General features: G+C 48.2%; 1 protein-coding gene across 2 annotated transcripts; it reads right to left on the bottom strand.

Annotated features, from left to right (window-relative positions):
* Nucleotides 1-65,310: 65,310 nt before the first annotated feature.
* AACS (acetoacetyl-CoA synthetase) lies at nt 65,311-118,572 on the bottom strand. Of its 2 annotated transcripts, XM_043442672.1 has the most exons (18): nt 118,261-118,570; nt 110,730-110,833; nt 108,945-109,065; nt 107,290-107,403; nt 102,129-102,226; nt 93,201-93,315; nt 92,919-93,000; nt 88,918-89,065; nt 84,552-84,632; nt 83,441-83,565; nt 78,791-78,855; nt 78,544-78,666; nt 76,561-76,674; nt 75,751-75,876; nt 72,631-72,700; nt 72,014-72,072; nt 71,018-71,220; nt 65,311-66,538 (listed from the first exon to the last, which is right to left on the bottom strand). In XM_043442672.1, the coding sequence occupies exons 1-18, from the start codon at nt 118,391-118,393 to the stop codon at nt 66,401-66,403; spliced, it is 2,019 nt and encodes a 672-aa protein (XP_043298607.1). In that variant the 5' UTR covers nt 118,394-118,570; the 3' UTR covers nt 65,311-66,400. The 2 variants fall into 2 exon arrangements, with proteins under 2 accessions (XP_043298607.1, XP_043298617.1); XM_043442682.1 differs by lacking the exon at nt 71,018-71,220 and having other exon boundaries at nt 118,261-118,572.
* Nucleotides 118,573-144,179: the final 25,607 nt, after the last annotated feature.

The raw sequence follows: 144,179 nt of genomic DNA, 5'->3' as shown, positions 1-144,179 counted from the left end.
TTGTGTCTGAGTTCTTAAAACTCAGAATTTTCAAGGTTCATCCATGGTATATAGCAAGGACCAGTACTTTATTAAAAAGCTGAATAATATTATTGCGTGGTATGGAAGTGCCATGTTCCCTGTGCCCACCCACCTATTGATGGGCACTTGGGTTTTGCCCACCTTTGGCCACTGTAAACAGTGCTGCTGTGAGCATTTATGAACAGTACTTTGTTTAAGCATCTGGTTTCAATTTGGGGGGTATAACCTACAAGCGGCATTGCTGGGTGATTTTCTTTTAAAAAAAAAAATGCTTCAACAAGAATTATATGCTTCCCTTTTCTGCTACCCAACCTAAGCATCTCATAGATTAGGAAACATATGGGGCCATCAAGCTTCATTAAGGGGTCCTCGGCAGCCCAGCGGGAGGGGCTGATGGGAACAGCTCATGGTGACAAGTCTATAGTCACAACCTTGGTCCACGCCCAAATCGAAGTCAAAGCAACAAGGAGGAATCTGGTCAAGGCAAAGGTTTCTTCTCTCCAACCCCAGAATGTCATGGCGTGGGTGTCTAAGATTTTTATATTTCATTTCTGTGCTAAAAAATCTAGAAGCCAGATACAAAATTCCACAGCAAAGAAAAATCACTCTGTAAACTGTCACAGGGACTAAATGAGGAAATCTACGCAAAGTACTAGACTAGGCTCTTTTTTCCCAGTTTTTAGGGGGAAAGTAGGTTGAGTGGTTGCCTCTTTTATTTTTCTTCCAAAATATTTTTAAATTTAATTAATTAAATAGTAAATAATAAATATATAATGGCACAAAATTGAAAAGATACCCCGACAAGAATTAAGTCACCTCCCACCCTGTCCCCCAAACAACCCTTTCCCCTAACCCTTTCCCCTCCCAGGAGCTGCTAATTTCAAGGGAATCAATATTTGCAAACATTTACATATGTATTCTTTTGTACACACACACACACACACACACACACACACACACACACACACACACACACACACACACACACACACACACACACACACACACACACACGGCAGGCTGTACTCTCACCCCCAGGAGCTGCTAATTTCAAGGGAATCAATATTTGCAAACATTTACATATGTATTCTTTTGTACACACACACACACACACACACACACGGCACACACACACACACACACACACACACACACACACACGGCAGGCTGTACTCTACACCCCCATTCTCCATCTTGCTTTATCCACTAACAGCACATCTTATCTTTTTTTCATTTTTAAAACATATTTATTTCTTTGGCTGTGCCAGGTGTTAGTTGTAACACACAGAATCTTCCATCTTCCTTGCAGTATGCAGAATCTTCAGCTGCAGCGTGCAGGATCTAGTTCTTAACCAGGAATTGAACCCAGGGCCCCCAGCATCAGGAGCACAGAGTCTTACCCATTGGACCACTAGGGAAGTCCCTTACAGCACATCTTAGAGTCAGTTCTATATCACTATAAATGGACCTGCTGTGTTCCTTTTTTAATTAATAACAGCTACAAAGTATCTCCTTGCCTGGATATATCATAATTTCTTTAATCAGCTTAGGCTCTTCCCAAATCTCTCCTATGACAAACAATCACTTCCATCACTATTAGCACAATTTCCACATTTTTGCACACACGGAAATATATCTGAATGATAAATACCTCAGCGTGGGATGGCTGCGTCAAACGGAGAAATGGTTTTTACTGCTGATAGATAATGCCTGTCAGCCCATTTTTGAATCAAGGGTGAAGAGAGGAAAAAAGAATCATTTGCAAAACATATCGCAGGACAATCCGAGGGGTAAGTGTTGGTACCTCCATTTTCCAGATGGGGAAGCTGAGGTTCAGCAATGTCAGAAGTAACTCAGCTGGGCACCAGACTCCAGGCTCTGTTTATTCACCATCTAGGAGCACAGCCAGGCTGCACCTAAGTTATGTTCTCCGGGGGCTGGGCAGTGGTTGGCTCTCTGCCTTCCAGCCCCTGAACTCCAAGTGCCCCGAGTCTGTTGATTTATGGTTCTGCTCTGATAGCCATATTAATCACCATAACTTTTAATTGAGCTAATACAAGCATCATATGTTGCTAATTACACAATGCGGATGAAAAACTCTTCCAGATGAACTTAACCGCTCAATCTAATCAGAGTGGCAAGTCGTGTTTTAATTACAAACCAGAGCGTACAGGGAAGGCATCTGTGCAGCTTAGCGGCTCAGGGGCCCAACGGCTCCAGCTTGCACAACACTAGAATCACAGCCAGCAGCCACGGGCATCCTCCACGCGGGGAGGGCCCCAGTGATGGATGAGGCGTGATGCGTCCCGCAAGCTCACGGCCTGTGGCTGACCCAGCCAGGCCCCTTCTGACCAGACATCTGCGCAGCCATGGGCTGCACCCCCCGCCCCACCCCACCCCCTTACCCCCACCCCTGTTCCAGCCCAGGAAAGGAATCACCGACTCTTTTTCTCAGGAACTAATCAAAGGCCTGTTATCAGTGACCTTTTCTGAAACATCCTTTAACATCCTGTCAATTTGCCCACACTCACAGAGCAGAGAGAATCCGGCCGCGATAATAGAGTAATTTCAAGGGTGAGGCAAGACTGAAAAGGGATCTTGGCTCTTTTCTCAACAGAGACACAAAGAGAGCCTTCAAGGCTGAGAGTTAGAGAAAGAAGCTTAGCAAGGGGAGGTATTAAAAACTGAGTTTGGGAATTCCGGGCAGTCCAGTGGTTGGAACTCTGCACTTCCAACACAGGGTGCTCCGATTCCATCCCCGGTCGGAGGCACTAAGATCGCAAGTCGCAAGGCTTTCCCCCCACAAAAAAATTTTTTTAATTAAAAAAAAATAAATTTATTTTTTTAATCAAAAAACAAAGGGCAAAGAAGCAGGAGAGCTCCCCTGAAGAATCTTCCTAGAGCACCTGGAAGGAACATAGCACTGCTCACACCTTGATCTTAGCCCAGCAAGACCCATCTTGGACTTCCAACCTCCAAAAGATTGATAATAAACTGTAGGATAATAAACTCAGGTCCCTCTAAACCACTATGTTTGTGCAAACTTGCACCAGCAATAGGAAAGGAACACACTGGCAAATGTCTCCATGTCTGTAAGGGTACTGGCAGGAAGGAGAATTCACCCTCCAGGATGGGTCAAATGGGGAGATTTCAAAGGACACAAGCAGATAGCAACTAGCATATAGCAATGGTGGTGAGGCACAGAGATGGTGGCAGGAGCGGGGAACTGTTACTTCCCCGGGGCTTTAAGGGACCAGGAAAGAGCGCAGTGTGGCTGACACCAGCGACAGCCACATCTGGGAGGCGAGGCTTCCTTGCTGGAACAGGAGGAGGTGAAGCTCTGGCAGAGACACCGCGCCAAAGCAAGAGGAGCCCGGGACAGAGGCCTGCACTCTCTCCTGCCTCACCCTCCAGCCTGGTCTCTCACCGGCCACATCCAACTGGAAGCTGAAGGACAAAGAGGGCCAGATGATGCCGCCCTGAGGGCCAGCTTCCCAGGCATAGGGAAAGGCGGAGAGGGTGCAGAACAGTTCCGAGTGGAGGGAACTAAGAAATGCCCAGAACATCCTTTTTAGGTGCAATAAGCTCTTCTTAACTCTCTTGCTCGCTCCTTTTTTTTTTTTTTTGGCCACATGGCACAGCTTGTAGGATCTTAGTTCCCCGACAAGTGACCGAACCCTCGAGCCTCGGCAGTGAAAGTCGGGGGTCCTAACCACTGGACTGCTAGGGAAGATCCTCTTCTTAGCTCTTTTAAGCCAGACTTTCAAAGCGGGCATCTGTGGTTCTGGCCCTTCCCACGGTAGCCATGCCCCAGTTTTCTTTGCAGGACTCCCTCTACTTCCACTCCCTGCCCAAATGGTACAGGTGAGGTAATCCTACCCCCTCCCTGGCTCCAGGAGAAGGCACATGACCCAAGTCGGGCTAATCAGAGTCACAGCAATTGGCTCAAGGATTGTCACACGACCTCGTTGCAGTCAATAAGAATCAGATCTGGGGGTTTTGCTGGAACCATTGGAAAGAGACGGTCATTTTCTCACTGTGGTTGCTAAGCTGGTAGGATGAGAGCCCTATTTTAGTGTCCATCTTTGAAAAGACCCTGCCTGAGAATAGAGCCACCAGAGAAAAAAATAGTGCTGAGAGACAGAGAGAGAATGAGTCCTGATGACATCAGTTGAGGCCCTGGATCAAGCCATACCTGAAGCCTGTGCAGGACATTCCATTTACGTTAAGTTTTTTTTAATTATCTTTTAATTATATCACCTTTAATTGGGTTTCCGTTACTTACAACAAAGATAATCCTAACTAACACACCTCTTCCTAAAGCTAACCTTAATGGTTCCTACTGCCACTTCACACCTCCACAGTGTTAACTCCCTGAACTATATTGAGATTGTTTACCTGTCTGTCTTCCAAATAGTCTGAGGGCTCATTGGTAGAAGGGGCATTGTCAGCACTGAAATACACTGCCAGGCACAGAGTGAGCATTAATAAATATTTGTCAAATGACTAAATGGATGGATGAATGAGTTGATGGATGCATGAGTTCTTTTTCTTTTTTTTTTTTGCATGAGTTATTCTAAAGGCAGGTTTGGCAGCAGCCCAGCCTCCGACATTTTCAGAAAATAGATAAAGTAGATTCTAACCTGACATTGTTCACCAAGAACCCCTCTAGGTGCTGGGAAGACAGGGGTGAACAAGGTGGTCCTAGTCTCTATTCCCATGGAGACCACACTCTAATCTAGAGCAAAAGAATTGAGATTGTATACAAGTAAACCATCCATCCAGGCAACAAAGGGAGATTCATTCAGATGGTGATAAGTGCTAAGCAGAAAAATCAAACAGGGTGGTTATTTACAAGAGACAGCCAGGGCTGGAGAAGGCACTGCTGGACAAGAAACCACAGAGTGACCACTGAGAAGCCATTTGTCTAACAATAAAAGCGTCTTTTGGCAGGCTCGCAATTCTAGCTCCCCACCCCCATGCTGGCCTACCCCCTTCCCTCAAGGCAGGGGTCAAAGGTCGTTCCAATGGTTCTCACACGAATTGCCCATTAAAAAATCATATACAGAGTTTTTAAAAAGTAACCCAGGTAGGGACGTCCCTGGCAGTCCACTGGTTAAGAATCCAGGCTTCCACTGCACGGTGTGTGGGTCTGATCCCTGGTTGGAGAACTGAGGTCCCGCATGCCACACAGTGTAGCCAAATAAGAAAAAAAAAGAGGGGGAAAAAAATGGTTGGAAACACTCTGAATGTCTACCAATAGACAAATGAACAAAGAAAATGTGATCCATCCCCACAATGGAACACAATTCAGCCCTTAAAAAGCAAGGAAGCACTGTCACAGGTTACAACATGGCTGGACCTCAAAAAAACAAGATGCTTTGTGAAAGAAGTCAGATATAAAAAGGCCACATAGTGTATGATTCTGTTTACATGAAATATCAAAAATAGGTAAATCCACAGAGACACCAAGTAGATGGGTGGTTGCCAGGTGATGGCAGGATGGGAAGTGGGTGCTCAGGGGTACAGGGCTTCCTTTTGGGGGTGATGAAATGGTTTGAAACTAGATTGATTCAGTGCTTGCACAACACTGTGGATGTACTAAAAACCACTGACTTGGTTACATACTTTAAAATAGTTTTATGTTAAGTCAATTTCACCTCAATATGAAGAAAAATATTGGAGCCAGCTACTTAGAACATGTTGCCAGTAAGTTCCCTAACCTTAATTTTATATTGATATTAATACTTCAGCTCACACACACACACAAATATTAAAGCATTAAACCAGGCCACATCCAAAGAGGTTCAGCAGGTGCCGGGGCCATGTAAGTGGAAGCTCCCCCCTCCCTCCCTCCCTGCTGAGATTTCTAAAGGCAGCAGAACAGTGCAGCTCTGAGTTAGGAACCAACCTGGCCATCCAGAACAAAGCAAAGCCTATCAAAAACATCAGGACCAAAGCCAGAACAGTCAGCTCCTAGAATGGAGTAGGGAGGATTGAATTATCTTCAGGGGAGATGGAAGCCGTTAGCTCAGGGCTCTTAAAGAGTTAGGGAGAATGATAACCAAAATCACAAATTCTGTTCTCAGTTGAAACAAACAAGTGCATTGCAGGTTCTTTTATGTCTTCATTACAGGCCATCCGTGAATGAAGCTGGCAGCATCTCACAATGATGTTTATACCCCACCTTGTCCCTCACCTTGTCCCCGGACTCGGCTTTGTTGGCAGGAGCTCAGCCTGCTCAGATTTCCCCAGAGGAAATGGTTAAATGGGGGGTGGGGGTGGCCAACACAGCAGCAAAGAGAGAGGACATTCCTCACTCACCCCTGCCAACAAGGAGTCAGGAAACCAAGACTTCTGTTCTTTTTGGTGACAGAGGAAGCCAGAATGAGTGCACAGAAGGGATGGGGTGGTTGGGAGGGAGGGGGAAAGCCACATGAGGGCTCCCAAAATGGGCTGAAGTTTTTTAATTTATTTGTTTGGATGCCCTGGTTTCCCACCTACCCTGCCTTAGACACACCTCTGGTCAGAGGGAGGCGGTCTGCAGGGAGGGGCCCCTGCTCCCTGCTCCTGTTGGGGAGGGGAGGCAGCGCTCAAGGTGGTCTGCAGAGTTGGAGGCGGACCCCAGGCAGGGGCAGGGGAGAGGAAGGCAGAGCTGGTTGGGGGACAAATATTTGAGGCAGGAGGCAGTTAAACATCTCAACACCAGACCCACAAATCCAGCAGTATACCTGACACCTCCACTTGGACCAAGCATCTCCACTCAATCACTGCCTGGAACCACTGCCACCAGCTGATTTGGTGCAAATCAGTTCTTCTAGGAGCTCAGGCCAGAACCTCGGGGACATCCCTGACCCTCCCCACTCCCTACTTCCACCGCCACTCCTGGTCCAAGCCCTTATCCCCGCTGCAGCCTCCCCCCACCCCCGGGTCTCCCGCCTGATGCCCGACCCTAGCCCAGCCCACATCAGTTTGGCTCCTGCACCACAGTGGAGGTAACTTTTTACAGTGGGAGTTGGTCCAGGTCACTTTGCTGCTTGAACTCTCCAGTGGGTCCCATTCTCTTCAGGGTAAAAGTCAAATGTCCTGCATGGGCCTGCTAAGTCCTTTGTGATCCTGCCTCATCACTAAACTGGTCTCTGCTCTATGGACCCTCTGGTCACACCCATCTCCTTAATGTTTCAAGCACACACCCAGCATCTCCTACCTCAGGGCCTTTGCACTTGCTGCTCTCACAGCAAGGGCAACCTGCCCCCAGTCATGGAGTTGAGGCCTCTGCTCAAGTATCATCTTCTCAGCCAGCTCTCCTCTGACCCTGACTGCCCTCTCAACGGCAACCCCTCCCCCTACCCAGGACTCCCCAACCACCCCCTCCTTTTTCTCCATAGCACTCACTTCCCCCAATAGAATCTCCACACCAGAGCTGAGATTTTTGTCTGCCTTGTTCATTGATACATCTGCAGAGTCTAGAACACTGCTTGACACAGAGAGTAAATACTCAATAAATTACTACATGCTGAACTAAAGAATCAGCGACCAAACAAATGAACAGATACAGGTGAGACTCACAGAAAGGCATCTGGAAAGACAAGCAATTGTAAGAGTAGTCCACCTCCAGGGAAGGAAGAGTGCCTTCAGGATTGGGGAACATTTTCATTTCCTACTAGGAGAAAATTTACACATACAACTTGCTGTCATTATATTTTTTAAATAAAATCAATAGTCGTTGCATTGCATAGAGTCAAAGAGAAAACTCCTGGAAAAAAGAAGAACCACCACAAAATACAGAAGGCACTGAGATGGTGAACTCTACCAAGTGGCTCAGCCCGGTGACAGGCAGTGTCTGACAAACAAGAAACAAGTGTCTCTGCATTCCAGGCATGACCAGCTCCGTGGTGGGCAAGAGGAGAGGGCGCCAAGGGAAGAAAGGGGTCCTTGCGCCTGGCCCTGCTGTCAGGGTCTGGAGCACAGGAAATTGGGTATACTCCCCCTCCCCAAAGAATGGCCCTGGGATGGGGCAATGCCTAAGAAATCTGGCAGCCCCATTCCCCCAGGAGAGCTCTGTCCCTGTGGCTAGGATACTCATTCCTCTGCCACACAATGCTTGCTCTCCAGGCCCAGGACAAGGAAACCCAGCTGGCCACTGGGCCACCTCTGCGAAGAGTGGGTCCACGAGCCTGGGCCCCACTTGGAGCTGGCTAGCTGTGCTGGGCTGGCCAGGTTCTATATGTTTGTTTCCCAGCCCAGTGCTCAATTATAGAGACAAGATGCCCCTCATGCTTGTTCAGGATGCACTGGACGGAGGGTCTCATTTTCCCTTCTTCCCTCTCTTTAATCTCAAAGTCTCACATATAGACTGCAAGTGAGGGGATGGGAAAAGATATTTCATGCAAATGAAAATGACAGGAAAAAGGGAATTGCAATACTTCTATCAGCCTTTAAAACAAAGGCTATATAGAAAGAAAAAGAGGGACACTATATAGTGATAAAAGGATCAATACAAGGAGAAGCTATTACCCTCATCAACACATATGCACTCAACATAGGAGTACCCAGATACAGAAAACAAATACTAACAGACATAAAGGGAGAAACAAATGAGAATACAATAATCCCCAAGCCTTTTACTGGTAGTCCCCGATTCCCAGGCAAGGACACTTGGAGCACAAGCCCTTCTCCTCAACATGGAAGCTCCCTTCCCAAATCAAATCGATCTTCCAAACATAATTTGTCTCAGGTAAATCACTGACCTGCGCCTTGGTGGGCATCCAAGTGGCAGGAAGCATGTGGAAAGGGACTGCCCCTCCAAAAGCTCAAATTAATTCAGAAGGGGGTCCTGGGAGGGTTCTCGTGGTGACACAGTGAGGGGCACGTGAGGATCAGGAGTGGCAGCTGGGACAGCCCTGCACCTTGGACCCCAGACGCAAAGCTGAAAACTGGCTTCAGCAAACCCAGGGAAGGAAAGCAAGTCTAGCACTAGGCTGCAGAATGGAACTTCCTTCCAGCAATGCTTAGAAAGAAGCCCGCTGCCAGAGACCCTGCGTGGCTGCCCACTACTCTCAGACAAATTTCATTTGCACTCAGTGGACTATGATTCAAGCCATGAAAAGGAGCAAACCACTGACACCGGCTACAGCATGGATGAACCGTGAAAACATGCGAAGTGAGAGAAGCCAGACACAGAAGACCACACATTGAGGACTGCGTCTCTGAAATGTCCAGAACAGGTCAATTCACACAGACAGAAAGTAGATTACCGGTGCTAGGGGACGGAGAAAGGAGGAGTGGCGGCTTAAAGGGTATGGGGTTTCAGGGAATTCCCTGGAGGTCCAGTGGTTAGGACTCAGTGTTTTCATGGCCAAGGGTTCATGCAGGTTCAACCCCTGGTTGGGGAACAAAGATCCCACATGCTGCTAAGTGAGGCCAAAAAATAAAAATAAAGGGTATGGGGTTTCTGTTGAGGTCATAAAAATGTTTTGGAACTAGATAGAGGTGATGGTCACCCAACACTGTAAACAGACAAAATGTTGCTAAATGGCACATGTTAAAATAGTTAATTTGCATGTGATCAAAATAAATTATTTTTTTAAAAATCCAAATTCTTCCCCTTAGTCTACAGGGTCCTGCACAACCTCAGCCCCATCTGCCTCTCCAACTATATCTAATGTCATCCCCATTCACTGCTTAACTGGTTATCAGTTACACTAGACATCATAGGTGGGCCATCAAGGAGATCTGAGTTCCAATCCTGGCTTTGCACAACCCATGTACCTCAGTTTCCCCAACTATTAAATGAAGGAGTTGGGTTAGTTGATGAGTGGGAGATGCAAATTCAATTCCCTAGAGCCACACTGTCCAATACTTCAGCCAGTAGCCAACTACTGTTTAAACTTACGTATATATGAATTCCAATGAAATAGAATCATAAGTTCAGTTCCTCGGCCACATTTCAAGTATTCCACAGCGACATGTGGCTCCTGGCTACCATATTGGACAGCACAGATAAAGAACATTCCCATCACTGTAGAAAATTCTATTAGACAGTGCTGGTCTGGAGGGCTCAGACAGGTGACATACAAGAGCCATGCCTTCTGGATGGAATGCAAGCTCCTCGACAGTAAGGGCTACATCGCCAGCACCTACAACAGTGCCTGGCACACCAAATGCCCAACTAAATATCTGATGACTGGATTGGCAAATGAATTGGTGAATGTCACTGCAGTCACATGTCACTCTCTGGGAATGTGGACACAGTGCAGCCAGTACTGCTGCTCTCCAGAAAGAAGCCAAAAATCCAGATTTTAATACTAAAGCTTTCAGCTCTTGAATGTCGGCTCAAAAATTATTAAAGCACGAGGCTGGCCAAATAGATAGGCCCCTTGGCTGTCTGTGGCCCTGAGATGCTGGCTTATAACCACTGGATCCGGAGGTAGCAAAGATTCCTTCCATGTGTGCCTCAGGACCGGAAGTTCCAGAAAGCTGCATGGAGAAATCTGCAGGCCACACAAACTCTGAAACCTCCCATTCACTCCCCCAGGGGTTCCTGGAAGAAGCCCACCCAGGAAGAAAGAGCCAATTACATTTTTCCCCTTTTAAAAGTGTGCTCAGCACAGAAACAATATGCGGGGGCCCCAGGTGAAATTAACATTCCAATTCAAGCCTCTCACACAGAGAAAGGTAGCCACCAGCACCATCCTGGAATGCTAAAGAACTCGCAATGAATCCCTTAGAAAGGAGTGAAGGAGCAAATTAATAAAGAGGGAGAGGGAGGCAAGTGGAGAAGAATATTTAGGTACCAAAGCCACTGCCAGGATAAGATAGAAGGCTGTGACGGCTGTGACTAGGGGCCCTGTTGGGGTGGACCCCTCACCAAGCCTGCTGACCACACACAAGTCCAGAGACTACAAGGGGCCACGTTTAAATCATAGGCTCCCAAGGCACGTCACCAGAAAAGGGCTCAGGACATCTGCTACCTCTAAGAAAGGCCAGCAGGACATTATTATAGCAAGAAAAGATAAGCGGAAAGGGGACCAGGTCCACTGCCCCCCAGCTGGGGATTCGGACAGTTCCACTCTCCATCCTACCCCTCACAGCACAAGCTTCCTGGATCCAGAAGCAAGACACTCCTCCCTCCATCACTCCGTCATTGGTCCGACTTGTCACTGACCAGAGGTCTCTGGCCATCCATCACAGGTCAGAGGTCCTTTCTAGTGGTCCCCAACGTGTTTGGCACCAGGAACTGGTTTCGAGGAAGATTATTTTTCCAAGGACTGGGGTAGGAGATGGTTTCAGGATGATTCAATCATGTTATATTTATTATGTACTTTATTTCTATTATTATTACATCAGCTCCACTTCAGGTCATTTGGCATTAGATCCTGGAGGTTCATGACCCTTTGACAATTCACTGATTAATCCTTGCTGAGGCCCCTCTACCTGCAGCCATTTTTCTCCAAGGCATTTGTGATGGCTTTAAAATATGCCTGCAAATTCTTTGACACTCTTCTGATCATGAGAGGGAGTCAAGTTCCCCTTCCCTTGATTATGGGCTGGCCTCCAGTGAGTAAAATGCATTTGGATGTGACCCTCAGTGACCTCCAAGGCTGGTTCATTGCAATGGACTGACTTCACTCATGAGAAGCATATTAACATGGATCTGTGGGAAAAGCATGTTTTTTTAATACACTGGCATCAGATAGGAGATCATACTTTCTCGACATGAAAGAAAATTCTAATCCTAGGAAAAATTTTTAAAATCCTATCACTTAAAAAAAAAGAAATGTTGGTAACAGCATTACTCACAATAGCCAAAACATGGAAGCAACCTAAATGTCCATCAACAGATGAATGGATAAAGAAGATCTGGTATACATATACAATGGACTATTACTCAGTCATAAAAAAAGAATGAAATGACATTTGCAGCAACATGGATGGAACTAAAGATTATCATACTAAGTGAAGTAAGCCAGAAAGAGAAGACAGATACCATATGATATCAGTCATATGTGGAATCTAAAATATGGCACAAATGAACCAATCTGCAAAACAGTAACAGACTCACAGACATAGACATCAGACTTGTGGTTGCCAAGGGGTAGGGGGTGAGGGAGAGGGATGGACTGGGACTTTGTGGTTAGCAGATGCAAACTATTACATCTAGAATGGATAAACAACAAGATCTTACTATATAGCACAGGGAACTATATCCATTCTCCTGGGATAAACCATAATGGAAAAAGAATATTAAGAATAAAGAATGTACATATTATATGTGTGAAACTGAGTCACTTTGCTGCACAGCAGAGATTGGGAAAACATTGCAAATCAACTATACGTCAATTTTTACGTGTTTTTAATTTACAAAAAATAATGCTGGTATCAGTAAATGTTTGCCCAGTCATTATAAAAGTCACCAGTTAAAACCTAAAATGTTAAGGGAATTGGCCAAGTGCTACTTCTGATCAGCACTACTGTTTGTGACTTGTTCTTTCTGTTAGGTTAACCCACCCACTGTGAAATTCACAGTCTCACTGAGATTTCTGTGGGCAGATGTGCACTGCCTCTGGAGGGTAGCATTAGAGATGTTTTTGCCTTTGACATCCAGCGTCCCAACCCAAAGGCAGGTGCAGGGAGATTGAGATCATTTCTGAGACACTTTTGACTGGCGGGGGGAGGAGGGGAGACAAGGAAGAGCCTCACATACTGTTAATTACTAACAGATGGCATCCGCTGTGTCTGACAGCATTCTAGGCACTGCAGTAAAGCAAGAAAGGGGGTTAAAAAAAAATTCACACAACTCTGCCCTCCATGAGCTCAGACTCAAGGAGACGTAAGGCACGTGACACTTTAGATTTTGTCAAGCACACAGAATGTAAAGGCTTTCCAAGGAGGAGCAGTCATTGCCAGGCAAGGGAATCTGAGAAGAATTTCACAAGACTTCATCAAGACTCTTGCAAGTGACAGAAGCCCATCTCAAAGTATCTTAAGGAAAAATGTATTGGTTCCTGAACCGGGGAAGTTCTAGATCAAGTTGGCAGAAGCAGCTACTTTTGGAGACTCCAAAAGGGTCACAAGAAAACTCTCCCCATCTCCTTCTCTTGGCTTTGTTTTCCCCCATGAGTTACTGAAATGCAAATCCGTGTGCTCAACCCACAGTGAGACCAAACAATACCAAAACATGGGAGCTTGGAGCAGAGAAAGGTTTACTGCAAGGTCCGGCAAGGAGCTGGGTGCCTCATGCCTTAAAAGTCTCAAACTTGCTTCCTTGTGTGCAGGTTTCAACCCCTTGTCCAGGAAGATCCCACATGCTGCAGAGCAACTAAGCCACACCTACCAAGCCTGTGCCCTAGAGCCCGGGAGCCACAACTACTGAGCCCACGTGCTGCAACTACTGAAGCCCGTGCACCCTAGAGCCCGTGCTCCACAGCAAGAGAAGCCACCGCAGTGAGAAGTCCGAGCATCGCAACTTCAGAATAGCCCCTACTCGCCGCCACTAGAGAAAGCCCACCCAGCAGTGAAGACCCAGCACAGCTGAAACAAAACAAATCAACAAGTTATCTTTTAGAAAAAGCCCCAAGCTCCCCAAAAGCTCTCAGTAAAGCCCTTTTCTAGGAGAGAGGAAGAAGGTGCATGGTTGTTCTTGCCAACATCTTGGCATCAGATCCTTTGTTCTTGAGGTCAGGCTGTGGTCAGGTAAGGATGTTTCTGTAAACCTCCACCAAACAAATGTTATTCTCCGTCCTGACAAGAAAGGGTAAGGTCCCAAGGCACAACTTTCACCCTCTGAGGTCCAGGCCCGGCTAAGAGGAGGCAGAACTCAGTTGGCAGCTCCCTCTCAGGGCCAAGTCCCCAGACTCTGTCCAGCTGTCATCGCTGAGGGAGCGGGCACCCATGACCCAGCCAGCCCTCAGGCCGCCCATACGGTGGGAGCCAGGTCCCGCAAACTTCATCCTAGGCAGACAGCCGCTGCTATGAGGTTGCACAGGCAGGGATGAGGGGGAAACTCACCTCTGCCTCAAGGTCTGGACCCAACCTGTGGGAGGACTTGCGAGGGCTCTGGAGCTCTGCAGGACACAGCCCCCAGCCTGTTCACTGGGTCCCCCTCCTTCCCCTGCTCACCTACTCGCCTGAGGCCGGGTAAGCCGGAAGAGCCCAAGGTTCTGACTCTTACCTCACTTTCCACCTGACGACGACCACTCCAACCATAGACTAAATTGCCTCACTCTGCGTCACTCCTTGACAGTTGGTTGCTTGTGGGCTGGGCCTACTGCGGTGCCAATCAATGGTTGAGCAAGACCGCTAACGGTCACTCCTTGACAGTTGGTTGCTTGGGGGAGGGGCCCACTATGGCACTGACCAATGACCAAGCAGGACCACTAACGGTCACTCCTTGACAGTTGGCCACTTGTGGGCGGGGCCAAATACAGCACTGACCAACGGCTGAGCAAGACTATTAACTGTCATTCCCTGACAGTTGATCACTTGTGGGTGGGGCACACTACAGCACTGACCAATCGCTGACCAAGACCACTAACTGTCACTCCTTGAGAGTTGGCTGCTTAGGGAAGGGGCCCACCGTGGCACTGACCAGTGATCGAGCAGGACCACGAACTCACTCCTTGACAGTTGGTCACTTGTGGGTGAGGCCCACTACAGTGCTGACCAATGGCTGAGCAGGACCAATAATGATCCAGCAGTAACCATTGCCTAGTGACAGGGTGGGGAGGTAATGGCCCACAGCAACAGCCTGCATGCTAAGAGCTGCACTCAGTTGTGTTCTATTACACGTTGCTTCCTTCTCATGCAGTTCCAGAATGGTAGGTAGCTTCTAAGATGATCTCTAATATTCATCACCTGATGGCATTCATGGTTTTTGTGTGGTCCCCTCTCCTTGAGTAAATTCCTTCTGATAACTGTCATACCTCAGAGTGGAAGGGAGATCACTTCTGTTATTAGGTCATGAGAAACTGTCAGTCACTTTGGTGAAGACACTCTCTTCTATATGGAGAGGACCACGTGTCAAAAACCTGAGGCTCTCAGTCTAAGAACCCACAAAAACTGAATCCTGCCAACAACCATGTAAGCACAGAAGCAGACTCTTCCATGGTCAAGCCTTCAGATGAGACCTCAGCCCTGGCCAACACCGTAATAGCAGCCTTGTGAGAGATCTGGAAACAGAAGCTAAGCTGGGCGGGATTCCTGACCCACAGAAACCATGAAGTAACCATAAAGTGATACATGCAGATTGTTTTAAGCCATCAATTTGTGGCTTGAACTTGTTACATAGCAATAATAACAGATACATTTAGGCTCACATCCCCCCACCTTAGCAACTCCAACAGAAAAGGAAGCCTCCCTCCCCCAGTGCTTGCAACAAACATCCCAGAGCTGGATCTCATTGGCCAAGCTTGGGTCATGTGCCCAAGCCTGAGCCAATCCTTGAAGCCTAGGAGATGAGATGTTCTGGTTGGTCAGGCACAAGTCATGAGGCCGCCCATGGAGGAGTAACAGGAGAAAGTTTTCAGTAACCAAACCTCAAAGCTGGGAAGCAGTGATTCCCCCAAAAAAAAAACAGTTTGAAAACAGTTTGTAAGACCAGCTGCAGGAGGAGCAAACTATATACTCAAGCCATGAGAGAAAGCTGACAGGGGGTGCTATAGAAGTTCATCCTCTCATTCAAACATTTATTAAAAACTTTCACAAAGAAAGACAGAGAATAAGAGTTAGGGAACCGTACAGGATGGGAAAGCTTGAAAAAGAAATTCCAGCAGCTTCCTCCCTTATATCATTCTCAATGCTGTAATGAAGAGAAGCAGAATTTAGTTGCCCTTACAAAATGATCTGAGATGACAGGCAAATTAATCAAGTAGGAAAAGGAGGCCACTCTGGAGCTTGTTTAAGTGAAGCTGGTACAAATGGTGAGGCCGACCCCCTCTTCCTCAGCACTTTTTTCTCCTGAAATATACAGACCTTCTTAACAACTCAGCCCATAAATTTAAGAAAAAAACACTTTAACTGGGCTGGGCGTGGGGGGGAAGTGGGTGGAAGGAGAAAAAAATATCATAGGGAAATTAAAAATTCATCATAAATTCATGGTGCTTTCTAGAGAACTTCTTGCATTAGAAAGGAATGTGTCTGTGTTAAGTGCTATGGAGGCATAGACGGGAACAGAAGATGGCTCTCTTCTAAGATTGAAGTTCCCAGAATCTAGAGAAATGCCGTGAGTAGAGGGACTAGCATTTCTAAGTCTTTTGGGGACCATCCACCACTGGAACCACTGGGAATGGAGCCTTGGGAAACATCGGCAGGTCCTGGTCATCAAAAAGCAAGCACCTCTTGGCAAGAGGCCTGGGTTCTAAGAACCAGCCCCTGACCATTCCTGTCTTTCTGTTAACTCCACTTCTTCAGGTGTCAGTTCTTTCAATAACTGTCACTCAGTCACACCCTGCCTGGCTTTCCTCAAATGTCTGGAGATCGGGTTGGGTGCTGATTTTTGCACAGTGTTTCTGCTGGCTAGCATCGATATTTGCATATCTTTCTAAACCTCCTTTCGATGTTTGGGGAATCCTCCATTTTCTATGTGCTTAGTCACTCAGTCGTGTCCAACTCTTTGTGACCCCATGGACTGTATAGTCCACCAGGCTTCTCTGTTCATGGAATTCTCCAGGCAAGAATACTAGCATGGGTTGCCATGCCCTCCTCCAGGAGACCTTCTGAACCCAGGTCTCCTGCATTGCAGGCAGATTCTTCACTATCTGAGCTACCAGAGAAGCCCTGAGACAGAGGGAAATCACTAAATACACGTTGATATTTCCCTGCCATGAAATAGCAGGCAGTGATCGAAAAAAAAATGTACATGGATACTGGGGAAGAAATTATATATATTCCTACAAGGAAAATACACAACAAACTGATAAACAGAGTAGTTACCTTTGGGAAGAAACTTACACAAAGCAGACTTGGGGCCTATCTGTCACACTTTTTAAACCACTTTCACAATTTTGACAGAGACAGTGTTGTGCAATCGCCAAACTGCTTTCACCCAGAAAAATTGTTTCCCAGATTCCCATCCCAGGAGACAGAATAAAATCTCAAACACAAACACACACACAGACACACAAACACACACAGTGCAATTATAAAAGATCCTGATTGTTTATACTTCCTCCAAATGCTGTGCTATTCCTGCTAAAGTATTCATCCCCAGCTACTAATTATCCCCCCAATATCCATTCTTTCTTTTGAGAGAGTAACAGAACTTTTATTTTCAGCAACTTCAAAGGAAGACTGCATTCCCCAGATTCCTTCACAACTACACGTGGCCATGTAATTTCATCATAACCAACAGGATATAAGCAGAAGCATCTTGGGGCTGCTTCTAGGACTCTTCTATAAAAGACAATCGATAAAAATCTTTTACCCTTTCTTTATCTGCACCCCCATCCTGGTGCCTGGAATGAAGATAAGATGGCTGCACCTGTAGCTGCCATTTTGGGCCATGAAGGCAAAGACCTCAACCTTGAAACGGTAGGAGAAAGGGTCCATGAGGCTTTCACAGAACAGAGCCAAGCTACAGTCCTGAGCTACCGAGCTCCAGAATCTGACTTGGGAAAGAAATAAACTCTTACTTTTTAAGCCAACACTTTTTTTTTTTTAACCAAGCCACACAGCTTGTGGGATCTCAGTTACCCTACCAGGGGGCAACCCTGGGACCTGGCAGAGAAAACACCAAGTCCTAACCACTGGACTGCCAGGTAATTCTCACATCATCACTATTTTAATTCTCTGTCGCTCACTGATGAGCCCATTTTCAATAAATACACCCATCACACCACAGCCCAGCTTAATTTCCCCAGTGAAACACCAAGCACATCCCTCCTGGGTCACCTGAATCCCATGCAACTTAGCCCCAAGTACCCAGCAAAGCAGAGCAGCAAATTCAGGAGGTCCCAAAAAAGGCAATCTCACCAGCTCCAGTGGGGACCCAGAAACCCTAAGAGAAAAAGTCAGGCCCTCTACTTAAAAATCAGCATTATTTTTTTTTAAAACATCGGCACTATTGTGGCTGAAATGTCTCAAACTTTCCTGATTTCCTTCCTTGAAACTCCCCCACTCCTTTCCCACCACCCCCACCTTCATTCTTTCACTAAGGTCAGTAGTCCAGCCACACCGTTCCCGTGCTAATAAAATAACATGAAAGCGCATGTGTGAAGGGATGGGAGAGGGGTGAGAGGCAGCTTGGTCTGCTGGTTAATGTCCAAAGTACCTGGATTAAAACCCCAGCCCTGGTAGGAATGTAAATTGATTCAGCCACTACGGAGAACAGAATGGAGATTTCTTTAAAAAACTGAGAATAAAATTACCATATGACCCAGCAATCCCAACCATAAGACACATGTACCCCAGGTTCATCGCAGTACTATTTACAATAGCCAGGACATGGAAGCAACCTAGATGTCTACTGACAGATGAATGGAAAAGTTGTGGTATAGATATACAATAGAATATTACACAGCCATAAAAAGTAATGAATTTGAGTCAGTTCTAGTGAGGTGGATGAACCCAGAGCCTGTTTTACAGAGTGAAGTAAATTAGAGAAAAACAAATATCATATACTAATACATATACATGGAATCTAGCAAAATGGTCCTGATGAACCTATTTGCAGGGCAGGAATAGAGAGTCAGGGGGCTTCCCTGGTGGTTTATCAATAAAGAATCCACCTGCAATGCAGGAGACCTGGGTTTGATCCTTGGGTCGGGAAGATCCACTAGAGAAGGAAATGGCAACCCACTACAGTGTCCTTGCCTGGGAAATCCTGTGGACAGAAGAGACTGAAGGGCTACAGTCCATGGGGTCACAAGAGTCAGACATGACTTAGCAACTAAACAACAACAAGAAATAGAGACCCAGATGAGAGAACGGACTTATGGATACAGCAGGGACAGGAGAGGGTGGGATGAACTGAGAGAGTAGCATTAAAATACATATACCATCATATGTAAAACAGATAGCCAGTGGGAATTTCCTGTATGATTCAAGCAACTCAAACAGGGGCGACGTGACAGCCTAGAGGGGAGGGATGGGGTAGAAAGTCGGAGGGAGGTTCAAGCGGGAGGGGACGTATGTATACCTATGGCATATTCATGTTGATGTATGGCAGAAACCAACACCATATTGTAAAGCAACTATCTTTCAATTAAAAGAAGTACAGAACAGACTTTTGAACTCTGTGGGAGAAGGTGAGGGTGGGATGTTTCGAAAGAACAGCATGTATATTATCTATGGTGAAACAGATCACCAGCCCAGGTGGGATGCATGAGACAAGTGCTCGGGCCTGGTGCACTGGGAAGACCCAGAGGAATCGGGTGGAGAGGGAGGTGGGAGCGGGGATCGGGATGGGGAATGCGTGTAACTCTATGGCTGATTCATATCAATGTATGACAAAACCCACTGAAATGTTGTGAAGTAATTAGCCTCCAACTAATAAAAAAAATAAAATAAAATAAAAAATAATAATTTTTTTAAATGGATATAATAATAATATCCAGGCTTGTTGAGAATATGAGTTGATACATGTAGACATATTAGAACTGTGACTGCCATATAGAAAGCACCATCTAAAGACAGTTATTTTATACACATAGGAGACTTTGGGTCAGTTGTTTTTATTAAAATGGCATGCACAGGCTGTTACCCTGCTGCTCACTTTTCTCCTTGACAATAAAGCCCTGGTCATCCCTCCAGGACAAGGGAGGTCCAAATCCATTCTTTTTAATAGCTGCATAGTGGTCCAAGCATATAAATACCACTATTTAGTCCAGAATTACTTTATTGATGAACAATCAAGGTTTTTTTCTCTTTTTTACCATTACAGACAATGCTGCTATAAATATCCATGAGCATACAATCTTACCAGTGGTGCTTTTATTTCTAGAAAGCATTAGGTTTCCCAGCAGTGAGATTGCCAGGTCAAAGATCAAATTCTCTTTTCATATATATTAGCAGGTTACATTCCAAATAGTCTGTGTTTTCAACCAAAGCAACTAAGATATGTGTGAGATCACTGGACTGGGATTTCAGAGGTCACATGCACAAAACAGAAGCCCCAAGAGATTCAGGAGCAGCCAGAAGAGAATCCACAAAGGGCAGGAGGGGTAAGTGTTGGCTCCTTGAGGGAAGAGCACCAGAGATATCAATCCAGACATGAGAGCTCTCCCAACCTGGGGGTGGGGGTGGGGGGGTGGTGGAGGGAATGTCCCCACCTCACTTGGTAGCCTGTCAGAGTGAATTTTCTTCCTTCTCGTGGAAGCACCCAGATTTTCTTTTGGGAAGCAATTCCCTGCCTACCTCTCCAGCAAGTTCCTTCCAACTCTGACTCCCGAGATGAGCCTCTGACTTAAGGGTGGCTGATCAGATGAAGGATTCCATCCCCACAGCCACAGTTCCTGGTTGAGAGGTCAGCACACAACCCATGTTAGTTCAGTAAAAGTCAGTCCTGAGATTCTTGTTGGGACAATTAAGAAAGAGACATTTGATTTTTGCTGGTTGGAGGAAAGCCGACAGCAAACTTTGCCATCAAAGAATTAGATGAACACAGGGAAAAAAAGAACTAAGAGACAGAGGGCGAGCATAAGCTTTCATTAGGAGAGTGTTAAGCCCCTGCATCTAGCCATGCCTGAAGCTGCTTCCTCCTTAAGCTTCCCACCTTCAGGGACTAGTATAAAAATTCCCAACTTTATACTTTGCAACTATGATAATCCAGATTTAATACACTGGCATACTCTTGCATTTGACACATCATCTCCATGAGTGCACTGAAAATCTTAAATTTGGAAACTTAAAATGTCACAGACCTCGGTGTCACAGATAAAAGAGAAAAGGCTATGTTAATCTTTAAAACAACCAAATATGAAAAAACACAAGATCATAAAAGAGATCCATTGATCGGAGTCATTCTGAGTATAAAATAACTAACCAGTAGGTTCCTTTAATACTAGCTCCCTCCAGCAGCATCCCTACAAGGGGTCTTCTGAGCCATGAGCCATCAAGCTTTGCCTGCAGAGTAAAAAATATCTCCCACACACATGTGCTACTATTTTTAAAATGTTACATAAATGCTACTGTAATTACCAAAACCTAGTCGTTCAAAAGCATTACTGAATTGATGGCAACTTTCGATCAATATGTTTTTCTTTTTTAACCAAGAGATACCAAACCCACAATTCTTCTTATTCAAACAAGCTAGATAATCTTTTAGACATTAAAAGGGGATACTTGTTTTGACCATAGCGTACTATAAACACACATTTACAGAGCATTCCCTGCTTGAACATGTAAGGCAAACTTTGTCTTTGAAAGGGCAAGATAGTAGGCAATTTATTTAGGCTCTGCAAGCCATATGATCTCTGTCACAACTACTCAATCCTGCCCTTGTTGTGAGCAAGCAACCACAGTAAGTAAACAAACAGGCTTGGTGCAATAAAACTTTATTTACACAATAAACAGGTCGAGGGCCGGATTTGGTCTATGGACCCTAAACTGGTGATGCCCAGTTTAATGGGTACAGAAAATAATAAGCAATGAACAGGAACCAAGGCCAGCACAGGGTCAGATGGAATTTACACATCTCTCAACTGTTGTGAAATTGGATGAAGAAAATAAAATTTGACTGACACACAGCTTTTCAGCTACACACCTACTAGATAAAGCAAGGACACCTGCAGTGGCACACTAACAATAATAAACTCTGCCAATCACATCATGAACACAGGAGAAACTTTTTTCTTAGAACATCAGTGCTTCCAGCAAGAAAAATGAACCCCACACTAAAGCTGATAGGTTCACAGCTCAAATCTGACCTCCACCTCCAATTTCCAGGGGCAAATAGTACATCTGAACACTGGTTTCCTCAACTGTCTTACCAACATTATTAATAACTGCCCCCAGCTTTTGAGCACTTAGCATGTGCTGGGCACTTGCTAAGAAGCATTTGCATCTATCGTCTCATAGGATCTTCTTAACTTTATCCTCGTTAATGATGTGTCTTTATGTCTGTCTGACAGATGCGGAAACACAGGCTCATCCATCCCAACCTTCTCCCCAGGGCCATTGGGAAGAACGCATAAAAGGCAAAAACCCAACAGAGAGATGTTAAGTTCAGTTTGTTAAGTCCACCATTAGCATACATTGATTTGAGGGACTTCTCTGGTGGCCTAGTGGTTAAAAATCCACCTGCCAATGCAGGGGGCACCGGTTCGATCCCTGGTCCAGGAAGATCACACATGCCGTGGAGCAACTAAGCCTGCATGCCACAGCTATGAAGTCATCATGCCCTGGAGCCTGTGCTCCACAAGAGAAGCCACCAAAAGGAGAAGCCTGCACACCGCAACTAGAGAAAGCCCAAGCAGAGCAACAAAGATCCAGAGCAGCCATAAATAAATAAAAATAAATATATATATATGTATATATTGATTTGGCCCCTATTCTAAGTACAGCGGTAAGTATATAATTGGCTCCCAATAAATATTTATTGAGTGAGTCTATCAATCAGCATATCCCACAGGGCAAGTTTCAAACTACACCCCAAATCTCACCACTTTTCACCTCCTCTCTGGTTACCACTTTGACCCAAGCCACCAACATCCCTGGACTATTATAATAGCCCCTCGGGGCTCTCCCTGCTTCTGGTTCCTGTGACTCAAAGCACCTTCTCCTCTGCTCAAACCTGCCAGTAATTCCAGACTCACTCATTTGAGGCAAAAGCCACAGTCCTTACCAGGCTCTGGTCCCTATAATCTCATCTACTCAGCCCAGCCTCAGTGGCCTCCTTTCTGTCTTTGAACCTGCCAGGCACCTTCCCACCTCAGGGCCTTTGCACTGGCTGTTCCCTCTGCCTGGAACACACTTGGCTGCCTCACCTCCTTAGGTCTTTACTCAAAGTCACCTTCCTGATCCTGCTATTTAAAATTGCAAAACATCTCTCCCCAGCGCTCCCTCTCCAGTCCCTCACTTCATGTTTCTCCAAAACCACTAACAACCATTTAATAAACAGCATATCTTAGTTATTTAGCTATTTCAGTGTCTATTTCCCTGTGCCTTGATGCTAACCCTACAAGGATAGGGACCTTCACCTGCCTAGAACCTGCCATATCTCCCGCTCCAAGTATAACACCTGTCACAGTGTCGGTGCACAGGAAAACATGTGTCAATGAACAAAGGCAGAATGAAGGAAGGAAGAGAACTAGGGAGAGGTTTTGACAATCAGCACCGGGGATGCAGGTCCATTTTACAGATGGGAAAACTGAGACTCAGAGAGGTCAAGGAGCCAGACCAGTGCTCCCAGATCTTCCAATTTCTTGAAAGAAGCTGGAAACCTGGATATTGACATCTTCCACTTTTTAAATGCCAGTAACAAACAAGAGAAGCCTGCAGACCCAGATATGGCCCAGAGGCAGCCAGCGGCTCTCCACTGGCCTGGAAAAGTTCCACTGCAATGTCACCCTAAAAACAACTCTTTTGAGGAAAACCATTTTCCATCTACACCGTGCCCCTCCCCTTCCACTCCCTCCTGCCCAGTCTTTGGAACAGACTCAGGGAGAACAGAGTCCCCTCCCACCTGGCCACCCCTTCCACCCCTTTGCCAAAGCATCCTCACCACTCTGCCCAGGTGCCCCCATCCCCACTCACCTGGCCCCCTCCGCTTACCCAGGAGAGCCTGCAGCGGCAGATGGCACAATTACAGAGAGAAACATAGCAAACCAAGGATATAAATCCATCCGCAGTGCACAGCACAGAGAGAATCAGGCAAACAAAGGGAGCCACGGCTTCCGAGAGCCTGGAGAACGGGCAGGGCCCATCCACCGCTCCAGAGTTCTGGAAGGAAAGCCAGGACCCTCCGCCAGGCGCACGGAGTCAGCCCCGCGAGCTTCAGGCTGCAGCCACAGCAGTATTTTTGTGTCCATTTGCTCCAGTGCATTAAGAGCCCTGGTGGGAGGCATTCCAAGCACAAGCAGACATTAGAGATGCGGTACTTTCTGAGTCACCCTTCCTAGGTTCTGAATCCTGGGCTCCGAAGCGCAGCCATGATGAGTGAGGTCCCCCAATGGATTAATTTAGGTTAACACTGCAAAACAGCTGGGGCTCAGAAGTGCCGGGCAATTCTAGAGTCTCCATCACCTTCAGTAATAAAAATACAGCAAATCCAATTGGACTCTATTGATTTTTTTTTTTAATGTAACTATTTTGGGGCTGAAACATAAGGAGAGGGTATTGATCAGTTCAGGAGTCAGGTGTCAGGGAGGGGAGTTCTGTGCATCCCAACTGTGGCCCCAAGGCAGGCTGAGCAAGAGAAGATGACAGAATTCAACTCCAAAGAACCTGGGCTTCTTTCCCACCTTCCCTTGGCAGAGAGTGAGCATCAGGGGTCCCTCCTGCCCTGAGTTGCCGGGAAAATGCCAAACAAACACCTGGATGGAGAATAAAAGTGACAAGCGACCCTGCTTTATTTCTCCCAGTGGGGCTATCACCACCTGACATTAAATTATGTATCTGTCCATTGTTTTATTATTGTCTTACTCTGCCTGAATGATGGCGGGGGGGGGGGGGGGGGGGTCTTTTCTGCTCCCTGCTGTGTCCCCAGTGCTGAGCACCGATTAATTTGTCTGTTGAATGAATGACTGAGCTCAAGTGGTCAATGACCTTCTTGATGACTTGATGCGGGCCAGGCACCGCGCAAAGAACCTTTCAGAGAGTCGAATTCCTCCTGCCTCTGACACGGTTCTCCAGGTTGGCTCATTCTGACCTGTTACATCTCAGATAAGGAAAATGCCACCTTCTCCAAGAAGTCTTCCTGGACCACCCATACTCTCCATATGGCATTGCTTTGTACTGAATACAAGGAGCATAGATTGCTGTCTGAGACGTTCCTGGTTATGGATTTGCTGGCTTCTTGTCCCTTGCTCAGTCACACCACACCTGCCCTAGAATGTAAGCCCCCAAAGTCACAGGCACCTAAGCTTGAGGGTGGGGATACTGAGGCAAAACTCCAAGCCATGGAGCTACCTTAGGGAGAGGAGAGACAGGAGTCAAGCACTTTGGGGAGGAGACCCCAGCCTGCCACTCACGGGCTGTGCGGTCCTCAGTGTCCCTGAGTTCCTCTGAGTCTCGGTGCCCCTTCCCCATCTGGGAATACATTTGAGCCCTGGGGGGGGTGCCCAAGAATCCAGCAAAATCCTGGAGTGAGAAACCACTTGGTAGGCAGCCTTATCCTTCTCTTCACAGGTTTGACTGTTGCAGTAAAGAGCCCATCAACCCCTCCCTTCCTGCCTCTCTTCCCCCCACCTCTGAAGGACTCCCCTCCATCAGTCTCCCTGTTAGTGTCTCCCAAGCTTGTGCCAAGATCAGCAGGAGAGTTCAAGCCCTGCTGTAGTTTGAACGGTTGTGTCCCTCCAGACTTCATATGTGGAAACGTAACCCCCAATGTGACGAGGGTAGGAGGTGAGCCTTTGGTGAACGAGGTCATGAGGATGGGGTCTCATGATGGGATTAGTGCCTTTATAAGAGACCCCAGGGACTTCTCTAGTGGTCCAGGGGTTAAGAATCTGCCTTCCAAAAAAAAAAAAATATATATTTATTAAGGCAAAAAATATATACATATATATTTATTAAGGCAAAAAAAAAAAAAAAAAGAATCTGCCTTCCAATGCAGGGGGTGGGGGTTCGATCCCTGGTAGGGGATCCCACATGCCATGGGGCAACCAAGTCCGAGCACCACAATTAGAAAGCCCGCATGCCACGACTACTGAGTTTGTGGGCTGTGGAGCCCATGCTCCGCAACAGAAAAACCCTGCACACTGCAACGAAGAGCCCGTGTGCTGCAACTAAGACCCAATGCAGCAAAAAAAAAAAAAAAAATTCATATATTTTTAAAAGAGAGAGACCTCAGAGAGCTCCCTCGCCCCTTCTACCAAGTGAAGATACAGTAAGAAGACGGGCATCTATGAACCAGGAAGAGGGTTCTCATCAGACTGTAACTATGTTGGCACCATGACCTTGGACTTCCAAACCTCCAGAACTGTCAAGAATAAATAAATGTCTGTTGTTTATAACCCACCCAAGGAGTGGTACTTTGTTATCACAGCCAGGATGGACTAAGACTGGGCTTATTCTACAGATGGGGAAACTGAGCCTTGGAGAGGTCAGGGGGCTAGAAGGGCCTAGATTTAGATCTCCCAATTTCTTGAAAGAAGCCAGAAACCTGGATGGAGATACTGACATCTCCCACTTTTTCTGTTGGCAACTAAGAAGAGATGCCCGCAGGCCAGACATGGCCCAAAGGCAGCCTGAAGCCTTCCACACGGGCTCAGTTTACCCAAACACCAAGTCCCGGATGGACCCAGAGACGGTCATACGAAGTGGAGTGAGCCAGATGGAGAAACACAGAAATCACACAACATAGCTTACTTGTGCAATCTAAAAAGATGACAGAAATGAACTAATTTACAAAACAGAAATAGACCTATAGACTTAGAAAAGAAACTTTATGGTTACCAAAGGGGAAGGGATGAAGGATAAATTAAGAGCATGAAATTAACATATGCATACTACTATATATAAAATAGACAACCAACAAGGACCTACAGGTTCTTGTATAGCACAGGGAAAAATACTCAATATTTTTTTAATAACATATAAGGGGAAGAATCTGAAAAAGAATATATATGCATAACTAAATCACTGTGCTGCACACCTAAAACCAACACAACATTGTAAATCAACTATACAGCAATAAAAATTTTTTAATTTCAATAAAATACATACTGATAAATTATAAGATGCAAAACTACTTTTAAAAGGAGTTTAAAAGGAGGAGGGAATGACAGAAGAATGAGATGTTTGGATGGCATCATCAACTCAATGGACATGAGTTTGGGCAAGCTCTGGGAGATGGTGAGGGACAGGGAAACCTGCAAGGCTGCAGTTCATGGGGTCACAAAAAGCTGGACACAACTGAGCAACTGAACAACAACAGTTTAAAAATAAACATTCTAGAAATGCTAGAAAATATCAAGTATTTTCAAAACAGTATTTGGGACTAAAAAAAAGTGCCACACCCTGCCTTGCCAATGTACCCCCTCAGCTCCTAAGGAAGGGAGCTGTCTTTAAAGGCACCAGAATTCCCCAAAATGGGCTTCTCAAAAAAGACTGAGCTATGTTTCCAACTCAAAACACATCCTTGAATCCCCTGGGCCCAAATGAGTCTCAAAATCCAATATATTGCCCACAGAACTCAGTGTTTACAAACACAGAGACGGTAGCGGCTAAGAGCACTGACTCTGAAACAGATAGACTGTGCTTTCATATCCATGGCCCATCCTTTTGTGGCTGTGTGACCTTGATAGGTCAAGGCTCCTCTCTGGGCCCCAGTTTCCTCATCTGTAAAGTGGGGCAAACACAAGTCCTGAGCCCACGGGGGCCATTGAGGACTCAATGAAGTAAAATCAGAAGAGGACTTAGGATGCACAGTAAGTGTAGATCGGGGTTAGTTGCGGGGTTTCTGATTCTCAGCTACACTGAACTAGAAGAACCAGGGCAGGAGACAAAATGGAAAGGTGGGGGGTGTCTGTCTGCCAAAGTCTCACCCTTTAATGTAACCGTCTAATCCCTCGAGGGCACAGAACTCAAAGGATTCCTAGTTGCCTGCAGAGTTGATGCCAATCTGTTTGATTTCTATGGCTGGAAACCTTAGCTTGAATTAATAGGTCTATTTGTTGCAGAGAGAGAGCAGAAAAAAAGTGAAATAACCACCCACCACCTTGGAATGTGGGTCTGGCTTGTCCACACAGTTCTGTGCAAGGTTGTGGAGGCAAATCTGGCTGTGTGAGGAGATGGATAAGGCACAAATCAGTGCCTGGGCTGGAATCCTGACCCTGTGTGACCTCAGGCAAGTTACTTAGCATCTCTGGACCTCAATATATCCTCATCTGTAAACTATGAATAATGAGGGTGTTCATTTACCCTTCATTACAGTATTTCACTCTGTTTAGATGAGGAAAAGTCTGAGATGGTCCCTGCAACACAGGGAGCAACTGCAGAAGCATGTGAATCCATCATCACCCCATCATTCCATCACCATCATCATTACCATCATCACCATTGCCATCACCATCATCACCATCATCACCAACATCATCACCACCATCATTACCATCATTATCATCCCTTCACCATCATCAGCAACGTCATCATCTCCATCACCATCATCACCATCCCATCACTATTATCACCATCATTTTCATCATCACCATCACCACCATCATAATCATCCCATCACCATCATCACCATCATCCCATCATCCCACCACCATACCATCATCATCATCACCACCACCACCATCATCATCATCGTCATTGTGATGATTTGCTACCTGCCTTTTGAGTTGACATTTGCTATTTTGGCCACCCCCAGCAGCTGTCGTTCTCACGACCTTGGGCTCCCTAAATGGAGTCACAATCCTCTGAAGGACCAGAAAGTAGAACTCCTTGACCAGAAAGGCTCCTCTGTGTAGGGTGGAAAAGTCCTGGGAGAGGAGTTTAAAAAAAAAAAAAAAAAACGAGAAATTACAGGAGCCATGAGCCCTGATCTGTCATCAATTCACCGTGTGACCCTGAGCAAGTCACTTTCCATGCCTGAGTCTCCCTTGCCATTTGCAGAGAAGGTTTTTGGAGGAGATGCTCCAGAACACTTCTTGCTCTCCAAGTCTAATCATTTACTCTGAAAAGACGTGGTAGGACCACTACCACCCCATGTTGCTGCCTCAGGTGGCCAGGGTGCCTCCATCTCCTTACAGAGATGGCAGGTGATTCATCTGCTGAATCCCATAGCTTCGAAGGGAAATGCACTCTCTCCGTCCCCATTCAATTTTAGAGCCAGGAGGAAAAAAAAAGGAGGTGCCCAGCCACATACAATGGGGGGCGGGGGGGAGGCAGTGTGCACACATCCAGGCACAAGGCCCCTGCAAGAGCTCTGCTGGCCCAGAGACCACCCTCTCAGATTTCATGTCAACAAACGAGGGGTTTCTTGTGCTCCTTTGGACCATGGCAACCACTTCCCTCATTGTTGGCTTCAAGCATCGCAGCTCATGCAGAAGCCTCATGCCTCCCAAGTTCCCTGCATCCGGTGGCAGGCGGGGGTAAGGAAGGCAGAATGAAATGATTTACTCTGGGAACCTCCACGGTACAGCCATTAAATCACTGTGGGGGGGGGGGGGGAGCAGGGAGGCGACAGCATTGGCATACCACTCGCCGTCATCCCCAAGGCCACCTCTCTAAAGAGCAACACCACACACAGGCAACACCCTCCAAAAATCACTATTGTAATGAGAAAGAAATATACTACATGCCACGCCAAGGTGCCAGGCACAGCTAAGAGCATCTCTGCCTTGAAGCCAAAGTCTCCCCCACCCACCCTCCCATCAGACTAGCAGGCTCTGCCACTCACAAGGACCCTCTGTCGGGGGTTCCCCACTCACCCGGATTTTATTAGACCCCGAACACAATGGGTCAATGGAGCAAGGCACGTCCATTTTCCCCAGCAGGCACTGGAACAGCGCCGCTAATTTGCAAAGCCATAGCGTGCACAAAAGTGGCTTGAATAATGGGGGCCCCCTAGTCGCTAAGCCGGGGGATTTGTGCTGACTCTTACCAAGTACAGTTCCATATGTTTAAGCACTTGCAAGGCTCAAAGAAGTACACCCACCACACTCTTTACCATGGCAGCGACCCACGCAGGAGGGGGGAGGGGGTGCAAAGCAGACAGCCCCTGTGTGTGATGGGGGAAGAGAGTGTCCTTCCTCGCCTCTGAACTCTTCCAGCCCCTCTCCTGGAGCCTCCGTCAAATGTGGTCGGGAAATCATGCCAGAAATTAACCAGAAAAGCCAAACAGCTCTGAAGGATGCTCTAGCTAATTCCTCCGAACCTTTCAACCAACGGTAGGCAGCTAAGTATCTTTCAGGAATTTCAGCCTTGTTTTTTTTCCTCCCAGCTCTCCTAACTGGTGCTAAATATAGAGTTATGAACTGTTGTCTCTTTATGTCCCTGGTGGGGATCAGAGAAAGGCTTATATGTGCTTGCAAGGACCTGGTGGCAGCAGTGAGGGTTCTGCCGTAGCAGCACCTGTCAGAATGAGCTGCCCAGCTGAGACCCGGGGGCAGACTCAGAACCGGGGCCAGCACCAGGCTTCAGGGATGGTATACCTTTCCAGCCAGGACTGGGGCCCCCCAGAGACAGGCACGAGCTCTTCTGTTGCTAGCGGAGAGGGGAGCCAGGGTTCACCATGTTCCTTCCAAAACATTAGGCAGACAGCCTCTCTGGGAGATTTCTCATCTTCACTTAGCAGCACATCCAGGCAAACTCTGACCACCCCTACCCCTCCACCCCGTTCAGAAACCCCGGACAAGACAAAAACTGCAATTTTCAAGTCCGAAGGGACTGTGCACTTTGGAGAACAGGCTCCAGGGCTTCAGCTGAGAGGAAACAGCCTCAGCCCCAGCAAACAGCCCCTCTTTGGTACCACAGAGAAACGCGGAGAGCTGAACAGTGATCAGAGCTGCTTATTAGCCAAGCAGATTGAAGATTCATCCACAGTTAAGCCCAACACCACTCTCTAAATCGAGCCAAAGCTGAAAGCCGATGGATATCTCTGACAGAAGGCTTTCTCCGAGTAGAAGGTTTTATTTAATATTTTGGGTCACTTAAGGGCATCTCAAAGCAAGACAATATTTACTTTTTCCATGCAAATACATCACACATTAAGTTGGCAAACAACATTGGCTCCTGACTGCAACCCTCCAAGACAGTTGAAGCTGAAAAGTTACAGTTGTATTTTCTGTTGCGTTCTGGGTGGCTGTGTGGTTTGTTTATCAACAAGATTGAGAAGAAATTGTCTCAAGCAAAAGCTACCTGCTCCCAAATCACGGATCCTAATGTTAAAAGGTTTGGAGAACCGAGCTTTCCAAATGTATATGAATGCTGCTGGTGACTGTTCCCCATTCTTCTAAACCTTTACGATATTCTTCACTGCCTGGGGTGGGAGCAGGGGAGGAACTGGAATTTTAGGATAAGCGTCCTCGGGAACCAACGTGTAGCCACACCAAGGTGGTAGAAAGCTTTTCAAACTCCAGCGGAGACCCAAAATACCTGACTATCTTGCCTTTCCCCACTCGCTAGATTTTGGCAACAGCTGCGCCGAAGCCAGCGGGGAGCCCGGCTCCATGGTACCCAAGCAATGGCTCTAGGCATCACCACGTTCCAGGCGCGCAGCGCCCGGAACTGCCTGTCCGCCTTGGGGTCAGGGCGCTGGGTTTCCAGGAGGCTAAGAGCGGGCTGCGCCGTAGCCAAGGGAAGGCCACTTGGGGAAGGGGCACCTTCGGCGGGGATGTAAAAGCAGGAGGGTGCCGCGGGGCTTGGGGAGAGGCTGCGCACCAGCCAGACAGCTCCGACAGAGACGACCTCCAGGTGGGGCCCCGCAGGTGTCCTGGGAAAGCCGGCGGTGCGTCCGCGGGCATCAGGAAACGGAGAGAAGGGGCCCACCGACTCTGCCACAGCAAAACCGCCGCGGGAACCGGGTCGTGGAGGGGATGTTGCCCCAAGGCAAGGCAAAGAGGAGATTCGATTCCTGGAGGCGCGCCCCCACCCGCCTTGTGAGGCTGAGCGCACCCGGTCTGTTGCCTCTTGCGCGCTGAAAGGATACGCAGGAAAGCTGGGGGTTTGGGGAGGAAGGCGGGCAAGGTCTCGCGCTGGGCAAAGGGGTACGTGCTGGGGACCCCTGGGTTCCCAGAGTCTCCTTAGATCTGTCCAAGTTCGGGAGACGCAAGCGGCTGGGGATTTGAGAAGGAGGTGGCTGCCCCGTGCGGGAGCCAACTTTGTGCGCTGCGGCCGGGGTCGGGGATGGGGACTGGAAACGCGTTACCTGGGCACCGGAGGGCCGTCAAGGCCAGCAGAAGCCCGAGCGGCGGCGCCCGGCCCGGGGGCGGCATGGTCCTCGGCGCGCGGTGGGCCCGGCCCGCGGCTCCCGGGAGCTGCCCCCGCGGCTACGCTGGGGCGCCGGGCATGGCTAGCTCCCAGGGCGCCTCTCTTCCCCAGACGCAGGCGGCGGACGCTGGCGGCGCTTCCCTGGCTGCGCCTCAGTGCGCTCTCCCGAGCTCGGCTGTGCGCGGCCGGGGAGCAGGGGGCCGCGGGGGCTCAGCGCCCAGCGCCCTGGCCCGCCGCCCCGCACTTGGCCCGAGTTGCGCAGCCCCCGCCGCCGCCGCGACTCCCGCGCCCCGGCGCCGGTCCCATTCCGGTCGCGCCGCCGCCGCTGCCACCACCGCCGCCTCAGCCCGCGCCAGCTGCCGGCCGCCCCTCGAGCCAGCGAGAGAGTGAGCGAGCGCGCGAGCGCCGGGGAGGAGGGAGGCGAGGAGGGAGGAGGGAGGGAGGGGCCGGGGAGGCCGGGGGAGGGGCCCGCCGCCGGGAGACGGGGCACCAGGCGGCCGCCCGGCGATAGGCGGCGGGACGTGCCACTCCCCGGCGTCCCCGGGGGAGGGCGCCTGACCGCAGAAGGCCTGGGAAGCCCCGCGGGGGTGGTCAGGGCGTTGGCGGGGACAGGGACGGCCGGAGGGATGACCTACTGGGCAAAGTGCGGACAGATCCGGGCGCTTTCGGGGCGTAGTGGCGAGAGTTCCCAAGGTCGCGGGACGAGGGAGATGGGAAGGGTCCTAGGAACGGGGCAGCGAGTCTGGAGGGAGGTGTCTGCGGGGGACGGGGACTGTGGGACTGTGCGCAGATCAGAGGTCCTGGGATAGGTCTGGCACAGCTTGGGGGGTGCCTGTGGGGGAGGGGAAGGCAGGGGAGGCCTCCGGGAGTCGGGGGCTATCTGAGGAGTTTCTTTAGCGCCCTAGGATCGGGGCGTGGACGCGCTAGCTGGGCGCGGTCAGGGGTCCTGAGAGAGATCGAAGGCGTCTTAGGGATGGCTACCCACGCGTAGTGAGAAGCGTGGAGCCTTGGGGGACCCTTCTTTACCGGAGCTATAGGACTCGCCTGCCCGTTTCTCGCAGGCCCTTAGAGCGCGCGGAGGGAGGGGGCGCGGGCCAGAGAGGTCCCCGGAAAGAGTTCCCTGCGCAGGGTCAGACAGCGACCGCGCGGGGGTGTAGCGGAGGCAAGGATGAAGACCGAGTGGTCGGATTCTTCCAGCCTCGGGGCAGCGCCTCCGCGGGGGTCACAATACCCATTTTTCCGGAAGTCCTAGATTTCCGCCCCCTCCCCGGACGCCGCAACCAGGCTAGGCCCGGACGTGAGAGTTGGGGGGTGGGGGGGGGGGGCGGCGAAACAAAATGGATGAATCATGCTGGGTGCACGTGGGGGCACCGCCCGCGGTCCTCAGATGCCCTGAAAGTTGCTCCAGAGCCGGAAGTGTAAAGGGTGGGGAGGGGACGGGGCGGGGGTGGGGTCCACCTGCTTTGAAGTCTTTGCCCCAGCCCCCATCATACCAGCCCCGGGCTCCAGTATCTCGGTCTTCCATGAAAAAGTGGGTCAAACTCCTCGGAAACAGTCAATAAGGCAGCGGTGGGGTGATGCAAAGACAAATTTGGGGAAGACTTAAGAGGCCTGGAGACCAGGCAGAGAATCCTGGCTTTGCCACTCTAGCTGTGCGGCCCTGGAGGGAGTCATTCAACCTCCGCAGCCTCCATCTGTCCCATCTGAGAAATGGGAGCCACTGCCCTGTCCGCCCGGTGTCCCACACAACGTATGTAAAGCCCCCGAGCAGTGAAGTGAGAGCTCATTTAAAGGGATCCGCTATCCACATTATCATTCTCATCATGATGGTCATTATCATTATGTATCTGATTTTCCTCTGTGGGCCCAGAGCTCACATCAGCAGAACAATCCTCCGCCCCTCCCAGCTGGCGAGGAGGGATGTCGGGGGACAGGGCACCTGCTTCATTAGTACAGACAAGCTCATTAGCAGCCGCAGCACTCAGCTCTTCCTGGATAAAAGAAGGAAAGAGCCAGGGGCAGGTGGCCAGTCCCAAGCCCAGGTTGACTTCGAGACATAAAGGGATCTTCCGATGCAGCTAATGGACTCCTTTTGCAGGAAACTCCTGCCCGCGCTGAGATCTCTTTAGGCTGGAAGCCTGGGATGCAAGGAGAGCCACATGACAGGCTGGACAATGGGCAGTCACTGAGTCTGGGATGGCCTTACACAGGCCCATCAGTCCTCTCTCTGTGACTGTCTCCCCAGAGCAGGAGGATGATCCCCGAGAAGCTGCCAGGGCTTTATTGGGATCCTCCGTGCCCGGCCATGCACAGCTATCTCTTCTCTTTCCCCGGCAAATTCAGAAGTATTTGCTGAGCTGAGCACCTACTGTGTGCCAGACCTATGTGGGCTGATGGTGGTGGGGAGTTCTCCAGCTCAGAAGAGGGGACAATCCAAACTCAAGGGACCCAGAGGGAAGTCCCCACAGGGAGCAAAGCAGGAGTGACCCGGGTTGTCTATGCTAAAATGCCCCAGGTATCTTGACCAGGCAGCAGAGCTGGAGGGCTGTGACCAAAGATAAGAGGTCAGGGGTGCAAGGGAAGGGGGTGAACCGATCCAGCGAGTCCCCAGACCAAGGGTCTATATGCTATCAGGTGATGGCAGACAGTGCTTGCCTGCCTCCCCCAGCTCTGGACCATCCCTGCGGACCCCACAGAGCCACCCCGCTTCTCGAGGGCAGAGCGTAGGCTGGGAGCACAGACACCATCCTTTGCAGCTCTACGACCCCAGCCCCACCCCTACCCCCACTCCCACCCCAGACCATCCTAGCCGCGCAGGCCTCTTGGTGTCCCTGGGCACGCCCTTGTTCCCACCTCCCAGCCTTTGCTTTAGCGAACTCCTCCTCTGGGCACTTCCTTCCCCAACCTTCCCACAGTGGGAAGATCTCTCCCTTAAGATTTCAGTTCAAACGCCACCTCCTCAGAGAGGCCTTCCAGGCCACACCATCTAAAACAGACCCCCACACAGCCCACTCCCTCTGTAGCCCCCCTCCCCTCACGTATTGTTCCCAGTGCTGCTCTTCAGGAGCTAAAGTAGACACGGTTCCCCCGCCGTGATAGATGCTGCTGCTGGTGGAACCAGAGGCTGTGAAGAAGGCTCTGGCTCTGAAGGTGGCTTTTGTGTGATTTTGGACCAGCACCTAACCCTCTCTGAGATCTTACGTAAGCAAAGATGAGGATTCCAGCCCTGCCTCAGTCTATCCATGGCTGGATAAGATCTTCTGCATATTAACCAGGCCCCTGAATCTCTACCTAATCGGGTGGTTTCAAGGGTTATTCTGAGCAGGAAAAAAAGGTCTACCTGAATTCAGAAGATCCTCAGGGAAGGCGGGATGGACTGGCAGCAATGATCTAGGAGACCGCAGGTCTCCCACCGCATCCCCCCGCCACCCAGCAAATCCCAGAATCTCACGCCCCGCCTGCTGGCCTCAGAGCTTGGGGCAGGATCAAAAGAATGACAGTCCAGGCTCTCCCTCTGTGTGCAGATGGGGAAACTGAGGCCAGGAACAGCCTTCCCCACGTTCTGCAAGTGTGGGGCCCCCAGTCGGAAGCCCTATCCTTCGGGTTAGGCTCCCCCAAGCCCCGCCAGCCCTCGCCCACCTGGCAGCCACCCCCTATGCGGGTCCCCTGGCGCCTTTCCCCGCCCCTAGTTCTGCTCCAGCTCAACCCACGCGCCCGCCCGGCTAAGCGTAGAGCGACACTGCCATCTCGTGGCTGTCCTTGGCGCTGCGGGCCTGGCCTGAGCAGCTGAAGAAAGACCGCGGAGAGGACAGGACGGAGGGAGGGGGGAAAGGGGGGCACCAGGCAGAGAGATTTCCCCACCTCCTCCAACTCGCAGAGGCTTGAAGAGACAGCTGTGTCCTCTGCACAGACAACGCTTCCGACACTCTGGCGGCGACCCCCACCGGAATCACTCTTTGAGATGTTCTTCGCAAGAGGGATTGTCTTCGTTTTCCAATGCAAATAAATCCTCAAGGTTACCTGAACCATCGCTGGCATTCTCTCCAGGGAACAGAATCGACTCAATCATGTCTCCGCCACTCAGTTAATGGTGGAGAAGGGGAGTCTCTCAAAAAAGCGGTGGAACTCACTTATATAGGAAAACAAGAATGATACCGTTCCTGGATATATGGACCAGTGATGGAAGGAAGGGGGCTCGTTTCTGACAACCTTTCTGGGGACCTAGGACCTCAAGTACCCCATGTCTCTCTCTCTCTCTCTCTCTCTCTCTCTCTCTCTCTCTCTCTCCTCTTTCTCCATTTCATTTTTCTGTACAACAGTTACTGCCCGCATCATATGTTTCTTCAAGGAAGAAACTTATTGACTTCTGGTCTCTTCCACTGCACCTGTCTTGTTCACCAAATAGCTGGTGTAAAGAATAGTGCTGAAGGCAAGGGAAATTTCTAATAAATAGTGGTCATGAATGAGTGAATGAAAAGACAATAGATTAAGGATTGAGCTGGGAGCCTGGCAGGCTACAGTCCATGGGGTCACAGAGAGTCGGATATGACTGAGGGGCTAAACAACAGCAATAACCAGGAAGGTGGCAGAAGCCCTGATGAGCTTGTGAAGATGGAGAATAGGAGGGAACTTGAGCCGCTTTCAGGTAGCACCCCAGAGGGTGGGGAGACCCCAGGGAAGCGTGGCGTCCTAGAGTGTTTAAGCAGAAAGCACACTAAACAGCCCTCCTGAAACTTCCAGCATGGCCTGGAAGCAATAGAAAGTTCCCTGGATTCCCAGGAGAGGTGGTGGGAGGGGGTGTGAGAAAGCAGCCTAGAAGAAAGGCACCAGAAGGGTGGGATTTTGGAGCAAGTTTCAAGGTGTAGAGCTGAACAACGACTCATCTTTGGAAGCAAGGACATGGTATTTAACACAGGCTGGGCAGGCACTGCTCCAAGTGCTTTGTGTGGTTTGATTTTTTAAATTATGGTAGAATGCACATGACATACCATTTTAACCACTTTTTTAATGGGAAAGTTGAGAAGATTCTTTAAATAATTATTTATTTGGCTATGCCTGGTCTTTGTTACAGCATGAGGGATCTTTTTTTTTTTAATTGCAGTATTTGGGATCTTTCAGTTGCAAGCATGTGAACTCTTAGCTGCAGCATGTGGGATCTAGTTCCCTGACCAGGGATTGAGCCTGGGCCCCCTTCATTAGGAGCACGGAGTCTTAACCCCTGGACCACCAGGGAAGTCCCTGTTTTAACCATTTTTAAAATGTCCAATTCAGTGGTATTTAGTACAATTCACGAAGCTGTGCAGTCATCATTTACATCCAGTTCCAGAACTTTTCATCACCCAAAACAAAAACCCTGTACCTAACTACTCTCCCCAGCACCCCCAGTCTCTTGTTATTCACTCAGTCATATCCAACTCTTTCCTACCCCATGGACTACAGCAAGCCAAGCTTCCCTGTCCTTCATCATCTCCCAGAGTTTGCTCAAACTCATGTCCATCAAGTCAGTGATGCCATCTAACCATCTCGTCCTCTGCTGTCCGCTTCACCTCCTGCCCTCAATCTTTCCCAGCTTCAGGGGCAGCCACCTACTCTGTGTCTCTATGTATTCCCTATTCTAGACATTTCATATAAGTGGTATCATACAATATGTGATCTTTTGTGTCTGGCTTCTGGCACTTAAAGTTTTCAAGGTCCATCCCCACTGTGGTGTAGATCAGTACTTCATTCATTTTCTGAATAATATTCTTTGTATGGATATAACACCTTTGTTTATCCATTCAGTTGTTATTAGATACTTGGGTTGTTTCCACCTTTTGGCAGTTATGAATAGTGCTGCTATGAACACTTGTGTCCAAGATTTTGTTGCAACCTATTGTCCATTCTTTAGGGCTAATATGTTTTAATTCACAATCATCTGTTTTCTGATTGAAGAAACCGAAGCACAGTGGGATTACATGATTTGCCTACGGTCGCACTGCCAGCAGAGAGTGGCAGAATCAGATTTGACCCTAGGCAGTCTCACTCCAGGATCCATTAGCTGCCAAGAAGAATGGGTTTTGCTTCCTCCACCTACTGTTGCCTCTGCACAACCCAGGCCCCCCAAAAAACTTGATGCAGCCCTATCTTTCTTCTCAACACATTCCCAACTGATTCGAGTGGCAGTGTGTCCTGCCCTGGGAGCAGGGGGATGAATCCTCACACATCCAAACCAACCACAAAACCTCATACCAGGGACTGTTCTTACTGAATTGTATGACCCAGTGTTGACCAATAAGATGTAAAGGAAAGTTGTGGGAAAATGGCTCTCCTTGATCAGATGAAAGAGGCAAAGGGCCCTTTTCGCTCTATCCTTCCCTCTTTCTTCTGGGCATTTTGTAGAGTGAAGGTGTGATAGGAGGACTGTGGCAGCCTCTTTTGACCTTGAGGCACCACAATGCCCACAGCTACAATGGCAGAGCAGAAAGACAGAGAGCTTCTGACAATCTTTGAGTTGTGGTGTCAGCCCCAGAAGTAGTGCCTCCAAACTTCCTGTTCATTGAGATAAAAACAATTGTTTAAGAACTGCCTTTTGGATATCCATTACTTGCAGCCAAAAGCAGTCTAATTGATACAGGCAAGAAAAGCTCAAACCACTCACAAAATAACTTAAGTCAAATGGTAGAAAAAATACAGAAAATTGTATTTCCTTTATGCTGAATTTGGGAGGGTTAAATTATTTTTCAAATTATGTATTCCTGGCAGAAACTCAAAGATACAAATATTGAAAGAACATAACTCCCATACCCCAGAGATAACCACTCCTAATATCTTTTTGTTTGTTTTTTGTGTTTTATTATTATTTTATTTATTTTTATTAGTTGGAGGCTAATTACTTCACAACATTTCAGTGGGTTTTGTCATACATTGATATGAATCAGCATAGAGTTACACGTATTCCCCATCCCGATCCCCCCTCCCACCTCCCTCTCCACCCGATTCCTCTGGGTCTTCCCAGTGCACCAGGCCCGAGCACTTGTCTCACGCATCCCACCTGGGCTGGTGATCTGTTTCACCATAGATAATATACATGCTGTTCTTTCGAAACATCCCACCCTCACCTTCTCCCACAGAGTTCAAAATACCAGTCAGGATGGCTGCTATCCAAAAGTCTACAAGCAATAAATGCTGGAGAGGGTGTGGAGAAAAGGGAACCCTCTTACACTGTTGGTGGGAATGCAAACTAGTACAGCCACTATGGAGAACAGTGTGGAGATTTCTTAAAAAACTGGAAATAGAACTGCCATATGACCCAGCAATCCCACTTCTGGGCATACACACTGAGGAAACCAGATCTGAAAGAGACACGTGCACCCCAATGTTCATCGCAGCACTGTTTATAATAGCCAGGACATGGAAGCAACCTAGATGCCCATCAGCAGATGAATGGATAAGGAAGCTGTGGTACATATACACCATGGAATATTACTCAGCCATTAAAAAGAATTCATTTGAATCAGTTCTAATGAGATGGATGAAACTGGAGCCCATTATACAGAGTGAAGTAAGCCAGAAAGATAAAGAACATTACAGCATACTAACACATATATATGGAATTTAGAAAGATGGTAACGATAATCCTAATATCTTAATGCTTTTCCCACTGACTTATTTAAAATGGACTCACATGGCATGTATTGTTTTAACTTGCTCTTTGCACTTAATTATACATTAGGAACATTTCTCCACACCATCTAAGCATTTTTCTATATGATAGTTTTAATGTGTGCCATCTTATCATTGGAAATGCCATCTTTTGTTTAACCAGTTTTCATGTGGCTGAACATTTGAGGTCATTTACAATTTTTCAGTGTTCAAAGGGAACAGTCTCATTCCTGCACCTTTATACATGCTCTTAATTACCTCTACAGGTTTAATCCTAAAAAACAAATTGTCAAATGAAAACCTGTGCTGTTGAGGATTTTCTCATCAAGTGCCTCTGGGGAAGTTAGACCTGTTTAAATTTCTATGAGTGCATGGCAGTGTCCTTTTGCTCAAATCTGGATTTGAGGTCTACAAATTCAACCTGTTTGTTTTATTTCTTTTCTTTTTTTTTTTTTTTTTTTTTTTTTGGCCACACTGAGTCTTCATTGTGGTGCACAGGGCTCTCTCATTGTGGTATGAGGGCTTAGGTGCCCCCATGATAAGTGAGATCTTAGTTCCCCAGCTAGGGATTGAACTCACGTCTCCTGCATTGGAAGGTAGATTCTTAACCACTGGGCCATCAGGGAAGTCCCTATTTAATTCTTTTTAATATACATTCTCTGATTTATGCAATTAATGACAGATTTTCCCCTCAGATTAGTTTTTTGTGTATTATGAATTTGTCAATATCCAGGAGATGGTTGCTATGAAATTTAGAAATTTAGTGAAATTATCACTCCAAATCAGGAAAGGAGTACGTCAAGGCTGCATATTGTCACCCTGCTTATTTAACTTATCTGCAGAGTACATCATGCAAAATGCTGGGCTGGATGAAGCACAAGCTGGAATCAAGATTGCCGGGAGAAATATCAATAACCTCAGGTATGCAGATAACACCACCCTTATGGCAGAAAGTGAAGAAGAACTAAAGAGCCTCTTGATGAAAGTGAAAGAGGAGAGTGGAAAAGTTGGCTTAAAACTCAACATTCAGAAAACTAAGATCATGGAATCTGGCCCCATCACTTCATGGCAAATAGATGGGGGAAAAAATGGAAACAGTGACAGACTTTAATTTGGGGGGTTTCCAAAATCACTGCAGATGATGACTGCAACCATGAAATTAAAAGACACTTGCTCCTTGGAAGAAAAGTTATGAGCAACCTAGACAGCATATTAAAAAGCAGAGATATTACTTTGCCGACAAAGGTCCATCTAGTCAAAGCTATGGTTTTTCCAGTGGTCGTGTATGGATGTGAGAGTTGGACTATAAAGAAAGCTGAGAGCTGAAGATGCTTTTGAACTGTGGTGTTGGAGAAGACTTGAGAGTCCCTTGGACTGCAAGGAGATCCAACCAGTCCATCCTAAAGGAGATCAGTCCTGGGTGTTCATTGGAAGGACTGATGTTGAAGCTGGAACTCCAAAACTTTCACCACCTGATGCGAAGATCTGACTCATTGGAAAAGACCCTTGAAGATTGAAGGGAAAGATTGAAGGCGGGAAGAGAAGGGGACAACAGAAGATGAGATGGTTGAATGGCATCACCAACTCTATGGACATGAGTTTGAGTAAGCTCCAGGAGTTGGTGATGCACAGGGAAACCTGGCATGCTGCAGCCCATGGAGTCGCAAAGAGTTGGACACAAATGAGTAACTGAACTGAACTGTAATGTTATCATCACTCATTATCATAATATGTAAAACACTCCCCGTGATAAAATCTGAGTGCGAAGGATGATATAGTGCCATGTCCGGAAAATATCTGGGTTTGTCCCATCTGTGAAGTTCTTTCTACTGACCACGTATGCCCGTGTGCATTTTAAAATACTTTTTGTTCCTCTCACAAATTAATTTTATTTATCTTTTAGTCTTTGTTTAGGGAAGCTTCCTGTGGAAAAATTAGAGAGCTTTTAACCATGCCAGGATTAATGCTAATTACCTTCTCTGGATTTTTCAAAGCATGGAAGCTCCGCGGAGGTACAGAAAATGATTCAACACAGGACAGGATTGTGTGCTTCAACACAGGACAGGATGGGTGCACCTGTGGAAGCGTTGATGGAAAAAAGGAGACACGTGCTTGATGGATGTAGTCCTACACATTCCTGTCTTGGGGAACTCAAGTTAAAATTTCTTGGCTTGTCACATTACTGCATTTAGGCTGCATAGGGCCAAGAGATTTCTTCTTGTCTGGTACCATAGGATTCAGAGCAATGTTACATTTTCTAAAGACAAAAACTTAAGTCAAAGTTACTTATTGGCTCACATAATCAAAGTGTCCGTGACTCCAAGCTTGTCTGGTTCCAGGAGCCCAACGTTCTCAGGATTCTGTATCAGCAGAATGACAAGAAGGAATATCATTTGCCACAGTGAGGTCACATGCTTATTGATGGACGAATCACTGTGCCCAGGGAAATTGGATATGCTAATTGACCAGATCTGAGTCCAATCCAGGAGCTGGGAGGGACATCAGCTCCGCCCAAACCACGCCCCCTGTGGGTGGGGAGAGGCGTGTTTCCTTGGGAGATCCATGATGCTATTTTCAGAAGACGGATACATAGCAGATCACACGACTGATGTGCACTGCAAGTAGCCACTGTGTGAAAAGGACACTTCTCTGTTGATGAGGGAGCTTCCGTCTCACTCTTACCAAACACCCGTTCATTCAGCAGGCAAAAGACAGAGGTGAAGGCAATGCTCATGCTTTAAGTGTGTTTAAAAAAAAAAAAAAAAAATTTAAATATAGCTGCATTTCCTTAAGCATATTTGTGTTGAGCAAGTCCTGCAGTTTGAACCCTATAACTGGAGAACCACGGTTTTTCACAGCAACACCTGCTGGTAGTAAGGCAGGAGGTCTCGGTTAAACATACAAGTAGAGAAAAGCTCGTCAGAGCATCATTAATGAGTCAGCATGTTCGGTTCCCTTCATTAGGCTCCCCTGCCCCAGAGGAGGAAACCTGCCCTATTAGCTTAGGTGCCCAGATATGGGTGCCCCTTAATATCTGAGAAGCTGAATATCATCATTTTTGTCTTGCTGTTTATTGAGACCTTCCAATGTAACAAATCGTTTAACTGTCCCAGTAAAGTCGGAGAGGGGTTTTTACCCCCATTTTACAGATAAGGAAATTGAGTCTCTGAAATTTAATCTATTTGCTCCAAGTGATTGAAAAAGCAGAGCGGTCCCCAAAGCCCCATCTTAGGCACCACAGTGCTCTTACTCCATCTCCTCAGAAAGCTATTCCTAATATCAAGATGCAGATCTGGGTGGACTTCCCTGGTGGTCCAGTGGTTAAAAATCCGCCTTGCAATGCAGGGGATACAGGTTCATGCTGTGGGGATACTGAGCTTGTGCGCCACAACTAGAGAACCCATGGGCCATAATGAAAGGTCCCACGTGACACAATAAAGATTCAAGACCAGAGGCAGCCCAGTAAATAAGTTGATCAATTTTTTTAAAAAAAGATGTAGAGCTGGGGACTTCCCTGGAGGAAACATTGAAGACTCTGCACTGTGTGCAGGTTCCATCCCTGGTAGGGGGACTAAGATCCCTGTATGCCTAATGGTGGGGCCAAGATGATTAAAAAAAAAAAAAAAAAAAGCTGCCTCAATAGGATGGTCATACAGTTAACTATTGAGAGCTGCTTAACTTTCCCACCACGTTGAACTTGAACAGGAAATAGCAACCTGAGCTATTAGGACTGATGACGGAACTTTACAAAAACTGATTGGCTGGGAAAACAGGGACCTGGCAAGAAAATTCACGTGCCTTAGAGATACCAAGGAGCTGAGCTCCACGGTAGCCCCCAGGTAGAACCAGCACCTGTTTGGGGGCAGGGGATGCCACTGAGCTTATTAAATGCAACAGTGAAAGGCCCCCTGGGTACAACATCTTTAGAACCACACCATCTAAATCTCATGGCAATCATCTCCTTGACATTTACAAATTCATAATGCATAATGAGCTAACCTGAATTGGAAATCTTTTATTAATCACATAAAACAGAGAGTGTATATTAAAAATGAATACGTAAAACAAACCAGGTTGAGTTTGTAGCCCTCAAGTAAACCGGCCATGGAAGGAAGATTCGTACACAGGACTTCTTGAGATTTTAAGTTTGTAATTTTGAGGAAATCCTATTTTCTTATCTTTTTAAATTAATATTATTTATTTGGCTGCACCAGGTCTTCGTTGTGGCTCACAGGATCGTTAGTTGCAGCATGTGGGATCTAGTTCCCTGACCAGGGATCAAAGCTAGGCCTCCTGCTTTGGGAGCAAGGAGTCTTAACCACTGGACCACCAGGGAAATCCTAGACTCCTTGGGATTTAAGGACGGGTCCAGTGGCTGAGAGAGCTCTCTGAGAGGCTGATGCTTTCCCATTGTTATTGGGCAGTTCCCCCGGCAGGGTGTGGGTGCTCCTGCCAGGACCATGAGCACTGTTTGGTGTCCTGGCTTTTGCTGATGTCTGCTGCAGGTTTCAGAAACACAAGTGAGTTTTGAGCTGAAGATGCTGTGTTTGTTGCCTGAATCCACAGAATCCTTGGGCTACTTGGGGGCACTCAAGAACACACAGCTAACAAGTGGCAGAGCTTAGATCTGACCTCCATCAATCTCTTTTCTCCTCCCACCCTCAGTTTCTCGTATCTCTGTGATTTACAGGACAGAGCTCACCTTCCATCCCTAGAGGTGGGTGCTCTGAGCGTGACATCAGCCGTGGGCTGATCTTGAGGTCAGGGCTGCTAGTCCACCACCACCCACAAGTGCTCCATCAGCCTCCAGGGCCACCTTGCCTGGTGCCAGCCGTCCTCTCTCCCTGTAGAAGCGAGGCCTAATTTCCAGAGCTCTTCGGGAGAGCTCATGCAGCTGAAATGAGAGGCTGGAAACGCTAAGTATAACCGCTTGAAGCAGTGCTGACAGCTTCTTGCTGAACGAAGGTCCTGATTATATAACGAGGCTGCCTGGGGAAGGAAGCCTGGTGCCTGTTCAGATTTTGCAACAAAAAGAAAAGAAAGAAAAAGGAAAAACAAATCAAGAAAGTTAAAACTGTCCTCCTTAATCCTCACTCACTCATTCTTTGGGGAAATGTTTATTGAGCCCCTGCTTTGCACTCGGTGCTGTTGTGGGCGCTGGGGATATGACAGAGATTCAGACCAAATTCCCTGCGTGGGGAAAGCTGACATTCTAGTGTGGGGAGAGAGACTATAAACCAAATAGATTGGCAAAATATATAGCAGGTCGGATGAAAATAAGTACAAAGAAGAGAAATAAAACAAGTAGAGAAAATATTTTTAGAGTGGGAGGGAAGGGAGTCAGAAAAAGCTTCCCTGCAAAGATGACATTTGAGCAAATATTTAAAAGAGTGAGAGACTGAGCCACATGAGGGCTGAGCCTGTCAGTCAGTGGGAACTGGAAGTGCAAAAGCCCTGGGGTTGAATGGTGTCACTATTAAAACGGCACAAATAGAGACCCATGGTCCAGACTGGGAGCACTGCAGACACAATGGACCGAAGATGATAACTCCCAGCAACCAGAAAACAAAAGCTAATGTAGTTGGGTTGGCAGGGGCTAGGAAATGACTTCTGAAGTGGAGGAAGAATGAGAGATGGAGAGTGGGGGAAGTTGATTCATTCACGCATTTTGGGGGTAAGAATTCTAAGATTCCAGCCCTGTATAATCCCCAGGACTGTGAATATGATGGATTTGACTCCTGGAGTATTCCTGTGATTAGGTTACATTATATAGTACAGTTGATTTTAAGAAAGGGAGCTTGGGACTTCCCTGGTGATCCAGTGGTTAAGACTCCTCATTCCCAGTGCAGGGGGCCTAGTTCAACCCCTGGTTGGGGAATTAAGATCCCCCATGCCAAACACTGAGACCAAAACAAAAAAAAAAAAAAAAGGAGATTATCTCAGGTGACCCCTTAAAAGCACCTGCGTTCTTCCTGAAGGCAGATATTTGAAGTGAGAAAGATTCTCCATGGGCTTTGAAGTCTCCAACCTCATCGCATGCCATTCTCTTCCTCTCTCTTTGTGTGGTAGCCACCTGGTTTTCCTTCTCATCCTCAAACACACCAAGCTTGTTCACCTCAGGGCCTTTGCACTTGCTGTTTCCTCTGGCCCAGATCATCACATGCCTGGTCTCTTCACATCTTTCCAGTTTCTCCTGAAATATCACCTTTCAGAGAACTTTGCCAACCACCCCATCTAAAAAAGCCCTCATCAGGGACTTCCCTGGTGGTCCAGTGGCTAGGACTCTGAGCTCCCAATGCAGAGGGCCTGGGTTCAATCCCTATGCAGGGAACTAGATTGCCCAAGCCACATTGAGAAGATCTCGCATGCCACAGCTAAAAAAAAAAGATCCTGCTTGCTGCAATGAAGATCGAAAAATCCTGCATGCTGGAACTAGGACCAGGTACAGCCAAATGAAAAAGTTTAAAAAGCCCTCTCCCCCCACAAATCTATTTATCTGGCTTTTTAAAAATCTCTTCATAGCATGTATTATCCTCATATTTTATTTGATTTATTCATTTACTTGCTGCTTATCTTTTCCACTGGAATATAAGCCCCAATACTGCAGAAAGCACTTCTTCCTCTGTCTCAAAGAGTTTAGAACAGCTCTTGGAGCATGGAAGACACTCAATAAATATCCGTTGACTGAATGATTGGAAAATTCCTCTGACTAGTCAGTGGTTGTTTTTATTTCTTCCAAGAGGTGTGGGGAAAGCACTGAAAAAGGAATAATTCATGGAAAAATGAAAATCCTAAGCTATAGCGAGACAGTCATTTGCATAATGACAAGCATCTGATTTTTAATATAATTCCACCTCCAAAGTAAAATGTTAGCTATTCAAATGAAGCCAGGCCCCATGAAAGGAGTCAAACAAACAGGAATCACAAGGATGGAAATCAAAATCCTTCTGTAGCTGACTCCCCCCATCACAGAACAATTTTAGTTTTTGCCATCTAGAACTTGCCAGCCATTCCAAACACTGTTAGCTATCTAATCTAGCACCCAGCCCCAACTTCTTTCTCCCTGACATCCTCACTCTCTAAGAGATGGGAAAGTCAAATAGTCGTTATCCCAGACTGTCTTGAAGACCTCCTTCTGTCCAGTGAGATGAAACGGAAGAAATCTAAAGATAATCGGGGAATGCCTTCACCTCCCAGAAATAGGAACAGAGGTTACTGATCAGGCCCTAGCCCTTCTTCCTGCCTTAAATGTCACTATGATGGCTGGAGTTGTGGCAGCCATCTTGTGACCAAGAGGAGAAGGCCCAGAGAATCAGAGATTAGCCCTTACATTAGTGCGCAGCTTTATCATCATCCAGAGATGACTACCTCTAGAATTCTTGATAAATGAGAAAAGTAAATCCTTATTAAGCCACAATAGTGAGGTTTTCTGTTACCTCCAAGCAAAAATCATTTCCTACCATTACACCAGCTGTGTGGTTACAGACAGATCCATGTGAGTGAACAAAATTGTGTCTTTTGTCTGAGCAGTTTCATATCCAGGCTCTGACTTTATCATCACACACTCCTTAGAGTTTGGATGAGCAGACTCTAGTTTCCCCATCTGGTAGATAAAAACTCTGAGATTCAAAGGGATGAAGTGATTTGCCAAGCATCACACAGCTATGTGGTGAAACTTGAGACTCAGAACGACAACTTGGACTTCCAAATTCCTAGCTCAACACATGGAAAGACAAGAACCTATAATATAAAATAGGATCCCTTAAAAGAAAACATTAATTGTAAACCTCTGTTTGATGGCTTTAGGCCAACAGAAAACTGTCATAAGCCAATTAGAAACCCAGGACTCAAGTGGTCCAATCTCAGAAGAGTACAGTCAGCCCTCCACATCCACAGGTGTTTCCTCTCCAGATTCAACCAATCATGAATCCATGGAGGCAAAACCCATGAATTTGAGGGCAGACTGTATTCACTCACTGTACTAGGTCATTTTATATATGAGACTTGAGCATCCAAGGATTTGGTATCTGCAGCAGCTCTAGGAACCAATTTCCCTCAGATGCTATATTGTGGTCGGAGTAACACTGTCCATCAATCATAAAGAAATTCCTAAATAACTCAAGGTCCTTATTTACTTTTGAATAACAACCTCCTGGTCTCTCTCTCTCTCTCTCTCTTTTGTGGGGGTGGGGGGGGCATGTTGGGGGCTGTGCCAAGCAACATGCAGGATCTTAGTTCCCCAACCAGAGACTGAACCTGTGCCCCCTGCAGTGGAAGTGGGGAGTCATAACCCCTGGACTAATCAGGGAAGTCCCAAGGTCCTTATTTACTTTTACCATAAAGGATGATTCACAAAAATATTTCTTAAAATTTTCTTTTCCTCCTGATCCACGTTCCTCCCCCTTCACACCTCCTCGCCTCCCTTCAGACTCTCCTGAACCCTCTCCCAGACTCCCAGGTCTTTCTGCCTGAGCCAGTTGCTACTTTATTATCTCTCAGCCCCAAAGCCATCCTTCTTTACCCTGCTTCAAGACACTGGAGCTGGCCGCAGGAAGATTTCTTTTCTTTCTTTTTTTGTTTTTTCACTTTTTGGCTGCACCCCAAAGCCTGAGGGATCTTAGTTCCCCCACCAGGGATTGAACCTGCACCCCCTGCATTGGAAGGTGGAGTCTTAACCATTAGACCGTTGGTGAAGTCCCTCCTCTCACACCTGGTAGGACGTTAGGCTCTGTCCATAGAGGGCAGAAGGTTGGCAGTCCCGCTGTTTCATTCGGAGCAGGAGCCCAGCTGCTCTCACACCAATGTCAGCAGCGCTCTGGGTCCTGTCCTCCTTGCCTGGCAGCCTTGAAGGGTGCGCACCCTCAGGCCACACTCTCCCCACCCAGAGGGTCATTTACAGAGAGCAGTTCACACCCTCCAGCAGTGGTGGATTGTACACACAGACCAGCCAGAGCCTTCACCTTCTGATGCCTCTTCAGTCCAGCAGATTGTTCTTGTGGTCGCCAGACCCTCTTTTAAGAATATCAGTCCCGGGGAGGAGGCAAGAACTGTAATCCCTTCATTATCCCCTTTCCCTCCGCTGTTCCTTTGTACTTGCTACTTCTGGACCCCCTAGAGTCTTCTATTATCACCTCCCCCCCCCTTTTTTTTTTCAATTTGGCCACACCATGCAGTTTGCAGGATCTTAGTTCCCTAACCAGGGATTGAACTCACGCCCCCAGCAGTGAAAGCAGAGTCCTAACTACTGGATGGCCAGGGAAGTCCCTTCTTTTATCATTATCTTTTAGTTCGTTAATCCCCTCTTCCTGGTTAATGATTCTTTGTAATCAACATTCCCAGTTCAAATTACTGATGACATTTCTGTTTCCTGGTTGGACTTCGATACAGAACTAGCTGTGGGAATGATTCCAGGACACAGACCCTGAAAGATGGGTTTCTGAGATTATGTTGGTCATGTCCTTGGGGTTGAGGGCAGTGCAGGACATGTTGGCAATGTGTAATATATACACCCATATTGTTATTTAGTCTCTAAGTCAAATCTGACTCTTTTGTGATCCCATGGACTGTAGCCTGCCAGGCTCCTCTGTCCTTGGGATTTCCCAGGCAAAAATACTAGAGTGAGTTGCCATTTCCTCCTCCACGGGATCTTCCTGGCCCAGAGATTGAACCCACATCTCCTGAATTGGCAGGTGGATTCCTTACCACGCAGCCACCAGGGAAGCCCATACACACATATAAGGCTGTGTACTTGTTTTATCCTTTCCCCCTCGCAAGCAGATCACAGACCCAGACATTATTTCAAGTAGGGATGACTCCTTGACTCCCATGAAAGTAAATACAAAGGCTTTTAGGTTTTATCTTTTTGTCTTCCCAGACTCCCAGTTCTTTGGTTCTAGGACCATAAACTCAAATGCCCACATGAACCAAGCTAAGTAAAATAAATGAGTTAAACGGGGCAGGTGCAGGGAGTGGTAGGGACTGCAGTAAACTGGAGGAGTCACGACTTCCTTAATGGCATTCAGGTTTCATTGTTTTTTTAATTTTATTATTTATTTATTTTTGGCTTGCTGGGTCTTCGTTGCTGCACATTTAGTCATTCAGTAACTAAGTCGTGTCTGATTCTTTGCGACTACCTGTTGCTGCACGCAGGCTTTCTCTAGTTATGGCAAGCAGGGGCTACTCTTCATAGAATAGCTTAGTTGTCCAGCAGCATGTGGGATCTTCCCAGGCCAGGGATTGAACCTGTGTCTCTGCATTGACAGGTGGATTCATAACCATTGGACTACCAGGGAACTCCCTAGATTTCATTGTTAAGCAGCAATCCTGGGGAACAGGTAGGTGTGTCCCCAGATTGACTGAAACTTCAGAAAAGCATAAGGGAATCAAGGCTCAAAATAGAAATAAATTTGAGCAGTAGAGAAAGGAAAGGGAATTACTGTGGGAGATGCCTGTCACCTGGATCTTCCTTTCTGCATTTGGGGAATTCCCACAATCTGAGTCTTCATAAGAGAGAGCAGCTACCTCACCTAGTCAATGCCAACTGATAATTTTTAAAGAATTAAAACTAAAACTCTGAATGCTTGTTCAGCTATTTTTTCGACACACTTCAAACATATTCTGTCATTTGATTCATACACCTCTAGGGGAGCAGGCACAATCATCATCCCCGTTTTGCAGATGAGCAAACTGAGGCACACGTGGTGCCCAGGGGTGCACAGAGCATAAGTGACAGAGCCTGGATTTAGACCCACCCAAACTGGGAGCCAAAGAATTGATGCCTTTGAACTGTGGTGCTGGAGAAGACTCTTGAGAGTCCCTTGGACAGCATGGAGATCAAACCAATCAATCCCAAAGGAAATCAACCCTGAATATTCATTGGAAAGACTGATGCTGAAGCTGAAGCTCCAATACATTGCCCACCTGATGCGAAGAGTGGACTCATTGGAAAAGACCCTGATGCGGGGAAAGATAGAAGTCAGGAGGAGAAGGGGATGATAGAGGATGAGATGGTTGGGTGGCATCACTGACTCAATGGACATGAATTTAAGCAAGCTCTGGGAAATGGCGAAGGACAGGGAAGCCTGGCATGCTGCAGTCCATGGGGTGGCAAAGAGTTGGACACAACTGAGCAACTGAACAAGTCTGGCTCCATAGCCTGTGTGCTTAATGCCTTGCCTACCTTCCAACAAGGGTGTGAGAGTGTGACAGAACTTGACCAACTAGACTTTGTGAAACTTTTTTGTTTTGTTTTTTAATGTGGACCATTTTTAAAGTCTTTATTGAATTTGTTACAATATTGCTTCTGTTTTATGTTTTGGCTTTGGCAAGGCATGTGGGATCTTAGCTCCCCAACCAGGGACTGAACCCACAATCCCTGCATTGGAAGGCAAGGTCTTAAACCCCTGGACCGCCAGGGAAGTCCCTTGACCAACTAGACTTTGAGTTGAGAACTCCTGACCTGAAGAAGCAGAGGCAGGAAGAAGCTTTCCTGGTGGTGGCAGCGGCAGCTGGTGTCCAGAGCATCAAAGTCCAGCAATGCTGGCCTCATCAGGCTGATGTTGCAGCACGCTTCTCTCTGTCTGGACATCCTCACTCATTTGGGGAGTGTATCTTTGCAGCTTCTCAACAACTCTGTGAGCATCGTTGGCATCATTTCAGTAAACGCCTTTTCAACTTGAAGCAGCTAGACTGTCTCTGCAGCTCACATCCGGGTACCCTGACTGGTACGGCTTTGTTCGATGCACGCATGCGCTCTGTAGTTGCTGCACTTACAGTAAGCTCCCTCCAGACTTGAGCTTCTTTGAAAGAGATTTCTTTCACCCATTGCGACTCACCCATTGCAGATTCAGATGGCCCTGGCTTTTCAAACTCTGAGGCCGTTCCAGGAAGAGACCGAGGCGGCAAGATAAGCTCTGGCTATGGAATAACCACACCTGTTCTGGGGACAGCGGCCAGGACTGCAAAGGATAGTACGGTTTGGACCCGGTATCTTGAGCTGATCCAGATGAGGGTTTTTTTCTTATCACATTTCATCATTATTAAAAATTAGCTCTGTCATTAGCACACCAAGCTATTGACTCAAATCCATCCCACCATCTGGAAGGGGCTTCTGCAAACAGCACGGGGCCCAGATGGATTTGTTCGGAGAGTTGTGAGCAGAGATCAGCTGAGAGGGAGGGAACGACAGAGTGAGAAAGAGAAGCAAAGTGACAGACAGAGACAGAGAGTGAGGAAGAGAAACAGAGTGGGAGCCACTTGCCATTTGCCCATTTCATAGATGTGGACACTGAGTCCCAGAAGAGGTGATGTGACAAGCTGGCTTAAGGCCAGGCCTTCTGATTTCATAGCCTTTTGAGGTAGACCTGCTGTTTATGCATGATCAGCATTGATTCCCTTTCTCTTCTGAGAGGAGAACCCAGATTTTTCCTTTGGGGAACTACAGCTCTCTTCTTTGGGTCAAGATATTTAGACATGGATGACCCCACCCACAAGTGGCCACATGACTCAAGTCTGGCCAATCAGATTCACAGGGAGGGTTCCAGGATAAGCATGTAACCCAGTTTCAACCAATGGGAGTCAGACTTGGGAATTTTGCTGGAACTTTTGGGAACATTGTATTCCTTGCCCCTGGGAAGTCCAACCTGTTAAAAAAATAGCCCTGGTGTATTAGTTGGATAGTTTGGGAAGCAGACGCTCAGAAGAGGTTAGGAGAGAAAGAGATTTATTGGCAGTGACCCCTGTGAAAGACAGATGTGATGGGAAGCAGGAGTGGAAAGAAGCTTTCAGACCATCATGGAGATCTGACCACACAGTGCAACAGCATAAGCACTGGGAAGAAATGACTAAGCCCTAACCTTACTACCACTGGCTGGGACCACCTGGGATCAGCAAGGCCTGGTCTCAAAAATTCGGGCAGACCTTGAGGGAGCCATATCTGGGGACTGTCAGCTAATTGCACTGCCGGTGCTGATGGCGGACTCCTCCTTGAAAGGAGAGCTATAGCACGCCTCCTGGTGGGGACACATGAAACTGCAGGTAGACGTCTTGCCCAACAGTGACTCCAATGCAGACGACAGCAGACCCAAGGTGAGATGCAGGGAGAGCATTGAAGACATTGTTTGAATTCCTGGATCCAGCCATACTTGAAATCCAACCTTGGGCTTTTCAGTTGCATTAAACAATAAAGTCTTCCCTTTTCAGATATGCCAGATTTCTGTCACTTGCACTCCAAGACTAACATTCTTAGTCAAGTCAGCTTCTTTTAGTTCAACAAGTGAATATCTTAGTTAACAGAATCCCATTGAAACATCTTCACAGATCAAACTCTCTGAGCTGGAGACCATAGCTGTTGGGTCAACGTGTTCTATCCCCTCAGCCCTAGTGATTGGGTCAAGGATCACCATATGAGGCTGTTGAGATCTAGCTCTACAAATTTTAGGAAATTGCATTCACAGTCCTCTCTCTAAAACATTTTCAGAAATTAACAATTAAGTGGTTAAAAGGCAATGCAATTTTTTTCCTCATTGATGGTCTCTTATTAGGAAGTAGATAATAACATTTTTCCAGCAACGAAAACCCAGCACAGCCAACAATAGATTTTAAAATATATATATGTATACATTTTTCTTTGAGATTCAATAAATCAATTGAAAGCATTGGCCAAGAGTAGGGGCCATAGGCACCGCCCACCTGGGTTTGAGCTCAGCTCCAGCACTTTCTGGCTGCATGACCTTGGGCAAGTCCCCTAGACTTTGTGCCTGTATTTCTTCATCTGTAAAATGGGGGACATGATAGCACCCACCCCAGGGACCTGACAGGAAGTTAAATGAGTTACTGCCTGTAAAGGTGCCTAGGATAGTGACTGCCATGTAGTGAGTGTTACATATAACCATCATCATCTAAAATGTTTTTAACATCACCCTTAAATGTTTCCGTTTTCCCAGATTAGACCTTGGTACAGAAACAAAGGCTGGTCCCCACTCCCCACAGCTTGGAGGGGGCCAGTGAGCAGACCAAGAGGCTGCCATCACCTGCTGTTTGTCTTCCTGTGAGGAAAAAACATGCAAGCAAAATTGAAGTTCTGTAACCCAATTTGAGCACCTCATTACAATTACATAATGCTATTTGCCGGCATTGTGTTCTATTTGGCAACTTGTTAAAGTAACTGAACAAAATATAACTAATGAACAATTATAATGAAGTTCATAATTAGGTCCTTGAAACACTTGATATGGAAAATATTTCAGATGCTTAAGAAAAAAAACAGTACTCAAGTGAGGTGAGGCAGATTCAGAAATCAGAGAAAGCTATGGATGCCTTCTCTGGTTTGTAATGAAGAAAGTGCCCCCAAATCAGTGTCTGACATTGAGAGGCTAATTTAAATGAGTGGATATGAGTGCCTAGCCCAAGGCATAATACATAGTAACTGTACGAGAAATATTAGTTCCTTCTATCCTTCTAGCAGGAAGGTCAATGAAGGGTAAACAATGTCATCTCTTGCTGTCTGTGGGGTTTTTTTTCCAATTTTTATTTTATATTGGACTATAGTTGATTTACAATGTTCTGTTTGTTTTAGGTGTACAGCAATGTGATTCTGTTACACGTAGACATGTATCTATTCTTTCTCCAGTTCTTTACCCGTATAGGTTATGACAGCATGTTGAGTAGAGTACCCTAGGCTTTACAGTAGGTCTTTGTTGATTATTTTATAGACAGTAGTAGGCATATGTCAATCCCAACCTTCTAATTTATCCCTCTTCCCCACACCTTTCCCTTTTGGTAATCAGATGTTTGTTTTCTAAGTCTGTTTCTGTTTTGTAAATTTGTTCATTTGTATCAAATTCTAGATTCCACATCTAAGTGATATCATATGATATTTTCGGGTCTCTGCCTGACTTACTCTGCTTAGTTTGATCATCTCTAGGTCCATCCATGTCACTGCCAATGGCGTGACTTCATTCTTCTTTCTCCTACTGTCTGTGTCTTATGGGGCCTCATAGGGAACTCAACAGTGAAGAACCCTGGCAGACCACCACTTCAGCCAAGGGATTACTCTGTATAACATTTTCATTGTTTATCCATGTTGTAGCAAGTATCAGAATTGTATTCCCTTTTATAGTTAAATAATATTCCACTGTGTGGATAGGCCACATTTTGTTTATCCATTCATCTGTGGGTTTATTTTTGGGGGTTTTTGTTTTTTTTTTTTTTATCTATACCATTCCACTTGCAGGATCTCAGTTCCCTAATCAGGGGTTGAACCTGGGCCACAGTAGCAAAAGCTGGGAATTCTAACCACTAGGCCACCAGGGGACTCCCTGCATTCATCTGTTGATGGACATTTGGATCACTTCCACCTTTTGGCTGTTGGGAGTAACATTGCTATGAACAGGACTTCCCTGGTGGTCCAGTGGCTAAGACTCTATGCTCCCAATGAGGGGGCCTGGGTTCAATCCCTGGTCAGGGAACTAGATCCTGCATGCCATAACTAAGACTCAGCGTAGCCAAATAAACAAAAATAAATAAATTTTTTAAAAAGGAAAAAGAAATCCTTCCTTAAAAAAATATTCCTATGAACATTGGTGTACAAATACCGATTTGAGTCTTTGCATTCAGTTCTTTGGGGAACATATCTAGGAGCAGAATTTCTGGTCATACAGTAACTCTATGGCTTTCAAGGTGGCTGAAATGGTAAAGAATCTACCTGTCATGCAGGAGACCCTGGTTCGATCCCTGGGTCAGGAAGATTCTTTGGAGAAGGGCATGGCAACCCACTCTAGTATTCTTGCCTGGAGAATTCAATGGACAGAGGAGCCTGGTGGGCTACAGTCCATGGGGTGGCAGAGTCAGACATGACTGAGTGACTAATATTTTTACTTTCACATGGTAACTCTATTTAACTTTTTAAGGAAATGCCAAACTGTTTTCCAAGGGCCATTTTATATTCCCACAGCAACGCATGGGGTTCTGATTTTTCCACATCCTCACCAAAGCTCAATTTTTGTACACACACAGATAAACTCAAGTAAAAACCACACAAATCAAGATACAGAACATTTCCTGCACCCCAGAGGCCACCCTTGTGGGCACGTGTATTGGTAGAAAGCTCCTCAGTAGCCAGGGCTGACAACCATACCCTCAAGTCCTCGAAACTCGCTCTCTGGGAAGGCTGGCTGATTCCCAACCTAAAAATAAACCTCAGGTCTGAAGATGGAATATTAAAAATGACATCGTCACCTTGACAGAGTGGCTAATAACGCCACGGCGGGCAGAAGCCCATCGATCATGGGCTGCTGCCTTCCGCTGGGGAGCTGAGGAAGACTCTGGGATGCAAAGGGGGATACAGATCGGATTCAGGATACGATGGAATGGATGTCCAGCTGTCCACACCCCAGCACGGAAATTGCCACCCGCACCGCCCCAGACCTCTCTGCCCAAACTGCAAACGTGAAATCTAGCAGCCAGGCATAAGGGCTGACCTCCTCGAATTCAATTTGCAAGGTCAACCATGCAAGAACCCAGGCCTAATAGAATTGTCACATCTGCGTCGCAGTCATTTACAACGTGCTCTTGCCGGGTCTGAACATGAAAGCAATTACGTGATACATACTTTGGCAAGAACCTGAAGTCCCCATCAGAGGGAGAGAGACACTGTGAAGTCAGGGATTTTTTGTTTTGTTTGTTTGTTTGTTTTAAAGAAAGAACTAACAGAAAAAAGCCACAGAAACACATTCATTAAGAAAATTTGAAAATTTCCACTTCTCCAGAAATCACATATGAAGACCTAAGAGTCGGAATCCTTTTGAAAGCTCCATTGTCTTAAGAGTATAAATATAGCATCCTCTGAAAAACCCACAATTTCAATCAAGCTGGAATAATGGGAAGGACCATTCACAGAACACTGTCTTTTAAAATTTCATGACACATGAATTGATTCTCCTCCAAATCTAATTAGGGGCTCAAGCATATGAGAGGGTTTGTGATGGCGTCAAAGTGACTTGGAACTGTACATGGCAATTGATCTTTTTCACTGGAGTGTGATTTTTTTTTAATCAATCTAGACAGTCAGGAACCACCCCTCCCCAAAAAAGAACTACCTGAAAAAGGACCACATAATGAGGTTTTGATTATCAAAAGAGGGATTCTCCCTATTCTTTGGGGAGTCCTCTCCAAAAGGATCAGGCAGAAGGTAGGGACCAGCATCAGAAGCCAGTCTGCCTGTGCAATCTTGGGCAAGTTCCTTGAACTTGGTGCCTTATTCCCCACCTGCAAAATGGGGGTAATGATGCTATCAACCTTCCAGGCTCGTAGTCAGGATCATGCCCTTGGAACAATGCCCGGCACATTGAAAGAACCGTAGTAAAGTTGGCTGTTATTAGCATCAGCCAGCCTAAGGCTCAGACAAATGGCTCCAGCCCCTGAAGCCGTGGTCCTGAGTCCTGTCCATTGTAGAAGGACAGCGGGACAGATCGCCCAGCAGGAGTCACAGCCCTTGGCCACCAGCACAGCTCAGACTGACGAGAAACAAGCTCATAGCCTTTGGCAACTGGCACCTGGTTCGGCCGTCAGTACACAGAGGGGACCTGGGCGGTCATTATCAAAGCTGCAGGCGCACCGTCTGCTTGATGCGGTGTGACATTCACCAGCTCCTTCCAGCCCAGCCTGAGTGGGAAATGAACGCCATTCACTTCCTCCTGTTTGCCTTTGCTCAGTTCCCCTTTACCACCAGTGTCCGTAAGCATCACTACATGCTGAGGACCTACATGGGGACCACTGACTGAGTCACAGGGGGCATCATCCCAGCTCTCCTAGGAAATATTGCCAGGAAAGGGGCTCTGGATGCACACCGTTTAGGGAGGCTATAGCCAAGTTGCCTGGAGTCAAACCCCAGTTCTATCCCCTATTAGCTTAATGACCTCAGGCAAGTTAACCTTGGTACTTTAGTCTCCATTCTGAGGAAACAGGGGTCGTAAAAGCATCTTCATGGGGTAGTTGTGAGGATTGAAGGAGCTGCTACTTTGATCACTCATGCATGCAAAGGTTTGTTGTATGAGTACTTATTTGGTTTGTGTTCTTTTTAGTGTTCAGCGTACATGCTGGATTTTGTAGAAATCTACTTTAGTTCTCAATAAACTAAATGAATTGCTTTCATGAACCCCCTACACCCCTAAAGACATCAAGTTAATCTCAGTCACATGTGGGAGTTCTCCTCTCTCTCCAGGGTCATGCATAACTCTGGGCAGGAGTGTGTCTGGCCCCAGGAAGGGAAGAAGGGAACATTTTCTCATCAGCATCTCCTGCCACCATGGTACCCGCTGAAGTGTCTTCCTTGCTCCCTGGATCACCTCTGGCAGAGCCCTGGGATGGTGATGATACAGACCTTGCAGGGCTGCTTGGGGTCAAGTGAATTGATGTCAAACCCTTAGAATGTTGTCCCACCCGTCCATGCTAGATGGTCTATCTGTGTGAGGAGTATGACCACTTGATTTCCTGAGAAGCTGGGAAATCTCCCAATTTCTAAATTAGATAAAGATAATAAAACATGGGGACTTCCCTGGTGATCCAGTGGTTAAGAATACCTGCCAATGCAGCAGACCCGGGTTTGATCCCTGGTCCAGGAAGATCCCACATGCTGTGGGGCGACTAAGCCCATGTGCCCCAGAACCCACACTCTGTAACAAGAGAAACCACTGCAGTGAGAAACCCATGTACTGCCACTAGAGAAGTCCCCTTGACGCAACTAGAGAAGCCCGCGCACAGCAATGAAGACCCAGCACAGCCAAATTCTTTTTTTAATAAAAAACAAAACAAAACATGGGAGTCAAACAAGACACATCTGTAGCCCAGGTCTGAGCCCTGGGCCATTGGCTGGAGATGTCTGTTCCTTATTGCCAAGTTTAGAACGATAGTCCCATGTTACAGATGGAAAAGCTGAGGCCCAGGATGGTTGAGAAGCTTTCCCAGTATGACCCAGCTGGCCCAGCCTGGGCTTGAACCCAGACAGTTGGCTCCAGAGCCAGTACTTTTATGCCTGTGTTTCCTACTAATGGCTGTCACTATGAGACACAGCAGGCTGCTGTCCCCAGCTTCCCTCGGGCTACACCCGACCCTCTTCTTGTATTCCCATCCCCAGCTTTGGCCCTACTTCAAAGGAGCTTCGGGGACTTCTCTGGCGGTCCAGTGGCTGAGACTCTGGGCTCCCAATGCAGGGGCCCATGTTCCATCCTTGTCAGGGAACTGGATCTCACATGCCACAACTAAGACCTGGAGTGGCCAAATACATAAAAATTAAAAAAATAATAAATAAACAAGTTCTGATTACTACTGCTATATAACTACCCAAAACTTAGTAGCATAGAACAAAACAAATTTTGCTATGTATCATGGATTCCACGGGTCAGGAATTCAGGCAGGGCTTCACTGGGTGACTCTTCTGTTCCGTGTGGTGTCAACTGAGGTCACCTGCCGACATTCATGTGGCAGAGGGCTGGTCCAGAGGTCAAGGCTGGCACCACTCATGTGCCCGGTGCCTCGGCAGGGATGGCTGTAACACTGGACTCTGCCGGAACTTTGGCCAGAGTGCCTCCATGTGGCTTCCCTGGTATGATGACCTTGAGGTCATCAGATTTCTCCACCAGCATGGGAGAAGTGTCAAAAAATATTCTGCCATTTCTCTTGAACTACCACAACTCCTGAAAGCCCTCTCTTCCTAAAGGAAATGCTAGCTCCGAGAATATTGCAATTTCGTTAAGATGGATTTATCCCAGACAGAGTTGCCTCTCCCAAAAGGTGACCTGCCTCACTTTAAATCTGGCTGATGCTCAAAACCCAATTCTGGTGTTTGCCGTCTGTGCAAATAAGTCTCATTTGTGTTCATTACACATGAACATTCAGAACCAGAGAAACAAATTTTTTTTCATTGAAAATCTATTTGGGAACTCTTCCAGCTAAGATCCAGGTAATAATCTTTAATTCTCTAGCCCTCCAACAACAACGCCTTCATGTCCTCCCACCTTCATCTGTGGAATGATCGCCATGGGCATGGCTAGTTCAGCTGAGAATGAGGCAGGACCCTAAGTTTGAAATCCAGCAACAGCACTTCTTACTGACCTTGAATCCTGCCATTTCACAGATGCCCCATAGCTGCTCTGAGAGGGGGTGTTAGCATCCTCAGGAACCCATACTCACTGCCGCCTCTACCATCAGCACCCTGATTCTCCCAGGAGGAACCTTGCCTTCCCCACTCTCATCCCAGGTGGTCCCCATTGGGCTGGCTCCACACTCCGGCTGCAGGGGTGGTCACATGACCCAGCTAAATTATAGGGTCACTGTAGGGTGTGTATACTACAGATGGGGTCCAGATTGGCACTGTAGGACAGGCTTCCAAGGAGAGGGGGTGTGGGCATTTGGGGAGTGAAGAACTGCAGGGAGCTGAGACAGGGTTTGACCTGAGCAGTTCCAGCGCCTCTGTTCATTGGCGCTTTCATGATTTCTGCCTCCGGCCTCACTCCTCTCTCCCCCAGCCATGGCAGGTGGTTGTTTCTCCTCATCCCATGTCTTGGGTGAGGAAACTGAGGCACAGAAAAGGGAAGCGCCTGGTGTGACGTCAAGTGGTCGGAGGGGGTGAGGCGAGAAGGAGGAAGAGGTGAATGGGAAAGAGAGAGAGGACAGGAGGGGAGGGGAGGGGAGCCGGGGCCCCAGGTGATGGCTGGAGGAAGAGTGGCAGTTTGCCAGCCCCCCAGGGGGGCCGAGCCCACCAGCCCACTTGGCTGCAGCCTCCCCTAGGCTGCAGAGGGCGCAGAGGGGGGCATCTAAATGTCAATCCAGCATCTCCCACAACTTTAAGGACAAACATTAGATTTCAGAGCTTTACTTTGCAGAATTTAAGTCATGGAAAAACGGAGAAAATGGTCTGCCCATCCCACACCCACTTTCTTAATCTGGAAATTTATTCTATGTCCCCAGGACCCAACTTGTTTTCTGAGCAACCTGAAATTCTGTGGTGCAGTGGAGGACCCCGGGAACAGGGAGAGAGACACAGGAGGTTAGAGAGACTCTCCTGGACAAAGGAGGAAGCAGGGAGGAAAGGAGAGAAGAGGAAGAGCTGGCACCTGAGGAGCGATGAAAAGATACAGAAGGGCTGGTTGCTGCTGCCTCTGCTTCTTAAAGGAAAGCCACATGCTCCTTCAGGACCCATCTCCCTCACCTCAGTCCCAGCTACTGGGAGCAGCTAGTTCCACACCTGCTGGCTAGTCATGTGACCCAGCCTTAGCCAATCAGCATATTTTCTCCTCCTGGCCACAGTGATTGACTCAGGTTTGGGCATGTGATCCAAATAGGCCAATGAGTTTCAACACGAGAATTCATGTTGGAACTACTACAGGGGGGAAAAATGTTTCTCCTCTCTCAGCCCTGTGAGGACATAAGCCTGGAGCTGTAAGTATTCATCTGTCCCCGTGAGAGGAGAAGCCATCTGAGAATGTGGTCAACACAGAGGAAGGCAGGGCTGATATGGGGGCAGAGGACACCGATGACATCACGGAGCCCCTGGATCCAGCCATACCTGAAGCTAGTCCCAGCACTTGAGGTTTCAAAACTGTGAGCCAATAATATCCTTTTTGCACTTCAGCCAGTTTCGATTGGAGTTTCTGTTACTTGTAGCCAGGAAAATCCTGAGTTGTGATTGAAAAAAGCAAGCGGATGAGACCACACTAAGCAGGTAAGTGATGAGTACGAATGAAGAGACCAGAAAGCTCGAAACCCAGAAAATGAAAAACTGGGTCCAAGCTGTACCTTTCCCTCTCTCCAAACCCAGCTTGACTTGTGCTTTACAGTTCGAGTCAAGGAAAGAGAGAGTAGGAGGAAGCACAGGGAGGGTGTTCTGAAATGAAGAAGTCTGGAAATTGTTCCAGGGCATAATGAATTGACTAACAACTGCTTCTCCCCTGGAAGTCATCTAATGAAATTATGAGACCATCCACTTACCGCTGTGACGGCCAAGAGCGTGCTCCAAGATGATCAGCCATGACAAGGAGCCAGTGCTTAGCTCATAATGTGTTTTAAACAACATCTAAACTGGCCTTTGCTTTTCCATTTGTGACAGCCTTCAAGGTCTGGGGACAAGACGGCAGCAGGCGTTTAGATCGAGTTTGTGCTGATGTTCATGGCAGTCGTGGCTCAGAAAGAACCTCGGCTCGTCAATGCAGTTCAGGCTTCCCGGCCGAATCCGACAGGCTCATCACCCTGGCTGTGTGTTCAACATCTATTTGCTTCATGAACCAAAGCATCCTTGTGATCTGTGCACGAGTGATGCTTGGGGTGACAGGGTGGTGCGGGGGGCCGGGGGAGGGCAGTTCGTTTTGCTCGCCTGGCAGGGGTGGTAGGGATAGGTTGCTGGGTAGACGGAAGACTTTTCCAGAAATTAGCTTGCCAATTTTCTCCCCTCCTCTCTTCTGTCACTCCTGGGAGGCGACCAGGGGCACAGAGCATGGCAGCCCTGCTAGGCTGCACTGCAGGTCTTTTTTGTTGTTGTTGTCACTTTACAACATTGTATTGGTTTTGCCATACATTGACTTGACTCCACCATGGGTGTACATGTGTTCCCCATCCTGAACCCCCCTCCCACCTCCCTCCCCATCCCATCCCTCTGGGTCATCCTAGTGCACCAGCCCCGAGCACCCTGTATCATGCATCGAACCTGGACTGGTGATCCATTTCACATATAACTTACATGTTTCAGTGCCATTCTCCCATATCATCCCGTCCTCGCCCTCTCCCACAGAGTCCAAAAGACTGTTCAATACTTCTGTGTCTCTCTTGCTGTCTCGCATACAGGGTTATCATTACCATCTTTCTAAATTCCGTATATATGCGTTAGTATACTGTATTGCAGGTCTTAATGCTCCCTTGGAGCTGCTACCGGGACACGTGTGCCGGGAGCTGGAAGGACAGGAGCCAGGAGGAAGGCTCAGTGCAGCTGGCCGGCAGGAGCTGGGGTTTTGAAGAGCGATGCTCGGGCCAAGGCACTCCACAGGAGAGCCGGCACAGCAGGCGATGGAGTGACTGTTGTTCCAGACCATCTGTGTCTCGTTAATGAAGTTGTCCGGCACGGCTTATTAATAAGGACGCGTGGGCTCAGCCAGCCTGGGACATCTTGCTAGAACTAAAGGCCATGGCGATGAAGCTTTAACGACTCCTCAGGCACAGTCAGTGTGAAGTGGGTTCCAAGCAGTGGGCCATAGGAGAGGGCTGAGGGGTCCCAGGCCCAACCTGAGCCCTGGGAAGGAGGCTGGCAGGCCAGCAGACCGGTCACATGGGGATGGTCAGCAACCAGGGGTCCCGACTGCTCACTCTCCCAACTCAGGGCTCACAGTTTGCCTTCCTGATGACCACTTGCCCTCCCTCCTCCCCCACGGCATCCTCACTGAGTTTGCAAAGCCAGGTAGGCAGAATAATTGCCTCCCCCGGCCACCACCTCCAGCAAAGGGTGCCTACATCCCAATCCCCAGAACCTGTAAAAACGTTAGGTTATGTGGCCAGCAGGGGTTGAAGACTTCAGATGGAATTAAGCTTGCTAATCAGTAGATGCTGGGGTTCCCAGCTGGCTCAGTAGTAAAGAACCCGCCTGCCAAGGCAGGAGAGGCATGTTCAATCCCTGGGTTGAAAAGATTCCCTGGAGAAGGAAATGACAACCAGCTCCGATTTTCTTGCCTGGGAAATCCCATGGACAGAGGAGCCTGGCTACAGTCCATAGGGTCGAAAAAGAGTCAGACATGACTTAGTGACTAAACAACAATCAGTAGATGTTAAAATAGGGGGAGTATCACGGATTATTCAAGTGAGCCCAGTGTCATCACAGAAGTGGAAGAGGGCGGCCGGGGTGTCCTACGCTGCAGGCTTTGAGGATGAGGAGTGAGCCCCCGGCCCAGGAGGCAGGCACCTCCAGAAGCTGGAAGGCAAGGGCCTCCAGAAGGAACAGCGCCTGCTGCCACTGATTTCAGCCCAGTGAGACCTGCCTTCAGATCCCCAGAACTGTAATAAATTTGTATTATTTTAAGTGTGTGGTAATTTGTTCCAACAGTGACAGGAAATTCTTGGGAGATATGGCCAGTTCTGTCCAGACCACTGCAATAAAGTGAGTCACATGAAGCTTTTGATTTTCCAACGTGAATAAAGACTCATGCTCAGTCGTGTCCCTTTGTGATCCCAGGACTGCAGCCCGCCAGGCTCCTCTGTCCATGGAATTTTCCAGGCAAGAATACCGGAATGGGTTGCCATTTCCTCCCCCAGGGGATCTTCCTGACCCAGGGATCAAACCCATGTCTCCTGTGTCTCCTGCATTGCAAGCAGATTCTTTACTGGCTGAACCATCAGGGAAGCCCTCAAACAAAGGTTGTTTTCACTATACCGTAGTCTATTAAACTGTGTGATAACATTATGTCTAAAAAATAATCCACGTACCTTAACTAAAAAATACTTATGGCTAAAAAATGCTAACTGTCTGAGCCTTCAGCAAGTTGTCATCTCTTTTGCTGGTGGAGGGTTTGAAGTACTGGGAGAATTACCAAAACGTGACACAGAGACACGAAGTGAGCAAATAGGACCAACAGATTTGCTCAATGCAGGGTTGTCACAAACCTTCAATCTGTAAAAAAATTAAAAAAACACAGTATCTTTGAAGCACAATAAAATAGCCTACAATAAAAGGAGGTCTGCAGGGATTTCCCTGGTGGTCCAATGGTTGGGACTTTGCCTCCCATGCAGGGGGGTGTGGGTTCAATCCCTGGTTGGGGAGCTAAGATCCCACATGTCTTGTGGCCAAAAAAACCAAAACACAAAACAGAAGCAAAATTGTAAAAAAAAAAAAAAAATAATAGTTTAAAAATGGTCCACCATAAAAAAGAAAGAAAGAAAAAGAAAACACCTTAAAAAAAAAAGAGGTCTGTACACAAATGTAATAGGCCTCGTTTAAGAACAGCTCTCCAGACTCTACCCCACCGCACCCCCGCCACAGCAAGTGGTGGCCTGTGGCCAGTTCTGGCCCCTGAGGCATAAACAGGTGTGCAATGGGTGGGGTTTCCAGAAAAACCATTCTTTTGATAAAAGCTGAAGAGGGACAGGCTTTTTGCCTCTCACCCAGTTCTCATCTTGCCTGGGACACAGATGGGAAGCTGGAGGTGGGCAGCCCCATGGTAGGACGGTAGAGCCCAGGAGATGGAGGGGCTGGGTCCCTTCAGCCCCTACACCCGCTCAAGAACAGCCTGCTTTCAACCTCCCATGACATGAGAAAAATAAGCCCTGCTGGGCCCGGCCTGGATGCCAGACACCATCCAAGGGACACACGTGTGGTCTTGCAATGGTGAAGGAGTCCCAACCAGAACCCCGGGGGCTCTGAGCTCCAGGGGAGTCCAGGGTGAGCATGTCCTCCCCCTCTGGGGTGTGACCTCATGCTGCGAAGGGCTCTGGGGCCATCTGATCACCAGGCAGGTCCGCTACGTACCAGGGGCCCAGGACATGCTCTCATCACCTGGACCAAACATCTCACTGGCCCATCAACACCAGCTTGACCCCCTCAGATCCAGCACCCACTGCAGAGAGCACACGAGCATGCCTCCGTGTGCGTATATACATATATGTTTATTGCATTAGATGCCTCATAGCAATCTGCCCTGTTTTTACAATCCACTAGAGAAAAAGGGTTCAAGAAAGTTTTCCACTGTGCTCAGTTTTAAAAAATACAAAAACGAACACTATGATGACAGGAGAGTGTTAAGAGGCCGAACTGACAAGTACGTTCAAAAGCACATCCGGCTGCGGGTGTGCGGGTCCTGGGCCCTCGGGCAGCACTGTGCAGTGAAGCCACGTCCCCCAAAGCCCAGCAGCTCTGCCTCGGCAGGACCTGGGTGACCCACCACCTGGGGCTTGCCCACATTCCTGAGTGACACCCCTCATGGGGTGGACATTACCCACTCCTTCAAACGCCCACATACCACACACTTAATTAACATTAAAAAAATTTTAAACCACTCAAAAATCCATGAAATAAAGAGATCCTATTAAAACATGAAACCCAGTCGTTCTCTAAAGGCAGCTGGAGCTCTCTGTCTGCTGAGGGGCGCCAGAGCTGGGGTGACACACGGCTGCCCCAGGAGCTGCCCGGATTCCACCTGGGACACACAGACGGGACAGTGGTCAGCCCCGGTGCTGACCATCTGCTGTGAGATGCTGTAAAGTCACCCTGGGATGGGTCCCATGACGGGCAACACACTACAGTAGCCAGATGGGCCCTGAAGGACGGCAGCCAGAGCCGGGAGAAGAAAAGGGGAGAAAGAGATCAAAATGGACCTCAGCACAAGGCTGCAAGCTGGCTGATCCCCAGAGCTGAGCTGTCAGGATGCCCACCGGCCTGGACAGGGGACGGGCATCAGCCGGAATGGCACACACACAGGTGACCCTGGCTCCTCCCTGCAAGCATGTGAACACACACACCCTCCAGGATCACTGAAGGTCAGGATCCCGCGATGGTGGGTGGAAGACTCGGGAACCCACCAAATGAACCTGCGGGACAGAGAATGGTTCTTCCCTGGGCCCACGGACTTGGCTTGAACCCCTTTCCAAAGAGCTGTAGGTTTCTAAGTAATTTTTTGAATGTACAAAAATGATAGTACAGGCGTGTGTGGCTGAGGGACATGCTGGCAAGCTCGGCTCAGAAGTCCTGCAGCTGAGGGATGTCCCGGTACAAATCCAGGGTCTCGGGATTCGAGAAGGCTCCTCGGTGCTCCACCGTCTTCCCAGCGATGATCTGCTTCACGGCCACTTCCACCTTCTTGCCGTTGAGGGTGTACTGCCGGTGGGGGGTAGGGGGGAAGCAGGGGGAGCAAACAGAAAGACTGTTTAGACCCAAAGGGGAGGGACTTCCCTGGCAGTCCAACGGCTAAGACTCTGCACTTCCAATGCAGGGAACCCGGGTTCAATCCCTGGTCAGGGAACTAAATCCCACATACTGTAACTAACACCCAACACAGCTGAATAAATCAATCATTAAAAATAAATATTAAAAAAAAAAATCCCAGGAATTTCCTTGGTCCAGTGGTTAAGACTTCACCTTCCAAGGCAAGGTGTGTAGGTTCAATCCCTAGTCAGGGAGCTAGGATCCCCCATGCCTCAGGCCCCGAAAAGAGCAAAACATGAAATAGAAGCAATATTGTAACAAATTCAATAAAGACTTTTAAAATGCTCCACATAAAAAAATCTTACAGGCAAAAGAAAAGAAAACCCGAAAGGGAAAAAAAATTCCTTAGCTCTGATATTTGGGTACATCCAAGCCAAAAAGATCACAACCTGGGACTCTGAGAGCAAGTCTTTGTCAGTGGGTGACTGTGGGCAAGTTCCTTAACCCAAGTTTATCTCCTCAAATGTAAAATGGGGCCATAGCACCCAGCCCAAGTCTGTGAGTTAACCCGCACATGGCTCTTGGGTATGACTATTACACTGCATTTTCATTATTTATATTTACTTTCTTACACTGTATTATAATAGAAAAGCTAGCTTATTCCACGAGTGGACTGGCTTCGTGTGATTCCACCTCCAATCACTAAAAAGTGAGCGTCATCCAAGAACCTCTCGAAACTTCCACCCCATCTTCCCCCAGAACTGTCATCTGAATGAATGGGACACTGCTTTTCCTATAATCAAGACTCTCTCCAAATGCTCAACGCTCCCTCTGAAATTCATAGCAAGTGTGTTTCACCTTTAACTCCAATGGGCATTTGGCAGCCATGCTGGCATGTTTAGGGGCCAGGAAAACTCTGGAACAGAGTTCTTTAATAAAGCTGCCAGTGCTCTCATCTCTCCCTGCTCTGGCGCTTTTTCTCCTTTTTAACCTGAGATGTAATTAAAATTTGCTCACTGAAAACCCCTGCTGACGTGTGAACTAATTTCGGATCTGAGTGCAGGCTTATGAGGGCCCGCCTGTCACTGGGGTGGCGTCAGTCCCTCTCACCCAGAAATGCAAGCGTCTCATGAGCTTTCTGTGCTTCTGAGCACTAAAACCCCAGTAACGGCTCGTGGGAGCTAACAACTTACATCTTCCATCGGCTGACAAAATAAACAAGGTGTTGTTTTAGAAGAAATTCTGCTCCTGCTTCCTGGTGAGAAGGGCAGAGGGAAGCAGCAGTTCTCCCAGCTCCGGCTGGAACCCCTCCTCTCCCCCACCCAGGAGGTAAGTCCGAGCCTCCAGTCAGGACGGGCCAGTACGTCAGCCGTGACCAGGGACGAAGGCCTGCTAGGACCAGGGCAGTTGTGGCCACCGGGCCCTCCAGCCACACAGGGCTTCAGAGGCCCACTTACATTCCCCTAGGCGTGACCAGATCCCCAGCTGTGATCTTGGCCATGGCCAGTCCCAAGCACCGTGGCCCAGCCAGACCCCCTACGCCAGGCTGGTAACACAGGGTGAATCTTCTCCTAAGTGCTTCATTAGTTTGGACCATGGGGATCTGAGAATACGAGGGTGCCTGTAAAATCTCCAGGGATCCTAGACGTGACCTCACAGGCCAGGACTCATGACCCCACAGGAAGACAGAGGAGGAGAGAGCAGAGCTGGGTGCCTGAGAGTAAGCAGACAAGAGCCTGGCTGAGGATGGAAAGACAGGCTGGGGTCATTCTCCATTTCCAATAAATCACTCCACTATTCTCGGAGCAGATCAGTTGAGTTCAGTTCAATTGCTCAGTTGTGTCGGACTCTTTGCGACCCCATGGACTGCAGCACGCCAGGCCTCCCTGTCCTTCACCAACTCCTGGAGCTTGCTCAAACTCATGTCCATCGAGTTGGTGATGCCATCCAACCACCTCATCCTCTCTCGTCCCCTTCTTCTCCCGCCTTCAATCTTTCCCAACATCAGGGTCTTCTCCATTGAGTCAGCTCTAAGCATCAGGTGGCCAAAGTTTTGGAGTTTCAGCTTCAGCATCAGTCCTTCCAATGAATATTCAGGATTGACTTCCTTTAGGATGGACTGGTTGGATCACCTTGCAGTCCAAGGGACTCTCAAGAGTCTTCTCCAACACCACAGTTCAAAAGCATCAATTCTTCGGTGCTCAGCTTTCATTATAGTCCAACTCTCACATCCATACATGACCACTGGAAAAACAGTAGCTTTGACTAGAGGGACCTTTGTTGGCCAAGTAATAATGTCTCTGCTTTTTAATATGCTGTGGATGTTGGTCATAGTTTTTCTTCCAAGAAGCAAGTGTCTTTTAATTTCATGGCTGCAGTCACTATCTGCAGTGATTTTGGAGCCCCCCAAAAATAAATTCTCTCACTGTTTTCATTGTTTCCCCATCTATTTGCCATGAAGTGATGGGGCCAGATGCCATGATCTTAGTTTTCTGAATGTTGAGTTTTAAGCCAACTTTTCTACTCTCCTCTTTCATCAAGAGGCTTTTTAGTTCTTCACTTTCTGCCATAAGGGTGGTGTCATCTGCATATCTGAGGTTATTAATATGTCTCCCTACCATCTTGATTCCAGCTAGTGCTTCATCCAGCCTGGCATTTCACATGATGTATCCTGCATATAAGTTAAAAGAGCAGGGTGACAATATACAGCCTTGATGTACTCCTTTCCCTATTTGGAACCAGTCTGTTGTTCCATGTCCAGTTCTAACTGTTGCTTCTTGACCTGCATACAGACTTCTCAGGAGGCAGGTCAGGTGTTCTGGTATTCCCATCTCTTCAAGAATTTTCCACAATTTATTGTGATCCATACAGTTAAAGGCTGCGTGAGCAGATACAGACTGGGAATTCACCATTCTGATAGCAAAGGAGATAGATTCGTTCTCAACAAAATAAAGGCCAAGAGGATGATCACACTCTAGTTCCCCGAAGTGTTTTGGGTGCAGACAGAACCTGATCCACTGAAGGGACACCTGAGACCCTCGCCAGGGAAAGTCAGTAAGTGTCACTGACTCAAGAAGTCCCTTCCCACTTCCTGGCCGGTCCAGTGGTTAGGACTCTGAGCTTCCAATGCAAGGTTGCAGTGGGTGGGGATTTGATCCCTAGTCAGAGAACTAAGATCCCACATGCTGTAAGGTGCGACCAAAAAAAGGAAAAAAGAAGTCCCTTCTCTCCCTGAGAACCACTGTCCCCACTGTGTCACCAAGAGTCACCCACTGAGGGACTTCCCTGGTGGCCCAGTGGCTAAGGCTCCATGCTCCCAATGCAGGGGGCCTGGGTTTGATCTCTGCTCAAGGAATAAGATCCTACATGCTGCAACTAAGACCTGGTGCATCCACATAAATACATAATAAAAATAAATATGAAGGAAAGAAAAGAATCACCCCCTGAGAGAAACAGAGAACTTCCAGGTCACAGGGCCCTTCCTACACATAACCAAAGTGGAGAATAAATGTGTGGATGGTATAAAAAGCCCTGGTTCTAATACCTCACATCTCTACTGGATAGCTCAGTGGGTAAACCATTCACCTACAATGAAGGAGACGCGGGTTAGATCCCAGGGTTCGGAAGATCCCCTAGAGGAGGAAATGGCAACCCACTCCAGTATTCTTGCCAGGACAATCCCATGGACAGAGGAGCCTGGTGGGCTACCATCCATGTGGTCTCACAAGGTTGGACACAACCGCGCACCCACAAGCAAGCAAGCACATCCCCACTCCTAACGTGAAGACGCTCCATCCCCTGGGGACCCAGTTAACCTGCTCCCATCCCCCACACCCATGAACAGCTATTGTACAAGCTTGGCTCATCTGTACACGTGATGTACTGTGTGTGTACCCATGCATACAGGTGTGCGCACACACAGGGCATCTCCTCTCTATGCTGACAGAGGCATTGGTTTTGTAAGCAAAGCAAGTTAAAGCTGTGATCTGATCTCCTCCCCCACTGAGAGCCTAAACAGAGTACAAGGCAAGGGAGGGGCGCCGCTTTCTGGAGATGTGCCTCGAAATAGATTCAAATCTTCTTTCTGCAGGCCAGAACTAAAAATTAAAAGGCAAGAGCAACAGCACCCGAGCGGCTCTTTAAAAAGTTAAAATTAATTTTCGTGTTAATAATTTGAGAACACACTAAAACCACACGGGAAAAACCAGTTGGTCGGGCTGGGCTGAGCCTGCTTACCCTCTGAAGACCAGTGTTTAGCAGAAGTCGCCTTACATCCAATTTATGAGGGGTTAAAAAAAAGAGAGAGGGATGGCAGAAAAGAAAAAAGGATGGGGACAGGGTTGCCAGGCAACATGGAACAACTATATATAAAACATGAGCAAGCGTCTAGCCGAGCGCTCCGGAAGCAGGGGGGCTCTTGGGGGGCCCTACCGGGATGCCCTGTGTCTCCAGAATGAGGCTGGGCACGTGCCGGGCGGACAGGCCAAGGCGGATGGCCTCACGGATCCGCTTCACCAGGTCGGGCCGGAAGGTGTGGCCGGAAGCCATCTTCAGGAAGAGGATCACCCTCTCCTCCCCGTCCTTATTGTACTGCGGGACACACAGGCTGTCCAGCACCTCCTCGAAGGCTTCCACTGCAGAGACAGGACGAGGGCCAGGGCCTTGCTCTCACACCAGCCCACCTTGATGGGGACCTCCATCGCTTCCTCCAGCCCCCCACCCTGGGGAAGAGCTTCTGGGGAACAGGTGGAAGGACACCCATCACCAGCAGAGAGCCACAGCTCACACCGGAAGGGCTGACGTCTTATAGGGAGCCAGGCACGCTTACTTCCTCAATTACAAATTTAAAAAGAAAAAGGAAGCAAGCACCTTGGTGGGGACTCCAGCACTGGAAGAAAGGCTGGAATCACAGGGTCAAGATTCCATCCTGGCTGCACAGCCCTGACGTGACCTTGGGGCTCTGACATCCCTATGAGGCCACCTCCCTGAGAGGCTGATTCCGTGGCTTTAGTGGGGGCATTTTGAAGGCCCATGGGTTTCTCTATTGTGCACTGTCTTTATCTGGTGCTGAATAGTGCTGTGTGACCTTCAGCAATCACACAACCTCTCTGTGCATCTTTCTTCAGTCATAAAGAGTAGACACAAATGACCAACCCCACAGAGCTTGAGGCTGACATAATGGAAGGGGGGTGGGCCACAGGACCCTAAGACGCCCGTCTTGAGGTTTTACAAGCTACAGGCAGTGTGGGACGAGGCATGTTCTAGGAAGAAGGACAAGCTCATACATGTCTACTCTCACAACCAGAGGCAAATGGGCCAGTTATGTCAAATGGTGGGATCTTTGGAGAGCAGTCTCCCTGCTAGGACCCTCCTTCCTTCCCTCCTGGATGACCTGAGAATTATTCCAGGAGAAAGGAAAATGCTCACCAATGTTATAGATTTCCGAGCTGCCAAATCGCACTCCATTGGGGTTGAGCGTGCCGTCACTGCAAAGAAAGAAGAGGTCGTGAACACACGGTGGCTCCAGTGTGAGGCCAGTTGTGGGGGCTGGAGGACAGTCACCCCCTTCCCACAACAACACCATGCCCACCCAGTCCTTGCCGGCTGCCTCCCCAGCTTCTGATTCTGACCAACCTTTCTCCTTCTAAACTCAAAGCTAGACATCAAGACATCCCCTTGTGTGGGAGCATCCGCCACCTCCTGCCCCTCCCACCTGTACAAGTACCCTCTCCCAGGTGCGGACGCCCCAGCACCCCCACACTCCCACTCTGGGAAGGGCCGTAGCTACTGTAGACAGATGCAGGCTTTACATCTACCAAAGGCCTCACCCCCACCCCGTAATGCCCCCCAGTCCACCACTTTGGGGCTCTGAAATGTGGATCACGCCAGACCCACCCTCGGGAAGCTGACCCAGGAAGGGCCCAGATGGGGTACAGTCAGCCCACCCCCAGACTGGGCCAGTGGAGGAGCCCAGGATGCAGGAAGCACCCCCCACTCCCTAGGTGGTCTGCAGGGGACAGAAGCCAGGTGTGCGGACCCCTCACCTTCGGCCCAGCATGACGATGCCCCCGGTCTTGGGGTTTATCCTGCAGTAGTCACCGTGCGCCCAGACACCTGCGGGGAGGCAGAGGGGTTGGTCACCCTGAGAGAGGCGTGGACAGACGCCTGAGGCCCGCACGACAGAAATGGAACTCTTATCAACAGATGGAGCCGAGGCCCAGAAACAGGTGTGACGTGGCGCTGGGGGCAGAACTGAACTAACAGTTCTCACCCCCAAAGGCACGCCTTCTAGTGGGGTCCACCCTACAGCCAGTTCTGAGATGCAGCAGTGCATGAGAAATGCCCCTCCTGCAAGTACCAGTGAGGAACTGACGGGCTGAGAGCAACGCCAGCAGTGAGAATGTGAAGTGGGGACTGAGCAGGTCAATGAAGCTTCGAGGGGGGCCTCTGAGAAGAGGGCGGGAAAGTACAAGCCCCAACGGAAGAAGAAAGGGTAGCCCGAGGCAGCTGATGGAGCAGGTCTGGAGGAGTCAGGGCCCATCTCTGAACAGAATAAAGAGAAGCAGCAGGACCGGGCGGGAGGCTACTATACCAGTCCCAGTAATGGAAGCCTGAACTAAGGCACCAGCCACATGGACAGAGACTTAACTAGCAGGAAAACCCAGGATGCACCGAGGGCAGAAGAAGAGGAATCAGGGGACACCGACAGCGTGCGCCCTGACCGCCCGCGTGTGGCTTGCAGCGTACACCTGGGCCCTGGGCTGGTGATGTTCAAGGAGAGGCCCTTGTCCTGGGCGCAGCAAAAAAAAGACCCAAGGTGTCTGGTCAAAGAGAAGCCAAGCCTCACGTGGGAACTGCCAGGAAGAGGCCTCCCTCCTTGAGCTAACACAGCCAGCCCAGGATCGGCCCCATAAATAGAGGAGGCGCTCAGGATGTGAATATCTGTGAGCATGGCCCCACTGGCTCTGCACAACTTGCAAGCAGCAGCCTGGCCTCCTGAAATAAGCCCCAGAGTTCCTGTGATCCACAAAGAGAAAACAGCAGATAAAACTGGCTCAGGGTCTTCACGACACCATCTCATCCTTCCCAATTCTTAGGACAGTTTTTGACTCTTAAGTGCTAACCCAATCAGCCTGAGACTGGATGAAAAGACTTAAGTTCAACCTATGTCCATCCTGACCACGACCAGTAGCTTCAGATCCCATTATCTCATCTGCCCTTGTTTCTTTGTATTTATTCATATATCCCATCTACATCCAGAAAGTATCTGAGGAAGCTACCTATCAAACCAACTGTATGATGGGATGATTGAAAGAATCAGAAATTGCACAGGGGTGAGAGGACAGCTCCAACAAAGCAATGATGGCAGCCCTGAGCTTCCTAGCAGCCAAGGCAAAAATGGAAATATCACAAGTCACAGAGTATTCATTTTCTCCAAGAAGGAATATCAGTTCAGTTCGGTTTAGTCACTTAGTTGTGTCCGACTCTTTGCGACCCCACGAATCGCAGCATGCCAGGCCTCCCTGTCCATCACCAACTCCTAGAGTCTACCCAAACCCATGTCCATCGAGTCGGTGATGCCATCCAGCCATCTCATCCTCTGTCGTCCCCTTCTCCTCCTGCCTCCAATCCTTCCCAGCATTAGGGTCTTTTCCAATGAGTCAACTCTTTGCATGAGGTGGCCAAAGTACTGGAGTTGCAGCTTCAACATCAGTCCTTCCAATGAACACCCAGGACAGATCTCCTTTAGGATGGACTGGCTGGATCTTCTTGCAGTGCAAGGGACTCTCAATATCAGCGCTTCAAAAATAAAGATTTTTCTGGGACTTTCCTGGCTGCCCAGTGGTTAAAACTCTGTGCTTCCACTGGAAGGGGAACGGGTTCCATCCCTAGTCAGGGAACTAAGATCCCACAAGCCATGTGGCATGGCCAAAAGAAAGAAAAAAAAAAGGCTTTTTATGAAATTAATCCTGAAGAGACATCTACTATGTAAACCCTTGTATACATAACAAAAAGTGACAGCAAAGACAGTTTTCAAGGAGCAATGTACTGAGAAGATGAAGACATGTCATTTCTGAGATGAGTCTTCAAGCTGAGGTTCTAATCCTTTCCTTAGACAGGAGCCTTTGACTCTTCAGGATCATTTGAGGAACATCTCTCTCCCTCCCCCTCCCTCTCTATTCTGCCTTAGTATGTCACAACAGCTACACCCTGGCAGGATCCAAGGTGGGGCTTAAATGCAGCAGGCATCCAATAAGGACCTGGCCACATGGGCGGGGGATGTTCCTGCTAACTCACATGGGAGGTGCTATGCTGGGTACAATGGCTTTCAAATGGGACGTTACATGGGGACACGCAAGGCTGAGCAGAGAAATAAGAGGGATCGGTGGCACATTCTACCCCTGACAAGTCACCTGCCACTTTCTGATTCTCCACATGTGGAATCGAATCACCTTTCCAGAGACTGAAGAGAGCAAGTAGTTGGTATAAATAACTCCGGAGCAGAAGGCTTGCTAAATTGTGAATTATATAGCAGCAATAACTCAAGGTTGCTTATGAAATAAGATAAGGAGGAGGCAGGGATCAGAGCTTTAAATAAAGAGACTTCCCAGCTCAGGGGCAGGGCGCTGCTCCAAAGATGAGTGGAGAGGGCAGCCTGAGTGAGTGACGGGCCTGAAATTAATTATCCCACTCAAAAGCTCTCTTCTCCCATCACCTCCATGAGGACTGGATGACAGGGTGTGAGACAGAGGAGACCCCAGCCAGACACCTATTGCACAGGCATCTCTCCCTGAATAGACACACCAGTCTGGGTAAGCGAGCAGCGAACCGCCCCCCACCACCCAGCCCTGTCCTACACAGGCAAACAAGCAGCTCGTGCCAGCTCCCAGGTGCCAGGCTCAGGGCCAAGCGGCAGGGGGCATGGAGGATGTTAAGAGTACACCAAACCCAGATCAGAGTTTCATTTGATGGCTTCAAGATGCAAGTGACAAGATACTGATCAGAAATTCATCATCACCCCTCTGGTGGAAGGAGCCAGGAGCGGCCTCACCAGGTTTTACCAGGGAGAGGGGGCTGGCAGGGGGAGGGTGCATCCAGAATTAGACCCCGAAGGCCCAGCCTGGGCGGGAATCTGGGCGGCTCCGCCTGTATCCTCGACCCACCTGGGAACTTGGAGAAATACGCCTTCCGGTACTTGCTGCCATTCTCGTCGTTCCAGAAGTGCGTGGGCTGGCAGGGGAGCGGCTTGGTGCACACCAGCTCACCACTCTCCCCCCACACGGCCTTTCCTGGTCAGGGAGGGGCGACACGTACACTGAGCACACACCATGGCCACACCTCGGCGCCCTTTCTCTCCTTTTTTGAAACCACAAGCTATTATGCAGTATTTCAGACACACACAAGGCTACTACAAAAATCCCACCCCCCCGCCCATCCCTCTGACATCACCAAAAGCCATGCCAATCCCTCCCCACACAACTCTCCCAAATCTCTCTCTTGACTGGAACACTGTATTATTCCCTTGTGTGTATTAATACTTTTACTACATCCACGTGCATCTGAATAATGTCATTTTGCATGTTTCTAAACTCTGCACGGATGGCAGCACATTGCCCCTTGTGCCTGCATCTTACCCTGGGTCCTCACCAAGGTTAGGATGTGAGGCCATTGGTGGGGCAGCCTCAGCAGTGCTTCCAAAACTCAGATGCCCGCCTTGCGTGCCGAGCACATGGCCCTCCGTCTATGCTCCAAACCAACACCTATTCCTCTGCTTTAGGCTGAAGGCAGATGGGGAGCCAGTGGGGATTAAACCAGGCTCGGAGGCCAACAGTCTGCAAGTGTTGGTGGGGAGGGGTAGCCCCTCAGAGGGGACAGTTTTGGAGAACTGTCCCCTGGCAAAGCTATACATCCAAGCGCACCCGGGTGACCACTCATGCCTCGTCACAAAGACAGAAAGGATTTGGGGCCGTCACCTTGCTCATTCCATGCCTCCACAGCCATGCCCAGGTTCCGAGCCTGAATCTCCCCTTTGTACACAGGAATGGATGGATTCTGGCCCATGAAGCAGGAGACGATGTCAGTGCCACCTGCCAGCAAAAGGAGATCCAGGACTTATAAGACCGAGACAACTGCTCGCGTTTTTCATTGGTGAACCCTCCAGGAGAAAAGACCCTGCAGGACAACCTCTCCGATTCTGTCCCCAGACAGTTGAGCCTCTTTTCAGGGAAAGAACAGGGAGGTTATTCAGAAACTGGCACAAACCTCCCAGGTCTGGGTGGTTTATTTTTTTTTTTTGACCAGGACTTCCTGCTGGAGGAGAAACCAGTGAACGACCTCCCGTGGTCACACTGAAATCTGAGACTGAGGTTCGTGGAAGATCGAAGTGTGGCCCGTTAGATCCGCCCGCAGGCACTGTCGCGGGAGATGGGTCATGTGCAAAGGCTCTTTGCTGCGGTTCACGTTCACTTAATCACCCGAGAAGCAGAAAGCCTGTGGTCCCAGGAGGGTGAGTCTCACGTGAGAGACAACGTGCTAGATGGGAAACACTCTGATTTCAGGAAGGAGCTTGAAAGGGAGGGTGCCATCAGAAGGGAATGGCATTAACCCCCAGACCTGGACAACACTCCCCTTGACAACTGTCCCCTAGGGTGGGCACCCGGGAAGGGCAGGGCCCCACGTGATTGCAGGGCAGGATGTCCTGAGGGCAGAGACATGCAAGGGTCCCACCCAGGTACACAGTGGAACCAGATGGCAGCCCAGGGAGGAAAGTGGGGAGGGTGTGAGCGGGGGTCACCCAAGGAGCCCCTGACTCTGTCCCTTCCTAGACTCGACGATCCAGACACCGGTGTCCACTCTCCCCTTTATGTCTGTTTGTATCCCTAAAAAGATAGCCTTATGATTTAAAAAGTACTTTTTCCTTAATCAATGCTCTATGTATATGGATGGGGTGGGGCAGGGGGTTTCAAAACCAACATAAAATGATTTGCTGAATTAATTCAGCAGAATTAATTCAGGTAGAGAATCAAAGTGTGAGGTCCTTCCTGCATCCTCCTGACACCTCAAGTCACTGGCTGATGCTTTTCACAAAAACGGGGAATCGTGTTCACTGCAGTGACCAGCAAGGTCGGACCAGCCCCCGGGGCCCCAAGGAGGCACAAGGGCGTGAGCAGAAGTGTTGCTTCCTCTGCTTCAGGATGAGAGCTGGGTTCACCGGACAGGGGCGGGAGGGCCGACTGAGATCCGAACAGGCGTGCTGCCCTGAGACGGGCTGGGCTGGCCTGGGAAGACGACCTTGTGCCCACACGACCACCACACCCCTGCCCACCAGGCGGGATCTAGGGAGGACCAGGGGATGAGATGGGGATGGTGGGGAAACTCTGGCTCCGGGACAACAGAACCAGGTCTGAATCCCACACTGGGACTTCCCTGGTGGTTCAGTGGCTATGAGTCTGTGCTCCCAGTGCAGGGGCCCCAGGCTTGATCCCAGGCCAGGGAACTAGATCCTGCATATGCTGCAACTAACACCAGGCACAGCCAAATTAATAAATTTTTGCTTTTTTTTAAATCCCACTCTGTGCCCTTGCTAGCAGGTGGTCTTGGGTCAGTCACTTAGCACGCCCAAACTTCATTTTCTCTTTTGTAAAGAAAATAGACTCTACCAGAATCAGTCATTTAGGGTCTAAGGTTACAACCGATGTGAGGTGCGTGTGTATATTCCTCACCCTGGCAAAGGATCAGGAACTGCTAACTCCACGTCTGCAGCTTCTCCCTGGAACATAACTACCAAGAATCAGCAACATCACCCGAGCCACTCTGCTGACTGTTTATCCCAACAGATTCAAGCTGGGTGGCTTGCTGGGTCAGAGGGTAAGCACCCTGAGTGGCCAAGCCTGGCCCCCAAGTCCTCTGATCCTTCCAGAACCCTCCCTACGGCACAGGCGCACACTGGGTCGTACCTGAGATGGAGCCCAGCAGGACGCTGCTCTTGATGCACCTGTAGACGTAGTCGTAGCTCTGGGCTTTCAGTGGGGAGCCGGTGGACAGGATCGTGTGCAGTGTCTGGAGACTGTGGGTTTCCACTACAGCCAGAAGCACCGAGAGATTAGAGCCAAATTGGACGCCCTCTGCTGGCTTGCAGGAAATGGGTAACACCGCGGATCTGATTTCATCTCCAGGGACGGATGCGCAGGGAGGCAAGCTTACCTGGCCTCATGTCTTTCTCTTCGAGCACAGCCAGCCACTTAGCACCCGTTCCAAGGATGGTGATGCTGACGGAAAGAAAACACCAGAAACCCGTCAAGGCTCTTCCATGTTGCAGGTAACCAAAGTTTTCTCCTATTAGTGACCCATTTAGAACAAGGCTGCAAAATCCAAGACACATCCTTTTTCTGGGCTAAACTGATACTTAATATTTAGCTGAAAGCAGGTTACAATACCTGCTACTCTGGGGCCGGCAGTGACAGGTCTGCAGAGCACTCGGGCTCTCATTAACCTTCGGCTCTACTTAAAACAGCTGTTTGTACATAAACCCACCATCTTCGGGGACACTTCCCTGGTGGTCTAATGGTTAAGAATCTGCCTTCCAGTGCAGGGGACAACAGTTCAATCCCCGGTCAGGGAATTAAGACTCCACATGCTGCACGGCAACTAAGCCTGCACTCCACAACTAGAGAAGCCTATGTGCTGCAAGGCCCTGAAAAAAAAAATCCCTATCTTCCCAACTGTAGGATGATCTCTTTCTGAGATCAAAGGAGATCACAGAGTCAAAACCCCTCAAATTCTGAGCTCACAAGATAATTTTCCAGGGAAGTGGAGAGGGCTGCAGGAGCTTTTGTTAGAAGAGGTGCCGTGCTTGGAATTGCTGACCCATCTTCTTCCCTTAAATCAGCTTGCGTTTGTCTGTATGAAACTTACAAAACTGCCCCCCTTCTTTTTGAACGTTTCAATTCTACAGTCCTTTATTCTTCGCTGAGAATGATACATTGTGCGAGTATAAATATTGTATTTTCAAGGAGAGGCTGTTATTTAATGTTCTGCTTCCTTCCATCAAGGCAGCCCTCAACATGAAAGCTCTAGCTTCCTAGGTAAAGGATGTTTTCTCCTGGAGGCCAAAGGAGGCCATAGAATCCAGGTCCCAGGACTGCCCTGACAGTCCAATGGTTAAGACTCCACGCTTCCAGTACAGGGGCAAGGGTTCAATCCCTGGTAGGGGAACTAAGATCCTACGTGCCATGCGGTGTGGCCAAAAAAAAAAAAAAAAATCCAGGTCTCGCCTCTCCTCTCTGGGCAGTAAAACTATCCCTTTACACCTGGCTGGCAAGATTCATTCCAAGGAGACAGCCACGCTCTGCTTCATGTTCAGAGGTCGAGACACACAGAACACTGGGTGACTCAGGGCTCCCTGGGCTGGGAGGTGCAGAATCCATGGGGGCGGGAGGAGGTGAGGGGGGTCTCAAAGCCACTGTCTTTCACGCTTCCTGTCCCTTATTCTCTTCACTCCTTGGGGACACCCTGCCACCACCAAAACCTCAGATGTCTCCTGGGTCATTGCGCCCTAATGATGGCTAATTTGGAAGCTGTGAGGTTGTGGAGAGCAGAAAACATACTCAAGCCCCTCCCCAGCCCCCTACCCCAGCTAATTTCATAAACTCAGAAAGTGTGTCTAATTCCAGATCACCTCTGAGGATTTAGGTCTCAGCCACTTCAGGAATATCTGTATTTTAAGAGAAGACCCGGGACCACCTCAAGCCACACGTACAGAGATCTCCAACCACACATAGGTTTCAGCACATCCCCCATCCGCCCCCTGCCCAGAAACCGAGGGCCCTCTGTGGTCCTGAAGGGTGCTTAATTCACAGAAGTCCCTGCAAACTGTGACCCTGGTTATGTGTAGAGACTGAGACAGCGTCCCTGGGGCCGGCCCACAGGCCTGCTTATCTGAAGAAACGGCGAGGCCTCCCCATCTGTCCCCAGGGTTTGCATAAGACGGCTTAAAAAACAGAGTCCACAAAGCGCAGCCGCCCTCACGTGGTGCCCAACACTGTGTTTAGCTAGTGAAGCTGGGGGTCCCCCCACGAGAAGCGAGGCGCTCCCAGCTCACAGGGTCGGGATCCAAGCCCCAGAGCCCCGCAGCGAGCCAGACGCAGACAAGGCGCCCTGTCTCCTCTCAGGTGCCCTCAACTCCGTGGCTTTTGGGGGATCATGAGCTCCCTCAACTCAAGTGACCCAGTGGTGTCTCGTTTCACTCAGGAAAAAACCACCCTGCAGGTATAGCCCGGAAAACCCTGGGGACTCAGAATCCCACCCTCACCTCTCAATCAACTCTCATCACCCCTCATCACGGAGCATCACCTCCTGTCCTGCCTCCCATATCCGGACCACAAGGGCCTCCTTCCAGCCTCCCCAACACCCCCATCTTGGTCCCTTCTTTCTGTCCTCGGGGTCTTGGCACTTGCTGTTCCCTCAGCCTGGAACATGGGTCTCCCAGTCCTAAACATGAACTGCCTGCTCAGTTAAAAACCTGGACAAAGACTTCAGAATTCTACCCTAACCCCAATCAGAATGTTCCCTGGGCTAGATTCAGGGAGCCTAGAAACACCCCAAAGAGGACAATCCATCCTTTAAGAGAGTCTTGTTCACATCTACAACATGATCGCCCAGTTATGAAACGTGTTAGTAAGCCTGTGAGCTGCCACAATGATAATCAACAAAGATTTTGTCTCTAAATGTATGGACATTATTTCCTCCCCTCTCGCCCATGTAGGCAGCCGGAGCACTGGGGTGTACTTCACGCACCCCTCACAGGTTGCCAGGTGGCACCTGCCTTGCTGAACCCAGCAAGTCAGCCCTCCCAGCCAGGAGAAAGGGCAGGTCAGAGGGGCCGGAGGACCACCGAGGCCACAGCTCAGCCAGGGTCCAGGGCACAGATCAAACCAGGATGGAAGGCGGAGGCCCAGCACGTGCTCACTAACAGTCCACAGGGCTGCAAACACATGCAAACTGGCCTGTGCATACCTGCACACGATCACATGCCAGCTCATATACACTCGCCCACAGACACGTGTGGGCCACTCCCACTTACCTAGGCAGCTCATATACACTCGCCCACAGACACGTGGGAGACCACTCCCACTTACCTAGGCACATGCGTACACATACATGCATATACACAGGCACATACATGCACACCTTCACACAATCAGATGCACACATACACTCATTCACGGACATGCATGCTCACATTCACACTTTCACACTCAAGTACATATATGTTCACACTTCTGCACATATACACACGTTCACACTCAAGCATATACAGGCACACACTTGTGCACATATACACACACTTTCACACTCAAGTGCATGAGACTCACACTTGTGCACATACACATACTTTTACACTCAAGTGCGTATATGCTACACTTGTACAGATATACACACACTTGCATATACTTAAACATATATATGCTCACACTTCTGCACATATACACATTCCCTCATCCACATGTGCACACAAACATACACTTACTCACACTCAAAGATGGGTCTCCCTGAGTCCTTCAGCCTTCAACTTTATCAGCTCTAAGCCCTGGGGAGGCACATTTGTCCCTCCAATCCCTTCCTGTAACCCCCACACACACACATCAGAAATGCCTCCACCTGCGCCCGGCTTATGGGTATTAAGGGCGAAGATCTTCAAGTCGCCTAAGTTCCCAGGGATTTGATTAACCTTTTGCTGGAAACAATCTCATTAGAAAATAACCTTCCTTGCTCATATCGTGAGCCAAATGTCAGAATTTAAATATTACCTAGGCCAAAGTTATATTTAAAATATTAATGGCCAAGGATTTAAGAACATTTGTGGCTCATTCTGTTTCCCCAGTGCGAGCAGATTCAAACGAAAAGTAATTAGACCATTTCAGAGTGTGGCTGACTTCCGGGCCCCAGGAGCCCTGCCAGCTGCCGTGTTCTCATTCCTGGAAACACAACCATTAGGCCAACAGTGACTACCAACCACAGCGGCGAGAATGCATCAGCCGGTGATGATTAATTCATCAGCCAACAAAGTGCTAATGAAACAGGGTCTTCTGACAGTTTCTAACAATGACGTTGGGGAGGGGGCTGGAGGATAAATGGGGCCACTTTGCCCTTCCCCTGATGTTCCACTTTAGCTGGCTCTGCCCCTGTCATCAGGATGCCCACCTGTCACCCTGTTAACAAGACTGCGGGGAGGCGGAGATGCCCGCCTGCAGCACTGGCCGCAGGGCATCTGGGCACACTGCTGAGTCCAGGAGACCCTCGAGGCACTGGCCAGCCCTGAGGGCTCGCAGCCAGGCTGCTGGGAAGGCCGAACACTGGGAACTCTCCAGGGACTGACCTGTCCTTCCCGGGATGAGAGGATCCACACCATCCCCTGACCAGGTTAGTACGTTCAGGCTAGATCACTCTCTGTCTCACCCCCGTATGAAACACAGCTCTAATAAACCCTTCTTCTGCCTCTCTTCTGAGCTGCTCTGCAAGTTCTTGGAATCCAGAGTTCCAGAAATAAGACCATGTTCCCTCTCCTGGTGTCCAAGGTTTCAGAGCTCACCCCTGGGCCAGGGGTGGGAGGGGGCAGCCTCCTCCTCACTACACAGATCTGACTGGTCAGTCCCTGTTGGGGCGCCCACCCCTTCCCACCCTCCTTGACAACTTCACCTGCCCTCAGCACCAACAGGTCCTCACACAGCCCCCCACCAAGAGGGGGACGTGGACAGATGGGGGGCGTGCGGGGAGGGGGGTTGTGAAGCATTCCAGAGACAGCAACAGACCCTCACAGCGGCCGCTCTGCATCTGAGCATCCCGGGTACTTACCCGATCCTGTCGACCAGATCCCAGAGCACGTTGGGTGTTGGAACCAGAGGGGAGCCATCATACAGGACCACGGCAGCTCCCGTGGCGAGAGCAGACACCACCCAGTTCCACATCATCCAGCCAACCTGGGGTGGACAGAAAGGAACACGTGTCAACCGAGCACCGGGCGGGCTCCTCTCGGCCCTGTCACTCAGCCTCTCACATCCCTAGAAGCCACCCGATGCTGAGCCAAAGGTGCCAAGAACTGCCTGTCCAAATATAAGATACCCTGAGCCGGCAATTGCCCATCAGGAGTTGATGGCATGGATCAACACACACATGTACACTAAGACATGTTGGAGAACATCTCCTGCAGCCTCGCTGGTGACAAGAGGGACTGAAGGTCACAGAGGTGAGAGTGGTCACGTGATGCACACAAGCCAAGAACTGGGTGCTGGAGTGGCCCATCCACGTCGGACATGGGGGACAGTGCCTGGCACCTGCAGCACCCTTCAGCCTCCAATAAATTCCTTTCAGTTTGAATGAGTCAGAGCCCCTTTACTGTTCCACAAGGCTGAGAACTGACCAGCCTCATGGCGTCTCTGTTAAGTTCCTGCCCCCCTGCCCCCGGCTGAACCACAGATTTCAGTCACATGACTCTCCTCCCCACCTCTACAGGCTCAAGAAATTGAACTAACAGTCAGTCTCCTTTGTTTCTCTGGAATTCCCCAGGGCACCAGGTCTCCCAGTGACAACCAAGGTCAACACAGGAGGACGGGCCAAGGTAAGGAGGGACCTTGGTGCCAATTCAAGGAGGCAGCCACCTGCGGGGAGAAGGCAGTGGCAGAGGGAGAGACGGAGATCGACAGGGAAGGATCCCACAGCAGAGGCCACTTGTGCATGCAGCCTGGGGTCCATGCACACAGCCTGGGGTCAGCTGCACACAGTCAGGGGTCAGCTGCACACAGCCTGGGGTCTCATGCATGCAGTCTGGGGTCTGGGGCACGCAGCCTGCAGCTTGAGCTGTACTTCTGACTATTGACACATGCAATGGGGGAGAAGCGAAAAGAAGAGTAATGATAAACGCCTCCCTACCTGAGTGAACCAGAGCCCACCCTGAGAGGGCACTCACCGTGGTATAATACAAGATGATGTCACTGCTGGTCATGTTGCCGTGAAGAATGTGTTCCTTCAGGTGCTGGATGAGCGTCCCCTGGGGAGAAGCGAGTGAGCCAAGCAGCTTCCTCCGGGGCACAAAGGCACGCACAGAACAGACGCCTGGCCCCGGAGCAGGAGAGGTCAGGGAAGAGGCAGAGTTCTGACAGCCTTGCCATGACAAGCAATCTCCCATCTCTCTGTCCCCTGACCCCTGAGACTCCCGGAGGACACAAGAGGAAACCCTGACCCTCTCCTGCCGACCTGCAGGCTCTGAGCGCCAGATGATTAGGCACCCAGGGGATCTCACACAAGATCCTGAAGCCAGACCAGGGACGCAGCCCCTCCAAAAACCCTGAAAAGGCTGGACCACTGCACTCAGTCTGGCCACAGACAGCATCCGCTGGCCGACAACAATGATAGTCCTGGATGTTTAGGAACCTTTGGGACTCACATATTAAAATGAGCCTTGCAACCCTTGTACCCAAGAGAAATAAAAAAACAGCCATTAGGAGATGACCCCTTTGAAGGCACAACAGAAACAATCCTACCCACGAGGGACTTCCCTCGTGATCCAGTGGTAAAGCATCTGCTTTGCAATGCAGGGGACGTGTGTTCAATCCCTGGTCAGGGATCTAAGATCACACGTGCCTTGGAGCAACTAGCCCACGTGCCGCAACTCCTGAACCTGCGTGCCACAACTAGAGACCGTGCACCTCATCGAAAAGCTTCCATATGAAGCACCAAGATCCTACAAGTGACAACTAAGACCTGATGCAGACAAATTAATTAACTTTAAAAAAAAAAAAGAAAGAGACAATCCTGCCCAGCAAATTCTCTAACTCAATACCAGAGCCCCTATTCCAGAGTCTGTCCTGGACAGCACCCTGTAACCAGGCCCGCAGTGGGGGCAACCTGCCTAGGGATGGGCCACACGGGGGTTGGGTAGATGGTGGTAGAAAGGTTGCTGGGAGGGTTCTCCAAGGCCACCCTCAGTCTGCAAGAGCTGAGATCCCTCAGCTTTACCACACATGCATTGTGGGCTGAGGGCCCCAACCCAGGACAGTCACAGGCTTCTTTGGAAAATCCCACAATACACATTGTTCTCACTCACAGTGGGTGAATGATCGTGTGGGGACAACACACATTTTGGGAATTTTTCTGATGAACGCCAACTGTTCACACGGCAAATTCTCAGAAAGGACTGGGAGCTCCCAGGTCAGACAAACCTGAGGCAAATCCCCTTCCCATTTCCCTTTGTACTTAAATCAGCACCTAAGCTTTATCTCTGCCTGAAAGGTATGCCTTTATAAGCCCAGCCTATTCATAACCCATCACATGTTGTTCATTTCCTCAGTACTCCCATTTTTTGTTTGTTGTTTGTTTTTGACCGTGCCACGCAGCTTGTAGTATCTTAGTTTCCTGACCAGGAATTGAACCTGTGCCCCCTTCAATGGAAGTTCAGAGTCTTAACCACTGGCTCTCCAGGGAAGTCCCATACCCTCACCGTGCGGACAGCACCAAACCGTCCCTTGCTTCTCTCTGTATGAACCTTTTGTTGTTGTTGTTCAGTCGCTAAGTCGTGTCTGATTCTTTGCAACCCCATGGAATGAGCATGCCAGTTTTCTTGTCCTTCACTATCTCCCAGAGTTTGCTCAAACTCATGTCCATTGAGTCAGTGATGCCATCCAACCATCTCATCCCCTTCTCCTGCCTTCAATCTTTCCCAGCATCAGGGTCTTTTCCAATGAGTCGGCTCCTTGCCTTAGGTGGCCAAAGTATGAATCTTAATGAGTCAAATTAATAGTTCTTCTCTTAATTTTTAAATATTTATGGCAAGTCTGAACACTTTCCCTGAGGGTCAGGAAATACAAGCAACGTGGTTTCCTGGAACTCAGGCAAGAAGACTCATTTTAAAAAAGGAAGAGAAGGAAGCTGTTTTCAGGCTCTTTCATGGGCTTAGAAAACACAAACCAGCAAACCAGGGCCACACCCTCAACAGCCCTGGAGGCACAGTCGGTGCTGGCAGTCCCATCTTGCTGTTTTCAAGTTTCCTCTCCGGATCACTCTTGAAAACAGGCAAGATGCTTAGTCACTTCTCTGGACGTGCAAGAGCCCAGTGAAGCCAGAATTAAGATAACTTTTCCTGACTTTTCCACACTCTAAATATACCACGCACGATGATTTTATGAGCCAACTACATTAGATCTAATATATTTTTATGTTCCACTCCTAAAAAAGTGACACTCACTAGGCAAGTAGCACTAAAAATAAGAATACAGTTGGGCATTTCAGTTTTTCCTAAAATGTGTTGTTTTGCCACATACACCCCCCGCCCTCGCCTGCAAGGTTTCTAAAAACCCTCATCTCTTTGGCTAGGTATTAGGCTTCTGACCAGGTGGACTGGGGTGCCCCCTCCAGGGGAAGCATGACGCCAGCAGCCACACCTTAGAGTGGGCACTCCAGATTCAGTGCGATGCAACAGGATGGTTTGAGCAACAGGAAGAACTCGCTCCTAGAGGCCACGAGGCTTGGCCAGTGTTGCTTCCAGAAATCAAGGCTTTGACCCCTGATATCCCCTCCCTCCCACCCCAGGGCTTCTGGGAGGTTGCCCGCTGTATATGAACAGGCTGTGTGCATCTGGTGGTTATAATTCATAACCTGCCATTGGACCATTCGTGGATCCAAATCTAGGTAATGACAAAGCTGTGTTATGTGTTAACTCCTTTCCACATTCAGATGAAGACACTGTGTAAAGAGCTGTGTAAGGAGTTAATGTGATTCCAGTCTAAATGTTTCCTTCCTAAGGCAGGGATCCAAACAGCTTCTAGGTGCAGAGAACATCTGTAAAAGCTAAATGAGCTAGGATAAAAGAAATTTTATACTTCATCTTCAAATACAACCATCTGACCAAGCAAAACTAGAAAGCTGTTTGAGAACGTGAGGTCTCTCCACTCAGATAATCCTCACGCCTCCAGGAGGGGAGGAAGTGAGACTGTTAGGGTGGGCCATCATCCACTGTGACTGATGTTCTTACAAAAAGAGGAAATTCAGACACCAAAGAGACACTGGGGAAGGCAGAGGGAACAACTCCCCCCGTGATCCAGCTGCTATGATGTTGTGCCCCCAGTGCAGGGGACCTGGGTTCAATCCCACTGAGGCCTGTGGCAGCCATATAAATAAATAATAAATATTTTTTAAAGAGATCCATCAGGGATGTATATGCACAGAGGAAAGACAATGTGAGGACACAGAGAAGGTGGCCACCTGTGAGCCAAGGAGAGAGGCTCAGAAGGAAGCCACCCTGCCCACACCCCGATCTTGGATGTTCTAGCCTCCAGAACACCGAGGAAGTAAATCTTTGTCATTTAAGCCCCTCAGGTCCATGCTATTTTGCTAGCACGGACTTTTGACTAACACAGCTTGGGAAATCCTTCAATTAGTTGTACTTTGTAATGTAACCTATTAACAGGGAAGAACAAAATCTGATTCCACGATTTCTCTTAAAGTCTGCTCTCCATTGCTTTTGTTACTATAATCACTAAAAAGATGCTATCTATAACTGTGAGCATACATAATGGCTTGCCTTGGGGAACCTGCCCCTCTGCCTGCACGTTAAACTAAAGAGCCTTTGCTCAGCTCACAGGATGACATTCTGACCCAGTCCACCTGGGAATGGCTGCAGGAAAGAAGAAATTAACACATCCCTTTCCCGAAACTGGGTAAGTCAGGAGATATTTTGCAAGATTTTCAGCCTAATTTTTACTTTACTTCCTCATCCCCTCCCCCTTCTGTTCTATCAAAGAAACTGCCCTCCAGACCCTGATAACATGGTACTCTACAGCCTTAGCCCGCTCGGATGCCTGGCTCTCTGAATGAAGTTGCTATTCCGTGCTTCACCGTCTCATCTCCCGATTACTGGACTGTTATGCAGTGAGCAGATTGAGCTTGGATTTGATAACAACCCAGTCAGTGCCTTTCAAACTTTTTGACCCCAGTCCACCATCAGACAGAAGTTTTGCGATGCTGCCCTGCACCTGCCCATCCACACCTGCACCTACATGACAGTTTGGGGAAACCACACCATCCCCTCCTAAGACCTATTATGTGCTGATATTTCCTGTTCTCATCTATCCCGTTTCCTTCTGTCTAAAATGTGGCAAGACCCATCCACTGGGCTCACGATCCCCTCAGGGATCACATCCCGTGGTGATGGGGTCACAGCAGCAAGGCCAGCATGCCTCCCTCGTCTCGCTTGACGATGGATCTCCTTGTGGCATCCCACCAGGAAAGCGGGGATGGGGTGCCACCTTCACCAGCAGGGAGTCCCCGAGCAGACCTACCCCGGCCGAGTGCACCATGCACTTGGGTGCTCCCGTTGTGCCCGACGAAAACATGATGAAGAGCGGGTGGCTGAAGGGCAGCTGCTCGAACTCCAGCTGCGGGGCTTGGTCGCCTTGCCCGGTGGCCAGGAAATCCTCCAGAAACACACTGTGGGCAGAAAGGCACAGGAGAACAACAGTGAAGGTTCTAGAACGTTGCGGGGTAGGGGGCAATCTGCTGAGTCCTCCCATTCGTTCCCCTCCATGTCTACCTGGATGACAGCCTGGACTCTGGGACCCACCTGTCTGAAAGCTTTTGTGAGGGAAGGGAGAGTCAGGGCTCACGGACTACGCTAACTGAAGGAAAATGGAGTGAAATTTTTGCTTTACTGGTGCCACTGACAGGGACCAAGGGCTTTTCTCCCGAGAGTCTAAGTGCTTTAATATTAAACACAGCGGAGGGGGACCGCTTGCAATTAACACGCCGGCTGTTTATGTGCAAATTCTGCAGGGGGGGGGCTCTGAACTGATGCTGGAGTCCTCAGAACTCAGGCGCCTCCCATTCGCTACTCACCATCTGATTAGCAAATGCCTTGTTCCCCAGGTCCCTCAAGGGGAAGTGAGAGCCAAGTGGGCCTGAATCCTTCCTTCCCCCCACGCCCATCTCCCCAGCCCCTAGGAGAAGGGAGGGGAGGAGGTGACAGGTTTAGAGATCTCTTCTGACATGTAAAGGTCACAGCGAGAAGGTGGGATCAAGGTCCCACACGAGAGTTTCTATGACAGGAATCCTGCCAGACAGTGATCCTATTCTCACTGAACCCCTATATCCTGAGGTTTACAATGGCCAGATGCAAACATCTGTCCAGGAACAAGTAACACTCAGCCCAGCTGTCGGCTCTGGCCTAAACAGCCTGCCCTCAACTGTGCCCCCAAAGCTGACGCAAAGCCTCACTGCGTGTGATCAAGGGCCACCGCAGGGGCTGTTTTCTGAGCTTCTGCTCAGGACAGCGGAAGCCGCAAAGCCACGCTGGGAGACAGGTGATTTCTCTCTTTTGAGATCAGCAGGAAAAATCAATCCCTGAACCCCAGCCCTGTTACTCCACTGGTGTAGAAGGGAGAGAGGGGAGAGAGAAGAAAACAAACAAAGCTACCGTTTTGACAAATGGAACTTGCTTTCAAGGAAAGGGGAGAACTCAGTTCAACTTGGCTGGCAACAAACTGCCAATGATGATTACTCTGAAATATTTTCAAACGCATGCACACTCGAGTGAAGAACTGTGCTGGCTCGCATGGGAAGGCATCATTAAAGATGAGCCTGCCTCCTGGGGGAGGCGCGGCCATTTGAAAAGGGGACCACAAATAATTCAATTCTGAGCAGTAAATAAGCAGAGTCCTCCTCTCCAGAGTGTCAGGAAAATTATTCACTATGGAACCCTCCAGCCAATGAAAGCCCCCACCTCCCATCCGAATCCCATTTATATAAAGGGCCCGATCTAATCAGATGCTTCACACAGAGAAAAACCTCTTCTTTCCACTAGTCTATAAATCACAGAAATAGTGATGACTTTTGTTGTTTCTTCTAAAAATGAAAAGCCAAAAGGGCAGTCCCGTTACAGGTCTCTGCACACAGGCACAGACATGCTTTCAGTTTATCTATGGCACCCAGCAATTGAAAGCTGGAAAGCAACGGGGCCTGATTTCCAGAGTGGACCGGTGGGGAGGGAGGGCTCTCCGCATTGTCTGGAGCTAAATGAAGTGGTGGATGTTAATTCTCCTGGATGCTCTCATTTTACACCAATCACCGATAAACACATACAGAAAAATAAAAGCCGGGCCACTGTAGGGCCAGCAAACCATCATGTGTTCCTCCTGGCCTCTGGGCATTATGACTCCATCAGTAAAACCAAGGAGGGGAAGGGAGGTGGGAGGGAGGTTTAAGAAGGAGGGGACATATCTATGGCTGATTCATATTGATGTTTAACAGAAACCAACACAATATTGTAAAGCAATTATCCTTCAGTTAAAAATCAATAAATTTTTAAAAAGGGAACTAAGGTTGGGTGTAAGTTATCAAGGTCGACTGGGTTCCCACAGTCTCGGGGACAAGCCCACGCCCCCGACTGGCCTGTTAGGGACCTACACGTCCTGACCCGGGTGCTCCAGAGGACACAGCTCACTCCAGCCTGGGCTGCCACCTGCTCATAATGACAGACAACATTACTGACAGCTAACTTCGTGCACACTGCTAAGCCTGAGAGGAAAGTTCTATTATCCCTACTTTACAGATGGGGGAACCCAGACACAGCAGGGTTGATCACTGGTCCAGGGCCGCACAGCTGACATATGACCCAGAGCCGTCTGGCTGGAGGCCACAGCCTTCAGGGAGACTTTGCTGCAGCTCCTTTTAGCCTCTGGAATCCTGGTACCTGCAGCTGCCCCCCGATCTGCGCCACCTCTCAAGGCCACTTCAGGTGTCGCCTCCCCCAGGTTCCACAAAGAAGCAACTGTGCTCATGTCTCACTTCCTGGGCACTGCCTGTCCCCTGACTCAGCGAGCATGGCTGTGTCTACTGGGATCAGTGGTCACAGATCACCCTTCCTGCAGATGTGCCTCACCCCCGAGCTTGACTGTAAACTTGGGGACAGCACACGAGCTTTATCCTGCTCATGCCCCAGGAGGTGCCTGGATAGACCCGCTCAGCCATGTCCACCCAAGAGCAAGGCCTCCACACCCCCTCGCTCGCTGCACACAGCACACACAGGAACCCCACCTGTGGCTCTGAGGCTGCTCAGAGACTCTTGCCCACAGCCCAGACACAAGGCTAAACGGATAGGTTTATCTGCGCAGGTAAACACGTCTGATCTCAGAAGTCTCTCCTTGGGACTTTCCTGGCAGTCCAGAGGTTAAGACTCTGCACTTTTACTGCAGGGGGCACAGGTTAGATCCCTGACCCGGCACTAAGATCCCACAAGCCAAGAAGCGTGTCCCAAAAAAACCTACCTCTCTTCAGTGATCTCTTTAAAAGAGATGAAAGGTGGACAATAAGACTTTCAGGAAGAACCTCTACTTGGAGCAAATCATAATCCATTTTATTGATGCCTATTCAGAATTAAGGTGCTCACCATTCTATTCAGTGCTCAAGGCCTGAAGTCTCTTAGCTTATGAATGTCAGAAGAGGAAAGGAAGATGCCGTTAACAAGGGGGACAAAAAACAGGTTCTAAAATGAAAAAGTATGTATTAAGCATGTGAATGGCAACCCATTCCAGTATTCTTGCCTGAGAATCCCATGCACAGAGGAGCCTGGCGGGGTCCATGGGGTTCCAAAGAGTCAGACACAACTGAGTGACTAACACCAACACCAGCTTTCCTTTGTACATATGCATATATATATACACACACACGCATACACATATACATGCATAGACACCATGTACATACACACAAAAGTGCACACGTGTGTGTAAACACATACACACATCCACACACATATGCACGTGAGGATACACTTTAGACACTATTCAGAACTGCTGTGGCCAAATGGCCTGGACCCATCCAAGCCCACCACCACTTCCGAGGGACAAGAGACAGGAAGAGTGAGGATGTCTGGGACAGACTCAGTTCTGCCACTACGTCACCATGTGGCCCCGAGGGACTCCCTCTGGCCCCCGGTGCCCATCTACAGAATGATGATTTTTTTTTTTGGCTGCACCAGGTCGCAGTTGCAGCACTCGGGATCTTTCCTTGTGGTGCACGGACTCTATAGTTCTGGCTCGCGGGCTTAGTTGCTTAGCAGCATATGGGGTCTTAGTTCCCAGATCAGGACTTGAACCCGAGTCCCCAGCACTGCGGGGTGGATTCTTAACCCCACCAGAGAAGTCCCTATGGAATGACAATTTTTAACAAAGATAACCTGCATCTCCAAGATGCTCCCCCTCCAACTGGAAAGAGTCACAGAACCTGCTGCCCGGTGGGGCCGTGACTGTTCCATGTGGAATTAGTGATCAGCATGTGGCTGGCTCACCTATTTGGAATCTTGGAGATGTCTATCTTCTCTCTGGAGGAGATGTAAGGAATCAGTACCACTTTTTTCAGGTCTGGTAGTCCTAAAAGCAGGGGGAGAAGAACACACAAGCTTATAGACCCCGACAAACTTAGTCACTGATCTTTCTCTTTTCTGATGAAATGTAAACAACCTAGGGCTGGGACTGCTCCATTTTTGTAGTTCACAGCTCCCAGGGACTCTTGGGAGCCCTGGGGCAGGACTCTTGCCCCTGCACCCCGCCCCCCACACCAGCCCACGCACCCTTAACGACCCGCTGCAGCTTGTCCATGTGGTTGTGCTCTTTGCCATTGTACACTACGGCCTCCACGGAGAAGATGAGCTTCGGCTGGATCTGAGAAAACCGGTCCAGAACACCCTGGGGTGGAAGGAGAGAGCCATTGTTGTACAACTTCCCTGGAGGTCCCAGGGTTAAGAATCCGCCCTCTGATGCAGGAGACACGAATATGATCCCTTGTTATGAGAAGGGGATGACAGAGGATGAGGTGGTTGGATGGCAACACCGACTCAATGGACATGAGCTTGAATATACTCCAGGAGTTGGTGAAGGACAGGGAGGCCTGGCGTGCTGCAGTCCATGGGGTCGCAAAGAGTCAGACATGACTCTGCGACTGAACTGAACCAAACTGATGACCTAAGATCCCACTTGCCCCAGGGCAGCTAAGACCACCCGCTGCAAACTACTGAGTCTGCAGAACATAAGCCCTACCCCACCCCACCCGTGCAAAAAGAAACACCATTAATGCTCAAGGAAACATTATTGCTCATCCAAAAGGCAAAATCTCCCAGCAGCCCATGGGACCGCTGTATCTTCAGGAAAAGAAAAGGGAGCATGACCACCACGCCAGCCATATCCCTGCATTCCCATCACCTGGAGGCCAAGAAAGACAGCCAAGCAAACCAGACACGCACACGAGACAGGATCATCACTTCACAGAAAGCATCAATGCAAAGAACACCAGATGGACTCACAGACACACACTGAGTCTATCAAATGGGAAAACAACATGGTGTTTGCACCACCACAATGGTTCCCCACTTTACAGAAAGAACCTTCCAACACGGCTCCTCTGGTGTATGTAAGGGAAGGCTCACCTCCCCAAAAGGAAGCTCTGTATGCAAAGCGGTCCCACAGTTTGGTTCTCCTTTGATCTTCAATGACAGAGGTACCTGAATCCTCCAAATGACACTTTTTGCCAAGCAAATGGATAAAACCATAAACATGTACACTCATAAACCAGCCCATTTGAAAAAGCAGGCTCTCCACCCCCAGCAGTCTGCTTACACCACACACGGAATCACCATCCCCCTCAAGCACATCCTTCTCACTGAGAGAAGGCACACCTCTCATGCACACTGACAGGTGTAGCCTCGAGACACAGCAATACAACCTGCACGCAGCCCTGAGGGTGACAGGCACAGGCTCTCACAGTCTCCCCTCCGGCTCCCCCTCCAGCCTGCCAAATTCAGACTACGGCACAGCCATCTTCATCACAAAAACAGCATCTGGGAAGACATCACCGGACTCCGGACTCCTGGACCAGCACGCCTGATCCCTGGCATGTAAGCCCAATGTAGCAGCTCAAGGTCAATGCCTGGGGTTATTCCAGGGATGTCAGGGATGTCAGAACCTCTGTGTGAGGATCTGATGGATAGGGTCTCCACCCTGGCTGCAGGATACAGGCCACCTGTGGCAGGACGACTAATTAAACTCACCGGGTAACTGATTAACTGGCCTGGAGTGGCCCAGGCACTGCTTTTCAGAGTTCCCCAGGAGTCAGCAAAGCACGTGCTTAAGATAAGGGGAAGCCAGAGCCCCTAGGAATCGTCTTGGTGACAACAGTGTTGAGGTGGCCTGGTAATCTGGGCTTTCACAAGCCCCTCAGGTGATTCTAACACATGATAAAATTTGTGACTCTCTGGGCTAAAGAGTGAAGAACTGAGATTCTACTTTCAATGTCATCCATTTTCAAGACACAGTGCCACGCAACCAGAGTTCCTTGTCCTTGGAACATACAGTCTATCTGGGGGAAAGTAGCAAAGCAATTAAATGTTACTGTTTCTAATTTCCAATTGGTTTTAGTGAACTACACTCATGGTTTAGGTAGCCAGGAAAACAAAAAGATAGAAGAAAGGAAGGAATAAAGTCATAAGGAAAAATTAGTGATGGATTTGATCAATAAAACCAAAATCTGTTTTCCAAATAGATCAATAAAATAAGCCTCTTGACAAATGTAATCGAGAAGACAGATAATATTTCTAGCTAACACACAGTACTTATTACATATCAGACACTGTTCTGGGCACCTCACTAATATTCACTCACTCAGTGCTCTGACACAGCATTATTATCCCCATATTACAGATGGATAGACCGAGGCATACAATCATCCAAAGTCAGAAATCACACTTTTCTACAGAAAGATTAATCAATGACCAAGCACTATGTTCAGTGTTGTTAACAAACTGCCAAAAGCCAGATGAAGAGGATGATTCCCCAAGAAGACATAAATTTATCAAAAATGATCTAAGAAGCAGTAGAACACCTGAAGAGATAATAACCATGAGAGAAAAAGCAGTCACAGGTCTACCTCTTAACACAGACACCAGGGAAGGACAGAACTGCACGCAAGTGTCACCACATCCTCCAGCACTAGAACATTCCTTTCATATAAACCATTTCAGAAGACAGAAAATGACAGAGAACAAGCAAACAGAAAGAGAGATTGCCGACCAATGTAATTTACCACACTAACAGATTAAAAGGGGGGAAAGCTTATGATTATCTTAAAAGCTTTCGCTTTCCTCACACAAAGCTTTACTAAGCTGGATACTTCCTCACTGATAAACAATGTCTCACAGAAGTCTATGGCAAATACGTCACTCTTGATGGAAGAGAGTCCTGGTGGGACATCATCCCAGGCAGTCCAGTGGTTAGGACTCCGTACTTCCACTGCAGGGGGCCCAGGGTCGATCCCTGGTTGGAAACTAAGATTCAGAATGCCACAGCATGGCCAAAAAAAAAAAGCATCCTGGCAAAAAGCAGAAACCAGCTTCCGTGCCCAGACTGCCACGGTGTCCTGGAGTTTCAGCCAAGCCACGAGCCAGGAGCTGGTAGAAAGGAGCCACACAGCAGACAATAGAAATGGCTATGTTGAAAAAGCCCTTGAGAACCACCAGGAGAACCAAGAGAACTGGGTTAGGCAAGGTGGCCACGTACAAACTCCACAGAGCGGCACTTCCCTGGTGGTCCAGTGGTTAAGACCCTGCATTTCTACTGCCGGGGGTTCAATCCCTGGTTGGGAAGTAAGATCCCACATGCCAAGCAGGGCATGGAAAAAAAGAAAAAGAAAAAGAGGGAGAGAGACAGAAAACAATAGCAAGCTCCACACAGCAAAATAAACAGTATTCCTGGACCCCAGGGTTTTAAGAGGGGAGGACAGTCCTCTCTTAAGCTGGGAAGAAAATTTTTGCCTATGAAAACATTTACATGTACTGAGCGTTCAACATCCACATTTCCAGCTGGTGGCAGGCACTCATGCATCTGCCTTCATGTCCCCAGCAGTGGGCTGGGGCTACGATCAGCTCCACACTCTTGCTGAGGCAGGACCAGCATCATTTGCCCAAAGCTTCACCACCTGCCAGCGGCAGAGCTGGGGTTGCAGGCTGCTCCATCTGCCACAGGGGCTGGTGCTCTTAACCACGCCACTGCCTCTACTAAGGAAAGACTGACCCTCAGGACAGGAAAGCGACCGGGCAGCAGAAAAGAGCCAGGGCTGGGGTCCCCACAGACTGAATCAGGAGGAGGAAGCAAGAACCACGGCCAGAGCATCCCAGGAAGCCTCCAGAGAGCACCTCCGCTCAGGGGCATCAGGGGAGCAGGCTTCACAGTCAGGTGGAAGCGGAGCAGCAGTTCTGAGCCAAGGGTGCCACGAGAAGAGCCCAGGGCAGGGGGAGCCAGCCCAGGGAAGGGAAAAAACTTCTAGAAAGTCTGGGGCCAGGGAGGAGCAGGATGGGGTCAGACAGCAGCCCTGGAAGGCAGCAGGAATTTCTACATGACACCTAGCATGCTTCTGGTGGACTAGCCCACACAGGCAGAAGGACCAGAGAGCAGTGACTTGGGGCTCAGACATCACGGACGTGACCCTTGGTCACAGGGAGAAAGAGCAGACAGCAAAGACAACAAGTGTTTCAGAACCAGTCGGAACTGGGCACCGTGGAAAGACTCAGAGACCCCACGACATGGTGGTGGGGTTCCTGGTGGGTCGAGCTGGGATCTCTGAGCATCAGAAACCAGCGGTTGGTCCATTCTGATCCAGGAGAGGGCTGCTCATTCCTGACTGCTCTCATGTTACAATGAAACGAACACACCTGTGATCATGCAGCTGACCCGATACGGCGCTTAGCAACCAACCCAGAGCTGTAACCAACAGCCAGGCCAGTGCTGGATCACATGACAGCCACCCAGAGTGGGAACAGCTCTATTGATGTTCACGTACGTACATGTGTGCACAGGTACACACACACACACACGCAGCAACCTGAAAGCATTCTGTAAGAGGGAGCGCTGCAAGCTACTGGCCTGGCTCTCGAATGTGTGGATATCAAAGGTTGAGCTACCCCAGCCTCTCTGAAAAAGCCACCCATTCAAAGGTAAACAGTGACACAAAGGAAAAACCAAATGTCAACACACACAGGACCTGGAGGTCTTGGTGAGGCTGGAAGGTTGGGGACCTGAAGAACAAGCACCCCACCCACCTGGAGATGTCCCTGAGTCCACTGCGGTGGGGGGGTGGGTATTCAAGCAGAGAGGGTGGGAGAAGTGGAAGTGATGGGAGGAAGGGTGAGGTGACGGGCAGGGGTAGGGCAGACCAGACCCAAGGGGTGTCAAGGGAAGTGAGAGATGGCCCCCAGCATCCTCGAGCAAACACTGAATCCCCACCCTGCCCCAGAACAGCCCATGCAGACAGGCACATGGCCTGGCAACAGAGGGGGTCCTGTCATCACCAGCCTGGCTAGGCAAGGAGGATACATCTGTGGGCAGGTGAGTCCACATGTATGGAGACCCTGCCCCCATACCTGTAAACTGCCCAATAACTATCCCCCACGCGTGTGCCACAGGATTAGAACCTACTTTATAGTCACTAACGATGTAACCCCGTCACAAAAAAAAAGTTAAAATCAGGAATTGCAAGAGAATGGCAATTTTCCCTTTATTATAGGGATTTTCAGTGATCTGCAACAGAAAATGAGTCAAAGTAGGAAAAACATTTGTACTTCACTGCAAATTTCAGAAACAGACCCTTTACTGAAACTGGAGGACCATCTAAAAATGGTGATGCCGGAATTGAGAACAGTAGCCTCTTTTTTGTTTATTTATTTGGCTGCACTGGGTCTTAATTAAGGCATGCAGGCTCTTTAGTTGCAGCATGTGGGGTCTAGTTCCCTGCCCAGAGACCAAACCCAGGTCCTCTGCACTAGGAGCACAGTCTTAGCCACTGGACCACCAGGGAAGTCCCCAGGAGCCTCTTTTTTAAGTAGAGATTTGCACACCACTGAAGAGGACCGTCGCAGGCCCACAGGACTCCCCTCTCCCACCCCAGGCCCCATCTCATCATTAACTCGCAGTGCCTTCCTGCAGGTTTTAGCTACTGGAAGAAAACAGAGAAGATACTGAGGCCCTGGGGTCCTGCTTTCTACCAGGTCCTTGCTGTGTTTAGTTGCTCAGTCGTGTCTAACTCTTTGCAACCCCATGGACTGTAGCCCACCAGGATCCTCTGTCCATGGGGATTCTCCAGGCAAGAGTACTGGAGTGGGTCTCCACACCCTCCTCCAGGGGATCGTCCCAACCCAGCCAGGGATCGAACCCAGGTCTCCCACATTATAGGCAGATTCTTTACCGTCTGAGCCACCAGGGGAAGCCTACGGGTATCGATGCCCACATGAGCAAGTGCTGTGGTCCAGGTTACTTGGACCAGGGCTTCCCGGACACAGGGCTCACCCTTGGGAGCTGACAGGTGGTACCAGCAGCCGGGGGGGCCTGAAGTCACCAAGCTGATACATGAACTGTCAGCTGCTCCTCACTCACTCCCGAAGACTGTGCGCATGACTGTCTGCCTCTGGCTCTACACCAGGGGCTCAGCAAAACGAGGACCACCTCCCAGAACTCAGGGCAAACTGAAGCATCTTAGTAGAAAGAAGTTTGGCCCTATCATTTTCTAATGGAACGGAGGGCTCTCCCCAGACTCAGGCTGTCGCGTGGCAAAGATTTCCCTGAATCAAATGTGCTGAAGGTCGAGGTCAGAGCAGAGCCACGCTGCCATCTAGTGCGCACGCACGTCCGACAACAGCCGCCACATCAGAAAACCCAAACCAGCCTCAACCCAGGGAAGGAATGCCTGGGACGCCCTCCAGCGGCACCCATGGGCTGCGTCCTCTACACTACAGGACCTCGGACCAGAGTCGGCCGGAGTGGCCTGTGGTGGTGACATTCCGCACAGGACAGGCTCGTGAGAACAGGCGCAGGGTCAGGGTCAGCTGCTGATGCTACAAGCAAGTGGGAGGTGCCCTGTCCCCTAATGCTGCCCCGCCCTGCACCTGGCGGCTCAGACCTGCCACCAGAGGCCAACTCAGGACCTCTACTCTCTGAAGCTTGTGACGCCCTCAGGCACAAGCTTCAATCAGGCTCTAGAAGGTCACAGCCACATCCTCCTGCCACAGAGAGCTCTGCCAACATCTCTACAACTGCTTACAAGTTCCAATTCACTCAGAAACACCCGCCCCCCGGACTTCCCCGAAGGTCCGGTGCCTAGGACCCTGCGCTCACAATGCAGGGGGCCTGGGTTCAATCCCTGGTCAAGGAACCAGATCCCACATCAGGAATGTCTGACATTTACTAAGCTCGGGGGTGGGTCAAGCGCTGTCCCAACCCTAGATGGGCATCACTGCTGCTGTCCTCACAAGCCCCCTGCGGTGTGTCCCCAGGAATGGGAGCCTGGAAGCAGCAGAGCCCGATTCAAACCCAGGCAGGAGCCTGCCTGCTGGTAACCTCCATGCCACATGCCTTCTCCAACCCCGAGGCACCTTCACCACTTCCGGGCAACACAGCTCAAGGGCTGCTAAGGGATTCAAGGACAAGAGTGCCCAGGGACTGGCTCCCATAAGGATGGCCCAGTCCCAAGCTCACATGGCCCCACAGAGGGCCTTGGGGATCGAGAAGTCACCCCAGAGCTTCAATCTCAAGTCGGTCCTGGAGGAAGGCAATCTGGCAGAGGCCCAGCAAAGCCCCAGGAGGCACAATCACGGCCACCAGTGATGAGGGCCGGTATGACCACCCTCTCCCTGAACTCAGCAGGGCTCGGTCCTCACCCCATGGGGCAAGGACTGGCCTCAGCCAATCACTTCACTGCTCCAGGCCTCCATGTTACAGAGGCACATCTGTCCCTCCTCTGCGTGGTGCAGGGGAAAATAAGAAATACCGTGAAATTTTTTCCAGAAGAGCAAGCCTCAGGACAGACATCGGTGTCAAGCTCACACCCAAAATGCCTGGCCCATGGACCAGGCACATGGGTCACAGAGCAAGGCTGGAAAAGTGCCATCACTGTATCTATCGTCCAAGTGTATCAACCCTCCCACACCAATCATGGGCCCACACGGTCTACACTTGTTTCATGAGACTCTCTCTTTCCACTGCCCCTGCCTCACACATGAGGATAAACAACTCGCCTAGGGATGTACAGCCCGCAAAGCCAGGCCAGCCCTTAGCCCCTGGGCTGCTCTGACAGATGCTCAGAGCTGGGGCCATGCCCAGGGCAAAAGAAGAGCAGTCTGGGAAGATGCCCACCATGTCCCCTAACAGGGGACTGTCCTTGTGGCTCTGCAACCAGGAGAGGTCCCTGATCGGGAAGTGGAGAGTCCCAGGAAGTCCTGCTCGACTGTTCCTTCCTTCCCCGTGTGGGGCTCAGCTTCCTGCCCCTGCCTGGGTCACTCTACAGCTGGTGCCCACCTGGTCCTGGGTACCCTCCAGGTTTAAGGGAATAAAAAGGCTCAACCCGCTCCCACATAGGGTGCAAAGCTCAGGCCCAAAGTAAGAGATGAGGGCTTCTCTGGTGGTCCAGTGGTTAAGAATCCACGTCGTAATGCAGCGGACACCGATTTGCTCCCTGGTCTGAGAAAATCCCCCACACCACAGACCAACAAAGCCCGTGTGCCGCAACTATTGCGCCTGCGCACCTACAGCCCGTGCTCCACAAGAGGAGCCACCGAAATGAGAAGCCTGCTCGCAGCAACCAAGAGTAGCCCCCACTCACTGCAACTAGAGAAAGCCCGCACGTGGCAACGAAGACCCGGCGCAGTCAAACATAAATAAATAATTTTAAAAATACTTTTTAAAAAGTAAGAGATCAGAAATGGCAGTGTTGGAGGCCTTGGAGGAACTTCTGTGAGCAAATCTGGAAAACAGTCTGCAGAGGATAAATATCCTGCAGAGGATAAACTTCATGTGGGCATGAAGTCACCAGAGCAGTGGTCGGGCACTTCTTACTGGATGCTCAGAACACCGCCCATCACATGTAACACACACTAATATAGCCAATACACATGGCTGGACGTAAGGAACAGTAAAGAAAGGAAGGAAGAATCATTTGCTTGTAGGCTTAAGAGAAGATCTGGCTCTGGACTCTACCGATGGTACAGTGGTTAAGACTCCATCTGCTAATGCAGGGGTCACAGCTTCGATCCCTGGTCCAGGAATATCCCTCATGCTGCGGAGCAACTTAGCTCATGCACCTCAGCTATTGAGCCCACACAGCCTAGAGCCCCTACTCTGCAACAAAAGAAGCTATTGCAATGAGAAACCTGTGCACTGCCAACAGAGCAGTAGCCCCTGCTCGCAACAACTAGAGAAAGCTCAAGAGCAGCAATGAAGACCCAGAGCGGCCAAAAGTAAGTTAATTAATTAATTTAAAAAAATATTCAGCTCCTTCTCTCCCATGGATCACATGTCACTAGCTGGGGAGACGTGAGGTCACAGTGAAGCCGTTTTCCTCCCCATCTTGCTGGTCCCACCCTGCAGCTGTCCACATCCTGACCCAAGACATCAGGCAGAAATCACAGGGAATGATCCCCTGCAGGGGCAGCACACCCAGGGCACTTGAGGGGACCCCGACTCACATTCACGCCAAAGTCTGGGGACGTGGAACTCCAAATGGCCCCAATGCTCGCAGCCGCCAGCATGGCCTCTACGGCGTGCGCGCTGTTGGGCAAGTAGCCTGTGGAGAGGACACAGGGAGGACGTTTGGTCAGGGTGTGAGGATGCAGAAGACTTCCAAAAGCACCTCCTAGAGCCAGGGTGGGAGTGGAGAGAGGGGCTGGCTGTGAACAGCTCACAGAGTAGGGCCAGGCCCACTCCACCCACCTGGACAGCTCCTATTCAGATGCCGCAATCACCTGCTGCCAGCCTGACCGCTTCCTGTCATCACCCCACCAACCCACTCCAGTCAGTGACCCCCACAAGATACAGTCTGGCCTCTTCTCCCTCCACTCTAGCACTCACTCTGGGCTCAGTCACAATAGCCTGCCTTCAGTTCTTCAGTTGTTTGAAGCTCCTGCTGCCTCAGGGCCTTTGCACAGGCTGCATGAGCTGTCTAGACACTCCCACCCACACCAGCCTTCCCGACTGGGCTCACACTCATCCTTCAGCACTGAATGCAAATGAAACTCCCGCAGGGAACCCTTCTCTAAGGGCACTCCATGAACTCAGGTGCCCTGGCTAGTCACTCACAAAGCATGCCATATTTCTCCCTCACCAGATTTACCGTAATAATCACCTAAGGAAAATCATAACTGGCAACTTATAACTGGTTCTCTTGTGAGGGCTGGGACTTTGACTGTCTTGGTCTGCTTTACCAAATGCCGTCTGTCACACCCTGCAGATCAAAGCCCTCTGGTAGGCCAGTGGGTGGATGTTTGGATGGAGGGAGGAGAGGAGAGGCTGTAGGGGAATGAAGACAGAGCAGAGACGTATACAAGCCTGAAAGGGGCTCAGGCCCATCTTCAAGCAAGAGGCTGGGCTTCTACAGTAATAGAGGCAGAGAACCTTTATAGCCAACGAGACTATGATTGATTAAACAGATTGCCTTAAATGCTCGAGGAAAGGATCTGTGCACGAGGCACCCAGGGGCAGAAGGGCCAGGGCCTCCCCCAAGCACCGCTCCCTGGTTACACAAAAACCCTTTCTGCTTCAGCACCCCAGGTGCCCTGGACAGCTCTCCTCCTGCTTCTCCTCCCACAGCTCTTAACTGCCTATTTGACAACAGTGGTGGGTACTTCGTTTCTATGGGTTCACCGCATCTCCCAGGCTGGGTGTCCCGGGGACACAGGTCCTACATCACTCACTCAGCAGCCAGGCTCTACCCAGCCCTGGCACATGGCAGGCCCGTTGACAGACATCTGCTGCTGAGGAAAGAGTTGGCTATGAATGCAACTGAAGTGTCTCCACCGTGCCATCGCCTGAGGCAGGGCGAGACTCACCACTCAGGGAGGCTGTGTGACCCTGCTGGCTTTGACACATGGCCAGGAGATGCCCAATTCCCAGATGAGGAAGAGTCGTGAGCAGCTCTAACTACATCCTCAAAGCTCTCCAAGCATCTCTCCATTCAAGCCCCTCTGCCCTGGGTTCCTCACACTGGCTTCTGGGAAGCACAGTCCTCAGTCCTAGTGACTGTCATCAGGTCAAATCAGTGCTCAAGCTGTGACATAAGAAGCGGGGGCCGGTCAGCCAGCACCAGCGTGATGCTGAGGAGCCAAGAGCACGGGAGCAGGCGTCCCCCAAAAAAGCATGGCCAAGAGGTGCCCCCGTATACCCTGTTTTCTGTTTCTCCTTCTCAGAAGTATTTGCTTCAAAGGGAAATTTTTTAAAATAAAAATTGGAGGGGAGAAGAATTACTGGAGGGTAGAAGAACCTCTTGAGTTCCTTTTCTAGGCAGATTAAATTGGACCACAGAAAACCCAAGATATTGTGGTTTCAACCACAAAAATGCCTGCTCTGACCCACTACTCTCACGCGGCCATCACTCAAAAAATACTCATTCTACACCTACTGTGTGCCAGGCCCCCCACGGACTGAGGTGGGGCATGAACAGAAGACAAAGCCTCATCCTCTAGTCCTGGAGGACAGACAGACAGACATGTGCACACACACACACACACACACACACACACACACACACAAACACACAAGTAGTCCTGTGACTTTAGGGAGCCAGTAAGGCAACAAATGTAAATAAAGTGAGGTGAAGAGAGAGTGGCAATGGATTTCTGCACAGGACGGCAGGGCCGGCCCCTGAGCAGAGACCTCAGTGAACCAGGGCGAATCCTTGGATCTACACGGAAACATTCCACCCAGGGTTGAGACAGGCAGCAACGTGGGAGTCATGGCCCTTCCTATAGATTCCTTTCCAGTCAGCTAACACTTAGTGAGCACTCGCTCCACACCCGGCTCCATCATCCAAGAAGGAGTCTCAGGGTCCAGCCCTTTCACACAGCTTACCCCAGGGTAAGGCCACTCTCTCCGCAAACACACACCTGAGCGCCAACTTTCAGTGAGGCCCCGGGAGAGGGGGGATGGGTAACGCTTATACCAACATGCCCGGTGGCTTCTCCTGCTGATGCCCTGGCCTGTGGTCCTGGTCCCACGACCCCTGGGGGTGGGGAGGGCAGCCTCACAGCTGGATCCCCAGGCCTCGTGGACTTTAGAGCCAGAGGAGACCAGTGATCAAATAATCACAAAAACCAAACAGAAAATTACTTGGGTTGGCCAAAAAGTTCACTTGGGTGTTTCTGCAAGCTGTTTGGCCAATCAAATACCAATGACACATTCTCTGAAGACAGAGGATGAGATGCCGACAGAGGGTCCAATGGGGGCAACCCAGGAACTTCCCTGAGTGACTCTGGAGGGTCCAACGGGGGCAACCAGCGGGCTTCCCTGAGAGACACTGTTTGCGGGTAGAGTTACAGGCCAGTGGGAAGAGGCTGGCTCCCCACAAAGGATCTGCTGGACACTTAGGAGGACGGCAGTCAGGGAGGGACTGAGGAAAGGCGAGGGTGTGAGGACGCAGGGAAGGAAGCAAGAATGCAAGGCCTGTGCAGACCTGCCCCTGCGGGGCAGCAGGAGCTAGTCAGCTTCTGAGCAGGGGACTGACACCCTCGGTGCCACGGGGGTTGGTACCTTGAGCAAAGCCGTGTGGCCAGAGGACAGAGAAGCTCTCTCTTTTGGTTTAAGAATGAGATCTGATGTCTGATCCTGGAAGGAACAACTTAAACGATGACCCCCAGCATCACAGCAAAAAGCACACAGAGCCCCAGCTGGCTGTGGACCAGAAATTGTCCCTGGACGCCTCCTCCTTACTGGCCCCACCCGGGATGCTGGAGGATGGGCAGGACTGAGAAGGCACACCTGACTTCTCCACCCACGAGACAATCTGTACAACTAGTCAGGTCAGCCTCTCTGCTGCCCTGTTTAAAGATGAAGAAACTCGAGGTCCCAGGGAGGAGGAATTTCTCGTTCAAACCTACAGGCCCAAAGGCAGCTCCAAATACAGAAAGCAGGCCACCTAACTCCAGGGAGCCTGGTACCCTCGAAGCTGCTAAACAAATTCTCACCAGGAAGGACTACGTGGGAGAAGACGCTGAGTGAGGAAACCCTGGTGGGGATCCCCAGGGACAGGGTGGCCACCAGCCTGGCATGGGGAAGCTGGGGCCCAGGGGCCCTGCTCCTATGCTGTAGCGCCAGTTACAGTCAATTGTTTAACAGAGCTGTGATGAGGTGTCCTGGCCATGAAATTTCATGCCTCAGTATTAAGTAACTCGGGGAATTCCATGGTGGTCTAGTGGTTAGGACTCTGCTCTTTCGCTGCCGAGGGTCCAAGTTCAAGACCTGGTCAGGGATCTAAGAACCCACAAGCAGCATGGCCCAAAAAAATAAATAAATGGAAGTAACTCCTTGTTTAAAATAATCTCCAGAGGCCAAGTATTTTCATGTACTTTATGTTAACAACCTTGTGAACTGAAGCTGTCTGCATGCATGCATGCTAAGTCGCTTCAGTTGTGTCTGACTCTTTGCAACCCTAATGGACTATAGCCCTCCAGGCCCCTCTGTACATGGGATTCTCTGGGCAGGAATACTGGAGTGGGTTGCCGTTTCCTCCTCCCAGGGATTAAGCCCAACTCTCTTGCATCTCCTACAATGGTAGACGAGTTCTTTACTGCTAGCATCACCTGGGAAGCCCTCTCATTTAAATCAACACCCAGTTTTTGATAATGACATTCCTTCCACATTTAAAAAAAATGAATTAGTGAATTTTCTCCCCTGGACCTCAGTTTTTCATCTGGGAAACGAGCAGGTTGGCGGCACCATCCCTGACATCTACATGGTGGAGGAGTGAGTCAGGTGAGTCTCCACTGATAAAACTCCCTCTGCTGGGTTTTCGGGATCAGTCTACAGTCATGTCAACACAAGCAGCGGAAATCACAGCATGGAAAATACCCTCCGAAATTCCTCCAGAAAGCATCACACTGGAGGTGGGCAGACCCAGAAAATGTAGCAGCCAGCTTTTCCCAGCCTTGGAAGAGTCAGTGGTAAAGAACCCAACTGCCAATGCAGGAGACACAGGAGACTCAGGTTAGATCCCTGAGTCAGGAAGATCCCCTAGAGAAGGAAATGGCAACCCACTCCAATATTTTTGCCTGGAAAATCCCATGGACAGAGGAGCCTGGCAGGCTATAGCCCATGGGGTCACAGAGAGTCAGACATGACTGAGCATGCATGCAACCGATGAACTCTCTGGCTTGTGTTTCGTTTAAGGACTACGTTTTGGAACCTCCCTGGCAGTCCAGTGGCTAAGACTCAGTGCTCCCAAAGCAGGGGGCCCAGGTTCAATCCCTGGTTAGGGAACTAGATTCCATGTGCCACAACTAAGAGTTTATATGCCACAATTAAAGAGCCTGTGCATTGCAACTAAGAGTGGGCACAGTTACATGAATAAATAAACCTTTTTTTTTTTTAAAAAAGGACCATGTTTCATTAAAAAAAAATACACAGCTGTGAACACTGGCTCCCACTCAGCATGAAGACACACTCACGTTAGGGCTGGGAGCCGAGGACCCTCACAACCCAGCTCACTCCCGCCAGGCCACACTTTCAGTGATCGTCCTTCCTGGTCTAGTTTGTGCAGCACATGTATATATAAGGCCATGAACAACCTGACCCAACTCCACTGCATTTCTTCCCAGCCACTCCCCTGTTCCCATGGTGACAGGAGCCAGAAATACCCACCAACGACCCGGTCTCCTCTTCTCACGCCCATCTTCCTCATCGCTGCTGCAAACAAAGCAACCTGTTGCCGCAACTCTTCAAAAGTCACCTTCACGATCTCCTCCTTGCCTTCCCCTGGGAAGAGGAAAGGGACAGGTCATCCATGGACTGTCCTAAAAAGAGAGCTCAAATCTTCGAAAAAGACACATGTACCCCAATGTGCATAGCAGCTCCGTTTACAATAGCCAGGACATGGACGCAAACTAGATGTCCATCGACTCATGAACGTATAAAGAAGATGTGGTACATATACACAATGAAATAGTACTCTGCCATAAAAAAGAACAAATTTGAGTCAGTTCCAGTGAGGTGGATGAACCTAAAGCCTGTTATACATTGTGAAATAAGTCAGAAAAACAAATATGCTATATTAATATATATATATGGAATCTAGAAAAATGATACTGATGAACCTACTGGCAGGGAAGCAAAGCAGATGCAGATGTAGAGAAAGGACTTGTGGACACAGTGGGGAAGCGAGAGAGTGAGGCGAGTGGAGAAGGCAGCATCGACATACATACACTGTCAGGTGTGAGATGGGCAGCTGGTGAGAAGTCTGCTGTGTGGCACAGGGAGGCCAGTCCGGCACTGTGATCACCTGGAGGGATGGGCTGGGGCGAGGGGAGGGAGGCGGGGAAGGAAGGGGATGTATGTAGAATCATGGCTGATTCGTGTTGTCGTATTGCAGAAACCAACACGACATGTCAAAAAAAAAAATTTAATTTAAAAAAACAAAAAAAGGTTCTAGGGAATTCCCTGGTGGTCCAGTGGTTAGGGCTCCATGATTCCACTGCAGGGGGCTTGGGTCTGATCCCTGGTTAGGGAACTAAGGTCCCACACTCCACACAACCAAAAAACAAAATAAATTTTTCAAAAAAGAGAGATTCTGAGTCACAGACATGGATGAAACTCACACCTATACAAATACAGGTTAGAAAACATGCCTGGGAGACGTTACACAGATGCAGAGAATGCAAACAAGATACAGATTTACCAAACATTACAGAAAAGAAAGGCTGTGGGAAAGGGCACCTCTGAGACACACACTCAGAATCTGCCATTAAAAAATTTCTTTTTTCAAAAAAAAAATTTCTTTTTTCACTATTAGCAATGCTTTTATAAAGTGAAGAATTCTTTGATTTGGTTGTGATTTTTTTAATATATATAAATTCCCAAGGGCTGGGGGAGGAAAAGGGGAAATCAATGTTTAGTGGGTACAGAGTCTCAGTGAAAAAGTTCCAGAGATCTACTGCACGGCAGTGTGAATATACTTAACACCACTGAATTGGACACTCAAAAAATGGTTAAGATGGTAAAGTTACTATTTTGTGTTCTCATCACACACGTGTACACACACACACACACACACACACACACAAAATCCAAAGGTGCCAAAATACTGTTTGGAAATAAAATATCAGATATCGAATGCTTCAGAACTGGGACTTCCCTGGCGGCCCAATGGTTAGAACTCCATGCTTCCAGTGCAGAGGGCCAGGGTTCGATCCCTGGTCCAGGAACTAAGATCTCTAGGGCCAGCTGGTGTAGCTAAAAAATTAAAACAAAACAAAAAATACACAATAAGAGAGGAAAACCAAGCAGCTGCTGGGACTCACGTGCGACGTAAAGGGCCACTCTGTCGTTCTCTTTGTGTTGCAGGAGGTTTTCTGCATAGTTGAGGCGACTGCCTTTGAACCACTCAGGCACGTCGGCGATCCCTTTGGATGTGTCCACGACCTACAGGGACAACAGCAAACCAAGACACACATGCACGAGAGGGTAACACCAAGGATGCGTACAAGTGACTCTGCGTCCCAGGAAGCCAGCTAACCAACTGGCCCAAAGCGACGCTAGATCGTTTTACAGACTGAACGCTGACCTGGCCCGAGGGCTGGAAACTGGAAACAGAAATGAAGGCAGTACTGTGTACCTAACAGTTGCTGAGAGATCTTAAGCATTCTCACCAGGAAAAAAAAAGTAACTGCGAGGTGATGGCTGTGTCAATTATCTTGGAAATCATTCCACAAGGCGCGTGTGTATGTATGTATGTGTGTGTGTATATATATATAAAGTCATCACATGTACACTTGAAATACATAATTATATATAGCAATTATTCCTCACTAACATTAAAAAAAATTAATCCAAGGGAAAACACCATCCCCACTAATTTACTCTGTCAACAATTATTAAGCCCCTACTTTATGAGAGATGTTGATGAGAGAAAGTAAACAAGACAGACATAGCAGCTGCCCAGTGTTCCAGGTATAACCAGGAGCATAGAAACCAGGGGGTCAAAGTGCAGGGCCTACCTGACCCTCCCACCACAGTTTTCAGAAAGCAGGATCCCTGCCTCCATCCTCAGGGGCTGGAACCTTGGTTTTCTTCCCCAAGTGCCTACAGATGAACCTTTCAGAATGGCTCACCTCACAATCAAACAAACAACACAACAAGTGAAACTTTGAATAACAGAATTCCTAGTCCCTCGATATTTATTGAGGATAAAGATCTGGGAAAAAGAAACCTTTAAAATCCAGGTTAGGGGGACTTCTCTGGTAGTCCAGAGGTTAAGAATTTGCCTTGCAATGCAGGGGACTCAGGATCAATCCCTGGTCAGGGAACTAAGACCCCACATGCCTCCAAGCAACTAAGCCCATGTGCCACAAGTACTGAAGCCCATGTGCTCTGGAGCCCTCGATCAGCAACTACTGAGGAGGTGCACCACAACTAGAGGGTCTGTGTGCTGCCAGAAGGATCTGGCATGACACAATGAAGACTCGACACAGCCAAATAAATAAATATTAAAATAAAATAAAATAAAATAAAATCCAGGTTAGGGACTTCCCTGGTGGTGCAGTGGTTAAGACCCTGAGCTTCCTCTGCAGGGAGCACAGGTTCGATCCCTGGTCAGGGACCTAAGATGCCACATGCTGCACCGCCAAAAATAAAATAAAATCCAGTTTAACAACAAAACTGATAGTTTAAAAAACAATTATGTGAATGTGTGTAGCATCACTGAATGTATACTTTTAAATGGATAAAATGGTAAATTTTGTGTTATGTGTATTTTACCACAACTCTAACAATTTTTAATAAAATAAAAACAAAGCAATGCCCTACTCTTAGGATCACTCAGAGTGCCAAGACAGGGCCTGGGATCCATGCTCACTGGGGGGGCTCCAAGTCCACAGAGCACCCATGAGGTCCTCAACCCCAAAACAATGCCCCAACAATTCTCTGAAGCAAGGACTTTTTCCCACTGTTGTGAGGATTTAAAATAAGACAGGATTTAGTCTTCCCCCAGATTAACACTTCATTTTGAATCATAACCACAAGCCCCCCAAATTAATGATTTTGCAACATAACCACAAAAAGAATGTGTAAGCGAAATCTCTACTTACCTCATCATATATGCGTGAGAAGACAATTCCACTGAATTTCCAGAATTCTGCCCAGAAGTCTGAATACGACTCAACTGACCAATGATACAGGTCATCATAATTTTCTGGAAAATAAAGACATACAGCTCAGATAAATCCTGGGAGGAGACTTAGTTCAATGATAAGATGGAGTTACATGTGTCTGAAGGCTTCAAAGGCATCTGATGAGAAAGGATCTTGGGAGAGCAGGGGACCTTAGTCTTTGTTGAAGCAAACCCACCACTGCTAGTCCCCAAAAGGAACCAAAGCAATGAGGCAGCTGAGTTTTTATCTTAGCCAGCATGCCTGAGACCATGGACTCTGGACCCAGAAGGCCTGGGTTCAAATCCCATCTTGGCCATTTGTTAGCTGTGAGGCTTCAGGCAAGCTCTGTAAGTGCTATGTCTCTGTTTCCCCATCTGTAAAATGGAAATGATTAATAATAACCTGCTTCACAGGGCAAATATGAGGATTTCAATGAGCCCATGTATAAAATGCTTAGGGGCTTCCCACATGGTGCTAGTGGTAAAGAATCCATCTGCCAATGCTGGAGATGCACATTCGGTCCCTGGGTCAGGAAGATTCCCTGGAGGAGGGCATGGCAACTCACTCCAGTACTCCTGCCTGGAGAATCCCATGGACAGAGGATGCTGGCAACCTACAGTCCATAGAGTCATAAAGAATCAGACATGACTAAAGTGACTTAGCACATTATTATACCATACAAACTCAGAAAACCTATGTTCAATAGATTTGGAAATTCAGTCCAAAACTGGAAGCTTGCCAATGACTCTTTACACCAAGACAACGCTATGGGGATTTTTTTGTATTATTTACTTATTTTGATTTCTGAGTAAGCGCTACATTCACAGGATTCAAAATTACAATGACAACGCTATGGGGATTTTTTTGTATTATTTACTTATTTTGATTTCTGAGTAAGCGCTACATTCACAGGATTCAAAATTACAAATTAAATAAAAGATTACATGATTAAAAAATAAAAAGCCTCCCTCTCTCTAACCCCCAAAACCCTCTAACTTTTCTGGTCCAGAGGTAACCAGTGAAAGAGATTTTTTTTGGTGTGACTTTGCAGATTTTATGTGTCAGCAAATACATCCCTCTGCCTCCCACTTTTACACAAATGGAGGCACGTTCTTCTCAGCAGGTTCTAATCCTGGGACCACAGGAAAGTCCTATCCCCTCTTTGGGCCTTTTTAATCACAGTATGTTTTCAACAGGACTTAAAATTCATCCACTGGTGCCCCCAGAGATGGTAACAGTTCAGCAGGAAGCTGACCAATAGGTCAAGTTCTCTCATTCCATCACTCAACTACAGATTTCATCATCTTCACTGGGGGTTCATCCAGAGGATGAGACATAGTGATCCCTGCCCTTAGCACTGTCCCTCCTCCATGTGGCATCCAGTAATTTTCTTTTTAAGAGTTTTTTTTTTTTTTTGCTGCACCAGATCTTAGTTATGGTACGTGGGATCTAGTACCCTGACCAGGGATTGAACCTGAGCCCCCTGCATTGGAAGCTCAGTCCTAGCCACTGGACCACCAGGGAAGTCCCAGCATCCAGTATTTGTTCTCAGTCATGCTGGACATGGGAGCCAGAGGAAGAGAGCAATTGCTGAGAGCCAGGGCGGCAGGGGCTGGGGGCTAGGACCAGGGAGGAAGCCAAGAGCCCAAGCCATGGGGCATCTCTGGCAGCAGAGATTGGGACAAAGTGGGAAGAGTCAGCACAGCCGTGATGAGGGGAGAGGGGGGTCTTAGAGCTCTGAGTTCAAGAAAGAGAAGCTGGTTTCCCAACAATGATGCCTGCCCCTCTTCCAAACCCTACAAGAGAACCTCCCCCAAGCCCTGCCCTATATCTACTCAAGCCAGGAGCCACAGGCCAGGTCGACTACGCTCACAGGGAAAGACACCAGGGATGGTGCATCTGAAAGCCGGGAGCCAGCCCTGACTCTCAACATGGTGCTTGGGGAGCTCAGGCGGTCCATGCTGTCTCTCTGGGACTGTTTCTCTCGAGTGTCATCTGGAAACTGGCTGGAGACGGCCCCGGGTCCTCCCATGACAGCGCAGAGTTAACCTGCCCCCCAGGGCCAGGCTGGATGACTGGCTTCAAACCCCAGCTCTTGTCACTTACTAGACAGCGGCCTTGGGCTGGCTACTTCACCTCTCTGAGCCTCAGCATCCTCACCTGTGACACGGGGACAACGGCAGAGAGCACGCTGCTCAGACACTGGCTTCAGGGCCGACCATCCGGGTGCAAGTCCTGCCACTTACCTTCCTTAAGATACTGGTACTTATCATGGGGTCACTGCAAGGACCGCCTGAGTCAAAGCAGAGAATGCACTAAGAACAGTGCTTGTCAGAGAGGAGGGCCCAAACATGTGACCCTGAGCATCACTCGTGACACATGACGGGCCTCCTGACCGCACCGCGTGGGCTCAGACAAGGAGACAGGGGTGAGCAAGCACGTGTTCGCAGGAGCCTGCTGCCATGGTCTCCGCCAAGGAAGGCAGTGCCAGGCCCAGGGCGCTTCTCTGGCAGCAGAGCCTCTGGAAGGCCTGGAGGAAACTGCACTAGACAAACAGGACCTGCAGGTCCTCCCTCTCCTAGGCCTTTTTTTTTTTTAATCACCTTGGTCCTCACAAATTGCAAAGAGCTCTGGCACCAAAACCTCCCCCAGGCTGACAAAAGAGATGGAGCAGGAGCTTGAAACACAGGCCTCCCCTGAAGACCTTGAGAGCCCATAACAAACTGCATCCTCAACAGTATCTAGCAGAGTGGAGGAATGTAACCAGCCTGCCAACCCATGAGCTAGAAGTCACAACGGCATCTCAACTTCACGAGGACCCATGGAGAAGTGGGTGGAGTGTGTGCCCAAATTCTCCCACTGCCCACAACTCTCCAGCAAAGCAGGGACTCTGGGGTTTCTGTTCACACACATACACCCCAACCTGGGCTCAGAGGCTGCAATCCAGACACCTGGGTGACCAACCACAGGCACATCTCATTCAGTCTGCACAATGCTCAGAAAGAAACAGAACCAGCTGATACTAAATTTGGGTTTCTGAATGAAATTCAGAATTTCTGACTTCTCCCGAGAAGAGAGGGCATCTTGATTGTGGGAGCCGGCCAACAGGTGTCTCCTCCCTGCCCCCGGCTGAACTGGGCTGATCTGAAGAACCAACCAGCTGTTACAGAAATGACCGAGTGCCTTGTGAGGCTGGGTCAGAAGGTCATAGGACACTGAAGTTCTTGCTGTCATGATCACCTGCTCTGCAAGAAGCCAGTGGCCACGTTGGCAGGACACTCAAGCAGTCCTAGGTGGCAAGTAGCGGAGGCCCCCTGCCCACAACAAGCAATGACTCACTGCCACGCGAGCCAGCCCCTGAATAGTGTGGCTGCCAGTCTCGGTCCAGCCTTCAGATGAGAACAGATAGATGCAGCCTCGGGAGACCCAGAGCTAGAACTGTCCAGCTAAGCCCCTCCTAGAAGCCTGGCCCATGGAAACTGAGAGATACTAAATAACTACTGTCATTTTACATCACTAAGTCCTGGGGTGATTCGCAAAGAAGCAACAGGTAGCAGAAACACAACATGGTGACAAACAGCTAAAGCAGGTAACAACTTGGCCACTCGGCCCTTCACACACTTTCGAGAGGCAACCTGATACTGCAGTTCAGGGCACTGACTCCAGCCCTACTGCTCACAGCTGTGAGACCTCAGCCAAGATTCTGAGCCTCCAGTTTCTCAGCTGGGAAACTTGATGAAAGCCCCATCTATCTGGCCAGGTTACTGAGGATTAAGTTAGTTAATCCATGTAAAGTTCCCAAATGAGGCCTGGCATGTAGGAAGGGCTCCCTAAACATTCACTGTTATTAATATCTCATCACCTGCCTGGTCCCTGCAGGCATCTGAGTTTGTAAGCCCCACCTGCAGCTTCACCTCCCCACTTGTGAGAATTCTGACCCGCCTGCACCTTTCACATCTCAGCTCAAGGTCCTGTCAGCCCCCTTTAGCAGCATCCTAACAGCCCCAGAGCTCAGAAGGTGGGCGGCACACGCCCCTACACCCGCCGCTCAGCACTGCTACCTTTGTGAAAGCCTTCTCCCCACAAGGACACTTGAGCTGTTTGAGAATGGAGACCAAGCCTTCTTTGTGTTGGCCAGTTTTCCCCCAGACGCTGGCCTGCAGAGATGAGCTGCAGTTTGTGATGCAAAGGCGCTTGGCCCAGTCCTCCAGAACAGTGTGTACTGGGACTTTCCTGGTGGTCCAGTGGCTAAAGGCTCCGGGCTCCCAATGCAAGGGGGCAGAGTTTGACCACTGGAACTAGAGTTTGACCACTGGAACTAGATCCCACCTGCTGCAACACAGATCAAAGACCCCATGCGCTGCAGCTTAAAGACCTAGCACAGTCAAATAAACATATATATTTTTTAATGGCTGTGTATAAGAAGCAAAAAGTAATGTGTGCCATAAAGCTGGTGGCACTCCCCTAATGACTGAGAACTGGTACATGTAGTATGCCCCCTGGGGCCTTGCAAACAAGGCCAAGTGTCATACGCTTGGCTGGGGCTGCAGGCCGCCCCCAAGGTCTAGGTGGGCATGCTGCGGATTCCCAGACGAACTCTGCTGGAAGCCATGACAAGAGCCAACCAACCTACAGTTCTGGTCCTGGAAGAGACTGCACAGTTCCAGGGAGGCCCTGCCCCTCCAAAACACAAGGATAGAATCCTCCCGCTGACAGTGGTCTGGGGGGAGCTGGGGAATGCCCCCCCCATTCATCCCATCTCAGGGCTGCAGTAGGGCTGAGCCAGCCTGTGAGGATGCATACCTTGCTCTCTCCCTGCATCCAGACAAGAGCATTGCTCAGTGCTGCCTACCAGCCACACACCAGCCACTGCTGATGGCACAGACAACACAAGTTCAAGGGTGCTGTCTTTAAGCAAATAAAAAGGCTCACAAATAGGGGATTCCCTGGTGGTCCAGTGGGTAGGACTCCATACCCCCACTGCAGGGGGCACAGGTTCAATCCCTGGTCAGGGAACGAAGATCCCGCATGCCTCACAGACAAAAAAAAAAAAAAACATGCTCACAAGTAAACGAAAAAGCAAGCCAGGTTAAAAGTCCAAATTATATGCAATTGGAGAGAGAGGAAAAGAAAGTGGTCAAAGAGAATAATCAGAGAAGACAGCATTTGAGTTGGCTCCTAAAGCAAAGCCCAAAATGTCCAGGGCCAGGCCTGTGGAAAGGAGAGAAGGCAGGGTGGGTTAACTATCAGGAGTAGAAGAGGAGGAAGAGAAAAAAAAAACCAAGGTCTAAAGCACTCCCAGACCAAGAGAGGAGCCCCACTCAGCTCAGCTGATGCCACCTGTGGGGACACGAACCCATCATCATGGGCTGGTGAGTTTGCCAAAGAAGCTGGAATTCTTGCTTTTCCTATGCAGTCTCTCAAGGAGACTGCAACTCAGTGTGAGAAGCCCAAACTAAGTCTGCAGGTTCACCCTCGCCAGCAGGCCACCAGTCCCAGCCTTGAAGGGCAGACTGGGGTTGGGCAGGCAGTCTGGGGGCAACTGGTGCCTGCCAGTGTCTGCTCAGCCACCCCCACTGGCCAGGTGTGGCAGAGCGCTCAGCCTGATCGCCCTCACGCCCACCCAATGATGTTGGTCCTCTCATTATGCCCATTTTACAGATGAGGAAACCAAGGCTCAGGAGATCCGGTGACTTCCCCCTGACCACACAACCAGTAAGTGGCAGAGCCAGTTCAGAATCCCGACAGTCGGATGACAGCTCAGCCTCAGGCATCTCACAAGACTGCCCTTCTGTGAAATCATTTTGTAAAGTGTCAGGGAGAACAGCTGGCAGAAGAAAAAGAGACATGGAATCAAGGCAAGGAAACACAAAAGGAGGATGTGGTTCCATTCATGGCTCTTGGCGGGAATCAGGTCTGTGCCCCAGGGAGTTTCCTGGCGGTCCAGTGGTTGGGACTCTGTGCTCTCACTGCCGAGGGCCCAGGTTCAACCCACGGTGGGGGAACTAAGATCCCAGAAGCTGTGCGGTGTAACCAAAAAGAAACAACTCTGTCCCCCAGTCCAACACACATTAACTTACCAACTATTACCTGGAAAGAAGGCCTGGAGAGTAATAAGCCACACCTGTCTCTAGGGAGCAGGCAGCCGGGAGAGGGAGGGAGCTGGGTGAGCAAGGGAAGGGGCTACCTGTGGACGCTTTGAAGCCCACCGTGCTGTGGACACGGAAGCTGCCAGGTGGCAGGATGTGCAAATCCACGGTCAACAAGGAGCCATTGTGAGCCTCAGAGCCCAGGTGTGACCAACCAGACCTTCGCGTCAAGGCTGCTCAGGCAAAGCCCGCAGGCAGCAGGTACGGAAGAGAAGAGAAGCAGGAAGGAGGAAAACCAGCCACTGTTCACGGAAGAGGAAACCAGGGCCCCCAGGGAGATGCGGGCACTGGGGTGGGAAGGGGACCAGGCTGGAAGGCAGACCACCCAAGTCTCCATTCCTGCGGGGGCTCCCTGAGGACAGTGATGCCACCAACAGAAACACAGGAGTCCCTGTAGCCGGCAGAGGGGCGAGACGAGGGGGAAAGGGTCACAATGAGATGAAAATCGCTGAAGGGAGGATGCAGGAAGTAGGTGGACAGCCAGAAGAGAGCTAAGGAGAAGCTTCTCATTCAGAAAAGGGCCATCTCACCCAAGTGGCTCCTGAGGACAGGGAGGGAGCTGGAAAGGGGGTCCTGGGCTAGGTTCGGTTTGGGGCTGGGAGTGTAAACACGTAAGGGGAAGGAATTCCACCCCAATCCCAGAGACAGCCTCCTGCCTGAGCATCATCCATCTCCTCGATGCCCAGAATCCAGGCTGGCCTCTAGCAGTGTCAGCCTGGAGGGGTGGGGGGCGGGGGCACCGTGATGGGTCAGCACCAGGTAATGTGGCTGGCAAGTGACCCACCCTTCAACAGAAGGGAAGAGCTAAGGGTCAAAGAAGACCTGGGTCAGAGAGACAAAAGCCCTGGGGATGGGAGGGTAAGACTCCAGGGAGCACTCCTCACAGGTAGGAATGCCTAACAAGGGATCACTCAGTCCACTGGGGTTCCAAGACCAGAGGGGCTACCCTACCAGGGAGATGGATACTGCAGAGAAGAAGAGACTGGCCCCCTGAAAAGAGAGGAAGTGACACCCCGCACAGACACGCGGGCAAAACCCCACAGTCAGAAGATGTCCCACCCCCTAGGGAAGGGGCCCCTCTGTCCAGTGGCTCCTCCAACCCCCAGAAGCGGGAAGATGAAAATCAGGAGACCATTCTAACAACTAAGAGGGGCCCTGACCCCAACGTCCAGGAAAAAGGGGCTCCCGGGACTCCTGGAGGAGTGTCTCTCTGCCAAGTGGTCCCTCGGACGGCCAAGGGAGGAGCCCGATTTCTGAAAGCCCCTGGTCCAGCCAAGAGGTGGCCGGGGAGCCCCCTGGGACGCGCGCCCCGCACTCACCCAGTGCCAGGCCGCAGGCGGCGCCCACGGCCGCCCGGAAGCGGTCCATCTGCGTGTTCTTCTTGCTGTCAGGCTCCCACATCACCTGGCACTCCAGGATCTCCTCCCGCCCGGCCCGCGGTTCCTTGGACATGGCTGCGGCGGGGAAGGCCGGCGGGAAGGCCGGGACTGCGCGGGGGATCGGGACTGGGCCGGGGACCCAGCCGGCGGCGGCGGGAGAGGCCGGGGAGCGAGACCCCGGGTGAGCGGCGAGGCAGACGTGGAGCAACTGCACGCGGAGCAGCCGCCCCGCCCGGACTCCCAGCGAGCCCCGCCCCCCAAAGCCCCCGCCCTTCGAAGGCACCGCCTCTCCCGAATGTAACCCTCCGCGGGCGCCGCGCCTCGAAAAGGAGTGCTGCCGCCTCTCCGGGACTACAACCTGCGCGCCCAACCGGTGGTGCTGCGCAGGCGCGTTGGGCTGGGCTCCGCAGCCTCACCTGGAGCGCGAAGGGGTTAAACCAGGGCCCGAAGTCGAGGTAGAGCCCGCAGGCTCGTTCATGTGTTCTTTTGTTCACGATTGATTTTTTTTTTTTTTTTTGGTCCTACCGGTATTTACCGAGCGCCTGCCGGGTACCGGGCACTGTGCAGGCTTTGCAGATACATCACCGAGCGAAGCGTAATTCCTGCCCTCAGTCAACAAGAGATAAGGGGGTGGGGGACAGGTGTGGGGAGGAGCGGGGTCAATCAACAAATACATTATATAAATGTCATATATAGTATAATACGTACAATAAAAAACAGTATACCAATGAGTATCATACATAAAAAAGTAATATAATATTATTCACATAATAAAAGGTAATAAGTGCTATGAAAAATCAGGGAAGAGTAGAAAACATGTGAGGAGTGTTTCTATTTGAAAAAGGTTGTCAGGGAAGGTCCCATTAAGAAGGTTATTATATCAATAACTTGAGGTAGGAGTGAGCTACTTAGTAACCTGGAGAAAAGTTTCCAGGCTGAGGGAACAGCAGGTGCTAAGGTCCTGAGGCAGGAGAGTGTTGGATGTGGTTAGTGAATTAGCTGAGAGGCCAGTGTCTTTTCACTTGAGACCTAGAGTAGAAGACAAGGTCAATGAAGGAAGAGACAGAAGCTCAGGTGGGTTCCTGGAGACCAATGAAGATTTTGGCTTTTACCTTGGTGACACGAGACCATTGAAAGGTTGTGAGCAGAAGGACATACTCTGACTGTCATAGGAGTCTGGCTGCAGCATTGAGAAGAGTCTTCAGGAAGCAAGGGTATAAGCAGGAGGACTGATTAAGGTGATGTTTCAAGAGATGATGTTTGCTATGGAGATGGAGAGGAAACTGCCATAGGATCTCTTTTTTTTTTTTTAACTGCGCTGGGCCTTCGTTGCTGCCCGTGGGCTCTCTCTAGCATGTAATCTTTTCATTTCAGTGGTTTCTCTTGTGGAGCACAGGCCCCAGGGTGTGTGGGCTTCAGTAGTTGTGGTGCACCGGCCTCGTTGCCCAACAGTGGGATCCTGCCCTCCCACCACCACCTGCTTTGGAACTCATGTCCCCTGAATTGCAAGGCAGGCCCTCAACCACTGGACTACCAGGGAAACCTGTGATGGGAGTTATTTTGAAGTTTCATTTGCTGTACTCTTATTGCACCTTGGCACTGTTCTGGGGGCCTTCCCATATTCCTCATTATTTATTCTGACAGCAACCCAGTCAGCTTCTCCCAAGTAACAGTTTTTTGCAGTGCTGGCATTTTAGGAACCCCCTCCCTCCACCACTTAATCTTAAATAGCTCCCATCTCCCAGTCACGACATAAACATAGGTGCTAGCTTAGAACAGAGTATTTACTATGTTAACACAACTTCCAGAATTTCCCCTTCCCCTGACCTCCAAGTTCTGAGGCCAATTCTAGCTCTGTCTGCAAGTCACCTCCTTTGTGAAGGCGGCTGCATCTGTGCTAAGTCACTTGAGTCATGTCCAACTTTTTGTGACCGTACAGACTGTAGCCCACCAGGCTCTGCTGTCTGTAGGATTTCCCAGGCTAGAATACTGGAGTGGGTTGCCATTCCCTTTTCCAGGGGATCTTCCCAACCCAGGGATCGAACCCAGGTTTCCCATATTGCAGGTGGATTCTTTACCATCTGAGCCACCAGGGAAGCCCAGAGAAGGGTGGGAGTCCATCTCAACTCAGAAAGCTCATCTTGGAGGGACTCTTGTTTATATGTTCACCTCTTTAACGCTGGACTGCAGATCCCACGGGAGCAAACTCCTGTCTAACTGGTCTCCACAGGGTCCCCAGAGTCTGATCCATAGTAGGAGTTTAAGAAATGTTCATTCATTCATTCAGAAATGTCCAGCGAGTAACTGGTGTTGGCTAGCAAGGGCCGGTTGGGGGTCACTGTGTAAAGCATAGACCTAGCCCTTATGGGCAGAGAAGGCAATGGCAACCCACTCCAGTATTCTTGCCTGGAGAATCCCAGGGATGGAGGAGCCTGGTGGGCTGCCGTCTATGGGGTCGCACAGAGTCGGACATGACTGATGCGACTTAGCAGCAGCAGCAGCAGCCCTTATGGGGGTTTCCCAGATGGCACTAGTGGTAAAGAACCTGCCTGCCAATGAAGGAGACATAAAAGATGCAGGTTCAATCCCTGGGTTGGGAAGATTCCCTAGAGTAGGAGATGGCTACCCACTCCAGTATTCTTGCTGGAGAATCCCATGGACAGAGGAGCCTTGTGGGCTACAGTCCATAGGATCACAATGAGTCGGACAACACTGAAGCCATCTAGCATGCACACAGCCCTCCTGGGGAGTGGAATTCCAGAGCTTTACATGTAGGCTGACCATTTGTCATGAAGCCAGAGGAGGGGCTGGTTTGATATACCTGACAGCTACTTGATTCATTCTTACTTCTTTCAGCTCAGAGGCACCCCCCCCCCAACTCCATAGAGGCACAGGACCTGTAGGGGAAGCCAAGGGAGAAGTAAACTACAGTCAAAATAACTGGCTATTTGTCCTCACCCCTTGACTGTCTCCCAGACACACCTTGGTTGTGCCTTTTCAGGCCCCTCCTTGCTGCCTCATACTCTTCTTTTTTGAATTTTTAAAATTTATTTATTTATTTTTACTTTTTGGCCACACTGTGTGGTATGTGGGATTAGTTCACCTACCAGGGATCAACCCTGTTCCCCCTACATTGGAAGCACAGGGTCTTAACCACTGAACCACCAGGGAAGCTTCTTAACAAGCTTAGAAGGGAGTGGGGGAAATGAAGAGATTCAAGAAAGTTCTTCCCATCTAAAATGGGAACAGAGAGGAAAGGGATAAATTAGGCATTTGGGATTACTGTATACACACTACTATATAGAAAATAGAAAATCAACAAGGACCTACTGCAGAACCCAGGGAACTCTGCTCAATATTTGGTAACAACCTATATGGGGAAAGAATCTGAAAAAGAAGGAATATATGTATATGTATAACTGAACCGCTAGCTGAAATACAACATCGTAAATCAACTATATGTCAATGTAAAATAAAAATTAAGTTAAAAAATAAATACAATGGGAACAGAGCTGGAAGGGCTTTCCTTTACCAAGAGTGTTAAACTATCTGTGGGTAGCCCCTCTTGGGTCTCTGAAATTCCCATCTTCCCCATCTTACCAGTTGCTTTCTTTATTCTTTTTTGGCTGCACTGGCTCATAGTTGCTATGTGCGGACTTTCTCTAGTTTGGGTGAGCAGGGCCTACTCTCTAGTTGTGGTGCGAGGACTTCTCATTGCCATGGCTTCTCTTGTTGCAGAACACAGACTCTAGGTCTTAGGCTCAGTAGTTGTGGCACATGGGTTTAGTTGCCCAGTGGCATGTAGAATCTTAGTTCCCTGGGCCAGGAATCCAACCTATGTCCTCTGCGTTGGCAGGTGGATTCTTAACCACTGGACCACCAGGGAAGTCCCATCAGTTGCTTATGTTTGATTTAAGGATTCAGATGGATACTATTTATACACCACACTCCTGACCTGTGCTTCTCCAGGCTATTCTAGCTGCTTCCAAAAAAAAAAAAAAATGAAAGAATATAGACATTTGCCAGACAAAATGCACTTATCTTATTCTCAGAGGGCTGACCTTACAGTCACTGCTTTGGAATTTCCCCTGTTTCCCCTTAAGTTCACCTGTGTTCATTTTTATTTTTCCCACTGTGGAATGTGTTCAAGTAGATTTTCCATGTTTCAAAGTTCTCACTATTATACACTTGACCTTTAACCGATAGAATAAGTTATGTGACAATATTGAGTCCTCTGGAATATGTTGAAAGCAGTTTCATGTGAAAGGCATGAGTATTTGCAAAAAACTCCGATGATCTGGAAGAGAAGTGGCATCCAACTTGACATAAGAGCCAAGATTATCAGAGGAAAGCGCATATGTTTCTGAAATATGAATTTCATGTTTCTCTTATCACTTTCACTTTTCACTCTGAGACGTTTCTGTTCATTTTAGTACTTCCATCACCCATGTGTGATAGTCTAGACCAGGGGACCCCAATCTTTTTGACACCAGGGACTGGTTTCATGGAAGACCATTTTTCCATGGATGGTGAAGTGTCGGGGGAGTAGCTACAGGATGATTCAAGCGCATTGCATTTATTATGTACTTTATTTCTATTATTGCATCAGTTCTACCTCAGATCACCAGAAGTTGGGGACCCCCTAGTCTAGACCATATGAAGCCATCAGTAATAACTAAGGAAAGTCAGATCCCCAAGTCAGGACCCCCTCTGTCACAGCTCCTGTGTCTCAGGATTCCACAAGGACAAAGAGGACAAGAACTGAAGATTCTTCACCTGCCGATCTTCGGGAAGAACCTCCCAGACAGAGGGCATAACAAGTGCAAAGGCCCTGAGGCATGCTTGGCACAGTCAAAAGGTAGTGACCGTATAGGGCCTTGGGAGGCTCTAGGGTAAGGACTTCAGATTTTATTCAAAGTGCAATCAGAAGCCACTTGGAAAGTGCTGAGTAGGAGAGGGATCTACATTTCCAAAGGATTTTTCTGTCTGTTCTGTGGTCACAGAGTGAATAGGGTTGGGTTTGGGGGGCAGGATGGAGTGCAAGCAGAGAGACCTGTTAGGCAGATATTGGTGGAAACGTGGAGCTGCTGAAAAAAGAGGAGACTGTATATACATATCATGGATAGGAACACAGAAGACAAGATTACAGCATCTTTTGACAGCTCCTCCATGGATTCCACTGGATGACTATCTTGTCATTTACTTATCTCTATTCATATATATATGTGTGTGTGCTGCGTGCCTGATAACTCACTTCAGTTGTGTCCAACTCTGTGTTACCCCATGGACTGTAGCCTACCAGATTCCTCTGTCCGTGGGATTCTCCAGGCAAGAATGCTGGAGGGGGTTGCCATGCCCTCCTCCAGGGGATTTTCCTGACCCAGGGATTGAATGCGCAACCTGGATCTCTTATGCACTCTACATTGGCAGATGGGTTCTTTACCGCTAGTACCACTTGGGAAGCCCGTGTGTGTGTGTGTGTGTGTTGTGTGTGTGTGTGTGTGTTGTGTGTATGCGCAACCTGGATCTCTTTATGCACTCTACATTGGCAGATTGGGTTCTTTACCGCTAGTACCACTTGGAAGCCCGTGTGTGTGTGTGTGTGTGTGTGTGTGTGTGTGTGTGTGTGTACGCGCAACCTGGATCTCTTATGCACTCTACATTGGCAGATGGGTTCTTTACCGCTAGTACCACTTGGGAAGCCCATGTGTGTGTGTGTGTGTGTGTGTGTCTGTGTCTGTGTCTGTGTGTGTCTGTGTCTGTGTCTGTGTGTGTGTCTGTGTGTGTGTGTGTCTGTATGGAGTGGGATGCCTTTCCCTTCTCCAGGGAATCTTCCCGACCCAGGAATTAAACCCAAGTCTGCTGCATTGCAGGCAGATTCTTTACCATCTGAGCCACCAGGGAAGTCCCGTAGGTCTATATACTTCTATATAAATATAGGTATCTGTAGATATACATCTCTAAATGTCTATATTCTTAAAAAGATGGGAATACCAGACCACCTGACCTGCCTCTTGAGAAATCTGTATGCTGGTCAGGAAGCAACAGTTAGAACTGGACAAGGAACAACAGACTGGTTCCAAATAGGGAAAGGAGTATTGTTACTCTACTTATTTAACTTCTATGCAGAGTACATCATGAGAAACACTGGGTTGGATGAAGCACAAGCTGCAATCAAGATGGCCAGGAGAAATATCAATAACCTCAGATATGCAGATGACACCAACTTTATGGCAGAAAATGAAGAAGTAAAGAGCCTCTTGATGAAAGTGAAAGAAAGTGAAAAAGTTGGCTTAAAACTCAACAGTCAGAACACTAAGATCATGGCATCCAGTCCCACCACTTCATGGCAAATAAATGGGGAAACAGTGGAAACAGTGACAGACTTTATTTTGGGGGTCTCCAAAATCACTGCAGATGGTGACTGCAGGCATGAAATTAAAAGATGCTTGCTCCTTGGAAGAAAAGTTATGACTAACCTAGACAGCATGTTAAAAAGCAGAGACATTACTTTGCCAACAAAGGTCCGTCTAGTCAAGGCTATGGTTTTTCCAGCAGTCATGTATGGATGTGATAGTTGGACTATAAAGGAAGCTGAGCACCAAGGAATTGATGCTTTTGAACTGTGGTGTTGAAGAAGACTCTTGAGAGTCCCTTGGACAGCAAGGAGATCAAACCAGTCCATCCTAAAGAAAATCAGTCCTGAATAGTCATTGGAAAGACTGATGCTGAAGCTGAAACTCCAATACTTTGGCCACCTGATGCAAAGAACTGACTCGTTTAAAAAGACCCTGATGCTGGGAAAGATTGAAGGCAGGAGGAGAAGGGGACGACAGAGGATGAGATGGTTGGATGGCATCACCAACTCAAAGGACATGAGTTTGAGTAAACTCTGGGAGTTGATGATGGACAGGGAGGCCTGGCATGCTGCAGTCCATGGGGTTGCAAAGAGTTGGACACAACTGTGACTGAACTGGGCTGAAATGTCTATATATGCATAGAGATGTTTTGGAAGAACCAAGGGGATGTGTTGCTACATTAGAAAAGCAGTCCTTGGGAACTTCCCTGAAGGTCCAGTGGTTAAGAGTCTGCACTTCCAATGCAAGGGGGTGCACGTTCAATCCCTGGCTGGGGAACTAAGATCCCACATGCTGTGTGGAGTAGCCATGAATAAATAAAAGAAGATGGCCCATACATCTCATTAAGAGCTTTAATTCCGATTTAAAAAAAAAAATTAAGGCAGTCCTTGGAGCCCAGAGAAGATGAAAACAAGCTGTAACAGGAAACTGATTTTCCCCATATCCTAACCAAAGGAGTCATGAAGTAAGACTCTAAGAAGAAGAAAGAAGACCTGGCCTGAGAAGCTGGCATATTTCCATTTCCAGCAGCTAATGCAAAGCAGGTCCTTCCAGGCTGGTCCAGCAAAGAGGTGAAAGCGTGATTCCAAGTGGGGACTCAGCCAAGTTTGCTGAGTTTACCAGGCCAAGGGAGTTCTTGTTCAGGCCTCCATGGCGTGATTGCCTCAACCGTCCACGCCCACCCATGTGACTGTGGAAATCAGGTGAATGGTACCCAGACGTGCCTTAAGTGGTCGCCCAAAGTTCAACGTCTCCACCTCCTCTCCAGCACCCAGGGGAAAGGAGAGAAGAAGGTGTGGCCACAGTCCAAGGTCCTCACCAGGAAAAGGAGTAAGTAAATGGTGAAAAAGTCATCTGATGGGATCCACAGAAGAGATGTTGAAAGACGCTGTAATCTTGTCTCCTGTGTTCATCTTTTTTATAGGGAGAATGTATTCAGTTATTGCTTGCAGTGTTAAAATGTATCATCTTTGGAAATTCCCTAGCAGTCCAGTGATTGAGACTCCACACTTCCAGTGCAGGAGGCATGGGTTTGATCCCTGGTCAGGGAACTAGGATTCCACATGCTGCGTGGTGTGGCAAAAAAAAAAAAAAAAAAAAAAAAAGCCTTACATCTTTGTTTACCCATCCATGATCTGGCTCCCCTTAAGAATCTTCACTCCACAAGGTCAGGGTCTTTGTCAGATTTGTTCAGTGTCATAACCTGGCACCCTGAGGATGCTCCATAAAGATACACAGAATAAATATATGAGGGATCATAGTGTATGTAAATGTCCATCCATGTGCAGAACCCTCCACTTTAAGCCTTCTCTTTCCTGCAGTCTGGAAAGGAAGATTTCCACCGGCATAATTTGGACATGGAATTCAGTCTTCCACAAACTGGTTTTGACCCACACAAAAGCCTAGGAGCTGGATGGGCCAGGAGCTAAGAGACAGAACAGGGCAGTCACAGCATACCCCTGCCCCCACACACAAGAGTCAGGGGCTAGAATGAGATGAGGAACCTCAAGGCTAACACTCGAGGTTCTCTGGCTGGATGTTCCTCAATAGACTGAATGAAAATCTGTTCATGAAGCATATTTTCTATATTCAAGGAAAAATCAGAAGACTATATTCTTACTCACTGAAGCTAATTCAAGAAGATGAAGACTGGGACTTCCCTGGTGGTCCAGTGGCTAAGACTCCTCACTCCCAGTGCTGGGGGCCCAGGTTCAATCCCTGCTCAGGGAACGAGATCCCACATGCCACAACTAAAGATCCTGCATGCTGCAACTAGGGCCCAGTGCAGCCAAATAAATAAGTATTTTTTAGGAAAGGAAGATAAAACCATAAAATCTGTTTGATTTTTTTTAAGGATCTTGATTACTTTTTATTAGTTACAAGTTTTCATGACAATTTTCCATTCCCAGAAAATTAAATCTGCATGCAAAGAATGATTATTTGCTATGATTACTGATTTTAAAAATAATACATTGCTATTTATTAGGAATTTCCATAGCTATTCCTAAATTTTTTTAAAAATTTCTTTTTCCTAAATATTTTTATTAAACTGCATTGTAGTTGGATTAGATCACTATTCTGAAAGTGACCACAGAAACTGTGACTAATATCAGATGAAGGACACATTTTTAAGAAATTGATAATATTATTTCGCAGTATTTTCCTCATATAAAAATGCCAGGTAAACACTTTTTTAATAATTTCCTTCAGAACTGAAAGCTTTCATGGAGACGTTGAATTTGACATACATTTTGAAGAAGAAATAGAAGAAAACAATAGAATGGGAAAGACGAGAGATCTCTTCAAGAACATTCAAGATAATAAAAGAACATTTCATGCAAAGATGGGCTTGATAAAGGACAGAAATGGAATGGACCTAAGAGAAGCAGAAGATATTAAGAAGGAATGGCAAGAATACACAGAAGAACTTATACAAAAAAAGATCTTCATGACCCAGATAACCATAATGGTGTGATCACCCACCTAGAGCTAGACGTCCTGGAATGCAAAGTCAAGCGGGCCTTAGAAAGCATCACTATGAGCAACGCTATTGGAGGTGATGGAATTCCAGTTGAGCTATTTCAAATCCTAAAAGATGACGCTATGAAAGTGCTGCACTCAATATGCCAGCAAATCTGGAAAACTCAGCAGTGGCCACAGGACTGGAAAAGGTCAGTTTTCATTCCAGTCCCAAAGAAAAGAAATGCCAAAGAATGCTGAAACTACTGCACAATTGCATTCATCTCACACACTAGCAAAGTAATGCCCCAAATTCTCCAAGCCAGGCTTCAACAGTACGTGAAACATGAACTTTCAGATGTTCAAGCTGGATTTATAAAAAGCAGAGGAACCAGAGATCAAATTGCCAACATCTGTTGGATCATTAAGAAAGCAAGAGAGTTCCAGAAAAACATCTACTTCTGCTTTGACTATGCCAAAACCTTTAGTGTATGGATCACAACAAACTGTGGACAATTCTGAAAGAGATGGAAATACCAGACCACCTTGCCTGCCTCCTGAGAAATCTGTATGCAGTTCAAGAAGCAACAGTGAGAACTGGACAAGGAACAACAGAGGGGTTCAAAATCAGGAAAGGAGTATGTCAAGGCTGTATATTGTCTCCCTACTTATTTAACTTACATGCAGAGTACATCATGTGAAATGCCAGGCTGGATGAAGCACAAGCTAGAAACAAGATTGCCAGGAGAAATATCGATAACCTCATATACTCAGATGACTCCACCCTTATAGCAGAAAACGAAGAAGTAAAGAGCCTCTTGATGAAAGTGAAAGAGAAGAGTGAAAAAGTTGACTTAAAACTCAACATTCAGAAAACTAAGATCATGGCATCCAGTCCCATCACTTCATGGCAAATAAATGGGGAAACAGTGGAAACAGTGAGAGACTTTATTTTGGGGGGCTCCAAAATCACTGCAGATGGTGACTGTAGCCATGAAATAAAAAGACACTTGCTCCTTGGAAGAAAAGTTATGACCAACCTAGACAGCATGTTAAAAAGCAGAGACATTACTTTGCCAACAAAGGTCCGTCTAGTTAAGGCTATGGTTTTTCCAGTAGTCATGTATGGATGTGAGAGTTGGACTATAAAGAAAGCTGAGAGCCGAAGAATTGATGCTTTTGAACTGTGGTGTTGGTGAAGACTCTTGAGAGTCCCTTGGACTGCAAGGAGATCCAACCAGTCCATTTTAAAGGAAATCAGTCCTGAATATTCATTGGAAGGACTGATGATAAAGCTGGAGCTCCAATACATTGGCTACCTTATGCAAAGAACTGACTCAATGGAGAAGACCCTGATGCTGGGAAAGATTGAAGGCAGGAGAAGAAGTGGACAACAGAGGATGAGATGGTTTGATGGCATCACCGACTTGATGGACATAAATTTGCGCAAGCTCCGGGAGCTGGTGAAGGACAGGGAGGCCTGGCATGCTGCAGTCCATGGTGTCGCAAAGAGTCGGACACGACTGAGCGACTGAACTGAGCTGACTCGAAGAAGGGCAAATACATATAAAAGAAATGAAGGGTGGGTGGATATTTGTTGTGGTGTGACCTCGTGGAGCTGACATTCTCAAGGGGAGCCAGATCATGGATGGGTAAACAAAGATGATAAGTTTTTATTTTTTTGCCATACCATGCCATGCAGCATGTAGGATCCTAGTTTCCCTGACGAGGGATCAAACCCATGCCCTCTGCACTGGAAGCATGGAGTCTCAATCACTGGACCACCAGGGAATTTCCAAGAGGCATGCATTGAAGCCTAGGAAGATGCAAGGCTTATTTGGTTAGAAAAAGTGTGAATAGGAGAATGGGATGAAATTTTATCAGTGACTTTTTCATAAAGTCTGTTTTCTCATAAATTGGTGCATCTAGCCATTTCTGCAAATCCAGTAAACTGCTTATTTGGCACACTGGTTTTTGGCAAATTGGTTTTGGATGATTCGGACCACTTCTGGGATCACTTGACATAGACATTTGTTATTAGTTCACATGTCATTCCCTGCAAAAGGCCTTCCCCAGGCAGCCAACAATTCAATAAACCTCCCTCCCACTTTTCGCCCAGCTACAGATTATTTTATTCTGCTTCCTTCATAGTCTAAGACGAAACCATTCTGATTTTTTTTAAAAAGTATTTATTTATTTGGCTGTGTTGGGTCTCAGTTGTGGCACATGGGGTCTTCGTTGCATCACAAGGGATCTTTTGTTGCAGACACATGGACTCTCTAGTTGTGGCCCAGGGGCTTGGTTGATCTGAGGCCTGTGGGATCTTAGTTCCCTGATCAGGAATAAAACTGCGTCCCTTGCATGGCAAGGTGGATTCTTAACCACTGGACCACTAGGGAAGTTCCTTATTCTGTTTATTAATTGTTTTACTTTTTTATCTTCTGTCTTCCCCCACTGCCAGGAGGTTCCTTGAAAGCAGGGAACTTTCTCCTTGTGTTGGCACATGGCAGGCATGCAGGAAATGTGACACATGAACACAAATGCCCCTTACACCTCATTGATCTCTACCACCGTAGGCTCACAGCAAACAGAGGACACAGGCCACTTTCTTGTGCTTTCTGTACCACATTGAGTCACTCAACACCATCCACAACCGGGAGATTCACTGCCTACAGGGTTTTAAGACAGTCTTAATCCTTGTTAGCCGAGTGCTTCTGGTGAAAGAGGTATTCTGACAAGAAGCCTCATTTAACCCGAGGTTAACCAGCCCTAGAAGTCATCCAAGACTTCCTATGATTTCCTCTCTAGACTGTTTTTAACAGGGCAAGAAATGGTGACCAGACGAGGTGACTTTCCACCCTCTGGCTTGATTTGGCTCCTTATGTATTTGCGAAGTTCATTCTTCAGAAACCAGGCTTCCAAGGAAAAGGACCAAATTTCATGAAAAACAGTCTCTCGTGTATTCAACAACGCAAATGTTGAAGGAGGGTGCTAGATGGTGTGAAAGATGGAGAGAAATCTTCTAAAATTTATTTTTATATTAAAAAAATTTTTTGCAGAGAAATCTTATTTTCACACACACAGATTTCCCTTCCCTTTTTTATACAGTCTCCTGTGAGCACAGTAAAAGGCCTCCAGGAGGCTACCCTTTGCTGGGAAACCTTCCCCCATCACGTTACCCCATTTCCTTGTTGGTGGTTACAATTCAAAATACTGCCCAGATTCTCCACCCCATGGCCGTTTTTTTTTTTTTCCCACCCACAGCGCTAATCACATTGTGAAAGGAAGTCCTTGGTGTGCCTTCAGCAAGCTCCAGAGCAGCACTTGGTCCTTGCCCATGAGTTCTGGGAAGAAGCAGCTCAATAAACACTTACGGAGAGATTCAGAATTGAGGGTTCAGAATTTGTCTGTTTATACTATGTCTTTATTGGGCATTTCTTTGGCAATATCGGACAACTTAAATCTTTCACTTATTTTTATTAGCGGTCTTTTACTTATGTAGTCAAGATTCTTTTGTTTTTTTGATTTAAAAATTTTTAGGATGCCAGGAAAGAGTTTGATGGAGGGGGTCCTTGGAGGGAAAGGACACTCTGGATAAAGCTGTCCGGCTCTGCTCTTTTTTTTCCGTTTGGCACGACTGCGTTCGTGTAGGCTTCTTCCAGGACAACCTCACCAGACCCTCCTCCACGCCCCGTGACCCTCCACTAACCCTGGGCCAGCAGGACCCGCCCTTCCAGGAGCCCGCGCCCAGCGGCGGCGGCGGCGGAAGGATCCAGGTTGCAAGCACGAACCACACTTAGCTCCCACACTGATTGGCTGTTTGGGAGCTGGCCTCACATCAGCTCAGTCCGTCTCACTGAGAAAGGCGGGCCTTGAGCTCCAACCAATCGCAAGGCGTTCCGTTGCATCGAAGCCACGCCTTCCAGCCAATCGTAAAGGGGATTCAGAAAAAGGCGTGCCCAATTGGCGCTGGGCACGGGGGCGGGGTCATCCTTGACCGCTAAGGCGGAGTGCTGTCACCTTGATAACCTGTCTCAGGCGGGTCACCCTGCACCAACTGTTTGTCTCCCCCAGTCCCGAAATATTCACCGTTGACCTCACTGAGTCACAGCCTCGAGCTCGACACCTGTGGGGCTAAAGGAAGGGTTTGCTTCTGAACTGTCTGGGACACGCTTTTTCTTTCACGTAGACGTGCAGATGCTTATAGAGGGCTCCTAATGTTTACGAGACTCAATGCACTTGGGGAATCAGAGGGAACCCGACCAAGTTCGGTGGGAAGAAAGTGAACAAATTCATCAGATAACTCAAGTTAGTGAGAAATGTCCAAATAGAATAAAGTCACAGAACAGAGAGTGGCTGAGGGCAGAGGTGAGGAGGGGGCTACTTTTGATGTGGACATGGCCTGAGTTAACATATGGATTCTTTAGAATTACAGTTGTGACCCTTGTTGTTCAATTGCTCAGTCGTGTCCGACTCTGCGACCCCGTGGACTGTGGATAGCCAGGCTTCCTTGTCCTTCGCTATCTCCCGGAGCTTGCTTAAATTCATGTCCGTTGAGTCAGTGATGCCATCCAACCATCTCATCCTCTGTCGTCTCCTCCTCCTGCCGTCAATCTTTCCCAGTATCAGGGTTTTTTCCAGAGTCGGTTCTTCGCATCAGGTGGCCAAAGTATTGGAGCTTTGTGATCTTTACCAGGAGGCACCTTTTCAACCATCCCCTCTACTTGGCTATGGGGCAAGTACAGGCGTGGGACCTGAAGGCTGGATTCCACAAACACAAGTGCCTACAAGGAGATTTCACGTTCTCCTTGCCTCAGCTTATTAAAAAGCAGAGACATTACTTTGCCACCAAAGTTCCGTTTAGTCAAGGCTATGGTTTTTCCAATAGTCATGTATGGATGTGAGAGTTGGACCATAAAGAAGGCTGAGTGCCAAAGAATTGACCCTTTTGAACTATGGTGTTGAAGAAGACTCTTGAGAGTCCCTTGGACTGCAAGGAGATCAAACCCGTCAATCCTAAAGGAAATCAATCCTGCATATTCATTGGAAGGACTGATGCTGAAGTTCAAGCTCAAGCTTCAATACTCTGGCCACCTGATGTGAAGAGCTGACTCATTAGAAAAGATTCTGATGCTGGGAAAGATTGAGGGCAGAAGGAGAAGGGGACGACAGAGGATGAGATGGTTGGATGGCATCACCGACTCAATGGACATGAGTTTGAGCAAGCTCTGGGAGATGGTGAAGGACAGGGAAGCCTGGCATGCTGCAATCCATGGGGTCACAAAGAGTCGGACACAGTTGAGCGACTGAACAACAACTGCCTCAGTTGGTCCCACCAGACTCATTACCCCTCCTGAAGACTTGGTTGTGAGAAGCTAAGAGAGGAGAGAATCCATTGTCATAATGCAGGCAAATTGTAGACACTCAATATTTATTTATTCACAGATGCATTTTTACCCAGAAATCTTATTGAACACAAAATAGAGTTGGGGACAGTCTTTTTCTAACTGACTGGGTCCTTTCTGAAGATTCAGGCCAGTCTTCTAAAGGACTGGGGCCTTATCTAGGCCTGAACAAATTTGATCATTTCATTCTTTCTTTAGATTCCTTTTCTTACTCCAATTGGTTGACACAAATGCTGATTTCATACTCTCTTATGAGATAGCTTCTTGCTGCAGTTTCTTTTGCTAATTCTGTTCATTTTTTATTCCATGGTCTATGATTTACATTTTCCCAATGCTGATGTTTTATGATTTAATCAACATCCAGTTCAAACACTCAACCAGAGACAGGACATGGGCATGCATACCTTTGCCACAGAACAAATAACATCCTACTCCACCTACACCACTGAAGGGTAACCTGTGCCCCAGATGAACTTGGCCCACCTTAGGGAGCCCTGGGATTAAACACTACTGCTCTTATTTCACTCTAGCTAATAATGCTATCCTCATTGCATTACAATGGGCATAGGTGGGACAAATAAAGTGTGGGGGGACGGGGGGGGAATGGGAAGCAAGTTTATCCATTAGACTAATGATGTAAATGCACCTTTTCATTCAATCTCCATAGATTGGTTTCAAATTTCCTGCAGCAAGGGAAAGATGGGTAAAATGAAATTAACAGCCTTGTTCCTAGAAGACTATAGGCAAAACTAAATACTTAATGATGTTCTATTCTATTCTATTATATAATAATATTATGTTGTGTTATATATTAATGTTACAAAGTGGTATAGTTGCACTAAGTGCAACCACTTGCATAAAAGTCATAGAAACACAGTAGGGACTTTTTAAAAATATTTATTCAGCTGCATCAAGTCAGTTGCAGCATGCATGATCTTTTAGATATAGCATGTGGGATCTAGTTCCCTGATCAGGGATTGAACCCAGGGCCCCTGCATTGGGATCTTGGAGTCTTAGCCACTGGACCACCAGGGACGTCCCTAGTATGGGGACTTAAGGTCAATAAATCAAATTGAACAAGCGCAGCTTCTGTTGATCAGAACAAATTTACCGACATTCTTCATGTCCATCAATAAAGGAATAGTTAAATACACTGTGGTATATCCATAAAAATGGGATACCATATGCCAAAGAATGGTACAGAACTCTGAGATATATGTACAAATAAACAAAACAAGGTTCAGAAAGTAGATATAATATGCTATTATTAGTTAGATAATGGTACATACATACATGCTCCTGTAGTCCTTGGCTATCCCCTGCATGAGTCACAAGAAACTGATGAAGGGGTTTGCCTTGGGGAGGAGAATGTGAAGGTCGTGGGAGCAAGACCACTAGATATTGTTCACCCAACCTCCTTTTGTTCCTCTGAACTGTGTACTATGTGATTACTTATCTTTCAAAAAATTTTTATTATTATTATTTTAAATTTTTATTTATTTGGGCACACCAGGTCTTAGTTTTGGCATTTGAGATCTTCAGTTGTAGCACGTGGGATCTAGTTCCCCAACCAGAGATGGAACCCAGGCCCCCTGCTTTGGGAGCAAGAAGAGTTAGCCACTGCATCACCAGGGAAGTCCCTGATTACTTACCTTTGCCAGCAGGTCTCAAACTTTTTCGTTTCAGGACTGCTAAAAATGGAATGTCTGTGTTCCTCCAAATTCATATATTGAAACTCAACCCCCAATGTGATGGGCTTTTGGAGGTGAGTAGGTCATGTGGGTGGAGCCCTCATGAATGGGATTAGTGCCTTTATAAGAAGAGCTTTTTTTCTACCATGTGAGGACACAGAGAGAAGACAGCCTTCTCTGAAACAGGAAGCAGGTCCTCACCAGACACCACATCTGTGGGTGCCTTTATCTCAGACCTCTCAGTTTCCAGACTGTGAGAAACAAATGTTCAAACCACCCAATTGATGGTATTTTTGTTATAGAAGCCCAAACAGACTAAGGTGAGGAGCTTTATATATATATGTGTGTGTGTGTGTGTGTGTATAAATGTTGACTTACTGAAGACCCTGAAAGCTTTTGTTTTTGTGGTTTATTAATTAGAATTAGAATCTATCAGAATTGATAATCAAATTAGAAATAATTACCAAATTAGAATAAAAACTGAGAACCTACACACACACACACACACACACACAGAGCATTGACCAAATTTCTTTTGGGTTTTTCTGTGTAGAAAATCATATAGAAAAACCTGAACAAACTTTATGGCTAATCCAATATATTTATTTAAATATAATAGGGACTTCCCTGGCAGTCCAGTGGTTAAGACTTCACCTTTCAGTGCAGGGTGTGCAGTTCAATACCAGGTCAGGGAATTAAGATCCCACAAGTTTCCCAGCCAAAGGAAAAAAAGAAAAAAAATCAAAACATAAAACAGAAGCAACTGTAACAAATTCAATAAAAATTTTGAAAATGGTCCACATTAAAAAAAACTTTAAAAAATTAATGATAAGTTCATTACATAGTACTGTAAACAATGTATTTTTGGAAAAATAATTACACTTTGCTAAACAAAAAAAAATTAGAAGAGTGGCATTGTTTTCCATTCTTGCAAATCTCTAATGTTTCACTTTGCCTTCGATGTTTCCCAGCTACAGGGTCTTTTCCTATGAGTCGGCTGTTTGCTTCAGGTGGCCCAAGTATTGGAGCTTCAGCTTTAGCATCAGTCCTTCCAATGAATATTCAGTGTTAACTTCCTTTAGGATTGACTGACAGGATGAGATGGCTGGAGTAACAGGCAAATTTGGCCTTGGAGTACAGAATGAAGCAGGGCAAAGGCTAATAGAGTTTTGCCAAGAGAATGCACTGGTCATAGCAAACACCCTCTTTCCAACAACACAAGAGAAGACTCTACACATGGACATCACCAGATGGTCAACACCAAAATCAGATTGATTATATTCTTTGCAGCCAAAGATGGAGAAGCTCTATACAGTCAGCAAAAACAAGACTGGGAGCTGACTGTGGCTCAGATCATGAACTCCTTATTGTCAAATTCAGACTGTCAACTTGAAGAAAGTAGGGAAAACCACTAGATCATTCAGGTATGACCTAAATCAAATCCCTTATGATTGTACAGTGGAAGTGAGAAATATATTTAAGGGACTAGATATGATAGAGTACGTGATGAACTATGGACGGAGGTTTGTGACATTGTACAGGAGACAAGGATTAAGACCATCCCCATGGAAAAGAAATGCAAAAAAGCAGAATGGCTATCTGAGGAGGCCTTACAAATAGCTGTGAAAGGAAGAGAAGTGAAAAGCAAAGGAGAAAAGGAAAGATATTCTCATCTGAATGCAGAGTTCCAAATAGCAAGGAGAGATTAAAAAAGCCTTCCTCAGCAATCAATGCAAAGAAATAGAGGGAAACAACAGAATGGGAAAGACTAGAGATCTCTTCAAGAAAATTAGAGATACCAAGGAAACATTTCATGCAAAGATGGGCTTGATAAAGGACAGAAATGCTATGGACCTAACAGAAGCAAAAGATATTAAGAAGGGGTGGCAAGAATACACAGAAGAACTGTATAAAAAAGATCTTCACAACCCAGATAACCACAATGGTGTGATCACTCACCTAGAGCCAGACATCCTGGAATGTGAAGTCAAGTGGGCCTTAGGAAGCATCACTATGAACAAAGCTAGTGGAGGTGATGGAATTCCAGTTGAGCTATTTCAGATCCTGAAAGATGATGCTGTGAAGGTGCTGCACTCAATATGCCAGCAATTGGAAAACTCAGCAGTGGTCACAGGACTGGAAAAGGTCAGTTTTCATTCCAGTCCCAAAGAAAGGCAATGCCAAAGAATGCTCGAACTACCGCACAATTGCACTCATCTCACACGCTAGTAAAGTAATGCTCAAAATTCTCCATGCCAGGCTTCAACAATACGTGAACCGTGAACTTCCAGATGTTCAAGCTGGTTTTAGAAAAGGCAGAGGAACCAGAGATCAAATTGCCAACATCCGCTGGATCATTGAAAAAGCAAGTTCCAGAAAAACATCTATTTCTGCTTTATTGACTATGCCAAAGCCGTTGACTGTGTGGATCACAATAAACTGTGGAAAATTCTGAAAGAGATGGGAATACAAGACCATCTGACCTGTCTCTTGAGAAACCTGTATGCAGGTCAGGAAGCAACAGTTAGAACTGGACATGGACCAACAGACTGGTTCCAAATAGGAAAAGGAGTACATCAAGGCTGCATATTGTCACCCTGCTTATTTAACTTATAGGCAGAGTACCTCATGAGAAATGCTGGGCTGGATGAAGCATAAGCTGGAATCAAGATTGCCAGGAGAAATATCAATAACCTCAGATATGCAGATGATACCACCCTTATGGCAGAAAGTGAAGAACTGAAGAGCCTCGATGAAAGTGAAAGAGGAGAGTGAAAAAGTTGGCTTAAAACTCAACATTCAGAAAACTAAGATCTGGTCACATCACTTCATGGCAAATAGATGGAGAAACAGTGGAAACAGTGGCAGACTTTATTTTCTTGGGCTCCAAAATCACTGCAGATGGTGACTGCAGCCATGAAATAAAAAGATGCTTGCTCCTTGGAAGAAAAGTTATGACCAACCTAGATAGCATGTTAAAAAGCAGAGACATTACTTTGCCAACAAAGGTCCGTCTAGTCAAGGCTATGGTTTTTCCAATAGTCATGTATGGATGTGAGAGTTGGACTATTAAGAAAGCTGAGCGGCAAAGAATTGATGCTTTTGAACTGTGGTGTTGAAGAAGACTCTTGAGAGTCCCTTGGATTGCAAGGAGATCCAAACAGTCCATCCTAAAAGAGATCAGTCCTGAATGTTCATTGGAAGGACTTATGCTGAAGCCGAAGCTCCAATATTTTGGCCACCTGATGCGAAGAACTGACTAACTAGAAAAGACTCTGATGCTAGGAGAGATAGAAAGCAGGAGGAGAAGGGGACGACAGAGGATGAGATGGTTGGATGGCATCACCAACTCAATGGACATGAGTTTGAGTAAACTCTGGGAGTTGGTGATGGACAGAGAGGCCTGGCATGCTGCAGTCCATGGGGTCACAAAGAATTGGACACGACAAAGTGACTGAACCGAACTGATCTGAAGGGAAAACTACTTCTCGACTCACAACCTTCTGACCTCCAAATGGGTGGAGTTTCACCTCAACATTAGGTATTTGCAACAGTACCTACTTGAGGTTGGTGCAGACCACATAGTTTCCAGGCTCAATCCACTAGACTGTCCCCCACCCCCACTTCAGATGCCAATTGAAAGTAGTGGGTCCCCAATAACAGTAAAGCAATCAACGAGGTGATATGTTAAGATCTTCTCATTAAAAAATAGTTGTGAGGTGAAAGTGAAAGTGTTTGTCACTCAGTCTGTCCGATTCTTTGCGACCCCATGGACTGTAGCCCGCCAGGTTCCTCTGTCTGAAAAGAGTGGATATATGTGTATGTATTACTGACTCACTTTGTTGTACACCTGAAACTAACACAACATTTTAAATCAACTGTATTCCCATAAAACTTTTTTTAAAAGCTGTGAGGTGGGAAGCGGGACAGTTTAGGAGATTGTGATTAACTTATACACTGAGAAGTAAAAGTGAAAGTGTTAGTAGCTCAGTCTTGTTCAGCTTTGCAACCCCATGGACTGTAGTCTGCCAGATTCCTCTGGCTATAGAATTCTCCAGGCAAGAATACTGGAGCGGGGAGCCATTCCCTTCTCTAGGGAATCTTCCTGACCCAGGGATCAAACCTGGGTCTCCTACATTTCAGGCAGATTCTTTACTGTCTGAGCCACCAAGGAAGCCCTAAATATACGCTACTATATATGAAATAGCTAATAAGGACCTACTACTGTATAGCATAAAGAACTCTGCTCAATACTCTGTAAAGACCTACATGGGAAAAGAATCCAGAAAAGAGTGGATATATGTGTATGTATTACTGACTCATTTGAAACTAACACAACATTGTAAATCAACTATACTCCCATAAATTTTTTTTAAAAATAATACTTGAAAAAAAATTTAAACTAAAGCAATGGGTCCCCCAGGTTACCCACACTTCTGTCCAACCTGGCTACAGATCAGTTTCCATGTTCCCCTCCTCGGGTTCAATAATTCACTAGTTTGGCCCATAGTACTCAGGGAAACACTTTTATTTACTATTACTAGTTTATTATGGAGGATGTGATAAAGGATATAAATGAACAGCCAGTGATAGCAGTACCTAGGGTAGGGTAGGGTCTGCAAGGGTCCTAAATATAGGAGGCTTTGTCCCTGCAGAGATGGACAACATCCTCCTCATACAAGGACGCCTCCCCCAACTTGGGCGTTGCCGTTGTTGTTCAGTCGCTCAGTCGTGTCCTACTCTTTGTGACTCCATGAACTGTAGTATGCCAGGCATCCTGTTGTTCACCATCCCCTGGAGCTTGCTCAAACTCATGTCCATCGAGTTGGTGATGCCATCCAACCATCTTATCCTCTGTCATGCCCTTCTTCTCCTACCGTCAATCTTTCCCAGCATCGGGGTCGTTTCTAATGAGTCAGCTCTTTGCATCAGGTGGCCAGAGTACTGAAGCTTGAGCTTGAACTTCAGCATCAGTCCTTCCAATGAATATTCAGGGCTGATTTCCTTTAGGATTGACTGGTTTGATCTCTTTGCAGTCCAAGGGACTCTCAAGAGTCTTCTCCACACCACAGTTCAAAAGGATCAATTCTTTGGCACTCAGCCTTCTTTATGGTTCAACTCTCACATCCATACATGACTACTGGAAAAGCCATAGCTTTGACTCTATGAACCTTTGTTGGCAAAGTAATGTCTCTGTTTTGTAATATGCTGTCTAGGTTGGTCACAGTTTTTCTTCCAAGGAGCAAGCATCTTTTAATTTCATGGCTGCAATCACCATCTGCAGTGAGTTTGGAGCCCAAGAAAACAAACCTGGTTGATGCAGTGGAAATTCCAAGCCTCTAATGACACCATTGTTTCCTTGGAAGGATGGGCGCTTTATTAGCATAAACCTCTGGGTTGGGAAGATCCCCTGGAGAAGGGAAAGGCTACACACTCCAATATTCTGGCCTAGAGAATTCCATGGACTATACAGTCCATGGGGTTGCAAAGAGTCAGACAGGACAGAACTATTTTCACTTTCACTTTCTTTTCCTGTAAGGTTGAAAGGGGCTTGATATGAATAACAAGAGACACTGCCTTCACCATTATCACTAAAGAAATTTCAAAGATTTTAGGAACTCTGTGCCAGGCATGAAGACCAAATACATATTTATTGTACTATCACACCGGGCTTCCCTGGTGGCTCAGACGGTAAGGAACCCACCTGCAATTCGGGAAACCTGGGTTCAGTCCTTGGGTTGGGAATATACCCTGGAGAAGGGAATGGCAACCCACTCCAGTATCTTGCCTGGAGAATCCCTTGGACAGAGGAGCCTGGCAGGCTGCATACAGTTCTGCAGATGGTGACTGCAGCCATGAAATTAAAAGGCACTTGCTCCTTGGAAGAAAAGCTATGACAAATCTAGGCAGCATATTAAAAAACAGATATTACTTTGCCAATAAAGGTCCATCTAGTCAAAGCTATGGTTTTTCCAGTAGTCATGTATGGATGTGAGAGTTGGATCATAAATTCTCCAAACAGGACTTCAACGGTACATGAACTGAGAACTTCCAGATGTTCAAGCTGGATTTAGAAAAGGCAGAGGAACCAGAGATCAAATTACCAACATTTGTTGGATCATAGAAAAAGCAAGAGAGTTCCAGAAAAACATCTACTTCTGCTTTATTGACTACATCAAAGCCTTTGACTGTGTGGATTACACCAAACTGTGGAAAATTCTTAGAGATGTGAATACCAGACCACCTTATCTGCTTCCTGAGAAATCTGTATGCAGGTCAAGGAGCAACAGTTAGAACCGGATATGGAACAATGGACTGGTTCCAAATTGTGAAAGGATTATGTCAAGGCCGTATATTTTCACCCTGTTTATTTAACTTATATGCAGAGTACATCATGCAAAATGCCAGGCTGAATGAAGCACAAGCTGGAATCAAGATTGCCGGGAGAAATATCAATAACCTCATATACACAGATGACACCATCCTTATGGCAGAAAGTGAAGAGGAACTAAAGAGCCTCGTGATGAAACTGAAAGAGGAGAGTGAAAATGTTGGCTTAAAACTCAACATTCAGAAAATGAAAATCATGGCATACGGTCCCATCACTTCAAGGCAAATAGATGGGGAAACAGTGGAAACAGTCAGAGACTTTATTTTCTTGGGCTCCAAAATCACTGCAGATGGTGACTGCAGCCATGAAATAAAAAGACGCTTGCTCCTTGGAAGAAAAGTTATGACCAACCTAGACAGCATATTAAAAAGCAGAGACATTACTGTGCCGACAAAGGTCCATACAGTCAAAGCAATGGTTTTTCCAGTAGTCATGTATGGATATGAGAGTTGGAATATAAAGAAAGCTGAGTGGCGAAGAATTGATGCTTTTGAACTGTGGTGTTGGAGAAGACTCTTGAGAGTCCCTTGGACTGCAAGAAGTTCAAACTAGCCAATTCTAAGGGCAGTCAGTCCTAAATATTCATTAGAAAGACTGATGTTGAAGCTGAAGCTCCAATACTTTGGCCACCTGATGCGAAGTACTAACTCACTGGAAAAAAGCCCTGATGCTGGCAAGATTGAAGGCAGGAGAAGGGGTTGACAGAGGATAAGATGGTTGGATGGCATCACAGACTCGATGGACAGGAGAGTTTGAGCAGGCTCCGGGAGTTGGTGATGAACAGGGAAGCCTGGCGTGCTGCCATCCATGGGCTCACACATAGTCGGACAAAACTGAGTGACTCAACTGATCTATCACATCATCACTGCCTACAGCCACCCTCCCCCGCCACGCACACCTGCTTTTGTCTAATTCTAGCTCTATAATTGGAAATCCTCCAGCCTCATCTTTATCTGATCCTCTGGTCATTTGACAGTGGTTTGCAGAACAGAGGACTGCTATCAAGCTGGGATTGACTAACCTGATGGTGTGTTTAACTGTCTTGTTATCAGGGTAGATTATCCCACAATGAGACCATTTCTAGACACAGACTCAAGTACAGTTTGTATTGTGCAGATGAAATACTGTCCTGAATTAGGAGATTCATGTTTTCCAACAAATATGCCTTGAGACTCTGTGTCTGGCATTGAACCTGTTTTAACTTGCTAAGTAGTGTCCAATTCTTTGTGACCCTATGGACTGTAGCTTACCAGGCTCCTCTGTCCATGGAATTCCCCAGGCAAGAATACTGGAGTGAGTTGTCATTTCCTTCTCCAGGGAATCCTCCTGACCCAGGGATCAAACCCAGGTCTCCTGCATTGTAGGCAGATTCTTCAGGGTCTGAGCCACCGGAGAAACCCATGTTTTGCATAAAGGTCCCTAAGCTCATACTTCTTCCCTCCCTGGGGACCACATAAGCTCACAGAGCCAGGCATTACTACCAAGATGCTTCAATGTCATGAGCACAAGAACCTGAGTGATTCATGCTGGCCATGTTCTAGCACTATTTATATTAATATAATTCAATATAATGAAAGCCACAAATGCAAGCCACATGTGCAATTTAAAATTTCCAGGAAGGGACTTCCCTGGTGGTCCAGTGGTTAAGACTCTACACAGTCCCACTGCAGGCTTCTTGGTCAGGGGGCCTAAGATTCGACATGCCATGCGGCCTATATAAATAAAATATTTTAGTAACTACATTTAAAAAATTTTTATTGGAATATAGTTGCTTCACAATGTCGTGTTAGTTTCAGGGGCACAGCAAAGTGAATCAGCGGTACAAATATTCACATACATCCTTTTTCAGATTCTTTTCCCATATAGGTTATTACAGAATATTGAGTAGGGTTCCCTGTGCCATACAGTAGGTCCTTACTAGTTATCTATTTTATTTTTTGCTGCACGTCACAGCTTGTGGGAGCTCAGTTCCCTAACCAGGGGTTGAACGTTGGCCACAGCAGTGAAAACACTGAAAACTAACCACTAGACCACCAGAGAACTAACTCCTTATCTATTTTATATATAATAGTGAGTATATGTTAGTCTCAATCTTCTGATATATCACTCCCCCCCATACTTCCCCTTTGGTACCGATAAATTTGATTTTGAAATCTGTGAGTCTGTTTCTATTTTGTAAATAACTTCATTTATGTAATTTTTATTATTAGACTCCACATATATGTGATACCATATATTCGTCTTCCTCTTACTTCAATAAGTGTGATAATCTCTAGTTCTATCTGTGTTGCTACAATTGGCATGCTTTCGCTCTTTTTATGGCTGAGTAACATTCCATTGTATATACGTACCATATCTTCTCTATCCACTCATCTGTCGATGGACACTCAGGTTGCTTCCATGTCCTGGCTATTGTGACCAGTGTTACTATGAATATCGGGGTGCATGGATCTTTTTTTAAAAAAGATGTGTGCTCTTGCAAAATGATCAACCACACATATTAACTCACTCAAATGAATGATATTATCATTTCTCCTTCTGGTCCCTACTTTCTCACCCAGCACTGATGCTGTGGCTCATTGCTACATTGTCTTTCACGATGTGGAGTCCCAGCTTTTGACTTGTTCAGCTAGGCCAGCCAGCGGGCCTCCAGATAACGTCACAATGACTAGCCTCAAATTGTCTTCTGGAGACCACTGTGAGATTTTCTTTGCAATATAAATATTCCCAGGAGCAATACTCTCCAATCATAAGTGTATTTAATGTCACCTGTGGTCTCGCGTGGCATGGTATGCCTGTCACCTCTGGGGAATTGCGGGTCCTAACTGTGGGAACATTTGTTCCTGAATGTTGGCTAATGCTAAAGAAATAATTTTTAGCACCCATGAAAGCATCTCAGTTCAGGGTGGGGTGGAGAGGCGTACATCAGTTGCTATACCCTGCTAGGATTGCCTAAATTAGCAAATAAAAATAAAGGACACCCTATTGAATTTGAATTTCAGATAAGCAACAACTCTTTTTTTTCCCCTTTGTTGTAAGTGTGTCCTAAATATTG

The sequence above is a fragment of the Cervus canadensis genome, chromosome 1 (genome assembly GCF_019320065.1).
Source record: "Cervus canadensis isolate Bull #8, Minnesota chromosome 1, ASM1932006v1, whole genome shotgun sequence".
Taxonomy (NCBI): Eukaryota; Metazoa; Chordata; class Mammalia; order Artiodactyla; family Cervidae; genus Cervus; species Cervus canadensis.
This window is presented reverse-complemented; position numbering and strand designations above follow the sequence as displayed.

Coding starts and splice junctions, on each gene's coding strand:
- AACS (XM_043442672.1), bottom strand. CDS start 118,393: ATGTCCAAGGAACCGCGGGCCGGGCGGGAGGAGATCCTGGAGTGCCAG. Junction 110,834..118,260: donor CGCCTGCGGCCTGGCACTGG/GTGAGTGCGGGG, acceptor TTTATTTTCCAG/AAAATTATGATGACCTGTAT. Junction 72,701..75,750: donor GTATTTCTCCAAGTTCCCAG/GTGGGTCGAGGA, acceptor GCCTCCCCGCAG/GTGTCTGGGCGCACGGTGAC.